A 144,179-nucleotide genomic window follows, 5' to 3' on the forward strand; every position below is an offset into this window, starting at 1 on the left:
TAGTTCACAATAGGTTGTTGGACGACTTTAGTGACACCGAGCGTGGTATTGCTTTAATGATAGAATTTTTCAAAAAATATTGCCTGCTCTTCAAATACACACCTCCTAAAAACCAAATATGCCAAAGTCTTTTTGTAGACTGCACAACAGACAAGTGCAGCAGGTCGCTGATATCTGCGGCTCGTTGAAGTTCCCGGCTTTTAGCGCACACTAAGGTATAGGTAGTTAACAGAAGCTTTGTCATTGGCAAAAAAAGCTGGAGCTTATATTTCAATTGACCCCTCAGCTTGCATCTTCTTCAATAATTAACTCAAACAAACCGGGGACTAGGCCTTACATCAACTCGTTTTATCTTTCCAGTGCGAGTTGAATAAATGGAAAGGTTGTTCAAGTGAAAGGTAATCATTTACCTGCAAGAAAGATTTGTTCATTGAAAACCGCTTTGTTCTGATTTAATTTGAGTGTGGTGTTTTTTTTTTTGTTAGGTTACTGTAATTGCTTGACATTTGTAAAAGTCCTCTGCACGTGTATTTCGGTTTTTGAGCAAGACCGAAACAAATGCTATCCAACAGCCCTCGCATTCACCTGATATGACATTCTGCGATTTCTATCTGTTCGATCGAAACAAAAACCACTACCGGGAAACACTTCAGCATTTTAACTGCGGAAAAGAAGTAATGAAAAACTCGAAGACGGCTCTGATGGCTATACCGAAAATAGAGCTCCAGAAGTGTTTCGAGACCTGGATCAAACGCTGGCAGAAGAGCGTTGTGGTTGATGGGGAGCACTTTGAAGCCGATAATATCATTTGTTAGGAGTAAACTTCTATGTTGCATTTTTTGAATATATTCCGAGAACTTTATGATCAAGGTGATATTTATGATGAAAGTTAAAAAGGCGCAATTCAAAATTTATACTAAAGAAATGCTAATTGCAATATTTCCATTGAACTATTTTTTTTTCATACTAATTAAATTCCAAAAAAAATTGTTTAAGACAAATTCTTGATTTCATTTGTCAAGACGAAGGAAATAAGTTCGATGTACGAGTACTAAAATATTTTAATAAATTGGGGATCTATATTCTAAATAGGTTTGTTTATCATTCTTTTGACTGTTGTTGACATTTCAGTACTGCTCTGTTCGTGTACCTAAAGAAGAGTTGAGAGTAAAATCATTCATCATAAATGAATCCAAAATAGACTAAAATCGCTTAGACAATCGCGGCAATCCAGAAGAAGAAGATTGAAAACTTAACAAACAACCAACCAGCTCCCCGTTTAGTAAAAATGTTTACAAATTTTATTTTATTTTTTCTGGGATGACGCCGGTGAAGTATACACGACTTTTAGCCTGACAGCTACACCTTCGTACTAAACATCTCTCCACTATCTACCACTCTCTCCGTGGAACTGCCGAAAATGTATTAATTTACGTGGCTGATCAACTCAAAGGCTCCTAATTATTGCTGATACCTGTGAAACTCTGCGCGTCTTAGATGGTTATGAATTTGTGTTACATGCGCGTAGATTCTTTTCCAGTTATTAGCTGATTTCAGCATAAAATCCAAAATATTTTCTCCGTTTAAAATTTTAGAGGTTTCAGAAGTATGTCGTGGACATTGGAACAAGACGTGTTCGACATCTTCTTCCCTCTTCGTGCAGATTGGGTAGTTTAGTGAACTATCATGGCCAAATCTGTAGGTATTTTCTAAAAACTCTGTGGCCTGAAAGGAATTGAGTTAGGTTAGGTGGCGCAAAAGTAACCTTGCGATGTTTTTTGGCTGTAATTTAAAAAAAAAAAGAAAAACTTTGATTCTTTTTGTGGATTATTTTTATTTGGTCTTTTAATTTTTTTTATATCAAGTCGAGAATATGATGTCATGTAAATGGCCGCCGCCACAGTTGATTGCCATTTGAGCCTTTTTATGACATTTTCCATCACTTTGGCCAAAACTTCCGGCGATAGGTCCTCACATTCTTGACGGATATTGTCTTTAAGAGCTGCAAGAGTCTGAGGCTTGTTGACATAAACCCGCCACTTCAAAAAGCCCCACAAAAAGAAGTCTGGAGCGGTCAAATCAGGCTATCTTGCTGACCAGTGCAAATCGCCAAAACGGGAGATTAGGCGCCCGGGAAATGCATCCTTCAGCATATCGGCTGTGGCACGTGCAGTGTATGCCGTTGCACCGTCCTGTTGGAACCACATATTTTCCAATCTCAATTCATCAAGTTGCGGCAAAAAGAGCTCTTTGATCATTGCTCTGTAGCGCTCACCATTCACAGTAACCGTTTGGCCCGCGACGTCTTCGAAGAAAAAAGGTCCGATGACTCCTCCAGCGAAAACAGCACACCATACAGTGACTTTGAACGGGTGTAATGGCTCTTCGCGGGTTACTCGCGGATTTTCAGTGCCCCAGAAGCGTAAATTTTGCTTATTTACGTACCCGCTAAGATGGAAATGGGCCTCATCACTCATGATTATTTTTGATGAAAAATCATCTTCCTCTTGGTGGTGATTAAGGATGGCTTGAGCGTATGTTAGACGCGATTGGCGGTCAGCAGCTAACAGTTGATGCACCGTCTGGACTTTGTACGGAAACATCTTCAAACCTTGTACAAAAATTCGCTGTAAAGACCGTCGACTGATACCCATTTGCGTGGCACGTCGTCTGGTCGATGTCGACGGCGCTTCCATGACATCCTCGGCTACAGCAGCAATATTCTCTGCAGAACGGCTACTCCGGGGTCTGCCACGCCTGGCAGCATCTCGTGTTGTGTCAGTCTCTTCGAGGCGAGCGGCTAAACGTCGCAGTGTTTCAGCAGTAGGCGTTGGACGGCGAGGAAATCTGAGACGAAATTCACGTTGTGCCAAAGTCACCGACCGATTATTTGTCAAATAAATAGTCAGCAATATTCCGCGTTCTGGAGCAGTGTAGCGTAACATTGTTTATTAACGTGTATTTCGCATGTGTTTACTACACAAATGTCAAAGCAGAACTGACATTAGGGGCCAATCGCAAAATTTACAGCATTTTCTGATAGGAGGATTAGCGCCACCTGTTAGTTTGTTCCCCCGTTCAGAAGGAGAGCTGCCAATTCTACTGCACAGTATTCTTCTATGACTAGGACCACCGTTGTTAGGCATTATTTGGGTCAAACTAGATGGCACGCCCTACCTACAGTTTCAAGCTGACTCCGAACGGCAGATATTTTTTATGAGGAGCTTTATCATAGCAGAAATACACTCGTAGGCTGGCCATTGCCTGCCGAGGGGGACCGCTATTAGAAAAAAACTTTTTCTTCATTTTGGTGTTTCACCGAGATTCGAACTTACGTTCTCTCCGTATTCCGAATGATAGTCATGCATCAACCCATTCGGCTACGGTGGCCGAATCGACAGTTACAGTCTCAATTTTTAGCTTCATAAATTTCCTGCTGCTCACATCAGCTCTGGGCTCAGCTAATTTCAGGTTCGTGGACGTCAACCAAGCCTTGCTCCTACTTACTGATTCGCTGGCAATCCTCTAAATTTCTTGGATGTGTTTTGTCACTATTAACACTGCGATATCATAGTCTAAGTACCCCGTCGTACGTAAGGTTGCATAGTAGTGGGCCTAGAACTGATCCTTGGGGAACACCAGCTGTTACATTGTACTCCTGGTCGGTTCTAAACCTCAATTTACTGTCCGAAAAATAACTACCAATTATTCTGTTTACAAATCACGTTATGCATCATATGTGCCGATGCCAAGACGAAACTAATAAAAGTGATACCAGTAGTACAAAAGCAAAATCTACATATATTTACTTTTCGCTTTCAGATTATGAAAGCAAACCCTAGATTGTCACTGACTGGCGGATCAGTGAAACCATTCATTCGAGACTAGGAAAGATTGTCCTTTCCCGTTCTAAAACACACTTGAAATCATTTTTAATTATTAATATATATTATTGGATAGAGTTTTCAAATTAAAATGTATACAAAGAAAATGTACGTACATAAAAACCTCTTTTCGATGATCCTCAAGCCAAGCCCAAAAAAAAAAAACAATCAGCAACTCTATTAATTTAATAAATGATCCTTGGCTCCAATTACTCTAATAAATGTTTGCTCTTCCTGTGTGAGTTTATTTTCTAAGCACAAATAGTACAGATATATGCATTCCTATTCATTTTTTTTAATAGTAGGTTTTATAAAAGTTGAATGCAATCATTTGAAAAATTGTATAGGTACAAAAAAAATTACCGTTTACCCAGTGAAGTGTATTTTTTTTAGCAATTTTTTTCGTGCTTTTCTTCCGAAGAAAATAAAATAAAAGGAACTTATCATCTGGTAGTCAGCATGTAACAAAAGGATTATATTCAAGTTGTCAGTTGGGTAAATAAATCAGCATAATGAAATAAATAAATGCTCGACCTCAATGCTACAACGCTGTGTGTGTAAGTAGAGAACTCGTTTGCTTCCATTCATTTTACTTAGGCGCCACTTAAGTGCATAAGTCGACAGCAGTAGTAATAGTATTTATTTCACATACACTAAGCTCTTCAAATTCATTCATTTATCTAAAGGAAAACACCAAAAAAACAGAAAGAAAACAGATGAATAAAATATTATTAAGTTTGGGCGGCTGAACTGGCGTTGGTGCATTTCATTTACGTGATAATTTTTCATTTCACAAAATGTCTAACAAAATCGGTTAATAAATAGGCCAGTAAGCTGATAGACAGCCAAGCTGGCTGACTGACAGACAAGTAAGAGCGCTTTACTATGTGCTTAAGTATGACTTTATACAAATAATATAAATTACACGCGCTCTACTGTCTCATATATTTACATACATATATTTTCACACATATATACACACACTCTTACACATATGCTATCCCTCGCAGCCCAACTCTTCAATACTAGCCTTCGATTCCATGTGAGTATTTCATATGCTTTCATATCTTGCTACACCTTTCTACTATTTTCTGTACGAACTCGAACGTGTGTTTGGTTTGCCTACATCTATGTATGTATGAGTATTTACTATTTATTAATGCATTTTGTGTTACTTTTTATGTAATCTCTGATCTTGTGTGTGCAGAAGAGAATTAATGAACAAAATTCGCTGACCACTTACGCACTCGTACCCTTGCATCCTCACACCCAAAGCATGCTTCCCACATATATGCCCGTCGAGAAAACTCACTCGTATGGAAGTAGTGCGTTTATAATGACTTTTGCACCATTGCTATGTGTAACTAAGCGACCACCATAACCGAATGGGTGATTACTCTTCGAAAGTACGCAGATTCGAAACGCGGATCACAAATTAGCGATTGATTGAAAAAAAAAAGTTTGTGTCTGCTCTTTCGCTCTTCGACAAACAATGGCTAACCTCCGAGTGTATTTTTGCCACGAAAAAGCTCCTCATAAAACTCTATCTGCCATTCAGAAGTGGCGTAAAACTGTAGGTCCTTAAATTTGTGGGAAAATATCAAGACGCACACCACAAATAAGAAAAAAAGCTTGGCCAAATACCCAAAAGGGTTGAAGCGCCAATTATGTAAATACAAGGTGGAGCAAAATTAATCATCCAATTTACTAATTTATTTTAGAATAACTTTCCCCATCATCATCATTATTAACCTGGTCTGGGTATTGGCCTGTTAAAAAATCTGTATTTAGTTCGATTTATACCTCGCTTGAGCTCTCCAACTTTGATCAACGTATTCCAAATAAATAGTTCTGCGTTCCAAACTACGCCATCCAATCATAAGAGTTTTGGTCATCCTTTGCCTTTATTTCTGCTACACGAAGGGTTTTTTTTGGTGACCAGAACATAATAATATGACCAGCTGTAGAATAATATTCGAATAAGTTTTTTACTAAAAAAAATAATATGTCTTGCTTCACCTTTTCTTAGTACGGGTTTTACAAAGCTCCAAAGCTCCCCTCCTAATTTTGACCAGTTTTGACTTTTTTGTTTTTTTTTTTGAGTATTCATTATTTTTATTAAAAATGTAGGGCATTGTCTAAAAAACCACAATAATCAAAATTTCCAACTTTATTTAAAATTTAAAAAAAAAATCAACCTTTTATTCAGTATTTTTATACAAAATTTGTGGGTACACAGTTTTATAGCTCATAAAATTTGAGTTTGGAGAATTGCAAGTTTTACCTGGCGGTGTTATGTAATTTCTCCATATAAAAAATGAGCATTTAAGAGCAAATGAGCTACCTCCCTTTCGATAGATTATAACTGTAATCTAGCTGTTGTCTTCACTGAGTGTGTATGGCCTGAAAGGCTCAGGAGAACCAAGATAAAATACCCACAACAGTATATAGTACAATGACCCGGGATTCCCCGTCTAAGTTTGCTGCCCCAGTTAACTATTGTACCTCATTCCTCACCTATCGTCACTAGAGCTCCGTGCAACAAGGCTACTCCCATTACTTCTTTTTAGGGCTCGATGATTATTTCTGCTGCGTTCGCCAAAGACGGCTCCACCCAAACTGAACTTCGGTTAGATGGGTGGTGTCATCTTAAGATCTGTCCCGGCCTTAAGACCTACAGGCGAATGCAGCCTTCATGGCTTCTCCGGCAACGGCGTAGCCTCCACAAGCGAAACCCTTACGGCTCCTCGTGGGCTTAACCAAAATCGCCCTTGCGAGAGTCCAACGCTACTAATTTATCGAAGGTTTTCAATATAGTCAGCCATTCCACGCTGCTAGATGATACTCGACAATCGACCCTCCCGACGGGGCTAAAGAAGGGTCCATGAACTATCTGTGTGGTCGACATTCTAGACCAAAAGTCAAAAAAAAGAGAATAAAATAAAAAGTGCAGAGTGATGTCCGTTCATCCGCAATATTCCGAAGCTTCCCCACGAACTTTTCAGGTCTCCTAAGTTGACGATCTCTCCTTCTCGCAATTGTCACTAAGATCCAAAACTGCAACAAAGCCCTTAAATCGCTAGGCGGTAACACTTGTTCCTAATACAAAGAAATGTTGCTGGCGACATTCAAAGCAATAGGCCTGTTGGTTCTGAATACGTTGCGCACTTAATTTTCTGTGCTCTCCACCATCCTCAGCGCTTGTTCCATAGGTAGCATACAGCGTCTGACTGCTGGTATACCAATCTCGTAGGACCAAATCCATGAGAATATTTCTTCCGCATTTACCAATTACCATCAAACTTCAGAAGAGATGAAAAATAATAAGAATCATCTGAGCACATTTTGTGCAAATGGCCATCTTTATCCAAGAAACGGAAGCGTTTTAGTGCAATGCACTGCCTTATTTGTATGTTTTACTGTAGGCTCACTATGCTCATATATGTTCATTAAATCAGCTGATTGATTTCAAGACAATTTGGGACAAAAGCATTAAGTTGTCATTTAGTGGTTACTTGGATGTTGTGTCTAGTCTTAAGAGTTAGAATCATTTCTGAACTATCCGCATTAAATTGATCTTTAAGAACAATAAAAAACATAAAAATAAAAAATTCTAGCCTTGGCAGCTGCTAATAGATTAACAAACAGCACCCGAAAGATCCATTGTGTGATGTCTGATTGGCAGGCCACTTTTAATTAAAGCTCATAAAAATTAGTTGTGTTTCCGTAACCAAAATACCGATTCCAGCGCAATTTAAAAAAAGAGGTAAAATATCGATATATAAGTGTAATGGAAACGTAAATGCTTTATAAAAAGTCAGCAACAGGAGACCTGTAACTATGAAGTTCCATAGAGAACCAATTGAGCGGAGAGGTCGAGGGAGGCACAATAAACGCTGGGTTGAGATCACAACCGAACTGTGGAAAATGGTGATCACAAACTCACAAAGGCTTAATAGAGGATCGATCGGATTGGAGAACCCTAGTTGTGGAAGCTATACTCTGCATATGACTGTAGTGCTAAAGATGATGATTTAAAATCGACATTAATTATCCCTCTCTGCGAATGCATTGCTCCGTCTTGGACCAGAAACTTCCTGCGTCAAGAGACTAATTCATCAAAAGACAGCTCAGGAGTGGGAGAAGAAAGTTGTTTTGAGTAACAAGCGAATTGAACTAAATTCCAAACGCGGAGAAATGACTTGAAGCATACCACTAAAAGTGAGAAATTAAGGCAGGCTTAGGAAAAAGTTAGACTGCAATGTAAAAATTTGCTTTATTTGCTTTTTCTCTTCGAAAGTGGTAAACGGGCGAATTTCTTATTTTATGATGAGTACCCATCTGGAATTGCGCAGTGTGTAAGCGACAAAATTATTTAATTTACTTGCCTTGAAATCGCCTGCTATTCAAAAAAAAAAAAGAAAAATAATAATAATAAATAATAATAACATAAACGATTGAGTTTTCACCAGAAAGCAGCACAGCTACCGCCAATGGTGATATGTAGTTTGAAACTACAAAATAACAGACCGAATATCTCCATTCGAATGAATAAGCAGGTATATGAGGATTATTCCTTAGCGGTGCTTCTGAAGTCCTGAGTAGATAAATATTTCTTCCGCACGCTTTGGACATTCTAACAGGGCTTAGCACAGTCTCACTAAGCATACATACATCAACCAATAATGGCTCGAAAATAAATAATATTCAAAACTTCACTTCGGATGTGACTCAGGTAGACTTTTTATGTATCCTGGGTATTTTAAAGAAGAAAGTTATTGAGCGTTGAACATTTCAGGCGAAAAACACTTTTTGTTTAGTTTAATAAAATTTAATTACCACAACCTGCCCTTTCAACTAAGAAAACTATTTACTTTTTCTCTCAGAACCTTTTCTTATAGGGTCTCTAATGGCATGTGTGTATGTGCAAACATACTTACAGCGCAAATCCAGTTATCTACATTGTAACGAAAATTTCCAGTTAGTGGCTTTGTTTTGTGAAAAATTGAGAAGTCAAATAAAATAATCAGCTATCCGTTTTGAGGTTCATCTTTCAGCGAACGATAAATCATTCGACACTTAACTAAACAATTTTCTATAGCGATTTGGGTCAACACACACATGAATGTACCACACATACATAAAATGATTTTGTTGCAATCAATTATTCGTAAAGGCAAGCATGACTGCAGAATGGTGAAAGTGGTCCAGGAAGATAAGACCAAATTCTATGTTATTTTAATTTACCAAGAATATAAAAGAAAAAATTTTTTCTCTAAATGGGTTATGAAAAATGCAAAAAATGCATGGCATCGAACAATCGTCAGCATAGAACACCAGTGAGATTCACTCTGGTAGTTGGGGGACTTTCGATGTGTAGAAGTTGAAAAGCAAGGGTGAAAGAACATCACCCTGCGGAACACCTTGCTGTATCCTGCTTTATCCTGTTTTGAGTTTTGATCTCGAAAGATGACTGGCGAACGCCTACCACTCAAATAATTCGCGGACCACCTTTTCAGTCCCGGCGGGAGGGTGAACTGCATATTATGGACTAGCAGCATGGAGTGGCTAACTGTGTCGAGGTCTTCTTCACATCCACCGCTACTAGGATAGACTTCTTGCAGGGGCGGTTTTGGTTAAGCCAGCGGCTTATCTGGGTTTTTCTGACGGTGAGTGCTGCGGTGGTGCTGTGCACGCTGTGGGGTTCATGCTGGGGTCGGATGCTTCGTGTAGAGAGGGAGTACTATAGGAGTAGGAGGAAGTTTTTAGGAGAGTTATCGGGCTATAGGACTACCCTTGGTTGGCGGGTTTCCCAGGTTTGTGCGAGTTACCCACGTGACTTAATATCTGTGCATTTTTTTCTTTTATTATGTGTCATGAAATTTGGAAAACCCACGATAGTAGTGTGCAGGTCGAAACTAAATATTGTTGGATTATATTCTTCAGTACCTTCTTTACTCACAATTCCCGCTAAATTTCCGGAAATATCAAGACATTCATGTTAAATGGATTCGAAATCATGCAATATTTAAACATGATAGGTGCCATGCCTTCTTTATCGGTACCGCCCTTTTTTCGTAATTATTGTGGTATTGATATATTACTCATCTGTCCCAAATCCCACTAACCTACCGTAAATGGTTTTCAAGCTGTGTAATATTAAAAACTTGTTTGTATTGACTGTATTTGGACTAATTAGGCAACTGAGCAGTAAAGTCCTCTCTCGACGAACAAAACTAATACTCTATAAGACTCTCATCATGCCCGTCCTAACGTATGGCGCAGAAGCTTGGACGATGACAACATCCGATGAAGCGACGCTTGGAGTGTTCGAGAGAAAGATTCTGCGTAAGATTTTTGGACCTTTGCATGTTGGCTACGGCGAATATCGCAGACGATGGAACGATAAGCTGTATGAGCTTTACGACGACATAGACATAGCGCAGCGAATAAAGATCCAGCGGCTACGTTCGCTGGGTCATGTCGTCCGAATAGATACAAACGCTCTTTGAAAGTATTCGATGCGGTACCAGCTGGTGGTAGCACAGGAAAAGGAAGGCCTCCTCTTTCTTGGAAAGATCAGGTGGAGAAGAACTTGGCTTCACTTGGCGCCGGTTAGCACGAGAAAGAAACGACTGGCGCGTTTTGTTGAACTCGGCCAAAATCGCGTAAGAGGTTATCGCGCCAATTAAAAAGAAGAAGAGAGATTGGCGATATCACGCTCCATTTACCAATATCGTCTACCTTTTGGTGTTATTAAAGCATTGATACTTTATACATCTGCGCGAAATTATAATAATTTACCATGAATGGCATCGAAACTATAGAATAATAAGGAATTAGTTTATATGGGGACTACCACATCTCCTTTACCTTTACTTTTCTCAACTGTTAAGTTATTAATATTTTATGTCCTTGTACCAAATTTCAGTATACAGTCACGAATGGTGCCGAAACTATGTTATTTTTAAAAAATAGTTTGTATGAGAGGTGCGGAACTCGGAGATATCGTAGGTTCGAGTCTCCGTGAAACACCAAAATGAAGAAGAAATTGTCTAATAGCGGCCTCCCCTCGGCAGGCAATGGCAAATCTCCTAGTGTATTTCTGCCATGAAAAAACTCTTCATAAAAATGTTTGCTGTTCGAACTGGCTTAAAACAGTAGGTCTCTCCATTTGCGGAACAGCATCAAGACGCACGCCACAAATATGAGAAGAAACTAAGCCAAACTCCAAGAAAGGGTGAACGGATCAATTACATATATATTATATACATTCTGTCAAAAAAGTACAGAGAATTGTTCAATGAACAGCAAAGTAATCATCAAAATAATCATCAAAACTTATTTTGTCACCTTCAAAATAGGCTCCACGCAATCCACATATGCCAACGATTAGTCCAGTCATCAAATTACCTTTTAAACGCGAGAGATCTTCTTCAGCTCCTTCAGCGGATCCTCCTTAATGTCCTCTATCGACTCAAAGCGGCGTACGCGGAGTGGCATGTCTTCAGCTAATTTCTTTCGATGAATTTTTTGAAAGAAATTCAACTCTCTTGGAACGAGACGAGCAACCACGCGTCTTATGCTCAATTGATGGTGTAAAATGTTGCGAATTGATTCGTGAGACACACTAAGGTACCAAGCTACCTCCCTCGAACTTAAATGAAAATTTTCCAGCACTATTTCCTTGACTTTGTCGACGTTTTCATCCGTTGAAGACGTTGATGGGTGACCGGATCAGGGAAAATCTTCCACGACTTCTCGGCTCTCTGCAAAAGTCTTATACCACTCCGTGTTTTTGATAAAGCACACTCGTCATGGGCTTTCTGCAACATTTTCAATGATTCAGTACACGAAATTGCGTTCAAAACAAAAAATTTAGGAAAAGTTCTTTGTTCGATATTTTTATCTATAGTGAAAATCACAGAGCTTACCTGCAGTTGACTGATATAATTAAATACTAAAAACAAGCTAATTGACAGATCACGCTCGAACTGTGCGACACTATAGAGGACAGTTGTATCAACATTACAGAAAAATATAAATAGAGTGCCACGCGCTTTATTACAAATTAATTTTACTATGCTTATGTGCTTCAGGCAATTGCAAGCAATAAGTTAGCGAAATTTCATTGCAATCAGATGATTGCTTTGGTAGCCTTTAAATAACGTACAAACAAACAAATATTATTTTTTATATATTACAGTAACGAGAAAAAATTTCAATACAAAAGCTTGCAAATATTTTGAAAATACGAAGTGCCTTAACTATGTGAGAACAATTGTAAGTACTCAACTTCAAAAACTGAATTTAAAATCTCATCCATAAATTAAATTAAAAATTTATCACTATTTTAATAGTAAATCAGCACATTTTTTGCTACTTGCTCCAAATATGAGATGTTAAGTTGTTGCGTTTAACCACTTTAATTAAATTCCACAATTTTTATTTTTAGTAGCACAACTTAAGGCGCACTCCGTTAAGCGAACGGACAAAGTGACGCTAATAGACGCATGTATGCTCATACAAAGACAACTTAACACAAATACTTTGATGTGAAGAGTATGTGCATTGTGTCTACAACCACACACCCACACACAAACACATGCGCTACATACACACACTTGTGAGAAGTGGAGTTGAGTGCGTTTAATGCGCTACATGCCACAGCAAAGCGCAGCCACATTAGCTGCATAAAAACAGCATCACGAGGGCAGTATGGGAGGAGGAACAATAACAACAGGAAAGACTGCAGTAGATAATAAAAGCAACAAAAATATGTATGCCAGCCGACTACAATGTTGTTAGCGCTTGCAACTCCTGTTGCCAGTCTTTGGTTTGCTTTTCTCACTCGCACTTCCTACCGCCGAGTAGCTCCTACTCTTTAACGCTTTTGAAAGAAAAAATCATTTATTTGTTGGTGGAATTTTACAATTTGAATTTTTTACACTTTACTTACAGCATTTACATATTTTTCCTTCACAAGAAATAGTGTTAAGTGGTTTTAGCAAAAGGAGTAGTTAAACTAAAAATAAACAAAATAAAAATTGCAACAGCAAAAACAAAAAAATAAAAAATGTCAAATAAACTATGAAAGAAGCGTAAATTTATGCAAAATTGCTACGCGTTACCGTCGTTGCAGTAGCTGGCCGCACTTTATTTTGCATTTCAAGTTGCTAAAGTGTTGTACGATAGTTATTAGTGTTGTTGTTGCTGTTTCTGTAGCCGCTTTTCTAGACTATCGTTGAAGTTAATGATGTCGAGAGTGATGATGAATAAAGGCTTAATTTTGAAAAGCGAAAAAAGCACTAGCAATGTTTAACAAAACTGCATTTAGGTCTAGCAAAGTTATTGCAAAAACAACAAATACTACATAGAATATATAAAATTTACAACGCCATGCATTTGTGTGTATAGTATGTTTTTATTCTTAAACACAACATAACGGATGCATTTCCAGCACATGAAGCCTGAAAATAGTACTTTGAATAAAGTCAAGTGTAAATATGGATTTAAGAAGATGGTGCATACAGGGGGTTTTATGTTAAAGATTATGTTTTAAGGGGTTAGGGGGAATTTTTAAAATATTGGTTTTTTTACATTTTTTTCAAAATATAATATCTTGAAAATGTTGAGTGAAAATTTGAAGTGAATCCGACAAATACTTTTCGAGATACTTAACAAATAACAAAGGGCGCGCGGTCACTCCGGGGCGGAAACTTAAAACTTTAAATGCTTTTTTCTCAAAACTGTGTTTTTTTAACTGGTGATCACTGTTACTTGGCACATTTCAATAAAATGTATACTGCTTTTGAAAAACATAAAAAACTCGTGCCAGATCGAATGATTTTTCGATTTGTTTTGAAACAATTCATTGTCGGGTTTTTTTCTCGAAAATCTGAAAAATATTGTTAATTTTGAAAAAAAAAAACTTGGATCAGGCACAAGATTATCTATTAATAAAAATAATTTCTTGTACCCGATTGATTTTAAATAAATCTCCAAAGACTAGTGATGATCACCGCAAGGGACTTCTGGTGAAACGGGCTCCACACAAACAGCCATAACTTTTGCAATTATTCATTTTTTTATTTTGAAATTTTGCTAAAGTCAAGTCGAAACAAGATGTTGATGATTTTTGATGATGAAAAAAAACGCCAAAAAACGCTCCAAACAGTAAGCACCAAGGAAATATAACGTCAAAAAGTAGGCACCAAAAATATATTTCCTACAAGTTTGCACCAACAAACAAGCGCCAAAAAGGAGGCAGAGTTATTTCTCACTAGAAATTAGCAACCATCACAAGAAAAAACTCAGGAAAAACAGATTAAAGTGTATAAAAGATATATATAATTTTATGTAATATATATATAGTAGGTAGGTAGGTAGGTAAGATGGCAAGAGTACCCCAGGTACACTACAAGTAGCACTTACGTGCCGTTTTGATACCATAAAGTGGACCACTACCTGTGAAAGGATTAAGGGAGGAGATAAGACCGTCTACAGCCATCCAGTGCTGTTGATGTAGCGGAGGAGAGAAAAGGGATCTAGGCTGGAGAATTTCATCAAGTCATCCCCAAAGGGGACGCTGAGGAATCTCATGCGCCTAGCCGCCAAAGCCGGACATCTGCAGAGAAACACAGCTTCTGCAATGGGGGTTGTACGGAATTCCAAGCTTCTCCGCGTGAGTGCCGATCACCCAGTGGCCAGTGATCACCGCAATGAGTTTGGGAATTGAATGGCGGGGGGTTCCCATCACCTTAAGCGTTCTGTTTATATCGTATTGAGGACATAGTGCTTTTGAAATGGCACACGATGAGACAGACCTCCATCTGTCTTGCGCTTTTCTTAGAAAGAAGTTGTGTAGTTTCCCTTTAACGACGGCCAAGGGGATACCGATGTCTGAGAAGAGGGCAGCTGGATTCGGTTCTGCCGCCCCCTTCCTGGCAAGTTCATCGGCAATTTCATTTCCCTCTATATTCCTGTGCCCAGGAACCCAGATGAGGGAAATGTTTCCTGCACGTTCGAGGCGTTTAAGTTCCTCCTTGCAGGAGTTCACGAGAACATAGCTGCAATACGGCGACGACAGTGCCTTGATTGCAGCTTGGCTATCGGAAAAAATTTTAATGTCTCCCTCCCAACTGCGATCCCGAAGCATTTTGCATGCTTGCAGGATCGCGAAGACCTCTGCTTGAAAGACGCTGCTTGTCTCCGGCAGTTTATAGGAGACCGAAATGCTGGCTGATTTGGAGTAGACCCCCGCTCCCACTCCAGACTCCATTTTGGATCCGTCAGTGAAAACGGAGGCATCTATATCCGCAACAACTCTCCCCTCTTTCCAATCTTGCCTGCTCGGAAAGATAGCCCTAGCACAACCCTCAAAGCCCAGTTTGCCGATGGAGAGGTCGGTGCGAATATCAGAGAAGGAAGGGGAGATCTGCTTCAAGATGCTGCTATGCCCTACAGGGAGTTGTCTCCAAAGGCCAAACTCCTTCAGTCTAATAGCACTCTGAGCAGCAATGGATTTAACCTGCAGATCCACAGGAATTAAGTGGAGAATAACGTTGAGCGCAGCTGCGGGACATGTTCTGCAGGCACCAGTGATGCCTTCACATGCAGTTCTCTGCACTCTCTCTAATTTAGTGAAGTTGTAGCCCTTCTGAAGAGCTAACCACCAAACTAGGCAGCTGTATGTCAAAATTGGCAGAACCACTAAGTTGTACATCCAAAGTACGACACGTGGCTTGAGGCCCCATTTTTTGCCGAACATAGATTTACAGGCGTAGAAGGCTATATTAGCCTTCTTAACTCGATTTTCTATGTGCGGCTTCCAGTGGAGCTTGGGGTCAAGTATTACATCAAGATACTTGACTTCCGATGAAAGTGTAAGGCACTGGTTGTTAAGTCTAGGAAGCTTAAAAGGTGGAGGCTTGTATTTTCTGGTGAATAGCATCAACTCCGTTTTGTCAGAGTTGACTCTGAGACCGCAACTGGCGGCCCATCTGCTGAGTGTAGCCAGTATATATATTTAGTATATGTACATAAATTTAAAATTATTTCAGAATAATTCAGCATAAGTGGGAATCCATCAGTATCTGTTTGTTACTTTACATATTATATATCCTTAGCTATGTGAGACTTCTCAGATCCTGGGTGGAGCTTAAGTATCCAGTGTCAATGTTAGGTTCAGAGTAGAGAAGTTTTTAAACGCTGCTAACTGATTTTGGTTGATTTCGGGAGGCAACAGAAAACACTTGAGTGAATTTGGACAAATTGGCAAATAAATAATTAAACTATTGCATGAAGTCAATTAGTTAATTGGGAGTTGGAAACTCATTCCGTTATTTGTTTCTTAACAGAAAAAAATTGGTTGCACGTAATCGCTGCTAACAAGCCTGCTGGGCAGCAAAATCAACGAAAATATCTTTTATATTACAAATAATAGAAATGTTTGTTCATAATACAAAAAATGTAGCCAAATTGGAGCGTGACTAGCATTCGCGAGTGCGTAGGCTCGAAACTCCCTCTATATAATCATATCATATAATATCAAATATGCCATGAAAAAAAAATATTCATAAAAACCATTTGCCGCTTGAAGCCGGCTTAAAACTGTAAGTTCCTCCATTTATGGAATAATATCAAGACGCACATCACAAATAGGAGGAGGAGATCGGCCAAACACCTCCATACACGAAAAGGCATAACAAGTTCAATATCTCGTAGACGGTTGGCTCAATTGCGCTAAAAATTGGCATGCCAAATTACCATTTTAATCAAATTTAGAATAACATAAATAAAATAATAAAATCAAAAGGAGTGTGCCCTAATAGTTACCCAAATTAAAAAAAAAAAAAGATTCACAAAACATATAAGGCAATTTGTGATAAATAATAATTTGTAGTCCTTCCATAAAACAGTACTTCCATAAATCATGTATTGAATCTGAGATGTGATTTTTTAACCTTTCATCTACCAGGGATACATTGCCGCAAAGGTGCCGGAAAAATCGTTAGAAATAATTAATAAATTTTTGCTTTGTTTTACGGAATAAAAAACATTGTGAAACTTGTAGAAAATTAACTTCTTATTCTTATGGTACTTAGATGTGTTTGTGTTGGGTAGTAAAAATTAACCACAATCCTCAAAATCCCTAAAAGGCGACTTTTATCAAATAGTTTAAAAAACCATGAAATTTATGTCTAACTTTGTGTTTAAAGCCCTGATGTGAGCAAAGTAATAGCAGGGGATAGTTCACTTTGCTTCTGTCTGATTGTAAAGACTGTACACTGAAAAATAGTTCTCGCCTCGGAGAAGTGAGACGATTTTCTTGTAGTTTTTTAACCTTCTGCTGTCATTGCTATTTTATTTTGATAGGCCTTTGGATGCAGGCTATGGAAAACATGGAGAAGTAATCTTTTACACTTTGTTTAGGTTTTTATCTATCTGTATTATAAGAATTATCTATATTATAAAAATTATTCAAGCATCGAAAATAACGAAAGAATCTTTCACTAAGGCCAACCTGTTTAAGGCCGTTTGCCATCAATTAGTACAGTAGAAAAATGGATTACTGAATTTAAACGTGTTCGTACAAGCATTGAAGACGATCCACAAAAACACCAGAAAAACGTACTGGAAAATCGTCGAGTGACTTAAGGGATATTTTGGTCTAGAAATTTGAAAAAATCGTTTTTTTTTGTATATTTTCAAAGTTGAGACCTTCAAAAATGCGCCCTTCAACGGATTTTTCAAAATTCGAATTATTTTCGGAGATATAACAAAATTTGTGGCGTGCCGTTTAAGCCGGTGGAGCAAATCGCAGAATGAACGGCAAATGTTACCAGTTGACCTGAGGACTAATTCTTTCCAAAAAATCTTTTGTATCCCACACAACCTTTATTTATTCTATACATATGTATATACTTTATTATTTTTATGCTTTATACTTCTACAATATATACCTGGAAATATATCGCCGATTAATCCAGAGTGAATTGTAAATATTATGATCTAAGTTATTCTATTGGAATTGTTGCTCAAACTTCAAACACGATTTTTTCAAAACTACTTTTTTTGAGATGGTCGTCATGATATCTGAAGTTCTACTTGCCCGATCGCCTTGAAGTTTGATAAGAATTCTTTATTATACATCTGTCTATCGCGCCTGCCTCGGATTTTGAAAAATTTACATTTGAAGTATTTTTAAAAAATTTAAAAAGGTAAAAAAAGAGGGTGAACAATTTTGTTTTTTTTTTCAAGTTGACACTATTTTGTGAATTTTTTTCTTTGATTTGGCGTAATCCGATAGCGACATCCTAACTAATGCAGAATTTTTTACATTTTTTTAATTTGTTTGTTTTACATCACTACAAGGGTTGGAATCATGTCAACCATGGATCATCGTTTTTTATGTAGTCCCCACTCCGCCGGCGTGCAATTCCAAAATTTTTTTGTTTTTTTATTAATTTTTTTTACACTTTTCCAATATTAATAAAAACCATAAAAAAATTGGTTTTTACTATTTTTCATTTTTTTTATCACAGTTTTAAAAATATCCAAAATTAAGACGTCTAGACCAGAATACCCCCTTAAAGAGATTTAGTAGAATCCCTAGGAATCTCATTGGCTATAAAAGCAATATTTTGACTGAAGTATTGGTCTAAAGTATAAAGTGTATTTTAAACCATAAAATTGTGTCTTTCGAATCGAACTGCAAAGCTTATTGAACAACCTAGTATATCTTGGAATATCAACAAGTGGAGTTAGCACAGGTTAATAAAAAAAAGAAAAGGAAAATCGCGTGTTAAAAATGGTATCTGATTTGTCCCACTTCAAGGTTTTTGTCACACATTGTAATATATTCACAGATTGTAATATATGTCAAACCGGCGCATGCTCAACACGTTAATTTGTATCTAAACTATTTGCCTTTGATAGCTGAATTCAAACACATAGCGCAGATAGGTTGCTGGCAGTATTCGAGTGTGAAATAGTGTGGGCAAAAAGTAAGGTGAATTTATTTGTCAAACTTCGCGGGATTAAAATTTCGCTCTACTTATTTTTTTCATAAGTTGGCAGCACTGTTGCTAACATCTGGGCCAACTTTCACGTGAATGTAATTATCAGTAATATATTTACGCTTATGTTTACCAAACGACCAAGAGTACATTTTTCGATTTTTACAATGTTTGATTTGATTGAGCAGAGAAGTGCCATCAAATTTTGTTTGCGGAATGAAATTTGGGTTGCGGAAACGTTTAGCATGTTGCAGATGGCATTTGGTGATTCAAGCATGTCGCAGAAAAATGTTTGTAAGTGGTACAAAGACTTCAAAGAGGGTCGAGAACGTGTTGATGACTTGGAGCGCTCCGGACGACCATCGACGTCAACAGATGACCAACACGTCAATAAAGTGAAGGAGTTAGTGCTCAAAAATCGTCGGTTGACTGTTAAAGACCTTACTGATATGATCGGAATATCAGAAGGATCTGTGAAAACCATTTTGAAAGACCATTTGGGCCTACGAAAAGTCAAATCTCGTTTGGTACCGAAAATTCTCAATTTCTTGGAAAAAAGTCGTCGCGTTGATGTGTGTGAAACAATGCTTTCAGACTATCAGGACAAGCTCAAATGCATCATTAGACTTGGATTTATGCATACATCCCTGAAATAATCGACCAATCAAGCGAATATCGTGCTAAAGGCAAGGCCAGACCGAAAAGAGCACGTCAAAGTCATTCAAAAATAAAGGTAATGATGACAGTTTTTTTCGATTTTCGTGGTGTGGTGCACTATGAATTCCTTCCACCTGGCCAAACTGTTAATAAGGAATATTATTTGAGCATTATGCGTCGTTTACGTGAAGCAATTCGTCTAAAAAGACCAGAATTATGGGCCAACAACTCTTGGTTTTTGCATCACGATAATGCACCGTCTCACACTGCACTCGTTCTTCGTGACCATTTCGCCAAAAATTCCACGCATATCGTTCCGCAACCACCGTATTCGCCTGATTTGGCTCCGTGTGCCTTCTGACTATTCCCAAAACTCAAGAGACTACTCCGGGGAACGCGTTTCGAGTGAATTGAGGAGATAAAAGCTGAATCGAAGAAGGTGCTGATGGCTATACCGGAAATGGACTATTTGGCATGTTTCGGGGATTGGAAAAATCGTTGGCATAAGTGTATTTCATCGAGAGGGGATTATTTTGAAGGGGATGAAATTGATTTACAAGAATAAATAAAGATTTTTCATTTTACAACCAAATTCTCCTTACTTATTGCCCATAGTATGACGAAATCACAGTGGTGCCACAAGCTCTCTAATTTTTAGACTGGTTTGAATAATAAACTGGTTGCCGGAAGTGCATATCTTTGAATCTAGGTCTCCAATTTTAGCTATAGCAAAGGTTTATGGTACTCCACTTTGCGTGGTTCTTTTTTCCAGCTCCAGTTTACAAATTCTTGTATGAAGGACTCGAGTAAAAAAGTAATCGGCATTTTAACAGAGTATCTGCTAAACAAGCCAATATCAGACAAACTAAAAATTGGCTATTTTTCTTTTGAAATCGTGGAGTCTTTGACCCACTTAAGCTTCAAACGAGATATAAACAAGAGAAAAACTAAAAGACCATCGATGCTAGAATCCAAGATAAAACAAAATTGCAAGCCTTCGAACGAAAAATACTCAGAAAATTTTTTGGAGTAATCAAAGAGCACGGTGAGTGACGTATAAGATGGAACGACGAGGTAGATCAGATTATAAATGGCGAAAGTGTTATATGTTTCATCAAAGCGCACGGGTTAAGATGGCTGGGTCATAAACAAGAATGGACGGTACGAGGGCGCAGAAGAAAATTGTAGAAACCAGAGCGTTCAGAGGATGACATCAATAAACGTGGGATAAGGAATTGAAAAAAGTCTCAAGCAATCAAGTTATATGAAGCCCAAAGCTCACAAAGAGCGGTAGTGCCAACAGATGATGATGATGACGATCGAGCATTCATCCGTAGTTACTCGTATCGGAACAACACTAACTAGTCAGCATCTATTTACTTCAAACTAACCTATATTTCAATGGAATTTTACTTTCTACGCAACTCATATACTCGTACATACAAGTTTTTCTTGTTTCTTGTGGAATGTTTTGTACACACACAGGCATACAAACAGATAATGTTTACACATATGCCAAGAAACGCCTGCGGATAGGCTACATATCACAAATATATACATACATGCACGAGAAACTTGCCACAAATTCTCATATAAATACAAACACACTAGGGATGCTAATATCGGAATCGAGATCTCGGGACTTATTTGTATTAACTTCGGGATCTTGAATTTTTTTTAATATCGAACTGAAGGAAGTAAACACTTTTTTATTACAGAATTTTATCACAATAAAATCTTATGCATTTCAATGGCACTTATTTAATTAACTCATTAAACCTTTATGTCCTACAGATATGAATCTCCATTAGTGGGATGTAGCGCTACATTAATGCCCGAAAAAAATTGAAATATTAAAAAAAAACACAAATTTTCTTTGCGTGAGAATTATCGAAATAATTAAACAGCGTCGGATGCCTATGACAGACGTTTTCTCTATTCGAACGAACCCATTATGTATGTATATTTACAAGGTGAAGTCCAAAATAAAAAATACTGAGCTAAAATAAAAAGGACAGGAGCTTTGCTCTGATAACTTCGAGTTTATTTATTCAAAATAGTCCCCTCTGACCTCGGTACACTGTTTTGCGTGAAATAAAAACTTTTCGAAAATGTTTCGGGGAGTGTTTCAGGTCATTGACTAGAATCTCTTTCAGGATGTCGGAACAAACCTTTTGGATGGCCTCTGCGGACGCAAAACGTTTTCCTTTCATGGCGAAATGCAATTTTCCGAATAGGTAGAAGTCACAGAGAGCCATATCAGGTGAATACGGTGAGTGATTGATGGTTAAAATTGTCAAAAAAACAGTCAGAAAAGTGAATCGATGGGATATACTGTATTAGCTCACTGGCGTTAACGGGGAGAGGAGGCAAAAATCTTAGGAATTCTACTATCATGCTTCTTCGACATTAGAACGCTCATACTTTGACAAACAAGATTGAACTCTAATACCCGATTTGAAGAAGTGAACAGAAAGAAAGCATGGTGAAGTTAACATTAGCTCACAGCAAGTATTTACGGCGAATGGGAAAGGCGAAACCCCCAAATTGCATTTATGGATTTACTGAATACGACGATGCGGAACACACCTTCTTCAAATGCGAGAGTGAAACACCGAGAGAACAGCTCTGCAGCTCACTATTGGAGAGAATGATGATATGTGAAGAAAAATGGAATGCCGTTGAAAATTTGGTTGAGAATTTTATCGGAAAAAAATGCGCGAAATGGAAACTTAGGCTGAAGAGCATTTAGCATAAAATCTTCAAAAGAGGCAATCCTGGACGCAGGGTAAATAAGTGAATGTGTCCGTCTTAAGCGGACCCGGTGATCTAGAAATTTCAAAAAATCGATTTTGTGTTTTTTCGACATTTCGAAAGTATAGCAGCTTAAGAATATACTGTGAAATTTTCATGCGGAATTTCCAAATATTATAGCTTTTACAGCCCATTAACAAGGTAGAGAGCGGTGCGTGTGCTCCGTACCTCAAACTTTAAACTCATTTATCTCGGGACGACTTTTTTCGGTCTGGTGTTGTCAAAAAAAAAAAAAAAAATATTCAACCGAATCGCCTGAAATTTTAATATGTTGTTCACAACATCAATGGCTATTGCCCGTACTAGAATCATATTATTCTTTCAATTATAGTAAATCGTATTTTTTTGATTAAGAATAAAAAAAAACTAGATTTTTGTAGTGTCAAATTCAAAACCACGTCATTTTGTCAATGTGTACGGGGTACAGCACAGTCATAGTGATTAATAATTTATTTGGTTTTTTTATTTCAAATAAATAGAAGAGACAAAATGGACAACACCGTCCAGGTCCAACTTTTCGGGAGGGTCAACATTTTTTAAATTATTAAAATTAAAAAAAAAAATTGTATTTGGTGTGTAAAAGAAGTTAAATAAAAAGTCTGAAAAATTTAAATATCGTTTTTAATTTTTTTATTGTAAAAAAAATCCTAAAAATACCCTAAATTTTTGAGCGCTCGACCACCGGGACCCCTTAAGACGCCGCCTGGAACCTCTACGTCGAAACAATGCGGAAGTAGTCTCGGGCCTGAGGGAAAAATCCAATTTCACCGCAAACCAAAAATTAAAAAAATAAAAGACTTTGTAATGGTTTAGAGTTGAGGGCGAAATATATTTTTTATCAGTTTTTTTGTTAAGTTAAGTTTTAAGTTTTGTATGCAACAGCTGGTCTTTTCTTTTCGCCAAGCGCTAGCGAGTGGCAAATAACGTTAATTACGTTAATTGAAGCAATTGGTATAAATGAAGATATCTTGGCAGCGCAGGAATGGAGCTGCCCTAAACGACATGTATTTGTAAAGTAGTTATTTATACCAGATATAGAACGCGAATTTTGTTTTTTATATTTTTGGTACTGTATTTTATATTATTATTGATTATTATTTTCAAAAATATCTTGCATTAGGATTCTTATTAGTTTCTGTATCACATGATTTGTTAAATACAATGTAAAAAATTTGTTAATTCAAGATATTTTTGTATTGGGGAAAATGCAATTTTAAAACCAGGTTATCGTCAATTTTAAATTTAAGTTTAAAGTTAAGTCCCAAGTTTACTCCAAAACTGAGCCCCGAAATATCGGAAAAAGTTTAAAAATATCCCGAAATATCGGAACTAACAGAAGAGACGGCAGTTGCTGCCTGTCTGAAGAAGTTGAAACATATTCCAGGCATATCTATGTATTAATGTCCCGTTATTTCGGGACTAGTTCAAAAATGTTCGAAAATCCCGAAATCAACATTTTCCGCTAAAACTATCATTCCTAATATACACATCCATACATGCAAAGCCATTTAGATATTTACACTCACATGTGGTGCAATATGTTTCAACTTCTTCAGTCAGCCAGCAACTGCCATTTCTTGTGGCCTTTGGTCTATGCATTTGCACGTGTAGAAATTGAATTTGTTGCATTTGCTGTAGATTAAATTTACATTTAAATATTTGCAACTTGTCTTTTCATATAAATATACATATAATTTATTTTGCCAGCTTTTCTCAACACACTTATGCTAAAGTGTAGTGTTTTGGCTTCCCGGGCAACGTTGCTGCTGGCTGAGTAGGTCGCCGCAGGTTTTTGCAACATAATTATATCCATCTAACTACATTTTCGTATGCAACGTGGCGCTGTTGAAATGCTGTGCTTTGCTCGATTTTCCCGTAAAATGTGGGTGAAGTGTACAAGACTTAAGTGTTTTTGCTTCGTATTCTTTTTTTATTTTATGGCAAGTTTTTAGGTTTCAGTTGATTATCATTTCGTTTTTAATTTGCAATGGCTTCTTTTTTAGCTTTGTTATGATAAAATGAAAAAATCGCCACATAAAACCTTGATGGGTTATGCCGAGTTTCTGCGTGTATGCAAAGTCGTTTATGCACCCGAGAATTTGATAATGAGTTGGTAACACTAAGAGTTATATGATAGTTTACACGCTATACGTTAACGGCCAGTGGATATTTCGATTTCTACTAATTTCATAATGGGCTGTTTTCTTTTATTGGCAAGAAAAATATTTCTAGTTTAAAAATAATAGCGCAGTCCTTCATTGTTTTTGTGGTTAAAAATTGTCCATCACATTCTGTTCGAGATATTTGTAAAAGCCTTTAACTCAATTTATTTTCCACTTTCTCAAGTTCTTCCCTCATCTTATTAAAATTAAGGCAAAAAATTAAAAAAAAAATAGCAGCAGACGTTTAATTGCTTATAAAATAATGCTTTGCTCTACGCTTTACCTCTATAACTAAGCTTCTTTCCAAGAGCACCCCAAGCTATCAAACTCAATAAATTAATAAAAGGTCACCAGCCACAACACATGGATGTGAGCTAATAGTGAATTAATAGCTATAGAGCTCAATAAAAAAAACAAAACCCAAACGAGCTCACTCCGCAGCTCTGGTAATACATACTTCCCAGGAACGATAGAAACAATACTGCGCCCATCAGAGAGTGTGTGGGGCCACACTTGTCTAGTTGTGCAGTGTTGCCACGCCTTTACCCTTCACAATAAATTCAGTGCTTTGTATACTCCAAATTGCACAACATTTTTAGTTTGGTGTTTGCTTATATTTCAATTTGAAGCTACAAAAATTGCATGTTAAAAAAAAAAATTGTATAATTAAACAAAAGGCTGATAAGCCCACTCTGAGAAAATTTTACTGCTATTGGAAATTTGTTGATTCTTATAAAATTTTATGTTTTGAAAGTGCAAATCTCAATACTTCAAAACAAGTTTGAAAATAGCGAATCATTTGACATAAAAAAATGTACCGCCTAAAAATTATTCTTTACTGACATTTTGGTGTCACTTTTGAAAAACCCTTTTTCTTCTGAACCATTTTAAAGCGAATTATGTGAAATGTATGACTCGATTACCAGACAAAAGTGAAATATTAAAATTTTGAACGAACAATCACGGTATATAATATTTTAATGTTACACATGTGGATCCGTGAAATTTGGAGAATAACACCTAACAAATATATACAATCATGGCAAATGAATCCGGAAAAGCTCCCTTAAGCGAATGATGGAAGTTAATTTCGAGTTGAAATAAATTTCTTGATTCTTGATGTTACTGATCGAATCAGGACAGGTATTAAAAGCTTTGAGTTTTTCAAAGCTAGGCAGAAAAAGAGAGGATTCAATGCGCTATTCAGTGACAATAAGACCATAGGTAGATACCTATGAAATGAGATTTTCAGCTATTAGTCCATAGATGTCGCTAGGAATATTTTTAAACCTTCCCATATGTCTTGTTTTTTTCGTCTGTCATCTGTCAACAGTATTCAGTTCATTGCTTGTTACGTTTCATACAACAATGCATTTTTGTAGCTCTTAAAAATGTCGAATTTCGTGCCTTCAAACTACGATTTGCGGACATCGTTGATTTTCTGTTATCAACTGAAGAAAAACGCTTCCCAAGCTCATCAAATGCTTATAGAAGCTTATAGTGCGCATGCTCTAAGTAGAGCACAGTGCTTCAGGTGGTTTGAAAAATTCCAAGGTGGAGGACGAGGACCATGGCGGCCACCGAAAAACTTTGTGGACGCCAAATTGCAAGCATTGTTGGATGAAGATGATAGTCAAATGCAAGAAATGATGGCAGAGTAGTTGGGAGTGACCCAAAAAACCATTCCCAAACGTTTGAAAGACATGGGCATAACATTAAAGGTCGGAAGATGGGTGCCGCATGAACTGACTGAAAGGCAGCAAGAAACCGAAAAACCACTTGTGAAATGCTGCTCTCCCAGTTCGAAAGGAAGTCTTTTTGGCACCGAATCGTTACGGGTGATGAAAAATGGGTGTATTTCTCCAATCCCAAGCGTAAACGATCGTATGGTCCGCCCGGTCACAAGCCAAAACAACGGCCAAACCAAATCGCTTCGGCCGCAAGGCAATGCTGTGTGTTTTCTGAGATCAGCATGGTATGATTTGGTACGAGCGGCCAAAGACGGTAAATTTTTTTGGCGTGGCATCCACAAATTGCCTGAGAGATATGAAAAACGTGTCGCTAGCGATGGCTATTATTTTGAAGATTAAATTTGTAACCATTTTTTGTTAATAAACGTTTGAAATTGAAAAAAAGTCTCATTTCATAGGTATCTTTGGATGATTTCATTCTTGTAGCTCAATAGTCGATATTTCAAGATGCAGTAACTGAAAATAAGCAGAAAACCATTTGAAAATATTTGCATAGGAATAATTATTAGCTTATTGCAAAATTAATCACAAAATCAGAAGATATATATTTTTTGCAAATGACGTCGTACGTCAATCATATTTGACCCTTGTAAACTAGGCAGCTGCAGCATACAAACAGGCATGCAATGGAGTGCGTGAAAGTGAAAACAAAGATTCCTAGCACTTAAAATTTTGTTACTTTAATTTCGTAAAAAAGTTATTGACTTTGTGCCTTGTAAATTAATTTCATCGAGCGAAAAACATTAATAATTTTGCACTTCATCCAAGATGAGTATATCAAATGATTTTTTATTTGCGGTATGATCTATTCATTGAAGGTACAATCAGGAGTATTTATTTTAAATTTCTCTTGTAAATTATCTCGCTGTCGTCTGAAGAGTAACTTCCTTTCTCAATCTAAAAAAAGGGGAAAGTTTTAATAGCATAGATAGACGGCGGCGATAATCCGAATCATAGACGATGTTAATTATGATTAAAATTGTAGTGTGACAGACGATTGTTACGCGTATTAGTGAACAGCTGATTTGTTTACTGGATAGTTTTGTCAGTAAAAGATGTAAACAATAAATAATAAAAAAATATTATTTATAAAAAATCTTAAATTGCTATTTCAGATATTAAAACGTTTAATTTAATTTCGATCGTGTTGGTGTTAATGTTATCTCATCTATACCGCAATGATGGTTTGCAGGCTTTTTTCTTCTTCTCTTTAAAAGTTTCAGTATTTTTAATTCACAACAGATATTAACTGCTATTTTTTGGCAATGTTGCCATCAAAAATTCACCTAATCCGCTTAAAGTATGGGAATTAATTCTGGTTCTCCATCCGCATTAGTTGTACTTAATTTCTGAGGTGTTTCCAAATTAAGTCGTAAATCCTGATTATGAATCCTGTATGCCGGATTGACTTAAGTGCTTAATACAGCAGTGTTGTCTCTGTAGGTGAGAACTAAACTCAGAAACTTCCCCGCTATTCCTGAAAATGGAATCCATAATATTCGACGTAGGATTTTAGTGATTTTTTGAATTTTTTTCTTTAATTTCATTAAAAAAAAAAATTTTTTATGTTTTTTGTTATTGTTTATTTTTTGGTATTCTCTCTTTCCCCTTTTTATTATTGCATTGGTTTTTACGGATCATACTGACGAGTCCAGACCTCGTCTACGATCACTGACAAAACACAGAAAAATCTTTATCACTTTGTTCTTGCTGTTTGTCGACGTTATGAATAATCGCGGTGCCCAACGCACACAATTTTTTTTTTGCAAATCTTTACGTAAACTCTCCCCAATTCAGTATTTGTTGTTCTTCTGCCATTAGCAGTAATATCATTATTCGATTTCTTTGGCATTTATTTTGATCATTTCCATCATCGTCTTCTTTACAGTTCTCCCTTGATGACATATTTTCAAAATTATGTTTTGGCATATATCGTTTTTGTACCAGGAGCTGAATCATAGCGTGGTGTTTCAAATTGCTAGAATTCTTCATTTTCATTGAAATGCTGCTGTTGCTTATTCTAGGGAGTGTCAGATTTAGATTTATTGGAGGTTTTCACTCCGACCTCATGGTCTTTTGTATCGCTTAGGGACTGATAGTGCAACAAATTGAAAATAATTTTGCTTAAAGCACCTCAGTGAGTTATTTCTAAATAAAAATTCTCAGCCAATTCTGATAAAAATGCACGATTTACATGATTTTCAGAAATCTGAAAGAGCAAAAAATAAGAGCAAGAAAGTGTCGACAGTTGGTTCTACGTTACCGTAACGACCCGGATTTATTATATATCTGGCCAGGGATTGCCACTCCAGCAGCACTCCTCGTATATGTATGGAGAATGTATTCTCTGCTACAACAGCAATAACAGCAAGAAGGTATCGATTTAGCAAATATTGCTTTATGTACCTTTACAGAAGTTTAAAGTCACTCTTGGCCTGCGTTTGGCTTTTTATGCCCGCCTACCTTTTTGCCACATTTCATACTTTATGACCAAAATGTTCGAATAGTCAGAACCATGTGACTAAAAGCCGATAAGCCAAGCAAAAGCACGCGAAATATTACAAGTGTGCAGATGTATGTATGCCACTATATTCAGTATACAATTACTTTGTAATGTTTTTTTCTACACTCAACATTCACAAATTGCATGTTACAACACCCATAATTGCAGAAGATGTATACTTAATTGAATTGGAAACTTTATTACATGCTACTTATGCGCAGCGACCACACCAAAGAGGGAGTCGCAAAGGAGAAAGTGAAACAAAAAGCTACAATTTAGCATTTTACATTTCAAAGTAAATTTTGTCTGCATATTCGCAGTCAACGACAATAGCAGAAATGCTTAGAGCGACAAACACAAAAAACAAAAAAACAAAAAATATAGCAGAATAATACAATAAAAAGTTCGTTAATTTAAATTTCGCCACTTCGCAAACACTCAGCGTCTGTTAACGAACATTACGTACCTATACTTTATATACATACATGCATGTGTATATGTATGTGTGCATGTGTATTTGAAGTACATTTGGAAATAACTTGTAAATGATATGTAAATACATTTAAGTAAGCAGTTGCAATACGTAGGTGCTCGCACCCTCGAAATGAGCGAGCTCTTTGGCTGGGCGTGACAGCAGTTGTAGTGACCAAAAAATTTCCACAACTCCGCCCAAAAACCTGAACGACTCAGTGAGAACCTGAATAATTTGTGCTGCATAGTCAAGTTGCCATGATTTTTGCATACGTTTCAGTGTAAAGTGTATATTTTGCTGTTGTTGTTGCTGTTTATTTAATTTTAGTTTTTCACGCGCGCACTTGCTTGCCTAGCAAGGGATTACTGCTGCAAATTATACACAATTTTGCATTAAATTATATGCAGACATTTTCGCTATAAACTGACTGAATGGAAGAGTGTTCGTAGGCAGGACGAAAAACAATTGTAAAATAGCTAAGCGCTCACTGAGTACTGTTCATGAAATACGAAATAAGGCGAAAATAAGAAATAGGACATTTTTGCATATTGCAACATTAAGAGGTAGTACGTAACCAAATAACACGATTATGCAAGTGGTGAAAATAAAAACAAAAAAAATTCTTTCCACGAAGGCAAAAACGTTAAACGGAATGAGTTACTGCTTGATCGTGTGAATATATAAAATGCACTTCTATGGCTTCGGCCGCAAAGAATGAAATACAACGCTAATCCGGAGGTGTAAGGCTTGCCGGCTATGTTTTGTTAAACAGCTATAGCACCAAGATTTAGTGAAAGGTCGTCACAGCTTATTTGTCTCGTATTTGATTTTATTAATTTAATACAAAAACCAAGTTTGATCCATGTTTTATTTAAAAAAAAAATTTTTTTTTTTAAATTTCTTCTTCATTTCTCAACTTCGAATCAGAATTTTCAATAATATTTCGAGTATGCAGTTTTATAGTTTAGTGAGTTCTGAAATAAAAAGAGTAAGTTTGAAGTAGCTCAAAAATAGCACAGATTTCTGTTGTTAAACAATAACAATCTTATTTTTATCCTTTTTCTATATATACACTAAATAAAGTTGCTGTTCCATCGTTAAACTAAGCGTTTTATTCTTTAATCCTCAATTTTAAACAATTTTTGCTGGCTGTGTTAAGCATTTTCTTCATACAACAACTTTTAACTTTCTACTAAAAAAAAATCTAAAGCAATAATAATCTAGAGTTCTAATCTATGAAAACCTTTATTAACGACTGGAAAACGTTGTGACTCCAATTTTTAAAAGTGGAAAAAAGTGATGTCCGTAATTGCAGACCAAGTTCGTCATTCTCTAAATTATTTGAGAATATTGTCAAACAAAAGTTATATTTTGCAACTAAAAGTATTAGGCGCGCAACTAAGTTCACGCTGCTTTTTTTGATGGGGAAATACAACTTTATTCTGAAAACATGGTTACAAGTGAATCATTGAAAGTATGGCCCAATCGCAAGGCTATTACTTTTTCCCATCTTTCTGGTAGATCTCGCATACCGTGGCGGTAAAACTGTTCATCTTTTGAGGCTATCCACGGATCAAGCCATTTTTTGATGTCTTCATATGAATGGAACTGCTGGTCAGCTAGACCATGTGCCATCGATCGGAACAGGTGACAATCGGACGGCGCAATATCTGAAGAAAATGGCGGGTCGGGTAGGATTGCCCATTTCAGTGTTTCCAAGTAGGTTTTATGGGGTTTGACAACGTGAAGCCGAGCGTTGTCATGCTGTAGAATCACTTTTTCATGCGTCTCCGCGTATTGCGGCCGCTTCTCCCGCAGTGCTCGGCTCAATCGCATCAATTGAAGTCGATACCGATCCCAAGAGATAGTTTCGCTTGGTTTTAACAGTTCATAATAAATAACACCAACTTGGTCCCACCAAATACATAGCATAACCTTCGCAGCGTGAATATTCGGCCGAGGCGACGACGTAGAAGCATAACCAAGCAGTTCCCATGACTTTCTTTTTTTTTGGACTGCTGTAACGAATCCATTTTTCATCACCCGTCACGATGCGATGAAGAGAACCCTTCTTTTTTTGCCGCTGGAGCAGTTGTTCACAGGCGAAAAAACGACGTTCAACATCCTTTGGTTTTAACTCTTAAGGAACCCAAGTCCCCTGTTTCTGAATCATTCCCAAAGCATGCAATCGCTTGGAAATGGATTGGCGGGTAACTCCTAATACTGAAGCAAGCTCTTCTTGCGTTTGACACCGATCCTCAATGAGCAATGCCTCCAATTCAGCGTCTTCGAAGGTTTTTGGCCTTCCTTCACGCGGACATTAAAATCACTGTCTTTGAAGCAACGGAACCAATCTCGGTACATTGTTTCACTTAAAGCAGCATCTCCATAAATTTTCTATAGCTCTCGATGCGCCTCAGCCGCCGTTTTTTTTGAATGAAAGAGGAAAATCAACACTACCCGCAAATGACGATTATTCGACACAAAGTCAGACATTTTCACACAACCAAAATTCTATGTTACCAAAACAAAATCACTAATGTGTCAAATCAGTTTATTTACCATGTGTCTAAGTTTGGTTTATAACGTTTAGGTTATATTAGAATCGACTAGCACACACTGCTGACGGCATCTATTGACAAACCGCGGGAACTTATTTGCGCACCTAATATTATATCATATCAGCATATTAGCATGGTTTCGTGGCAGGTAGGTCTGCAGTTCCCAATTTGGCTATTTTCATTATTCATATTCCGACTTTCTCAGCGGGGCATCAAGTCGACTGTATCTACGAGTATACTAATTTTTCAAAAGCGTTTGATAAAGTATCGCATACAAATTTAACAGATGAACTTCTATTTCTGGGCTTTCACTCAGTTTTCCTAGATTGGCTGCGATCTTACTTCTGTAATAGACATTGTGTAGTTTCTAGTGACGTTGCCTTGTCGGCCTCTTTTTCTACGTTCTCTGGTGTACATCAAGGAAGTATATTGGGTCCCTAGCTTTTTTATCGGTAACGATATACTTCAATCTGTTGAAGAAATTCAAAGATCTAGTTCTAGAGTTGTTTCTCATGCACGCTTTACATTTCTTATTCATATAGACTCTATCCTATCTAAAGCGTGCTCTACTCTTGGTTTTATAAGACGGAATAGTTCGAAATTTGCAGACCCTTATACTCTTAAGTTGCTATTTACTGCATTTTTTCGATCTACATTAGAATATGTCGCGTTTATTTGGAGACCTTACCACCAATTTTCTATTGACAGAATTGAACGAGTTCAAAAAGTTTTCCTTAAGCATGCTTTTTCTTCCCTTATTTTCTCTAAATCTGTTCCATATATAAATCCCGCTTACTTCTAGTTAATGTCAAACAGCTAGAAACTAGAAGATCGATTTTGGCCTTGTCTTTTTTGCTTAAAAATTTGACTGTTCCTCTCTTGTACAAATGGTTAACTTTTCGATACCTACCAGGTCCTTACATAATAAATATCCATTCCATTTGTATAGGTGCCTATGCTAATACACATTTGTGGCCATTTTATCGCACTTTCCATGTCTTTCCGTAAGATGTCCAGTGATAACTGTTTGCATTTCTGTCACATATTCTCTTTAAGGGCTGCGATTATCTGAGACTTGTTAATCCATAACTTCAAGTAGTTCCAACGAAAGAAGTCTGGAATGGTTAAATGGTCATGCCAAATCGTCAAAACAGGAGATAACCAGCAACGGTTGCACCATCTTATTAAAATCACAAGTTCACCAATTCCCGCTCACTCAACTACGGCAGTAAGAAGTCGTTTGTGATGGCTCTATGGCGTCCACCAGTAACACTGACGGCATTGCCGATGACACCCTCAAAAAAAAAAAAAAAAATCAAGTCACTCCTTCTGCGTCAACGGCGCACCACACAGTAGCTTTGTGTGGATGTAATGGCTCTTAGTGAATCTCACGCAGATTTTCATTGCACCAAAACCGAAGCTATTGCTTATTGACTTCAGTGGAAATGCGCCTCGCTGCCCATGATGATTTTGAACACAAAATTATCGAACTCGTTGTAGAGATTGAGAAGGGCTCGAAAGTTATTCTCATGTGATTACCGCCAGTCGTTTTACTGATCAGGGTTTTACTGATGAGCTTTTTCGCACTTTGTAATATACTTCAACGTGTGCAGGAGTTTCACTAAAATTCCCTGTAGAGCCCGTCGTGTAGTTGGTGTTTCTTTGTTCATTCAGTGACATTGGCAGACACTGTCGCGATATTTTGTGTCGAACGATTAGCACACACGCCCTGTAAAGTCTCGTATGATTCCAGTATGTTCGATTGCTATTTTCGATATTCACGCTAAGCCAACACTACCGACCGACTATTAGTTAAACAAATTCACAGAACAATTTCACGCTCATGAGGAGTATAGCAGCTCCATTGCTTGTCTGTTTACCTACTGTGGCTGTACAGTTTGCGAGTGTGAAATATGATTGAGTACTAGCAGAATTTATAACATCTTCCAATATGGTGATTAGTTTTTTATTTTTTTCTTATATTACCACAAAATTTGGAATTTGAATTTACAGATATGGGTTTTGTATGTTTTTCTATTTTTTCATAAAAAATTAATAAATTTAAATAATGAACAAATACATTGGAAAAGCTTATTAATAAGTGCTTATGCTGTAGTTATTTAGCGTAGTGTAGATCAGATATTCAGTAAAATGATCTATATAATATATATTAGTCTTCAACCAAGTTCAAACAGTTTTGAGCCCGAATAAAAACTGTGCTCATATATTCCATGATGAGTCCATTAGTATCTGAAATACTCACTCTATCTGATATTCAAGTATTCTAAGCGATTGCTGGATTACAATTTTCACGGACGATACAAAAATATACAGTGGAATTGGATTTGTCGTCTTCCCCAAATATTACTCACTGAGTAAAGTTTACAGACTTCTAGACCACTGTAGCTTGTTTTTGAGACTGAGATCTATGCAATTATCATGTTCATTGTTATGATATTCAACGAGATCTCACTTTATTATAACTGGTCCTCTCCGAACGCCAGAAAATCTTCTCATTGCAGAAATATATTCGGAGGTTTGCCGATGCCTGTGATGGGGCGACCGCTATTAGAAAAAAAACTTTTTGTTTCATTTAATGATGGCTTTTAGTTAAACAAGGTATGTAGGTAAGTGAAATGGTTGAAGTACCAGACTTGGCTACTTGGGGAATAGCACTAAAACGCCGTTTTCATACCATTATGAGGCCTCTAATAGGCATATAACTACAGCTAGTCAGAGCTATTATTGTAATGGAGAAGATTGATGAGACTTAGGTTGGCGCACTGCCCCAGGCTGTCGAAAAAGGATCACTCAGTGGCCTTAATTATCTGGCTGTCAAACCCGAACATTTCTAGAGAAAGTTCTTATCAGTCCGCATCTCTGAAAAGTCTCAACAACTTCTGCAATGAGGGTTAAATGGTAAACCTAGTTTTTCAGCGTGTGTGCAGATCGACCAACGACCGGTAAAGGCAGCTACGAGTTTGAAAATTCAATGGTGTGGAGTCCATAGAACTTTCTCCTCTATTGTACAGGGGCCAAATGGTTTTTGAAATAGCACTTTCCTAAGAAATAAATTGTGCAATTCTTCGTTAGCAACAATCAAGGAGATGCCGATGACCCGGTAGGAGATCTCAGAGACCAATTCAGCCCCCTCCCTGGCATGCCCATCAGCAATTTCATATCACCTCATGTTCCTATGTCTTAGAACTCAGATCAGAGAAATAGTATCTGCACCTGCAAAGGAGATTTGATTTCCTTCTTATAATAGTGGACTAGTTTGGATCTGCACCATGTCGTCATCAGAGCCTTGGTCGTGGTTTGACTACCGGAAAAAAGTTAATACCTCCCCCTCTCTCCCACATTCCCTAAGCATTTTGTATGCCTGGAGGATAGCAAAGACTTCTATCTAAAGAGCACTAGCAGTATTCGGCGATTTGGAGAAAACCCCATCTCCGAATCCCGATTCCATCTTGGAGTCGTTAGTGAAGTCAGATCCACCAGATTCGGTGCAGATTTTCCACTCGTTCCAATCCTGCCTACTTAGAAAGATTGCTCAGGCACGAACCTCAAACTCCAGATAGGGAGATCTATCTTCTTCATAACACAGAATACTATTTCTCCACCACCAATTGTGTAGACACTTGGTGATGTTGATTTAGGATCATTGATTATCTCGTCCAATACACCATTAGACAAAATAGGGGTCAGACTGTCATCTTGATTCATTTACAGTGACCTTGGCTATTTTTTATACTATCTTTTTATTTTTTATATTTATACAATATTTACCAAAATTTATAAGAATTTTATTTTCCAAAGCTTCAGTTGTATCCTAAATAATTATTCTATTGAAGTCCATCTCAACAAAACTGCAAAATAACTTTTATTTCATTAAGCGTTTAGTAGGAGATTTTTTATATAGAATTTCTATTTCTATGCCATTTCTGCGCATTAGTCTACTGGGCCCACCATAATTGCTGCTGTTTAAAAAACGGAAATTTCTTTGCACACAAAATCAATCTGTCTTTTATAGTTCCATATTTTTCCATATAAGACATATTTCGTTTTGTTGTATTTAAGTTTTCAGTTTTGCCTGCAAATAATGTGTAGGAGTCAGCACGACACTATTTTGCCTAAAGTAGGCGTTCACCAAATGCTCACACAGCACTTGCTTGCACTTAATGACTCTACTTGTATATCCACCAAAAACACATAAGAGGCCACAATATGGGTGTTTTGTAGTTTGCATGTACTTTTCATGTTCGCAACGCCTAGGGTGTGTATTATTATTAATTTTTTGCATATCAAATATGTTTTTTGCGCGGTTAACTTTTATAAAAATAAATCAAGTGGGTGATAAGAAACAATTTTGTGTTTAAGCGTTTTAAGCTGGAATGTAACATTTCAAGTGAATCCCTCTTCTCTTTTCAGTAAATGTTACATATAATATACATGAATGAGTACATATTTACTTACCTATACATATGTACATATCTAGCGCCAAGCCAAACGAGATAAACAATCACATTTTGATAGACTGGGAGACGCCGTACAAGCTGCTGCAGAAAATGGTGATTTAAATGAGCTCAATAAACTAAGTAGAGATATTTGTGGCAAACATAATGAGGCTACTTCTTTTTTAACACACTTTTATTAGGTCGGGTTGTATGTATGTATGTAACGGAATCTTTGAGCTTAATTTTCACTGGCTTCTAAAAATATCGACTTGGAATTTTGCACACCTATCAAGGACCGATGACAATGCAATAATTTGATAAAAGTTTTCCATTATCCTTATTAGGATTGCCAGGATTAATATTTTCTCTTTTTACCTGTGGGCAAAAAGTAAGGTGAATTTGGTTGCAAAATGAAAAATCTTTATTTATTCTTGTAAATCAATTTCATCCCCTTCAAAATAATCCCCTCTCGATGAAATACACTTATGCCAACGATTTTTCCAATCCCCGAAACATGCCAAATAGCCCATTTCCGGGATAGCCATCAGTACCTTCTTCGATTCAGCTTTTATCTCCTCAATCGACTCGAAACGCGTTCCCCGGAGTGGTCTCTTGAGTTTTGAGAATAGCCAGAAGTCACACGGAGCCAAATCAGGCGAATACGGTGGTTGCGGAACGATATGCGTGGAATTTTTGGCGAAATGGTCACGAAGAACGAGTGCAGTGTGAGACGGTGCATTATCGTGATGCAAAAACAAAGAGTTGTTGGCCCATAATTCTGGTCTTTTTAGATGAATTGCTTCACGTAAACGACGCATAACGCCCAAATAAGGAAGGAATTCATAGTGCACCACACCACGAGAATCGAAAAAAACTGGCCAATGGAGTGGGGTAGCGGTTCTCAGGCTCCCTCCACGAAATAAGTTCTTCATCCCGACTACTTCTTTATCACGGCCGATAGCTGCATAGCTTTAGCCTCATAGTCGATAAGAAAGGAATTAAATATAACTCGAATATATCGAATCATTAATTCACTGACTGCAATGATAACAATAATTTTCATTCATAATAAAAAATAGTTTAAAAAAAAAACTAAAAAACACGTTTTTTTGCTAATCGAACTAAAAAGTAGAAAATAAAAAATAGTTAAAAAAAACTAAAAAACACGCTTTTATTGCTAATCGAACTAAAAAGTAGAAAATAAATTTTAATGACAAAGGGACCTATAATGAAGTAATAGCAAATCGAACGATCAGTCATAGTCAACGACCTCAGAACAGAATTATAACAAAAATTAAGATACAAATAGAATAATTCAAATTAGAGTTAAAAGCGAGGGATGCATTTTGCTTCACTTTCATAACCTTCTGTACATAGGTAGTTGCCAATAGAATGATTGTAATATTTACTATATCAAGCATCCCACGCTTTTAACTCTAATTTGAATTACTCTATTTGTATCTTAATTTTTGTTATAATTCTGTTCTGAGGTAGTTGACTTTGACTGATCGTTCGATTTGCTATTACTTCATTATAGGTCTCTTTGTCATTAAAATTTATTTTCTACTTTTTAGTTCGATTGGCAATAAAAGCGTGTTTTTTAGTTTTTTTAAACTATTTTTTTTTGAAAATGAATTTGGTCCAATTTTAACTGGCTTCGACGAGCAACTGGTAACCCCAATATACGCATAGACTGCACACCGCCCAGCAAGCATGAAATATGCGAAACTATTTAATCGTTGAAGCCTGGGAAAGCTTCTATAAGCGGCGTCGTACCCGTAGAGTGTTTTAAGGCAATACTGGATAGCCTGGCAGAGAAATAACATAACTTGTTTGCGGAAGTGTAGTGTACAGAAAATATTCGAGCACATAATTGAAGCTCTTAATATGTTAGGCACAGACATAGGTCTCAACGAATGGATATAGAACATGCTTAAAACTAGAATAATCATCAGTGAGGTAGGCAGCAGTACGGTAAAACACTCTGTCAACAGGGGAACCCCTCAGGGAGGATCTTATCTCCTTTGCTGTGGTTACTAGTTGCCAACAATATCTTTACCAAGTTCAACCAAAAGAGAATTAAAGCTGTGACGTATGTGGATGACATAGTGCTTATGGTTTCAGAAATGTTTCCAACCGTAATCAGTGAGATTATAGAAGCAGCTCTGGGATTCCTCAGCGTTGGACCACAGACTCTGGTTTAAGTGTAAACCCGAGCAAAATTGAACTGATGCTATTCATTAAAAGAACCACGATACCAAACTTTAATCTCCCAAAATTAAACGGCGTTAGTCTTAAGCTAATCCAACAGGCAAAATAGGTACTTATACTATGATACATCTTAGATCTCAAACTCAACTGGAGGTCCAACGTAGAGTACAGGGTAAAGAAAGCGAATATAGCTCTTTAGACGTGTAAGAGAATGTTGGGTAAAAAAAGAGGCTTCCAACCAAAACTATCCAGTAGGTCCTAATACTAACATATACGGCACTAGTCTGGTGAGCCGCAATTGAAAAGAAATGCAACCAATCCAAGCCGAACAAGATATGAAGAGCAGCGTATATCTTAACCACAGAAGCTCTTAGCACCAGTCTTACTGAATCCCTTAATGTACTAACTCATCTATTACCATTATACCTACATATAAAACCGATGGCTACTTGCAGCGCGATGAGACTCAGAAATATAGGACACCCTAGGTCCTCCTACAAGGACCCTCACTGCTCAAAAACAAATCACACTACACAGTTCCTGACCTAACTTAACTTCAGTCCCTCGGTACGTTTTCCACCGAGAGCCGAATGGGGCAAAGGGAAAGTGATTGGAAGATACGATATTGAAATCTACACTGACGGTTCTAATATGAACTCTGGTGTGGGAGCTGGCTTCCATTTCAAGTCGCTCAACCTGCCTCAGTCAATTCGACTTCTTAACTATGCCAGCATGTTCCAGGCAGAACTGTTAGCGATCAGAGAAGCATGTAAATCACTAAAACTCTACAAGGAAGTTAGTGCAAGAGTAGCTATCTTCTCAGACAGTCAAGCACCTATCAAGGCCTTAGATTCCAATTCCGCCTAATCCAAACTAGTCTTACAGTGTAGAGAGGAACTAGAATTGCTTAGTCATTGGCTTGAAATGACTGTGATATGGGTTCCCAGTCATATGAACATACCTGGCAATGAGATAGCGGATGAGCTAGCAAGAAAAGGTCGGCATTAGACAGAGCAGAGGCGGTGGCAGTCGCCAGCTCACTATCACATTGCTTCACACGATCATACTTTAGCCGAAAGGAGATAGAAGCAATTATCTACCTGTATACAACAAAACATACATGGCCGTCATACAAAATCCAAAGGACGAATCACCTGTTAAGATGCTCTCGACCAAACATTACACGTATTACTGCAACCCTTACAGGTCATTGGGATTATGCGGCTAGACTCAATCTACCCTTCAATCCCATCTGCAGAAGCTGTCAAGCGGAAGGGGTGAAGGAAAGCATTTTCCACTACTTATTTGGATTCCCACGGCTAGCTAGGGCAAAACTTCACTCTTTCGGACAGCAAATTAATGACATCTCAGGCATCGAGATAAAGAATTTGCTGCTATACTTGGATCTAACAAAATGGAAGTGACTTAAAAAAAAAACACAGGGCATCATCACACGCGAACAGTGGTTGTAAAACGGTGATGGTCGCTAATTAGGGTTATATCAGTAGAAATGTTCAACCACTTCAACAACAAGAACAGAAAATATTCCGACAGATTGGAAGGATGCAGTAGTAGTTAAAATTCCCAAAAAGGGCGATAAAAAGAAATGCTCCAATACGAGAGGAGTATTATTACTGACTACAATAAACAAGATCTTCATAAACATTCTAATGGGTAGAATTGCAGTGCTACTAAATGCTTTTGTCGGCAAAATCAAGCCGGTTTTCGGCCAGGGCAATAATATACTGATCATATAAGCACCACTAGAATATTGATCTACCAGTCAGTTGAATTAAATGTGAGCCTAAACCTAACTTTCATAGGTTTTAAGAAAGCCCTTGGCGCATTAAAAAGAAACTCTATCTGGAGAGTAATTGAATCAAGAGGAGTTCCGCCGAAAAGTTAAGCGACATCGAATATGCCGATTATTTAGTTTTTATATCAAATCGCTATGCTAATAAGCAGACACAGATATCACGGGTCGCGAAAAATAAAATTTATAAATCAAAAATTTTTGCGAATCAACGCCAAAAAAGATGCTCAGTTTAATATTGGAGGCGATCTAGTGGGTGGCGTTACTCAATTAGAGGACCTTAGGAGTATTGCCGTTACTTAATTAGATGACCTTGGGCTACCGTCATTGAGACCCCTACTGGTTAAAAAAGGCAGACGTGCTTTTGCCAATTTAAGTAAGATCTGAAGAACGAGAGGCCTGCTGCTAAATAATAAATTAAAAATTTTTAATGCTTGCTGCAAAACAGTGCTGCTTTATGCCTCAAAAACTTGGTTTGTGACGGCTTCCATCACAAATAAGGTGCACACCTTTACTAATAGATGCTTGACGCAAATTTTAAAAATTTGATGGCCGAGAAGAGTGGCCTTTAACAAAGCTATGAGCGAAATAGCATTGGCCGCCTTGGAAAGGAACAACCAAGGATGAAGAAATATGGGTAAACCGAAAACAACATGGAGAAGGGCAATCAACAGAAGGACGAGTAAATCATTCAGTGAACTAAGAACTTTAGCACGCGATAGGAATAGTTGAAGAGCTTCTGCAACTAGATTAAGTTCCCCAATTAGTAAAGGGTGGTGATCAATAGGTGTTTTTGAGAGATCACGCGTGACTAATGTCAAACTAAATATTTTGTATCAGTATGCAGTGGTATTTGATTATAGGTAGAAAGACTTACGCCTCAACAACTTTTACAAATCGTCCAAGTTGATATATTACGAAAGTCAATGCTCTGTGAGAAGTGTTCTTCGCGCGTCCAGGTCAACTTATGGTACTAAGTGATGAGGTCCATTTTTGACTTAATGGCTACGTCAATAAGCATAATTGTCGCTTTTCGGTTGAAGAGCAACCCGAAGCCACTCAAGAACAGTCCTTAAATCCATCGAAAGCAACCGTTTGGTGCGGCCTATGGGCTAAAGATATCATCGGGTCATGTTTCTTCAGAGACGAGGATGGCGCCAATGTAAAAGTGAGAGGCGAATGCTATCGTGCCATGATAAACGACATTTTAATGTCGGATATTAAATACCGTATTGCCATACAGCCCGTGAAACAATCGATTTAAGGTGTCGTCGTTTCGATGAGCAAATTAACTGCCGTCTCGGACCACTGTAATGGCCACCAAGATCGTGCGATATCACACCTTTAGGTTTTAATTTGTGGGAGTAGGTAAAGTCTAAATGCTTTGTGGGTGAACAGCTTCGATTGAGGCATTGAAGCCAACATAACTAAAGTTATTCCCGAGATACCGACCAGAGTTCTCCAGCGGGTTGTTCTAAATTGGGTTATTTAAAAGGGATTATCTTAAAAAAAAATCCCATGAATTATTCTACACAAAAATAATAAAGATTGGGTTATTAAATTGAATTTTCGTTGTTTTATTTTAATTTAAAATCCGATGCCTCTAAATTGATCACCCTTTACAATTTGATATTCAGGGGATAAAATGCAAAAGTTTTTGGCACAAGTCTTGCCCTTTACGATGAACTACAAAAAAAAACTGATTTTCCTATCCTCAGATTTTTATTTTGAGATGCAATCCCTCTGAAGCGACCTTTTATTTGATCAATTCCGGATCGTTTTTTAGATAAAACATAACTTTTCGCACAGGAATCCTGAAGGAGAATCGATCACATAAAAAGCCACTTTAAAGGGACTGTAAAAGCTCAAAATAAAGATCTGGGCTGACGATAATCGGTCATGCTTCAATGCGGCTTATATTTCTGTGTTTAATCCAAAGTGGTTCTCACAAGAAAGAACTTTTTTATTATTGTCAACTTTAAAACCATGGAAAAGTAAAAACGCCCTATTAGGCAGCAACAGTTCAGAAGCAGTAATAAAGTGACTGTAATGCAAGGAAAGACAATAAACGGTAAAAACAATAACAAAAATACGAATCAAATAACATCAACTTGTACCATTAGGGGTGCCCTTATCTAATGTTTTTGGGATATAAAATGAGCTCAATATATGATTATCCCAGATTAGCTCATTGAGTTTTATAGAATTTATATTATTTCCATTCTTATTATTTATTATTTTGATTTTAAGACTAAAAGTGAATGAATTATTAACTGCCTAACTAACCAGCTCTACTTATGTAGGGTGGTTCAATTACCATTCGAATGAATGAACGATTGAAAATGATGTTTGCACCTCGTGTTCTTTTGTGCGCTCTACTCATCGCAGTACCACAATTTCCTTACTAAAGCCAATTTCCTTATTAAATCCAAGATAGAGCTGGGTTGGGTTAAGCGTGTGTGCTTTTCTTTCGGCCGCTTCCGCACGAGATGTCTCACCTTTCTTCGAGCTATAGCGTTAGATTCGAGAAGAAGGTGTGCTGGAAACCAACAGGAGTCAATGGATCATATCCTAATTCTGTGCAGAGGAATACACAATCACCTAGCGTTTAAAATTTGAACGTTGAAAGCAAAAAAATATATTGGCGATACCCAGAAATTCAGCTTATTTAGCTTGTCACTTGAACAAAATTCGCACAGTAGACCAAATATGATGATCACTTCTATTGAAAAAACAACTTTTCAGCCGAAGCTTATTTTCACCTCATCGTTAAAGTAACCAACGTCAACAAACAGTATTGTCACATTTGGATGTCGAAAAATTCACGCAATGCATTTAGTGGAAAATTTAGAAATAGTAAATTTAACCGTTTCCATTATTGACAATTTTCCGCGTAGTTTCGAGGGATATTTAAACGCAATATAAAAAGGCTGTACGGCTGTCGGAGATATTCTGAGTCAACAAGTAGCTTATTTTATCTCTCGCATTTCAACCGCCTGCTACGTAGACGTAGACTAAGATTTTGTGAGAATTCATTTAAGTGAATCTACAAACTTAATTTTAACTTTAAATAATCCTTAACGACGTTGGATAAAGATTCACTAAAAATGGGAAATGCTTGATTAAAGTATCTATGATTATCAGCACATTTGCAGTAGATGCATGATGCGTCCTAACTTCTCTTTATCTAAGAGACGCGCTTATCGCCGCTAGCAGCACCTCTATATAAAAATCGTGTTTGACTATTATAAGATGAAGGCCATTTATTTTTAAGGTCAGGGTTGGTAAAGAAAATCGTGTTTTACCTATTAACCGCTGTTGGAAAAAGAATTTACGAGAGCTCTGCTATTATCCTCAGTATATCGGTTTTGCGGGTCTCATTTTGATTGCTGCAAAGTACGTCACTAGTATTTGAGACATTCATTCTCTCCGAAAATTTAAATACGAAGGTGCCCATAAATCCTATTCGGTCGTAATTGTATAATCGTGTTCAGTGATCCTACCGAATTTGACTTATTGGAATTCACGTTCCAATCCAGTTGTTAAAAAAATGATAGGAAGCACGTCGCTCATTGCTTATTTATCAAAACGCAACTTTGCTGGGAATAGTTACAAAATGATAAACTTTTGCTGGGTTCAAAATTTATTGAATTTGTGTATTATGGTAAATTAAAAAAAAAATCTATAAAATTAATCATCCGTCTTCACTCAAAATACTTCAGAGAGGCTTAGTGGGTAGCTGTGACCACGCAAACTTTTCCATTTAATTTTTTCCATGTGTTTCGTCTCTATAACACTATGTGTGAGGAACTGTAATTCAATATTTTCATCAAACAATTTGGTAATTTTTGGTTTTAACTTACAAACAATGTTTTCACTTATTTGTATATTATATTTGTTTGTTCTTTTTGAAATTCATCTCATCCAAAAAATGGAACTAATTCGATGCAATTTTCGTGAAGTGATTTACTACGCTTTTCGACGTGGATTATCGAGACAGGCGTGCACTGATTAACTAACTTTGACTTTTGGCATTGAAGCACCACATTTAGCTACAGTGAAATGCTGGTACAACGAGTTACAACATGACCGTCGGTCCTTGTAGGATGAATTTCGTGAATGTCGTTCAAAAACGTTTGTTTTATGAGAAACAATTGATGCTGTGCATCAACTGATAACGCCATATGGTTCTGTGACACAGCGCAAGATAAAGGTCTCCTTGGAACCAGCATACATTCAATACTGCATGAATATTTGGTCGTCAAAAAGATTTGTTCTCGTTGGATATCGGCAAAATTTGACAATTGTCCAAAAAAGGACTTCCGCCGATTGGTGTAGAGAAATGCTAAAGAAATTGAGCTGTGGTGGTTTAAAGTACTTCTATGATACCATAACTGGTGACAAATCTTGGATATATGCATTTGAGCTGAAAAGAAAGCAGCAATCAATAGTGTGGGTGTTCCAAGACGAGCTTGATCCAACAAATGCTGTACGCAGAAGAAACGCCTAAAAGCAAATGGTTGCACGTTTTTGTTTTTTTTAATCTGGTCATGTCGCAACTGTATAACTAAAAACATAGAAGATTAAATTCTGAGTAGTACATAATCATTTGATACCCAGAAGTTTTCGAAGAATTAAGAAAAACCAACCGTCGAAGACGATTCATCCTTCGACAAGCCAATGCGAGCTCGGCTCCAACTAAAGAGTTTTTGAGCACGCAAAAGATCGCATTAATGGGCCATCCGCCTCCGAGTTCTGACTTGGTACCAGATTATTTCTGTTTGCGCTCGAATATCAAAAATAAAAAGCGAAGTCGACGTTTTTTAACAGCTAAAGAAGCTACTGCAACATTTAAATAGCTTGTCTTGGAGGAGTCGGCTTTTGAGTGGCAAAAGTGCTTTGAAAATTGGTTCAAGCGAATACCAGGGAAATAAAGCCACTTTCATTATAAGTTTACTGTGTTTTTATTATTCGGCGCAAAATATAAAAGCCGATCCTCGTACCTCATTACTTACATCTGATTTTTTTAACAAAAGTGACTTAACACTTACTTCTGTTTTTTTGATTTGAGATTCATTTTAGGCTTAGTATTATTGTATAAAGGAAATAAAGTCAATTAGTTGGGGAAATATTTACTTTGATATAAAAAATAGTTCAATATTATCACACACAAGAGTGCACCCCTTATACAACTAGTAGAGTATGTCGTAATCATGATCATTATGTCGGCAACTTTCACTACGAAATGGTAGCACAAAAATTGTAGTAAAGTCACCGTAGAGCGCAGGTGCGCTTGAGCTGAAGAAATTGAAAGGGAAGTGGAAGTGAAAATGGAAATGGAAGGTAGTGGCTGATAACAAAGCAACAGCTAAAAGTGCCAAACTTTATGTCAACCAGAAGTCAAGTGCGTTGTTACGCGCGGACAGACAAGTTTAGCAAAAAAATCAGACGAAAAACTCTCGCTCGCACAAAAAACAATGTTCAACTAAATGTAACTGCTGGCTGTCAAAGTACGTGTAACTAGCGCTTCGCTTGCAACAACAAAATTCAGTGGTTGTCCACTTATCCTGCGAAACAAAAAGTGGAGGTTTGTAAATTATTACGATAAACTTTGTTTCCGTTTCCGGTGTTAAGCCATCACCGTTCTCCGTGTTTCGATCTATAAATTTGTTGGCTTTATTTTGTTTTTGTATAGTTTCGTTATATTTCACCTGCATCGGTAACAACTTTTACGACAAAGTTGTTGCATTGCTTCGCACAATGTTGCAAAAATTTGCAAAAACTGTGGCTGTGCGGAAGGTGCAAAATGTTGTCTTGCTCTTTTATGGAAAGTTTTTAGCGTTTATCGCTTTCGGTTTTTTGAATAAAATATTACCTGCACAGGAACCAAAAATGCTCACACATATTTCTCTACTACGTGGTATTGCAGTTATTTTAATTTTAATATAAATGGGATAATTTTTTCCTGCAAGTATTGGGTGTTCCGAAAGTTAAACACATCTAAGCGACAGAGGAATTTGTTGAGGCTAGAATTTTACCCTTTTGCTGGAGAAATGCACTTGTGATGGAATAAAACAGAAGTACGCACTAGTAGCGGTCGGGAAGTTCGTGGTCTAGGGCACTTAATGAATGAAAGTTATGGGTTAATTATTTTTAATTTTTTTTAATGTAATCCGCTTTAAATGAAAACATTTCTTACATCGGAAACTAATGATTTAATAAAGCTGAACAAATATTCTTCAGGTTTCTCTTGAAAATGGCGTTTTACGTCCAACTTCATCTCACTGTCGTCCGAAAACATTTGTTGGCGTAATTTTTATTTTAAATTTGAAAAAAAGCATGGAAGTGACTTATTCTGGTCCAGGTACGAGCTTTTGAGCGGGTGGTCAATTTCTATGAATCGCGTGCCACTTAAAAAATCTTTCGGAACCCGAGCGGTTCAAGCATGCAACCAACACAGAAAGTAGAATTGACTTGCTTGTGAGGAAGTTACAAATGATAAACTAGTGCTGCCCTATCTGTTTGCCTGCCTGTTTAACACCTGCCCCTAAAAATTCTATTCTAAACTTCTAACTTCGGTTCTGTTGCCGATGTAGTGGCCTCAATGAAACTTGTTTACGATCTAGACGCTCACATCATTTACCTTTGTCGTAAAATACGTTTGAAATTTTGATATTTTTACAGATTTATTCCATTCGTGAAAACGAAAAATTTCAAAATATATACTTTTCTTCGCAAATTTGAGATGCTAAAAGAAATTTCGAGCTATTCAAAAATGGCAAAACTTAACCACAGTAACTTCGCCGGGAGAGGCATGCCCATTCCTTCGATTTTTACAACTAAAGGGATTTCGGGATGCCGGGACTTAGATATTCATTATTTCGTAACAATGTAACTTAAAAAAAAATGCGCGAATATTGTTTGAGAAGCTCGTTTACCATATAAAAAATAAATGGCTTAAAAAACATTATTTAAAATAAAATCTATTTCATTAGTAACAGAATTAAAGACAATATTTATATTTATATGCATTTGGTAGTACTTTAGCGTGTACATATAATATTTGGTAAAAAACTTAAGATATGTTGAAAAACGTTCGATGCAAACCAACTTTAGAACGGAAAAGTAGTCTTCTGACTACGTTTTGTGCTAGACAAACCTGCGTAATTTTGTTTGAGCTTGAAGAGATAAAGTCAGAACTTAATTTTGTTATTAATTTTGTTATTATTACAAAGTTTTCTAGTTGTTACAAGGGAGAGTGCTACGCAAAATTGACCATTGTGATCTAACGTTCAAACCGGCCACCTTAAGTGTTGCCCTTGAGCTTTGTTTATTGTCACTCCTAAACAATAATTTGACTTGGAACTGGAATCCATTAAATTAAAATGGAAGATCCGTCGGTATTATAAGAGTAATTGTGTGAAAATGTTTCCTCCAGTGAGAGAGTTTCAAAATACTATATTACGTAATGTAGTGCTGTATTTACTATAGCGTTTTTCAATAGGTGCGCTTCAACTTTTTTCCGATAGGGAGGGCGAACGACGCATTATTTTTTATTTTTCGCTTGCCATTTGTAAATTTCATTAGAATACATTTCATCATGGAACGCTATACACTTGAAGAACGATTGCAAATCGTGCAATTTTTTTATGAAAATAATCGTTCTGTTGCTGCTACTTTAATTCAGATTTTTTCCAAAAAATCATCTTCAGTGATGAAGCTCACTTTTGGCTCAATGGCTTTGTCAACAAGCAAAATATGCGTTACTGGGCAGAAAGCAATCCACACGTGATTCATGAGGCACCGTTGCATCCCGAAAAAATCACTGTTTCACGTTGCTGTGAATGGAAATCGATACCGGGACATGATAAGCGATTATTTTTGGCCGCAATTGAATGGTATGGACTTAGACGACATGTGGTTTCAACAGGACGGGGCCACAAGCCACCCAGCACACGCTACAATTGATTTGTTGAAGAGTAAGTTCGATGAGCGCATTATTTCCAGAAATGGACCGGTCGAATGGCCGCCGCGCTCGTGTGATTTGACGCTCCTAGACTATTTTCTTTGGAGGTATGTGAAGTCATTGGTCTACAGTAACAAGCCGGCAACGATTTGTGAGCTCAGAGCCAATATTGAACGCGAAATTGCTGGAATTTCGGCCGATTTATGCAAAAGAGTGGTCGAAAATTGTGTTCAACGATTGGACTTCGTAAAACATGCACGCGGTGGTCATGCAAAAGAAATCGAATTTTATACTTAAATGTATATGTTCAAACTCGATAATAAAAAAAAAAACTAGTTAAAAAAGTCAAACCGTTTGTGTTTTATTAAAAAAAAAAGTTGAAGCGCTCTTACTGAAAAACGATTTACTATCTAATAAAGGGTTTTTCAATAAGGGCGGGTAGATTTTGAAATGGAATAAAATGGCGTTTGCTGTGTGACACGTAGCGCCATCCTGCTGGAACCACATGTCGTCTAGGTCCATATGGTTCAATATGGGCCATAAGAAATTGGAAGGGCCACCACGTCTACCGAAAAATGGGCGCAATGCGCTCATCGTTTTGCGTTAATGAACACTCATTTTGATAATAAAGTTTTATCATTTGAACGTGCTGTTCAATCGTGTAACTTGCCATCATTATTGGCATAAAAAACTGAATAATAAACAAAAGATTTGACAGATGTCACCAAAACAAAATGGCTGCCCCAGGGCGTCAAAATCGACCCGCGCTAATTGAAAAACCCTTTAGAAAGATTGTGCTTCCTACTGCATCTGCCTGTTCATTTGTGTCTGCTACATGCCTTTTTTGCACAAAAATGCATCGAAATAAAGAAAAATATTTATATTCTTAAATATCTTATTAAATAAAATGAAAAAAATTTTTTTTTGTACATTTTACTAAAAACCCTATTGGTGTTCCAAGTGTTGAGCCAGTTTAGCAACTAAGGCGTAAGATTGCTGATTTTAGGATATACGAGTACTTTCTCAATCAGGTCTTTAATATTTTGAATCAAAATTCAAATATTTATTATATCGATGCCCGCACTTCACACTTGTCATTGGTAACTACCAGCTACCTATTTTCAACAAATTATTAGGAAAAAGTGCATTATCTTCTCCGAAAGAACGAATTCTCATATGATTGGGTATTCTCAGTATACTTACTTGCGACCAAAGGTCGGGCATTTTCAGGGATGCGTTTCTTCGTCAGGCATATTGCAGCATTCAGTCTTTTCCCACGACATTGAAAACCAACCTCCTTCTTTAAAAAATACTTTTTCACCTTACTGCTTTTTAAGATAGTGACCTCTGGTTGCAATGCAGAAATATGTAGGTAGGTGAAATGGTTGAATTGCCAGTCTGACGCTCCTGAAGTGGCACTAAAGCGCCGTTTTGATACCACCATGAGACCTCCAACAGACAGATATATACAGCCAGCCAGAGCTGTTGATATAATGGAGCAGATTGATGGGACTTAGGTTGGCGCACTTCCCCAGGCTTTTGAAGAAAGGAGCACTCAATGACACATTTGCATAGAAAATGCTCCACAGTCTCCTTCTTTGAAAGGTCCCAATAGCTTAAATGGTAACCCCGCGTGTGTGTGCCGATAGTCCTGTGACCGGTAAGCATAGATACGAGTTTGGAAATTAATTGGCGAGGAGTTTTAAGGACTTTTTGACTCCTTCGTAAATTGTACTGTGGCCAAAGAGTTTTCGAAATAGCACACGAAGAAATTAAGCTCCATCTTTTCTGCGCTTCTTTGAAAAATAATTTGTGCAGTTCCCCTTTAACAACTGTTACGGAGATGCCGATGACCGGATAGGAGGACTCTGAGGCCAATTCAGTCCCCTTCCAAGCAAACTCATCAGCAAATTTATTTCCCTCTATGTTCCTATGTCCTGGAACCCAGATCAGAAAAATGTTAACTGCACACCCAAGAGATGTGATCTCCTCCTTACAGGAGTTTACTAGTTTCGTTCTGCACCCGAAAAACATTAGCAGTATTCAGCAGTTTGAAGAAGATAGATAAATTGGCTGATTTAGAGAAAACTCTGCCATCATGGCACCGTCAGTGAAGACAGAAGTGTAAGCTTCGGTACAGATTTTCTTCCCAATCCAGTCCATCCCATTTGGAAACATTGCTCTAGTATGATCTTCAAACTCTAGTTTGCGGATAGAGAGATCTGTTCGAAGTTCGGAGTAGTACGGTGTTAACTTCCCAGAATATGCTACCATGACCCTTGCGAGATTGCCTCCAGAGGCCAACCTCCTTTAACCTAAGTGAACTTTGAGCTGAGGTAGAAATAATGTGAAAGTCGATGGGAATTAAGTGCAAAACGACATTCAAGGCAACACGGGGCAAGTTTTACATGTCCTTTGCACCCTCCCCAGTTTAATGATATTATAGCCCTTCCAAAGGGCTTCCCCCCAAACCAGGCATCCATACGGTAAAATTGGCAAAACCACTGCGTTGTACATCCACAGCACGACCTGTGGCTTGAGTCCCCATTTTTCACCGTACATAGATTTGTAGGAGTAGAAGACTATACTGACCTTCTTTACCCGATTTTCAATGTGTAACTTCGAATGGAGTTTGGAGTGAAGTATCACTCTGAGTTACCTAACTTCCGATGAGAGCGGGAGGACGTGGGTGTTTAATTTGGGAAGACGAAAGGTTGGAGGTTTATATTTTCTGGCACATTGTACCAGTTCGGTCCGGAAACCATTAGGACCAAGGCATCGGCGTATGTTACTACCTTAACCCGACTCTTATTTAAAATTATCAGAACCTCGTCAGTAGCCATTAGCCAAAGTAGGGGCGAAAGAACACCACCCTGCGGCGTCTCCTTGTGCACGAATTTAGTGACTTTAGCCCCTCTTTCCACCACATTAACTTCTTAACAGTCAAGCGGGGACAAGAACCAGAAATAGGTAGGTCTTTTCACCTCTGGTATATCTAACGCAGTGACAATTGACTCCGGACTGATGTTATCAAAAGCACCCTCTATATATAAGTAGACATTTAAGTGCATAATTTTTGGGAATACTAATTTGCCTTTATAATACTAAAAAGCAAAACACAATCAACATAATAGAAATACAAATCGGTGAGGTTAAACTACCAGGTTTCGCCATCCGTTATAGTGAAAAACAAAATTGTGGAAGTAGGAGAGTCTCAAACTCCACGTCATAGGATACTCGGCAGCAGAGTTCTGCCCGCTCATTTTTACATGCATTTACATATCACATACATTTTTGCATCGTATATCACCAACACAATCTCGCGTCATCCTGTTACGTCAACTAATCTGCTTATTTTTTCAAATTCGCTGAGAGCTGATTAACTGCAATAACTGATGCTTTTTCCTCACAATTTTGCTTGGTACCCCTTTTATAGAGTCCTTCAAACTATGTAAATATAAACCTTTAAAAGTCCAAAAACCCATTGGGAAGCGAAGCGTTTTGTCGCAGTTATTACATTACATACATATTTCAGGACTTTATTTTATATGATATATACATAGATATAGATACACCTGCGCTCACAGTAATAGTAGCGCAATACATTGTAAAGCTTTGATCATCTGTTTATTTTTATTTAATTTATTTAATGTTTTTATGAAAACATAGTTCATGCTACGGAAACTATGAATTCAAAATTGCAAACATTTTAGTTATTTGAAAAAAAAATTTAACTAATTTTTATCGAAATTTCAAACTTTTAGTCAAAGTATTCAGAAAAGTTCCTTGCAAGCAGTTTTGTAGCTCATTCAATTCAGTTTGAAGTTGCCCGAAATTAGTGTTGATTTTTACAATTTTTTGTAGACGATGGTATACATTTCAGGCATCCATCGAAATTTTTTTGCACAGCACCTCACAAAAAAAAAAGAAAAATTACAAAACGTGAGTCTGGAGCCACTATAAACAGGAACAAAGCTTAATTTGAATGCTACAAAACTGCATATCCAGGATTTACTTGAATATTCTGTCTAAAAGGTTTGTGGTATGCCGTTTTTGTTGTAGGTTTAGCCACGTTTATTTATAGGAAAAGATTTTATCAACCATAAATAATTAGTTAAAACTTTGCAATAATTCACTCACTGGGCGAGAATTGTTCTTTTTCTTTTTTGGAATGCAGCATTAGTGGGATCCTATGGTGCTAATCAAATTTGTATTTGCAAGAAAATGTATGGGCTTAGAAAAAGTGATGCGAGACGAAATTTTTTGACCACTTTTGTCTTTCCACACATTTTGCTATAAGAAATCTCGTATACATGTTTCCTTGTCTTCCACCGAATCTATAAATAAATATAATTTTTTATTTTACCATAAATTTCATTATAATCAACTTTTTTTCTGCAACCTTCTTCGAAATGAGTCAAAATAAAGAACGAAAGGAAAAAAATCCTTTTTGTTTGTTAACAAATAAAAATAGTCTCAGCGATTATTTTGCTTCGGTAGGAAGCTCAATGCATACCAAAACCAATGAGAAAGGTAAGAAATTAAAAATATATGCCTGCGAACTCAAAAATGAATTATAAATGTGGCGTATTTATTTATTTATTTATTCAATTAATGCTCTAAAAAATACAGTATTTCTTAAAGATTACACAGGCCGACAGCATCTCAGACCCAGAAACCAGACTGTATATTTATAATGCGCTGAAAGGTTTATGATGCGCTGAATCTAAATCTGGCCTCAGAATTGCTCTATCAGCACTGGTTTTCGAGATATCCTAACCTAAAAGTGCAAAAAACACCGTTTTTGCCCATAGTTGAGGTTATGTAGCCATGCAGATGTTTCCTTTCACCAAAATTAAAGGTCGACTTTAAATACAAGCCTTCTTTTTTCAAATGGCGTTGAGTTTGCTCAAATATCATTTTTTTTCGCTGAGATATCGCATTTTGAAATTTTATGTTTCTAAATTTTCCTACACCTGGAAATCGATTAAGATAACATAGACATGATATAGTCGATTACTAATTTTCTTGAATTGAGTCTTATTTTTCTTAAAATTTTGTCTCACACCATAACTGAGCTGACTCACCACACCCCTACACTATCTAACCTTTAGGTACCGAGTCACACACAGCCCTAACCCCTAGAAACCACCCCTACCACACCACAAGCAGGCTAACCCACCTTACCTTGGGAACAGCGAGTTTAGTCGCATATTTTTCTTGAAATAAGTCTTATTTTTCTTGATATCTCGTACTACAAGTGGGCTAATTTATATTACTTAACATCTAACCCACCAACCCCCATAAACCCCCTAACAAGAAAGATATGTGACTAAACTCACTGTCTCCAGGGTTAAGTGGGTTAGTCTGCTTGCGGTATGGTAGGGGTGGTTTCTAGGGGTTAGGGCTGTGGGTTAGATAGTTTAGGGGTTTGAATGTTGGATACATTTTGTCGGCCTGTGTTATGAAACAGATTAATGCTAAATAAATTAATCAAAGAAAAATTAAACTTATAATTAAATATTTCACTTGTAATTAGTGAAAGAAAAATATAACATTTCTTATAATTTACAGAGGAAGATTATTAGATAATACTAAGAATTTAGTTCAACAATTCATTTAGTACCAATTCGAAGTGGTTTTTGTGGAAGAAAAACCCCGGCCAGTATGATATGAAAGCCAATTAAATTCTCCCAGAGGTCTAGAAATCGGAGCATTGGAAGCATAATTAGTTCTTACCATCCCTAACCAGAACAAATCATGATTCCGTAAACTTCGCTGAGGAATATTGAAATTGACTTTCTCGAGTAGCAATGGGGAGTCAATAACCCCATTATTAAATCGATGGGAAAGTAATGAAGAGAATAGTCCTTCTAATATCTAGTGATATTAGATTTATGTCTTTGAAAAGAAAATTTAGAATCAAATACCGCACCAAGATCAATAATTTCACTTCGATTGGATAAACTAGAACAACAAATGTGGGTAAAACAGAACAAGATTTAGAATAAGAAATATTGTATAAAAACAATTGCTTCTATTTAAATCTAATTTATTTTTTCTTTTACACCAAGCAACAGCGTTGTCTAAATTAGATTGAAAGCTTAAACAGTCCACTGTAATTGCTATCCCCGTGTATATATTTAAATCATCGGCATACAAGAGACAATTTGCGTTATCAAAACAACTAGAAATTTCTTTAACAAAAATTATAAAGTATAGGAGGCCCAGTATACTACCCTGGGCTAGAGTACGCAATAAAATAAACAAATGACGCTCCATCAACATTAAAGAACACATTTCCGAGACACATTTGCTACATATTCCCACACAAATGCATATAAGCCTACCCGAGGTACCCAACCGAAGGTGTAACTTTTTAAATACTTTTTTCGTCCTATTCGAGGATCTTCTTTAAAAAGTTATATCCATAATTCGATAGCAAATTTAAATTTATGAAGATATGAAGGACCCTCATGATGTTAGATATAATAGAAATATGTTAAAATCACGTTCAAAGTCGGAAAAAGCCATAGGTCCCAACAGAGGGTTAATATAATTTTTCAGTTGGTTAAAGTTTTCAACATAGAACACAAAAAATTCCACCTGATTTGTATCACAAAAGTGTTGTACAGGCGAAATATTTTTCAGTGTACAAATGAAATTTGAAATATGAATTGGTCGAGCCAAGGAGCACCAAGAGATTAAGTTGCTCCTAAAACACTCAGGCTAAAAAGGCTATTCTATTTAGAGCTCTGGAAAGAGGGTAAATAATCAAGAAGAGAGAGAAAGTGCTCAGCGCTATCCACCTCCTCCAAGCAAAACAAGCATATTGGGCACTCAATGATTCCAATAGTGGTCACATTCTGGCCCTGTGCCCTGTAATAATACCGACCATCAACAGAACGTCTTTCCTTCCAAGTTTTAGTAGGAAGTTTGACAGTTTTCTGTTAGGACTTGTCACAAGTCCAAAATGTTTGCAGTTCTGCAGCATTCTAGACCGGACCATCGTTTTTTATGTAAATTGCATTCATAATCGCTGATTCAATTCATGATTCCTGCGGAACTGATTCCGATTATTGGCTCTGGCCTTTGTGGGGGAACCGCTGATCCACGGTTGGACGATTCGTTGGCAATTTCGTTTCCTTGAACACCGGAACCCAAATAAGTACAAGCCGGTTCTGTCTTACGACATATTTAAGCTTCTTCTTACATTCTTGAACAATCTTTGTGGTTTGCTTCGCGTTCTCCAGGGACCTCAGTGTAGCCGGAATGTCACTGAAAACTCCAATCTGTTTCCCGCTCTATCTCCTCTCTATTATCCATTTGGCTACTTTCGAGATGGCAAAAATTTCCGTTTGGAAAACAGTTGCAATTTCCCCCATAGAATAGTGATACTTCTTACTATCGTTTAAGCACCATCCGGCTCTAGACTCTATTTCATTCTTGGACCCATCGGTAAAAAAAATATCCGTTAAACCTCCGTGAATGCTTTTCGGATTGCGTGACATCAAATTTCCTTCCAAATGAAATTGTGGGTATCAGGTCGTCTTTAAGTGCCAAACACAGTGGCAGATAGCATCTTAAAGATTTCTCTGTGTCCCGAAGTTCCGTCTTCGTGCCAGAAACCATATTTATGGTGTCTACACATTGCTTTTATTACTTCCTGTTGTATCTTAAGATGCAAGGGGAGCAAATCAAACATAGTATTTAAGGAATCGCCAGAGGTAGTACTCATGGCACCCGTTATGCATAAACATGCACTTCTTTGCAGCCTGTATATTTCCCGGATTGTGAACTTAACCATGCTCCGTCGCCACCCCACTACAGAGGCATAAGTGATGATTGGTCTGATAGGTGCTGTGTATATCCATAAGACCACATCAGATTTCAGACCCCAGGTTTTACCAAAGGCTCTGGGGTATTGTTGAAAAATCCTTAATGCGCGATTCGCCTTCAGTGAAACGTGTGTCTCCCAAGTCAGCTTCTTATCCACGATTACTTCTAGATATTTAACTTTATCGAAAAGACCAAGTGTCAAACCTTTCAGTGTTGGAAGACTAAGTCCATCCAATTTCCGTTTTCTCGTGAACAAGACTTAATGATTTTGTTCGAATTGCACTAGTCATAGATTTTGTCCAGAACCCTCTGCACTTTCGTGCAAAGCCGCCTTAGGGATTTATCCGATGTTAGCGCACAGACATCGTCTGCATATGCTTAGACTTGAAAACCGAGTATCTGCATCTTCGCTAGTATCGGGATATCCTTGCTTTGCCCTGACGGCAAATAGTTCGTCACTGTTCTCACCATTGGTTAGCCGCCTCTCAGAGAGTGTGGAATATATCCACTTAACAATGTCGTTCGGCAGAGGAACATATTGAGTCAAAAGTGGCATTATCAAAGCCCCCTCAATGTCCACGAACACGCCTATTGTGTAAATTAATAAAATACTTTTTTATTTTATTTATTTTAAAAAGAGAGGACTATGCCCTCTATATCGTTTATTATATAAATTAATAAATTATTGCCGGAAGACTATGTCTTCTTAATCGGACTTTTACATTATTACTACTTTTGCCGGCAGACTATGTCTTCTTAGACGGACTGTTGATTAATTATTGTCTGATTGTTTTCTTACTAGCTACTCAATATTAACTATCGAACAGCAATCATCACGTTGAATGCAACGTGAGCTTATTTGAGGTCGTCAGCACTTTGAGTTAATATTGTAAGAAAGGTAAATAAATAAATTTGGAACAAGCGGAACTGTGTCAGCAATTGAATTGCGACAAGGGGTATTGAACTTTATTAAAATGAATATTTTAATTATTAACTTGTACTCGTCAGCTTCCAGCCCGGCTTCAATCTTGACAACAAGAACGTGTAAGGATGGTAAGCGTGTTGATTTGTACGAAGTGGACTTCTCGGCAATACCCCCACTCAAATATGTTTTTTTTTTTCAGTGCTACTTATTTAATTTTTTGAAATGAAGACAGACAGTCCTCATTTCATAAGCTACGTAAGAAATAACAATTCCCAAAAATTTGCCAACAATCCCGGAATTTTCGGGGCATAAAAAATGCCGGGATTTCGGAATTGTCATCCTTGGTATGACTACTCTACCTATAAAAATTCGAATTATACCAGGCACCAGTCCATTTGTTTCATAGAGGATTCTGAGTAGGCTTTTCGTGCACAGTGATTTGCCTCGGTATGCCCATATTCTGAAGAGTTCAGCTAGGGACGGGTGACGCTAAGGTAAAGGCCACTTTATGGCAAGGTATGAGGAAAAGCTGCTTTTCGAATATGTTTGTAAAATATGCGTCAAATGACTTTATAGAGTACCAATCCAAAGGTGTTCCCATGTACCCAGTTTGGTAGTTTTAATGTTTAGCTTAGTTAGCAAACTGTTGAATCCAGTGATAGAGCAGCAACACATATATTGAACATAAATGTTCTCCATATTCCAATTAAAAATATTGCCGCGTGCGACATGCCACAAGCGACCATTTCAAATGCAGCCCTACAATCCTCTGACTTTTTGCATACCGTACAAAAGTGCAATAGTCAGTCATTACCATAATTAAATGAAATATAATCATTACTTTGAAAGCAAAGCGTTAAACAGAAAAAGGACTATATTTTATGTAATCAAATTAACTAATCAAATTTATATGCGAAAGACAATAGGGAAAATATCCTTTGCCTTCTTCTTTGCTTATGTGCGTGCATATGTTTGTATGCGTCATTCAGTATTTACAGCGGGTTTATGGAATTTACGAAACAATTAATGAGCACAGCATGACACAACAGAAAAACAGTTAGACCTTAAATCACACAAAAAAAAAAAGAAAAAAAAAGGCGAAGAAAGAAGAAGTAAATGTATTTTAGGGGCAAATACTAACTTGTTATGAAACGATTTGATATGAATCACAGTTTTGTTTTTGCTTGAAGTTTCATTATTACGAAGGCGGAGAGTTAGTGAAATCATTCTAGGTGTGAGAAATGCTTATGGGACCTTTAAACACTATGATCATCAAACGGCAGTCCACTGTTGCACAATTTTCTATACAACTTGTTGCTTCTCTAGAGCTAAAATTTACAAGAGCAAAAATTAGCTGTAAAATCTGTTTCAATGTGCGAAATCCGTGGTAAAACTTCGGCAGAAAAAACACTGGCCAATTTTTACGATTTAAATGTTTCCAAGTTTTGTACATTTTTTCGTATATGGAAGAATCTGAACAAATATTTATTTCCGAACTTTTCTCTTCCATTTTAAAACACTAACAAACTGTGCTCAGAAGATGGTGCGCGGAAGTAGAGCACGGATTCTCGCTCCTACGCGTTAGTTGAAAATACTCAACCTATTATTATAAAAAGGGTTATCAGATTGGAGGTACATTTTTCTATAGGCAAAATTTTTGACAAATCCCGCGTGACTTCTGTCAAACTAATTACATAATTATTTTCAATGAAATTTCATCAGGGAAAGACTTATTTATGCCTCAACAACGAGAGACAAATCGTACAATTGTTTTACGAAAATCGACGCTCTATGAAAAGTGTTCATCGCGCGCTCAGGCCATGGGCTCAGTGATGGGGTCAGTAAGTAAAATTGCCGCATTTGAGCTGGAGAGCAACCCGAAGTCATTACATCCATTGAAACAAACGTTTGGTGCGGTGGTGTATGAGCTGGATGAATCACCGGCCCATTTTAATCCAAAGACGAGGCTATCGCCAATGTAACAGTGAATGGTGAACGCTATAGCGCCATGATGTGGGACTTTGTAATACCGGAAATTGGAACCCGTGATCGCGTCATCACCAAAAATTCCAACAAGACGACGCACTTGCCATACATCCCATGAAACAATAGCCCAGTGAATTGAAAATCGGTCCAGTGAATTGAAATACCGTGCGCTATTACAGCTTTGGACTTTTATTTGTCAGGGTATGTAAAGCCTAAATACTTTGAGGATAAACCAGATACACGAGCTACCGACCGAAGTCCTCCAGCGAATCATTCAAATTAATATTTACAGATTGCCGATTTACGGCGCAGTTGAGGCCAACATTTTGAAAGGAATTACCTTTAAAAAGTAAATGTCATGAATGGGTTTTCTTGTTTTATTACAATTTAATATCCGATACCTCTAAATTGGTCACCCTTTCAACTTTATCATCCTAAAACCTACAATCTTCAAAATTTATACAACATTTACAAATTCAACAAATTTTCATCAAAATTTCAGGATCGCGTCGTGATTAGCATTTGTCTCTTGCGGGTGATTAGGAATTATCAACAAGTCCGAATAAGATCTAAAAAACCCTCTTTTTATCTACTTTGAGTACAGGTAATATAAAATTGTGCCAAGAATGTGCAGCTATTTTTTAAGATAGCTTACTCCGATTGAAGATATATATGCGCTATAGTTTCAAATATAAGTACCTAGGGACTTACATATATACATATCTACTTACACACTATATAAAGGGTTTTCCAATAACAGGTGCTATTTTGAATAGCCAGCTATTTCGGTAGATGCCCCTCTTGAAGCTGTCATTTTTTGATATTTGACAAGTAGAAACTACGCCATTAATCAAAATGGAACGATATACGCTTAAACAACGCATTCAAATTATTAAAATTCACTATAAATATGGTGAATAGTAGAGACGGTTCGTAAAACTCAAACATATTTAAGCCATCGTGAAGCACCTTGTCGGACCACAATACAGATATTGGTGAAGCTGTTGGGACAAGTTAGTGACGTGAAGAATAAAACCCGGGCAAGTCGCTGAAGAACTGGCGAAAATATTGCTGTTGTAGCCGAAAGTGTTGAAGAAAACCTAGGTTTGTCCATTCCTTGTCGTTCTTTGGAATTAGACATTACACAAACGTCATTACACCGTATTTTGCATCAAGATTTGGGTCTTAAGGCTTATAAAGTCCAGTTAAAACAAGAACTCAAGACGGCCGATCATCAACAACGTCGTGTCTTTGCTGATTGGGTCGTTGAAATGCATGAAAAAGATCTGGAATTCCATCGAAAAGTAATCTTGAGTGATGAGGCTCATTTCCACCTCGGTGGCTTTGGCAACAAGTAAAATTGTCGGATCTGGGGTTCAGAAAATCCAAGAGTTATTGTTGAAAAGCCTCTCTATCCTCAACGTGTGACTGTTTGGTTTACGATTTATTGTTCGGCGGAGTCATTGGACCTTACTTTTTCGAAAATGAAGCTGGAGCAACAGTTACGGTGAATGGATTGCGCTATCGAGAGATGATTAACGATTGTGTATGGCCGGAATTGGATGATATTGATCTGAATAACGTTTACATTCAACAAGACGGCGCTACGTGCCACACAAGCAACAAAACCATTAATCTTTTACAGGAAAAGTTTTCGGACCGTGTTATCTCTCAAAGAGGTGATCATTATTGGCCACCGAGATCGTGTGATTTAACACCTTGTGACTTTTTTCTTTGGGGCCACGTGAAAAAGAAGGTCTACGCCAACAGCCGAGGGTCGATTCAAGACCTCAAAGATGGAATTCGTGAGGCTATCGAGGACATAGGGCAGCTACTTTGCAATTCGGTTATGGAAAATTTCATGAAAAGGATATTGACCTGTAAGCGTGGTCGTGGTGTTCATTTGCCTGATATTATTTTCCACTATTAACGGCATGCCTTTCTGTTTATAATGAAATACACATCCGATCATTTATATTAAAAAATAGCGTTTTTCTTTGAATATCAAAATAAAACTTATTATTGCAAAACCCTTACCCCTTACCCCTAGGTTCTTACACACATACAAACCCCCTTGAAAATGCGGAACTTTGCATTTCGAGAGACTATGAGGGCAAAGCATTAAAAGGGACAAAGTTATTACTTACGGAAAATAATGTTCTGATAAAATTAAGGCTGGGTTAGGTTATACGTTTTCGATGCTAAATGGACACTAATTAGCTGCTTTAAAATTAATCAGGGTAGTTTTTAAAATACATCTGACTTCTGGTTACATACTTTTTTACCTCTGCAGCTTTCAATAATCACAACAATCAAAACATACCGTTCGAAAGCGTAAAGGTCGTATACTAGTAAGGGTTATTCCAAATTTTATTATAATTCCTATATTAAATAGGTTCTTAAATAACAAATATATATTTTTTTGTTTTTTCAAAAACAAAAGATTGGGCATTTAAGCATTAACAAATCGTCGACTTTAATTTGTAATAATTGAAGCCACCCGCTGCATAGTCCTGTATATATAAGTAGGTATGTGCATATAAACATTTTCACAATTCCTTGATGTGCTAATGAATATTCATTCAGAGGTTGTGTCATGTAAGCTGCGGCACCGTGTTCATGTTGTTATCTTGAATGAGATTTCTCGCAAAGTCATTAAGCTTATATTACTCATAATAATGTGCAGCCCTTACACACACATACATACTTGCAAATACCCACAAATACCCTTTACACTCCATCATCAAATGTTCGGCAATTTTACAGCGCATTCTACTTGCTTAAATATATTTTAGTGTTTTTATTTTTTACTTTCTACGCTTTTATGTTCAAACAAAGCAAACGAGCTTTGGTGTCCCCACATACAGAATACAGGCAACAAATACGTACGTTGTATGTTTACCATAAATAAATACAGTGCCGGATAGGGAAAGCCGAATAGGTGGTCGACATGCATTTAAATAGAGATTGTGTTTGGCGCATGGAAGATTGGCTATAGTTTTATAAAATTACCAATAAACCCGGGAACGTTTTGCCGCAACTCAATAAATTTCAAAATAAACTATTTTCCTTCATGGAGCTAAAATATGTTTTAAATTTGAACCAAATCGGACGACAAATTCGATTTTTAGAGAGAATTCGCCAATTAGGCCCCTCAACGGAAAATTCTGCATTCCATTCACATCATTTTATTAAATTTTTTATTCAGTTTAGAAGAGTCAGAACTAATGGGACTGTTGTTTTTTCCAGTGATACCAATATCGTGAGCATGCTACAGTAATTGGACACTCCCACAAAAAGATTACTCCTGCGTGCTTGAGTTCTGCAGCTCAAACAGTGTTTCCTTGCATCAGGTCAAAGAAGTCCTCCGAAGAGGAGTCACTCTGTCTTAAGTCTCGTTTGTTGTCAAATGCTCCGGTAGCGCTTTTCAATTTAACCTGCATTGTGAATTTGAAGCAATAATTCATGTCAATTGCAGGCATGGGCGGGTTTTTTTAGTACATACTTTGAAATTGAATATCATTCTTTAAGGTAATTAAAAATAAAATTCGCTATAAGTTTATTATTATTATACTAAAATTTAAAATAAATGCAAACATAAAATATATTCCTAACATTATAGAGAACTCCACTATGTAACTTTTAGGAATTAATGAGCATAGCCCAGCTACTAAAAAACGTGTGTTTTTCATAAACGATCAAATAAATCCGAAAAATTTGAAACAAAAAAAATTTTTTTCCAACAAATTTTAGCAAAAAAAAAATTTATTTTTTTCTCAAAATTTAAATCTTAAAATTATTTTGCTCAAAGATGTTAAGCAAAAAAATTTTTTTTCAAAAATGTTAAGCACACTAATTTTTTTTTTAAATATTGTGTTTTTCATTAACGAAAAAAATTTTAAAAATTGCGAAAACAATTTTTTTCCAAACTCTTCTAACAAAAAATTTTAACCTAAAACAACCTTTTCTTCAAAAATTTTAAGCACCATTCTTTACATGGAATACTTAGTAACCGTCACACAAATAAAAGATTCTGTTTTAATATTCGGCTTAACTTTGAAGAGATTATTAGCTAATAACCGATACACAGAATTTCCAGTGAATTCCCTTTTAAGTAATCAGGAATCCAAACTTTCAAAAGTTTTTAGCGAAAAAATTTGTTTTTCAAAAATTTGAAGCAAAACAAAGCTTCATTTTTAAAAACTTTAAGAAAAAAACAAAATTTAGAAAAAAAAATATAAGAAAAAAAAATTTTTGGTATATAAAAAATTTCAAAATTTTTTTAATTTAAAAGAAAAACAAAATTTAGGAAAAAAAATGTGAGAAGAAATTTTTTTTCTTTATTAAAAAAAATTAAAATTTTTTTTTTAATTTAAAATTTTTTTTTAATTTAAAAAATTTTAAATTTTTTTTTGACTTGTAAAATTTAAAATTTTTTTTAATTTAAAAAAATTTTTTTTCCTAAATTTTGTTTCTTTCTTAAAATTTTTGAAAAATAATTTTTCTTAATTGAGAAAATATAACATTTTTTTTTTATATTTTACGTGTTTTTCACATTTTTTTTTTGTGTTTTACGTGTTTTTCACAAAAAAAATCAGATTTTGATCAAAACCAAATATTGTTTTTCCAAAACCTTTAAACAAAAAATTTTAAGCAAAAAAAATTTTTCTTCTTTTTTAATTTTACGATTTTTCTTTTTTTTTTTTAATTTTACGTAAAAAGAAAACAAATTTGAAAGTGTTATAATGAACAAAGATATTTTACCTTAGAAAACTCCATAATAAAATTTTTAACATTTAATAAATCTGAAAATTATTAAGTTTGTTTTTTACAATACATTTCTATTCAGTTTACTTTTTATTGGAATATTTTTCCAGATTTCATTGCACTTAACTGTACATATGGCAGCACATATGCCTTTGTAATGCCTGCCAGCAGCCAGCACAACCAACTAACTAATTGCCTCTACCATCAAAATAAGGCAAGAGGTTGGGCTGCCGCGGAAGCCTTCCCAATTCTGATTTAGCGAGCTGTTCCCCAAAACTTTCGGCTGAAGGATTGAGAATGGATGTGTGGAAAGTGCTGAGAAATACAGTGTGTACGTACTCTAGGTATGCGTTTGTTTATAGTGGCACAAAACTATGACTTGTAAATATATATAACTTTTCCTATATGGATGTCGCCGTATTAATTGATATTAGGCACAAATTTGAATGAATTTCAATTAAAGCACAACTTAAATGGATAAGAAATTAAATGTACGAGGGAAATAAATTTGCATAGAAGAGCTTGTGCGGGTAAGAAATGCCAGCTTTAGACTACCAATGGCATAGTTATTGTTGCATAGTCTGGCACATACGACATTGTATATTCAAGACTTTTTCTTCAGTTGCTTCTGCGCATATGGATATTATTTTGCAAATGTGTGACTTCGCGGTTTTTTGCTACCTTTGAACGGCCTTTAGTTTTGGATGAGCAGCCTTTTCATAGCTGAAATACACTCGAAGTTGGCAAAGGGAAAGTCGAAGGGAATCCATTTAATGAAATGCAATTAGAGTTAAAACCAACTAAAACGTTTTTAGTTATGTGGGGGCGGGGGGTGGGGGAGAACATAAAACCGGCAAAATCGATAATCGTAATGTTCAAAAAGATATATTAGAATTGACGTAAAAATACCAGGGTTGTGTTTGTCATATCAGGGTTGTGTTTGTGATCAAACAGCACTATGAAAGGCACACATAGAAAAGATGGTGAGAAAAGCCATTAGAGTATTCACGATATGTAAATCGATTGCAAAGTAAAGTGATGGCTATAGTCACGCCTATGATTTCTTAGTCTGGGAGGGAGAATTGCAAATAGTAATAGACACACTAACAAGGCAACAAATACTTCTAGAATTCGCACCTCTTCACATTCATATCCAATTCCAAGCGAGTGGCGTTATCCAAAGCTACCATTGAAGTTTCATATTCTTGCTGAACACCACCGATGTCACGCTGATTGAACTGGGTAATAAAAAAAACATGAAAAGGGTTATCTTAAACCTACAGGATAAACGGGAACATGATAACGTGGTACACGGACGGATCTCTCACCGAGAAAGTTTCACTTTCGGGTGTCTGCGGACCTCATACTCAAAATAAAAGTATTTTTCAAGCGAAAGTCTGCGCAATAGAAATATGAAAAACAAAAGCACAGCTATATTTACTGAAAGCGTAACAACTCTCAAGTCTCTCAACTCTGTCCAGGTTACGTATTCTATGGATTCCACGGCGCATAGAAATTAAATAAGACTAATTTTAGAATAAACTCAGGTATTCTAACAGGGCATTGCAGATTGAATCAGCAACCTTCTAACCTGGGATTATATTCAATAGGAATATGCAGAGCCTAAAGGGGGAAGGTGAGTCCACCAAACATCTACTGGCCTTGTGCCCAACATATTATATTTGGGGAAAATAAAACCCAATATATTGTAGTAAAACAAATAAGAATGTTTATTGAGAAATTTGGGCTCAAAGAATCCATGAATGGGGTACAATAGATCTTTCAGTTTGCAATTCTAGCTCCCCCTCATTATAGTAATAATTCTGCCATTGGCTAGCGAAGGGCGGCCTCAACAGATCAGCTATCAAGGCACTAAACTCTTTCCAAGTTACATCAAAAATGTTGTATAGGGAGGAAGATGTAACCGCCAAACATGAGCTGGCATAGTACCCAGCACTAATCCATAAGTTGTATAATCATATTTTACCAGAAAAGTAAGTAAAATTCAACAAAATAGGATAAATACAAAATTAATTGAGGAAGTTGGGCTCAGAGACATACTTTGAATCCATGAAGGCGTTACAAGTGATTTTTTGGGACCCAGGTATAAATCCTCTCTTAATAATAATATGTCTATGTCTGCGTACATTTCATACAGCTCATTGTTCCATCGCATTCGATATTCGCCGGGACCAACACTCAAAGTGCACAAATCCTTCACAAAATTTTTCTGTCAAAAACAGGAAAGGACACTTCATCGGATGTTGTCATCGTCCAAGCTTCTGCGCCATTCAATAAGACGCGCATTATGAGAGGCTTATAAAGTATAAGTTTTGTTCGTCAAAAGAGGGCTTTACTACTCAATTTCCTACTGAGCCGAAAGTAGCATGTCTTTGCAAGAGATATACTCTGTTGGATTTCAAGGCTGCCCTTATTATCGTTGTTAATGCTAACGTCCCAAGTAATCGTAGTGCTATACTTTCTGACTGTCAACCGTGAGGGGTTGCTAAGGCGCGAATGCGCTGACTTTGTGGACGATGACAAGAGATCATTCGATTTGTCCTAATTCACCTCCAGACCCACTCGCCTCGCTTCGCTATCCAGATTGAAAAAGGCGGAATTAACGGCGTCGTCCTGGTGTTGGTGATATTGTCGGTATACCTACTGTAGTAATTGTACGCATTCTAGACGGTTGTGCTGACTTGGTTCTGTTCTGCAGCTAGTACCATCTTCTGCAGCATGAGGTTAAAGAAATAACAGCGAGGCAACCTGTCTGAAACCTCGTTTGATATCAAATGGCATGGAGAGGTCCTCTTCAATTCCGAAGAAGCTGTTGGTATTGCTGAACGTCATCTTTCACAACTGTACTTGTTTTGCGGGTATACCAAATTCGGACATCGCGTCATGTAGGGAACTCATTTTCATCCTACCGAATCCGACTTTAAAATCGACGAACAGATGGTGTGTGTCCATTCTGGTCTCACGGGTATTTTACAATACATGTCTAATTGGGAATATCTGCTCAATGGTGGATTTTTCACGCCACAGACCTGAAGTTAGTTGATGGTAAGCTTCAGTTTTTTATATACTACGCAAGAAACGCATTTTTTCTACTATAATTTTTGACAGTGCGCATATTTCACTTCAGAACTGAATATTTTTCCTGACAAAGCATTAAGTTATCGCATTAAATTTGATTGATTTTACGCTTAAGAGCCTAGAAGTGATGCACTGTTCGCTTTAGGCCTTGGTGTTCGACTGATTCTATGTTACGCGGTATTAGGAAGGAACGCTGAATTAAGGACACTTAAGTGTGACCCACAAAATGTATTCCAAAAAATATTAAAAAAGGTAATATTCATGAGACGCTGTACATATCGCTACTCGCTTCGGTGTCAGCTTGGTCCCGAGTTGATGTAAATTAGTGTATCATTGAAATCTCAATTACTAGTCTGCTTTTTACAGTAATGCCAGTAAACACTAGGGCTGTTAATCTGCTGCGAAAGTTCCACCTATTTTCTGTTGGCTTACTGGGTAATGCCGGCATTCCAGGGAGCTGAATTGCTGAGCTAATGACATTATAAACACGAAAACTCCATTAATAATTTTTCACAACTCATTTTTATATATTTTTTTCGGTACTTGCCACTATGGCTAATGCTTTAGCGTTGTAGTACAGCTGCTCCCTCTGCATTTGTTTGAGTCGCGTATGAGATTTGCTGCTGCAGTAAGTACCTAAATGTGTTGTTTTGCATCATTTTGCGCTCATGTATTCACGTACGCTTGCAACCGTGAGTTACGTAACTACTGCTATTTATGGTGTATGTATAGACCTGTAGGGAAAATTGGTCATAAAATTGTTCACAAAATTGTTTATGCACTTTTAATATCCCTCTTAGGTTCCCATCAATTGGTCCATTTTTAGTGAAATTGTTTCTATGCATCTTAAGCGCATTTCTCTTTGTTGAATGGATCAAACAAAAAACGGGAAAATATGTTTTATAGTGTGAAATGTCACCTTGATAACGAGCATAAACTTAGAATTGCTTGAACAATACTTTGTGATATATGGATCACTACAGTCATCTATTGAGAAAGTAATGGATTTATTTTTCCACAAACTAATATAATTGGGGAATTTTAACCTAGCTCTCCTTCCAGTTTGTGGTAACGCATCAAAAGGCTCTATTTACCACAAATAGAAGGAATTGAATTTTCCTTTTTGTATGAAACCCTCTCAGAGTTTTGCTATCACATGCCGAGGGGTGACCGTAACTTAATATTTCATGTTCAAATGTTCATGGACTTCGAGCCAGATCTAGCCAGTGACGGTCGTCTGCATTAAATACTTTTGTCTAAAAAGTACCCGGAGTTTTACTATAAAATAGAAACCTTAAATGGCTAAATTTCAAGGTAACCAACACTCATACTTCATTGCATGCAAAAAAAATATTGAAATTTTCAACACATTTCTCGTAAGCCGATTTAGAGAACCCCTTCAACTCTTTCTGAGAACTCTATGCCCTCGCTCCAATTACCTCGAAATAGCTTCTGCTACGTAATAGCATGAAAGAAAATAAAGGTAATATCGTCAAAATCACAGAAATAATCGAAGATGACCGGCATGTCAGTAGTCGTAGCATCACCCAGGAGCTAAAGATCGATCATAAAAAAGTTTTAAACCATTTGCGCAGAGTTGGATACAAAAAGAGGCTCGATGTTTGGGTGCCACACCAATCAACACCAAAAAATATGATGGATGGAACCTCCAACTGTTATGCAATGGCCCAACGAAATGAAGCCGACCCATTTTTTAAACGAATCGTGACTGGGGATGAGAAATGGATCATATACGACATTATTGTGCGAAAACAGCCGGGAAAGTCCACCGTGCATTTGGGGGGCTTGAAAGCGATCATTTTTTATGAGTGGTTTTCGTACGCCCAAACACTAAATTCAGATCTCTACTGCCAACATCCTGGAAGCTAGCAATTCACCATAAATGGTCAGAATTGGACAACAGAAGAGGTGTTGTATTCCTTCAGAGCAACGCAAGGCTAAAATTCGCTAAATGTGTGGTCTATTTTGGGCTCCTCTGATGAGGTTTGACAACTTTCACTTCACATTTTGATTGACTGCGTGATTGAAAACATATAATTTCTTTGGTCTACTTAAATTTAAAGTAATTGCTACCATTTTTTTTTAATATGGGTCGGCGAAAATTTTTAACCGCTTTTGTAAAAGGTGAAATTAAAGGTTATATTGAATCTGGCCAAAAACATAATGAAATAGCAAAGAAGATTGGTCGAAGGCAAAACGTGGTAAGCATTTTTCTTCGTAATAAAACCGATTACGGGGAAAAAATGAAAGGAGAAAAAAAATGTGCTAGCACGGCATCAGAGAGGCGACTAATTCTTCGAACTGCTTCGAATTGCCACCTCTCTGCCAGTAAAATCAGGGATGAATGCGGTGTAAATCCTAGTTTGGCAACGGTAAAACGAGTTATTCGGAGTGCTCAACACTTAAAGAGAATAAAAATAAAAAAAAAAACTCCTCTCAAGGATGCACGGAAGGAAGCGCGACTTCGATTTGCGCCGGATCACATGACATGGAACAAGGAGTGGAAGGCTGTGGTCTTCTCCGACGATAAAAAGTTCAATGTGGACGGACCGGATGACTACAACTACGCTTATTTTCACGATATGCGAAAAGAGGAGACGTCATCACTCCTGTACAGGAGGCGTAATGGTTTGGGGAGTCATATCGTTTTATGGAACTTGCGAGCTGCAGTTTGTTTCATCAAAGATTAATGTTAATGTGTACAAGACTGTGGTCCAAAAGGCTTTTCCCCAGTTTTCCGAAATTTTTGGACCTATTCAATGGACGTACCAACAAGACAACGCCCCATCCATACACCCCGGGTTAAAAAACAGTAGATTAAGGACCGGAATGCCAACTTGCTCGAGTGGCCGCCATACTCCCCTGACATAAATATTATCGAGAACATTTGGGGACTTTTATCCAGGAGAGTGTATGAAGAGGGAAAACAATTTCAAGACTCGGCGACCCTGAGTGCAATTGAAAAATATTACGATTCCTTATCAACTCGAATGTTTGAAATAATTAAGAATAAGGGTGGTCATACCAAATATTAAATAATGCAGAAATAGTGTATTTTATTATTTAAGTTACCAAGTGCCAGAAATATTGCTGTGAATACTTTTTTTTAATAGTTTTGTTGGTCAAACCTATTCACTTGAGCCAAAAAATAATGTAGATTTTCAGCTATGTTTTTGAAAATATAATAAAAAAAATATATGTAAACCAAACCAAAAAAAAAAAAACTTTTATATTTTATAAATAATTGATCGTTTTACTTAACAAAATTTATTTGGTTTAAATCCGAGTGCTCGTTATGAAGATATTATGTTCTAAGTCTAAAAAAGAAGTCAAACCTATTCAGTTGAGCGGCACTGTACGTCTGCAGTGATTCGCCAAAAATTCCGGGAGCTTGGTTGGTAAGTTTTCATGGATTACCGCCTTTTTCATTAATTGCAACACATCTGGAGTGATAAGAAAGTGGTAGCAAGGGAAGACTGCGACAATCGATTACTAGAGTTGTAATAAGGACCAAGACTTTTATGAGAGGCATTATGAAGCTGCCTTTAAAATGGCAACAAGTTATACATATAACAAAACGGTGCGTATTTGTACAATCCGAAACATCTTAAGTGAAGTTTTGCATATTACGTAAAACTAATTGGTTTCTTTTCCTGAAACTAATATTTATTTTACTTAACATTGCAAATATCTTCAGAACATTTCATTTTCATGAAAAGTAAAGTGTGATCAAAAGAAAGTAAGTTTTATTATCTTTGATTTGATATTTCACTGGTTTTCACTGGTTAAGATACTCTCCAGATAATTTAGATTTTTCTATTTAACTTTTCGCCTTTAGTCCAAAGGCGTTATTTGGCGATATCTCGAAAACTATTTGAGGGGGGAAAAATATTGGAAATTTTCGTATTCAGCAACCGATTCGATATATTCATGATAATTCATTTATTTCGATATCGTACCAAATCCTCTTAAGGGGGAAGTCTACTGTGACAAGGGAAAAAACAGGCTTATTTTTATTTCTAACAAAATATTGCTCGTACATAAAATCTATTTAAACTCTTATCTTTATTATATATTTAAGTTTTTGAAAAACAAATTTTAAGTCAAAATATTCAAAATGACCGCTGTGGCACTTCTGCAAGCTCAGGTCCGCTTTTCTTAGGTGCCTAAGCGGTGTACATGAAATCTTACGTTTCGGTGATCTAAAACAAAAAAACAAAATATTGTTATCATATACATAGTATTGACTCTCGTCTGACGTAGGATTATGTCGATACAAAATTTTGGCGTTGAAAAAAAATTCTTGAAATTTTTTTCTTTTTTTTTGCCTAAAATTGATGTTACTATTGTTTATAACAATTTAACAAATAACGATATCAAAAAAATCCTATGTCAGACGAGAGACACTATTACAGAGAATATATAATTAAATTTTTAAGCTGATACATTTATCAGAACTCGAGATATCGTGTACACCGTATACAAAAACTTAGTTTCGAGAAAAATGCGTTTAAAGTTTCAGTATAGCAGGTACGCGCTTTTGAGCGCTTCGGGAAAAGGTCGAAATTTCAACGAAGAAAAATTTAGCCAGCTGTAACACATATTGTACCTTATTTAAGAGGGTTCAAAGTGTTTTTTAAGCTAATAAAAAAAAATCGATTTTGTGAATTCACAGTAGACTTCCCCCTTAACTGAAACTTTGGTATTTATTAATTAAGAAAAACGTATTTTTTGCGGCAGAAATTTTGTAAGAAATTTTAACGATCCGATAAAAATTCAGCTCATTCGACACCACAGGCTAGCAGCAAATGCCTTGGGTAATATTTGGGTGTATTTTTTTTTAACTGTTTCCATGTTTTTGTTTGTCACAAAGATCAATAGATGCACAATTAATATATCATCAACCTAGACGAAAAAAAAAATCGACATATCTTAATGTCGGTTTCCTTCAATGAGAAATTTCGACACATTTTTGAACAGAAGAACCGGAATATCAAAATGGACAAATACCACAGAAATTTGTTTTATAACAATTCTTCCTTTCAACGAGCCAAGCAAGCTGAAGAAATTTCTAACATTCTATCCCAATATATCTTTGAACCTTCGCTATCTTCCGGCGAATCTGATCGATTCTCTCAGCATTACTGTACCCAAATAGTCCAAATTTTTAAAGACCAGTCGTTACCCACAAGTTTGGTGTTTTTTGTTTCTTAGCAAGGAAGTATTCATATCCATTGCTCCTTTTACACCTCCTAAGTTTTCCTTGCTGGTCACCATTAAACACGCACGTATGCATTTGCATTTGCTGTCGGCTAGTTAAAAGGAGTTTTATTTCTTTTGAAGCACTCACATGTGCGTATATTCAAAAGTTCTTCCCTTTCTTCATTAGCCTTCTCGCACTCCTTCAGCTACAACACATTTTTGTTCCGAATTCGCTGCTTTTAGCGCAAATTTTCTGAATGCTCGCACGTGTACTTGTATGTGTGTATGGATGTTAATACGTTGGGCCTGTTTTGTATGTATAATTTTTATTTTTATTTTTCACAATGCAGCTGTTATAATTTCGCTTCTTTTTCAAACCCATTTAATACTTGTATAACCTGATAGGGGCGAGTATAAATCTGCATTCTGTGATTATGTGGGCATACTTTCTCTTTAACGCATGTTACAACTCTTAGTGCTACGTTATATATTGTTGTTGTTGTTGTGAAATAAAAAAGATTTTTAATAGACGCAAATGGGTAAACATGGGTGCTGATTTTTGTATTTTCTTGTTTTTTTTTGTGCTGGGCTACGTAAAGTTGGTTGAATGCACTTTTTCTAATCCTTTCAGTTTGTTGTCGCAGGCTTGCCAGCGCTAACGAATTGAGTTATAACCGTTATATAAAATACCTACAATAATTTAATTGTAGGCTGTTAAAAGCGACAGTAATATGCACTTAAAAGTATTTTAATGTTTTATTTGAAAATTGTTTACCTTTTGATATGTGGACCCAAATGGTAGCCTGTGTTAGTGTTAAATGTGTGTATGCGGAAATATATATACTCGTACAAGACTGGGTGATGTGCGGTTGTAGGTAGACTCGAATTTTTACATTTCTAAAAGCGAGGCAGGTATTTGATAAATTAAAAGTATGGTTTCATATACATATTTTATTTTTCGTCATGATCTCCATTAAGTGAAATATTCTTTTCATATTGAGTATACTTAGGTGGATATTATGAAGTATTCACTAGAGATGATGAGAATTTAATAATAAAAGAAACCAGAAAAAAAACTATGGGAATGGCGTTTATTGGATAAGCTAAAACCCAAAGTGCCACGCTAAGGTCAACTCAAAATTGATGTTTTGTTGACAGTTTTCTTTGATTGACGTAGTGAGTTTCTGACCAAAGTGACTGCACCAGTCCAAACAGTAAGTGCTGCTCAAGTACGCTTGAGAACTTGAATACGAATTTTCGTCAGAATAAGATAGAGTAGTGAAGAAGCAATGCGCTAATTCTTTTTCTTTTGTACCTGAAAATTTTAGCAAAAGCAATGTGGTTTTCACAGAGCCCGGTGTTGTGGGACTTCATAAATGTCATTACTAATTTACATATGAGCTATCTGTTGCCGAAAGGGTAGACGTCGTAGCCAAATGGATTAGTGGGTGACTACCATTTGGAGGTGCGTAGGTTCGAATCTCCGTGCATGAAACACCAAAATAATAGAAAAAGCTATTTCTGATAGTGGTCGTCCCTCGGCAAGCAATGTCAAACCTCTGGGTGTATATCTGTCATGAAAAAACTTCTCGTAAAAACCATTTGCCGTTCAAAGTCGGCTTGAAACTGTAGGTCCCTCCATTTGTAGGATACCAGCCAGATATAAAGTATAACTATTTGTTTACCCAGATTGATAATTTTAGCTGCTCAGAGTCATTAAATCTGATAGGTGGTACATCACATGGCTTTTTGCTCCGTTGTTGCTGTCAAAGTACTTTTACATGAGTCGTATTACAATACATCAAAACTTAGCATTGCAACTACTCAAGTTTTTTTTAGAGGTACCTCTCACTCAGGTAGGTGTGTTTTAAAACAGGACACGGAGGAAGTACGTGGTTTTGAATATTTATGGATTTACATGCATTCAAATTAAATTTTTTATTTTTATAATGAAATAAACTTACTTCTTTTCAAAAAAAATATTAAAAAAAAAATTTGAACAAAACAAATTTTTAGAAAAAAAATTTTAAGAAACAAATTTTTAGAAAAAAAATTTTAGGAAACAAATTTCATTGTTTTATTCAAAATTTTTGGAGGAAAAATATTGTTGAGATTTTGAATAAAGTATATTTCAAAATTTTAAAAAGTGCTAAAAATGCCATATTCCACTTTAAAAATCTCTATACCAAAAAAAGTGTTGTGGTTAACAAAAATTTTAGAAAATAAAAGTTTTCGGAGAGAAATTTTTAAGAAAAAAATTTTGGGAAACAAAGATTCTATGGTTTTATTAAAATTTTTTAGGAGATTTTAAAAAAACTATAGAGGGTCAGGGTTGCCCATATTCGACGGACCCATCTAGCAACCCTGTATTTTTTGACAGAGACCTCAGATCGCTTAAGCGTCAGTTCAAGCAGATTTTTACCATGGAACAGTACATGAGCGCTCCCAAATTGTTGAAATTTACATTCAACAAAAGAAGTCTAAAGAAGAAGAAGAAGAAGAAGAACAAAATCATCATGTCCGATGAGGCTCATTTCTTATTGAATGGGACGGTAAACAAGCAAAATTGCCGTGTTTACGCCACTGAAAATCCTCACGAAATTCAAGAGGTACCTCTTTACGACGAAAAAGTCACTGTATGGTGCGGCGTTAGTGCGAAAACGATTATTGGGCCGTTTTTCATCAAAAATGAAGATGGTCAAGCTGTTACCGTCAATCAGGAGCGTTAACGCGATATGATCATGATTTCACTTTTGTGATACCAATTATTCGTCGAAAGCGTATGAGGCAGTTCTGGTTTCAACAAGACGGCGTTCCGCCACACACAGCTCGCAGCACAATCGATTTTTTGAAGAAATTTTTTCCTCGTCGTTTGATGTCGAAAAATGCCGATTTTGACTGGCCACCGGGTTCGTCCGATTTAACGCCACCTGACTTCTTCTTGTGGGGTTATTTAAAATCAAAGGTTTATATTAATAAGCCAAAGATCCTAGAAGAGCTCAAGAACAACATCCGTGAAGAAATAACCGCTATTCCAGCAGAAATGTTAGCTAAAACTATGGAAAGTGCTGCAAAACGGGCACAATACGCCGTATAGGCTCAAGGCGGCCATTTGAGAGATATCATATTCAAAAAGTGTTGTCAACAAATCTACTTGAACCAAATAAAATGATTACTATTGTCAACATCAAAAAAAATGTGTTTTTCTTTGATTTAAAAAAACACATGGGCCCGTCGAATATGGGCAACCCAGTATCCATATTACTCTAAAAAAATATTTCAAAATCTTACGAAGAACCAAGGAGGCCATGTTGCATCTTAAAAATCTATATATCGAAATTTTCAGTATTGAATATTTATTAAAATTATTTATTAATTTTTTTTGCAAAATTTTTCCAGTTTACTTCTTATTATACTCAAGCCTACAAATAGGAAGACTTCAAGAAGAAGAATTAACGATAGTGCCCAAAAGACGTGGGATGGACGGATAGTATTTCTAGCTATATATTTTAAATATTTAGCAATTTACGAGAACTGCTGTTAAGTTCGGTGCCCGAGATACAGAGATATTTTTCATATATCAATATAGTTTCTAATTTTCAAACGGTAACATTTTTTCGCATCGTGTATATAATCCTTACATGCCACTGAAAAAATATTCAGAATATTTCTTTTCACAATAGTTGTCTATCGTGCCCTAATCGCACAGTCGCTTGAAAATTTTAACCATAAAACTTCTTTCTTACATTTGGAAAAGGAAAAAGACACTATGAGGTTTATATTGTAGATGTAAAAGAAAATTACGGGAGCGAGCCAGAGGCTTAAACTCGGAATTAATGCAGCTCATCATAGAATATTCCGCTGTCAATCTTTAAGTGCAAGTTCAATCCATTCGCGAATTGGTACATTGGCCACTGATTCTATATATTGCACCCGGTCCAGTTCTCTCTTGATGGAATGTACGTGAAGAAAAATCCATTGCGTCCCAACGTAGATATACAATAGTCAGTTGTCGCGTGAATGGACACCACACTAGGAGTTCATTACAGGCTCATAACTTACACCAAAATTCTAGCCCATTTATTTAATTTCGTTTTGTACAAAACATATCGAATACGAATAGACATATTTTTCTCACTTTTACAACAAATTTTCACAGGCCGACACGTCGTATGAGTAACATTTGTTTTTAAATTTAGTTTATATTGGCTTACCTGTATATATAAAATACCCAATCAAAAAGTATTTACCACTTTACACAAAAAGAGCTTCCAATAAAGGAAAATCAAATGTAATAGAGTAATAAACAAATTTTCAACAATATTTTCGTTCGATTGCTAAAATTGCAACAAAAAAACATTACTCAATCGTTTAACCTTTTTCAGATGGCTTCGAGCACGAAAAACACACTTTAGTGAAAGCAAAAAAAATCAATGAAGAATGCTTATACAGTTGCAGGGAATTAAAAAACAAAAATATAACCTAGCAAAATAATGGGTGTGTTTATAGAATATTAAGAATTTTCTCACATAACCGTTGTTTATAAAAGCTTAAGTAAATGCCATACCTATAGATACTTGTATGCTTGCCAAAGTGTTCCGAGTCATGAGCGGTAACCGATTTAGGCATATCTGCCACATGTGTCCGTGAACACATGAATCTTAAATATCTTAGCATAAGTTTTTATAAATTTTAGATTTGTGATAAAACATGTTTACTTTCACATAACGGTACTTTTTAAATTTATTTATAAGGGCTGATTCTGAAAAGAATACGCTATTTAGTCACATAGGCCCATTTAAGTGGTCAGGCCCATAGACCCATTTTACAAGTCTTACATAAATCTGTATGCAGGACTCCGAACCTTAGTCCCTTAAGGATATAAATTGGAAATTATTGTGAACCTCATTAAGTTCTCTATTCCTTGTTCAAAGAGTGCTTACTAAACATAAATCCACACTCTGCAGTTGCTCAGATTAGGTAGTAGCTGCTGTAGTAGAAAAGATTAGTGGTACATACCATTAGCAACGCTCTAGTCTTCTCAAGGAGGCTTGTATGCTTGACTCGATTCCTCCCTCTTTTCCTTGTGTAATACATTTTCCTCACTTCTCGAAACACTACTATATTCTGTGAACCAGCACTGATTGATGCTGCATCGGGCTCTTCAATGATTCTCAAAAAATTTAGAGAATCGCTTTCAATTAGCGACTCAAATGTTGAGATCGAAACTTGTCTGATCATAGAGAAGTCAAGTTTTGAAGGGCTGGTGTTTATTGGGTTTAGTTACCTGCACAGCCAGTTACAAATGAAATATTCCATTCCAAGAAGCCCAAGTGTTTGGGCATTGTTGAAAATCTTTCTTATTTATAATTAATTGGTAGCTTGAGTATAATAAGAATCAAATTGAAAAAATTTCGAAAAATATTTAATAGTTTTGAGATTTTTCGAAGTCCGAAAATTTGAATACGGAGTTTGTTAATCAGAAATTTTTTTGGTTCTTATTAACAATTCAATTATTATTTTTTTATTATTTAAAATCAAATAAACTTAAAACAAATTTTTATTGGAATTATTATTTATGATTTTGTTAAATTTATTATTATTTATTTATATACCTAAAAAATGTCTTTTGTTGTTAAAATTTATTAATGATTTTTTTTTAAATTTAGTTTTTGTTTTACTATGTAAAATTAAATAATAAATTGTATGAAAAAAATTGTAATGATTTTGGTAAAAAAATGTGTTACGATTTTTTTTTATTTATTAGAATCAAACATACTTTTAAAATTTTTTTTGTTGGAAAATTTTTTAATGATTTTGCTAAAATTTTGGTTATATAAAATCAAATATACTTAATTTTTTTTTTAATTCGTATTTTTATTGTATTATTTTTGTTTTTTACTTTTTAGAATCAAAAATATTTAAAAAAAAATTTTTGGAGTTTTTGTTGAAATTGATCATTTAAGAAATATTAATTAAATAATCCCTTACAGTGATATCATATCGCCAGTCACTCCTGTCGGGGAAGAGATGGCTACAAAAAAATTGCTTACACTTTTTATGAGGGGTAATGCAGGTAACAGAAAAGTAACATAGATTAATTGGAATTATCTTCTAAAACTGGGTTAATGTATTAGAATCTTACTTAAATTCATATTTAAAAAACAAAGCAGTGAATATAAAATAAATTGTTTGTAACATTTACCATTCATTTTGGGCTTGGATTAAATTTTAGTTCGCAAAATATGGAAAAAGAATGCCATCGGCATACAAACCTAAATAAATTGTGACTGTTTCGGAATGTGTTAAGATTTCAAGGACATCACCTGCATTCTTCGTCATTTAAGTATGAAAAAGTATCATTCTAAAACATAATTTCATTAAAAATATTCCAGTCCGTCTTCCAGTCTCAGCTCATTCACTGAACATTCAAAATATTTTTTTATCCAGTTCTTCTTTCAAAATCTTCCAATTGATTGATCAGTAAAGTGAAGTAAAAGAAAGTAAATCAATAAAGTCAGGTAGTTAAGTTTTTTATGGCATCCCATCGAAAAATTTGGGTTCTCAGTTTCACATAGTTTCACAGTACCGCTGGTGTTTTTGTATGCACAACATGAGAACCTGTTGTTTAAGTCCAACGTCTTGTATATGCTGCTCGGCCTCACCTGCTGTAAGTTTAGTGGGTAGAAACTGAATTTTATCAATAATATTCAACTCTTTGCTCGACTAAAGTAAGGAAAGTGGACCGGAATGTCCGAGACATGTGTCTAAGTATAAAACTGCTTTGACAGGTGTGCCGATACGTCAAAGAAAATCATCCGTTACATCAGCACATGCTATAAAATTGCTATATATACAACATGCTGAGCTGCATTCAACTCTTGTGAATTGTATTCGTATATTGAAAAGCTCATTTTGTCGGAAAATACTCGTATACTTCTTTCTTCTTATTGGTGATGTCAAGTGCTGCCACAAAACATAGTAGACGTGCATGCATGCATGCTGTACATGTGTGGGATAAGACCAGAAACAAGAAATATTAACAGCAAAAATAAGCATTTACTGCTTCTTGATTTACTTTAACAATTTCTGCTGCTGCCTTCAAGAAAACTATTTCATTTATGTGTGTAGTGCTTAGCTGCCACCAAAGCGAAGGTCAAAGAAATGTTTGTGGCAGAAGAAAGGATTGAAAATCTAGTAAAAACTAACGACTACAAACACACCAAAAAGCGAGTGTATGTTGTTAAGTTAAATACAAATGCACAAATATTTATGTGTTCACGCGACGAGAATTGTTGCAAAATTTATTCCCAATGAATTTGACGACGTGCTCAATGCGCAGACAAATGTATTTTCTTTCATTTCTCCAGCTCTGTTTAAATTATTTGCTTCTTTTCTCTTCGTTTTTTGGTTGTCTTTATTGACTAGTTTGGTTACTTGCAAGGAAACTGTAAATATGTTTGTATGGAGTGTATGAGTGTGTGTGAGTTTTGTGTGCTTGTTTATTCTGCTCGTACGACTAAATTGAAAATACAAAGCTGCGGCGCCGACAAATGAACGAGCAGGTTGAATTGTCAATTTGTTGTGTGATGTAATAAAGATTGCACGTCGAAACAAAATCAAAGGGAAAACAAACAATTTTGTGGATTTCATTTCTTGTTTTAAGACACATATTCTTATTCATATATGTATGTCTGTGTGTTTGTGTCATATTTCAATTTAAGATGATGGAACTAAAACGGTTTTGAGTAAGAACAGCAGGGCTTAAGATTTTTTTAATTTTCGAAATGGAATAATTGCAAACGAATAACAAATGGAAAATTACCATGGAAAAAAGGAGCAAAGATAAAGAAGAAATAGTTGAAGTGAAGAAACAAGCGAAATGGAAAGAGAGAAATGCTGAAAGAAAAATAAAAAGGGAAAATAAAACCACAAAGAAGTAAAGAATGTATCAATCGATCAATAGAATATCGATAGAGAAAAAGAAGTGGAATATGGAAAATATAAGAAAGGAAGAGCAAATAGAAGAAAAGCAAAATAAATATAAAGAAAAATTTCAAGCTGAAGTAGAAAAAGATGAAACAATAGAGACAGGGAAAAGAAAAAGAAAAAAAGAGAAAAAATAATAAGGAAATAAATAATAAATAAAAATTTGCAGTGAGAGAAAAGAAGAGGATGACATGAAAAGACAAAGAAAACGAAAAAGACTAGAACAGTAAGAAAAATTACATAATGGAAAAATGATGAAGAACAAAAACGATAAAAAAAGAAAATAAGAGAAAAAATAAGAGAAACCATAAAATCAACAAAAAGAAACAATATGAGTAAAAGAAAGCAAATAAAAAGTAATAAAGAAAAATGAAAAATGAGGTTTTTTCTTTTAGTACAAAAGAAGAAAAATGAACAGAAAGAAACAAAAAAAAAGAAAAACGAACTATTGAAAATGAAAAGTGATTAAAGTAAATAAAGTGAAAAGACGAAAGAAGAGGAAAAAAGTACCATGATACAGAAAAAAAGAGAAAAAAAGAAAAGAGAGACAGGTGGAATAGTTTAAATATAGAAGAAAAAGAAAGGTAGAAGGATAAAAAATAAAGGGAAAAACATTGAGAAAGGATAATAAATGTAAATATAAATATAAATATAAATATAAATATAAATATAAATATAAATATAAATATAAATATAAATATAAATATAAATGTAAATAAAAATAAAAATAGAAATATAAATATAAACATAAATATAAATATAAATATAAATATAAATATAAATATAAATATAAATATAAATATAAATATAAATATAAATATAAATATAAATATAAATATAAATATAAATATAAATATAAATATAAATATAAATATAAATATAAATATAAATATAAATATAAATATAAATATAAATATAAATATAAATATAAATATAAATATAAATATAAATATAAATATAAATATAAATATAAATATAAATATAAATATAAATATAAATATAAATATAAATTTAAATATAAAGAAAAAAAGAGGTTGTCTGTAAAGTCGGTTTACTGACGATAGTTTAACGTGACAACGTCATAAGAAAATATTGATGGAATGGTTGCAATTTTCAAAACAAAATTTTAATTTTATTTGTTTGATAGATATTTTGTATGGATATAGAGGAGGAGGTAAATGGAATTGCAATGGAATAGGTCAAGTTACATTTACACAAACGTGAAAAATGTCGAAATCTTCAAATTCGATTGTGCATCAGACGTTAATAAGTCAACAACACTTAGAGGCACCATCATCGATTTGCCTTTTTCAAGACACTTTACACTCGAAACACTCCCTTTCATTTCCTACTTTTTCTATCATCGTCCTATCGTCTCAACAGAGAAATGGTTCATTACCATGCACACAGCAAGAAGGCATTTGCAAATACAAATACGTGAATTTATATATGTACATATGCGCGTATACATACATATATACGCTCACTTAAGTAGGAGAGAGCAAGATGTCGAACGTTGCCGTTCGTTTGCTTTGTTTGCTTTGTCGTTCGTTCCGCGCTTTCGCTTGCAGTTCATGCAATGCAATGAGCAAGGTAACGACAAATGAGCAAGGTAACGGCAATGAGCAAGGTAACGACAAATGAGCAAGGTAACGACACATTTTTTCGTGCGTGCAGCCTGTTAAATCTGCAGCCTGTTAAATCTGCAGCCTGTTAAAGAAAAGAAAAGAAAAGAAAAGAAAAGAAAAGAAAAGAAAAGAAAAGAAAAGAAAAGAAAAGAAAAGAAAAGAAAAGAAAAGAAAAGAAAAGAAAAGAAAAGAAAAGAAAAGAAAAGAAAAGAAAAGAAAAGAAAAGAAAAGAAAAACGGAAAAAGAAAATACAATGAAAGAAAAACCAAAATTAAAAGAAGGTATAAGACTTTGAAGAACAACAAAGAAATGAAAAAGCAAAATATGATGAAAACATACTTTTGATTTTCCATTTTTCAACGAACTCCAAACGGAAACTATGCAACCGATCAAAAAACTTTTTTTCTACTGATTGACAGTTGAGTTGCCAACCATCAAATAACAAAATGTGTTTTACATTTGTACTACGTCTGCAAACCTAAAAAATTCAATTGAGGCCATCTATGAGTGAAATCCCCAATTACTTACTTGCCAACCCAATAGAAGAACGTGGGAAAAACCACAAAGCAAATAAAAGTAATAGGACGAAGAGAAGAAGATAAATTAAATAATAAAGATCATGAAAAATGAAATTGTTTCATTACAAAAACAATATGATTTCTTAAACTCTCACGAATTGCGACTACTGTTTTTACCGAATCGGTCTTCAAATCACAGAAATGTGCGTGAATGTAAACAGAACTTTAGTGGAGTGGACACATACTAGTTCATAAGATTTAGTTGTTAAATTTCCACAGTAACTCAATTTTCATTTTCAGACCCTAAGATTTGTTTGTTTTGGTAGACTTCTTGATCAAAGCGTTTACTATAAGTGAACACCGTTTTGTGCAATAAAGGAAGGTTCATCCGGTTTATCCCAACCAGGGCAAACGGTCTACTGTTTTGACCTACAGGAAGTGATCTTGGCTACTTATATAGCCCCTATACAGTTAGAATATTCAAAAAATCGGTTTTTTTATTTTATTTTCTTAATTCACATATATTTAAGAATACATATAGAAAATTTAATATCGTCCCGGTGAATATTTTCAAAGTTACATGCAAATTTGAAAAGGCGTTTCAAAGTATGTAAAGTACTTTTCAAACTTTAAACGCGTTTTCATCAAAGTGGTGTTTTCAAAGTCGGTGACCAACATTACTCGAAAACGGCTAACCGTCTCAGTCTCAAATTTTAACACGAGCTTCGAAGATTTTTTTCACCAATAAATATTTTTTTATAAGCATTGTAAGGCTGAAATCTTCGTCAAAAATCGATTTTTTTTTTAGAAACCGCCATTTTGTCAAAAAAATTTATTTTGCTTATTCCTTTTATTAATTACTATACCCTATGATAAGAAGGTATCGGGAATGTTTAAGCAAAACAAAACAGAGTAAAATTTCAGGCAAATTTATTCCATCTCCTTCAAAATATGACCCGTAACTTCAACTTGGGAAACAAAGAAAATAGAAGTCGCACAGGCCATATCAGGTGAATACGGTACTTGCACGATGGTATTTACTTGGTGTTTAGCCAAATAATCCAGCACAATTTGGGCTCGGTACAATGACGCGTTATCATGATGCAAAATCCAAGAATGGTTTGCCTACATTTCCGGTCGTTCGCGACATACAGCATCTCTCAAAAGCTTCAAAATGGATAAATAATATTCTTTATTGACTTTCTGGCCCGATGGAAGGTACTCATGGTGCACTACGCTTTCGGTTCTTTTAAATTAAACATTCCCGGTACCTTCTGATCATAGGGTATTTAACATTATTTTAACCAAATCTGTTTGGTGTTTTTAATTTCAGAAGATCCAGTTCAGAGACATGGTGGTCACTGCAAAACTTCATTTTTCAGAGGAGCTCCCGAGATCAGCTGTAGCTCCTTTCCAAATAAATATTTTTACTAATATAGGGTTTTTCAGTAAGAGCGCTTCAAATTTTGAACTTTTTTGAATAAAACACAAACGGTTTGACTTTTTTAACTAATGCTTTTTTTATTATCGAGTTTGAACATATACATTTAAGTATGAAATTCAATTTCTTTTGCATGACCACCGCGTGCACGTTTTATGAAGTCCAATCGTTGAACCCAATTTTCAACCACTCTTTGGCATAAATCGGCCGAAATTCCAACAATTTCGCGTTCAATATTGGCTCTGAGCTCACAAATCGTCGCCGGCTTGTTACTGTAGACCAATGACTTCACATAACCCCAAAACAGGACGGCTTGTTAAATGGACCGTAAAATGGCCGTAATGCTCTTAAAATAGCAGCAACAGAACGATTATTTTCATAAAAAATTTGCACGATTTGCAATCGTTGCTCAAGTGTGTAGCGTTAAATGATGATATGATGAATTGTATACTAATGAAGTTTACAAATGACAAGCGAAATATAAAAAATATTGCGTCGTTCGCCCTCCCTATCGGAAAAAAGTTGAAGCGCACCTATTGAATAACCCATTACTTAGTTTAAAAGCTAAAAGACATAACTTAATATGTGTAGAAAATTGTTAGTTGAATAAATTTTAAAGCTTTCTCAGCAAAAATTCTGGAAAATTCGCTTGTTTTTGGCTTTCTAACTGTATATAACTTCTTAAAGACATTATTATTTAGGACATTTCAGATTACTGCTACTAATCGGTGAATAGGATACCGTAGCATGTATACAGGACGTACCCGCAACGGCACTCCTTCTCAGAGTGCGTAAAGCGGTGGGTTGTCAGCGTATTCCTTATTTGTACATGGTTGCCATGTTGCGACGCAGAGATCAAAATCGAATCCACGTTTCAAGTCAGCCCAGTTACGTTTTTTCAAAGATCTGCCACGAATCGCATAAAAAAACTAAAGAACGGCTAAAAAATGGTAAGATATTCACGCATAAGGGTCGCCTAGCCGCCAAAAAAGTTTACGCGCCCTCTTTCGATTGTTTAAATTACGTCAAGGGATTGTTTAATTTATGTTTAGGTAATAAACTGGTAGTGTTTGGAATCTATAATTCGTTATGTTCGGCTATCTTGTGAGTCTGTTCAATTACTTAAAATATTATTTTGTTTTGGATAGCTAAAAAGACGTACCCATTAGTTGTTTAATTTGCGGTATAGTTTCCATACAAAATTTAATTTTATATGTATATGAATTATAAGTCAAAAATAAAAATAAATAAATCCAAAACTTGGCGCAACACCGCTCTTTAATTGTCTGAGCTTGCTAGAATTTTATTAATGATTTTTTTAACAGACAAAACAAACAAAGCAAAATCAAATCCTTATCATGGACATCAAGACATATAGCCAAAGTAATCAGAAATAAACTAAATAATGACAAATTTAAGTAACTAGGACGACTTTTCCTGTAGCTTTCTAAACGTATATCTCGATTCCCATATGCTTTTAAAGTATTCAGTTTCACACGATATTCATTAGTCGCTTTTGTATTTATAGTATTGCAATTGAAACTAATTATTTTGTATATCTTTCTTATTCTCCCGAGTTATTTTACTAAAATTTATGAACTTAAATTTCATATTATATCAAGGTTCTGCGATCGCACCTACATAAAATAATTTTATTTACCAACATATCCACAACCGGATATATGCACATTGCGCGCCAGCTGGCGCATTATACTATTACAACCGCCGGAAACAACGATATGCGTTAATTGGCGTATACGGCATTTGCACACAAACATACGCACGTGCGTGTACGTTCAATTATGTAAATTGGTATAAGGACTGGAATTATAGAATGAGTGGCAATTGAAAGTATCACCATAGTGAATATATACACATATACTTATATATATACACACATACTCTTGCATATGCATTTAGGGTCATTGTAGTTGCCTTTCGATAAACTGCAATAATTATGCGCTGAAAGATAGTTGGAGTGGGAATGCAAATAAGCTACGCGATACATATATCGGGTAGTTTTTTAAGAGCTTGGGAACTTAAAATGATACTGCAAGGCATAAATTTTGTTAGACTGAATTTTTGCTTATTATAATCTGGTAGGTAGTTTTATCGCATTTTTTTTTTGTATAAATATGATCAAAAAGTACCGGGAAGGTGATGTTGACTGTTTTCGTCGATTGCCAAGGCGTAGTACCTTCCATCGAGCCAGAAAGTCAATAAAGAATATTATTTATCTGTTTTGAAGCGTTTGAGAGATGCTGCACGTCGCAAACGGCCGAAAATGTACAAGCACCGTATTCACCTGATATGGCCCCGTGCGACTTCTTTTTGTTTCCCAAGTTGAAGTTACCACTTCGTGGAAGGAAATTTCAGTCGATAGAGGAGGTCAAAGAGAATGCGACGAAGGAGCAGAAGGCCATCTCCGTCTGCCTACCAGGGGTGCATGGAGAACTGGGTTAAACGTTGGCAGATGTGTGTTGCTTTAAACGGGTCATATTTTGAAGGAGATGGAATAAATTTGCCTGAAATTTTACTCTGTTTTGTTTTGCTTAAACATTCCCAGTACTTTCTGATTATAGGGTTACTATAGGTATGTTACCGTGTCAACTTCTTCATACGAGTAAAAATTCATAACATATTGTTAATTTATGTTATTTCGAAAGCGATAGTGACAAAAAAATCAAACTGTCTGCTTATGTCATATAAGTTGACAATCGGGCATATGTCCACCACGGCTACGAGTTACACTGTCCATTTCATAGGCTCTAGTTTTGACTACTTTTTCCAATAATAATAAATCTAAATGAGCCCAATCAGCAAAAATGCGACGGAAACGTTGATCATTTGGCTTCAATTCTTGCACGAGCTTTATTGTATAGGCGCGTAAGTCAACATCGTTACTTAAAATTTTCCACGTAGTCGAATTACAAAGACCAACAAGTTGAGAACGGGAACGAGTCGATATTTCGTCGTTTTCTGCAATACTCCAACAGAAGCAATATTTTTTAATCGAGAAGAGTGAAATTATAGCGAAAACGATCAATAACTAAAAAAATTGCTTGCTGACTAGGCTGATTACGCTGACCGTAAATGGATGAAGTGCTCTATGAACCTCGCGAACAGATTTATTTTTTTTTTTTTTTCAAAGAAAATTTCCACAATTTGAAAGCGTTATTCTGGCGCTAAGCGATTCATGATGACTTGCCGAACTCTATTGAGTAGAAATGTGAATACAGTTTATCATTGTCAGCTGTCAAACCAAACGATATCAATAGTTCTCACACAATTAAGAAACACCCGATATAATGCGAATATATGTAAGTACGATGTCTCAATGAATTCACGCAAATATAGTGGCAAAATATTGGCAGGGGTAAAATATAATGTACCTACTATTTAAAAAATAAATAAATATTTGGCGCATAAACTTCTGTTAGGTGGTTGGCCGAGTTCCCCCTCCTTTTTGCGGCGTGCGTCTTGATGTTGTTCCACAAATGGAGGGACCTACAGTTTTAAGTCGACTTCGAACGGCAAATGGTTTTTTATGAGCAGCTATTGTAAGGCAGAAATACACTCGGAGGTTTGCCATTGCCAGCCGATGGGCGACCACTATTAGAAACATTTTTCTTCTTAATTTTGGTGTTTCATGGAGATTCGAGCCTACGTTCTCTCCGAATTCCAAATGGTGGTCGCGCACCAACCCATTCAGCTACGGCGGCCTATTTATGTATACTTGTATGTTATTACTAATTATGCAATAGTAAATGAGTATTGGAAATGAGAAAATGTACAGAAAAAAATCTTCCTTAGTAAAAAGGATCCAATTCATTATTCTGAAATTCTATCTGCGCATTCTAAAATCAAGCGGGAAATGGTGTGCTTTTTGCTTGATGCACCTTGCAGCCTCCCATTGTGACTCATCATTAGCCTCAAGCCCGCTTTCACTATGGGGTGCAGAGTTTGGTTTGCCTTCAATTATATAGTCAGTTCACATGCTTATCAAAAATTGTTCAACAACATAAATATTAATATATATAATAGATTCAATTGCTGTTTTGATAAAAAACTTGAAGACTACCAACGTGTTTCGCCTCGGGGTCTTAATTTGTGGGATGCAAAGGTTTGTGCCCAAAGACTTGAAAAATAAGCTATGACGAGATTTTTTTACGGTTCTGTGTGTGTTGGTTGTAATATTTAGCGGAACAGTGGACCAAGAATAAACTGTTCGAAGCTGTAAAAGGAGAATTGGGAGGCATATCGCAAGATGTTAGTGAAAACTTATTATCTTCAATGTCTCAAAGATGAGCTGCAGTCATCGCAAATGAGGGATTTTCGACAAAATATAAGTATAGAAATATATTTGTTTACACCAATATATGGCTTGCTTTTATTAATTTTATTTCTATTTTATTTAAAATTTTTTAAATAAAAAAAATTGGTAACAAGTATATTTTTCTATTCAAAGTGAGTATCTAAATAAAAATGAAATGCAAAAATTTTTTAATTCTGATCTCAATGTTTCGAGAAAATCAGCAATTGCAAGAAATGTTCTAGGAGGTGCTATAGGTTTGGCCAATACGGCATATAAAGAAACGCATCAATTGTCAAGTCTTTATTACCATGGCTTTGGTAAAGTCTGGACTGCAGAAAACTACGGCATACAAGCAGAAAAAATCAAGGTTTCATTTGAAGAATCAAATATAGTAACTGTTATCAAATATTATGGTAACTGGCTATCAAATGTCCATTGAAGTGTTCAAAGGTTAAGAAAGGTGGAAAGAACGCCAAGCGCACTTTCTATACGTGCAAAGCATGCGAAGTGCTACCATGCTTTCAGTGTTTTATTCCATATCATAAGATGTAGCATACTTTTTTATAAATAAATATATGTAATTCATAAGAGATTTTTGTTTACACTGTATGACAAAATAAAACTTTGGCCACTTCTAAAATAAAATTCTGACGAATTTTTTAAATCGCTGATATACGCAGATACGCGGGCTCATAAGTATTGTCAGAATCTTTTTATTTTTTTTTAGTTTTGTACACACAGTGTTATGAGTACTACCGGCACTTTACCTCAGCAAATTTGAGAGCAACACTAATTAGCTTTTATTTTGAGTAACATTTAATATGGGGCTATAAGTTCGGTGCTATGCGGCAATGGGCATTTTTAGCCAGCCAATTTTTTGTCAACATCGCTTTCTGTGTAGAAGCAGGGTCTTGCTAAAAGATGTATGCGCAGTCACAACGTACATTATCAATCCAGTGTTTCATTACTGTTTCTAGAACATCGATATAAGCAGCAGAATTCACTCAAAATCCTTGAGTAAGGCAGTGTTGTGACGGGACATGCCCTTTGATGTTCACAACACCTAAAACCATAAGAGTGGCTGGAAACTTCGCGTGCATGACAACAGAAACCTCTGTAGGAATGGAACGGGAGCGTGTCATTATTCTGTATTACAAAATTCTGGGTGACAAAATTCTGCAAATTGCAAAAAAAAATCTGCTTTTTAAAATTCTGCTTTCTAAAATTTTGCTTTTTCAAAATTCTGCATGTTTAATGCGAAAAATTCTGCTTTATTCAAGTTTTGTGATTTTCGTCATACAAGAAGTAACAAAATAAACATTTATTCCATAAATATACATATGTATATGTTTAAGCGATAACAATATTGTAGTTTAGCCAAATACAATATTTTTTGGAATTCTTTTTAAATATGTAGTGTGACTTAATTCATTTATTTTCTTAATAATTCTTCGCAGCTGTTCGTTTTTTTTAGAAGAGTTTTACGCAAAAATACTGTGGATTGCATGGCCGGAGTCAGACTGATGAAGGTTATTTTTTTGAAGCGCGGCCGAGGGCCGCCCACGCGAAACCAAACTCTACGCAAAAATACTGTGGATTCTATCGAAACTGAAGAAAAAATTATTATTATTATTATTATTATTATTATTATTATTATTATTATTATTATTTATTTAATATCTCGAATAATAATAAAAAATAATAATAATAATAATAAATTAAATAATTACATTCCCTCTTTAACATTGTTAACATTATATTTTAATACAGAATTTTGTAATACAGAATTTTAAAAAGCAGAATTTTAAAAAGCAGAATTTTGTACATACATAATTTCGACACCAACCCGAATGGAACACAGCCGTCTATCATTTCTGCGGCTAGTCTTTGGTTTTAGTAAAATTTTTTTTTTGACAGAAAAAAAACCATAACGGCTCGAATTTTGTTTAGAATGCCTTCTGATTGGATAACTCGCAGTTCTCGGACATGGAGAACTCGTCAGAAAAGGCCATCAGAAGTGTTAAGCTCCCAAGCAAGAGGCATCATTGATTTTGAAGGATTCTCGACAATGTTCGCTTGCTTGTTGAATAAATTCTGCAGAGCGGACAGCATCAGAACATTCCTCGTGTCATTGAAATTTTTAACAATTTCTATATTGCCTCCTGATGCTTCCAATACATGGCAAAACTTGTCAATGAATGAACGGCCGCACTTAAGAAAATTATATTGTAGATTCATAAATCAGTGTGATTTGCCCATAGAGCGACAATAACTGCTTGTCTCCTTCTTTCTTGAATTAAGTTGTAGTTTATCATGTCTTATTCTAAAAAGAGCAACATAAGAAATTATGGTTTCGTGATCTTACAGCCGCATATACGCATACCGCCTACTACCGTATGTACCCTGTATATCCCATCATTCACAGTGCATCTGGTGGCGATTACTGGTAAGATCCATCTAGTGTCCATTTATAACCAGCAGGTAGCGGTTGATTTTTTAGCTATTATCTTTTTAGACAGTTGGTTTAAACAGCTGACGCACGTTTCGTGTTTTGTTTCACTGTCAAACATCTTCAGTTTGGTCTATAATTTAACCATAAATCGTCTTACAAACGAACAACGCTTGCAAATCATTGAATTTTATTATAAAAATGCGTGCTCTGTTAAGAAAGTTTACCGCGCGCTCCTTATATTTTATGGTCAGTTTAATCGACCCACTGAAGCGGCTATTCGAGCTATTGTGCCTAAATTTAGAACCAAATTTACATTATTGGGCATCAAACCACCAACAAGCTTACGTAGAGTTCGAACTGAAGAAAATATCGCAGCTGTATCGGCCAGTGTTAATGATGACCAGCAATTATCGATTCGTCGCCGTACGCAGCAATTGGGCCTCTGTTACTCAACAACGTGGAAAATTTTGCGAAAGGATTTAGATGTGAAGCCTTTCAAAATACAGCTGGTGCAAGAATTGAAGACGAACGACCTACCGCAACGCAGAATTTTTGGTGAACGGGCTCTTTTAAAGTTGGCTGAAGGTCCACTTTTTTATCGAAAAATTTCAACGACGAAGCCCATTTTTGGATCAATGGGTACGTAAATAAGCAGAATTGTCGATTTTGAAGGGAAGATCAGCCTGAAGAATTGCAAGAGCTACCAATGTATGTATGTATCCAGAAAAGGTTACAGTTTGGTGCGGCTTATGGGCTAGAGGTATCATTGGACCGTACTTCTTCAAATTCTCCGTAACTGTGAATGGTGAGCGCTACCTGAAATGATATCCAACTTTTTTTTGCCCAAAATGCAAGAGCTTGACTTGTATGACATGTGGTTTCAGCAAGATGGTGCCACATGCCACACAGCATGCGTAATAATGGACTTGTTGAGAGGCGAGTTCGGTGAACATTTTATTTCACGTTCGGGACCTGTCAATTGGCCACCCAGATCGTGCGATATAACGCCTTCAGATTATTTTTTGTAAGGCTATGTTAAAGCTCATTTCTATTCAGACAAGCCTGCTTCAATTGGAAGACAACACTAAAGCATTTGTATGTGAGATACCGGCCGAAACATTGGAAAGAGTATGAAAAAATTGGACTAAGCGGGTGAACCATTTGAAGCGCAGTCGCGGTCAACATTTGCATGAAGTAATCTTCAAACATTAAATTATATGAACAGCACTATCGATTTAAATAAAAACTGCACGCATTTTTCTGAATTTTACGAGTCTGTTTTTGAAAAACTTTCCTATAGCTCTTAAAAAGTCACCCTTTAGTATAGCTCATTCTTTGACTAAAACCAATTATGAAAAATTCAGAAAAATTTGCAATCCAATCTCACAGTTTTTGACTGAACTTTTGTAAAAGATTTTTGATACGCAGTTTTACTGCTTATTAAATTTTAACACAACTAAGTGCAAGTTTGAAGCTGCTAAAAAATATCGTTAATTTTGTATAAGTTATTTCTATGATGGTGAGACGCAATTTCGTCATATAAAAAACAATGGTGTATTTGTTAAAAGAGAAAAATGTTGCCTCTGAATAGAAATAGAAAATTAAATAGAGAATAGGGCCAATATGCTTTCCAAGATATCGTTGAATATATAAAAATCAGTGTCAGATAAGTTTCCTTGCGGCTGTCGTTAAACAAATACAAATTCGAAACAAATTAATTTCCATTCAAACTGTGCTTATTTAGTTGTCAACAACTGTATATGAAAAGAAACTTTTCACACGAGTTGTTACATGTTTTCACTGGCAAATTAATTCTTAGTAATTTGATTTCTTCTTTTCGGAAAAATTACATACACACAACATAATATCAATTCCTGCATTTTCTAGTGGTACAATTACATATTTGTGCATTCTGCCTTATTTTTATATATTTTATGAATATCAGTACAATGCATATATTTGTGACTCTTTATTTTTCCGCTAGCGTAAGCTTAAAATTTATTCGGCTACGCGTGAGGTAATGCCTTTGATTGCTCCTTCTCCCGCACACGCACGATATGCGTCCATTCATCAATTCATTTACTGCAATAATTTGTATGTTTTAAATTGTCGACCCCCCCTATCATTCATGCACCTTTTGTTCTTCCCGCAATTTACGCATTTGCCGCTCGCCAACAAAACGTAAAGCGAACAATGAACACCATCAAGGGGGGAAAAAAAGAAAATTGAACAAACTGTGCAGCGGAAATGCGTGGAAAATCGTCACCTATTAATCAGTCATTCATTAATCATTTTAACATAGCGAAAAGCGAGCGATTGAAAGCATAGCGGTTGTGGTGAAAATATACCTACTCGCACACACACGCTACTACATAGGCAATTGAAAATGTGTACGAGTACTGACATTTGTTCGCTGAAGAGCCGACAATAACAACAATTGCTTTGGCGCAAATTACCAATTAAAGAAATACACAAAGTGGACGTTCGGTTGGAAAAAATGCAATACAAACAAAAAAATACAATAAAAATCGCAGACATCGCGAGAATACAGCAAGTAAAGCAGAGAGTTGTGCACAACAATGTGCTCTTTCAGAAAACCAGAATGAAATAATGCATCAGTTGACTGCATTGCATACAAATAGGCTTGTATGCACACGAACCGATTGCTAGCCAATATCAGACATGCCGTCGTTGGATCGCCGCTGATTGCCTTTACCACCAATTGTCAGCGGAAATGTTGATAGCGCACAGTTAACGCAGGTGACTAAAGGAGTGGTGAAGAAATTCCAGTGTAAAAGGAATACTGAAATACGCAATTTCACTTTATGGCGCATTCGCAGATGAACAGCAATCAGTTTAGGTGGCACCAGTGTTCGTTTTGTCACTCAAGAAGATAATGTGAGATAAGTGTGGTAGGTAAATATAAATTATAATTATATAAAAATGTAAAGTTGGCGAAAACCCGTTTCTTGGACGAGCTTTGCCTACAATTTGTGAATTCGGTGCTATCCTATAAATGGAAGAACGACAGCTTAATGCCACGCACGAGCGCGATATACTTTTTTATGAACATTTTTTTCATTGGAGAAAGGTATTTTTTAGCCGCTTCAAACTCTCACTTAGTTAAAATTTAATAAGCTGTAAAACTGCATATCAAAAATCTTTTTAAAAATTTTAGTCAAAAACTGTGAGAGTGAATTGCAAATTTCTCTGAATTTTTCATATTTTTGTATAAGCCTCAAAAAATTACTTCATATGGTTTTTGTCAAAGAATGAGAATTTTTTTCATTGGAGAAAGGAATTTGAATTTTGCCATTGCCAATCTTAGTGGATGCCATTAAAGGCAATTTCTTTTTCTGGGCTTCGAACAGGGTTGATATGTACAAAGTAACTCGGTTATTATGCCCGCCATATGGGAGATATACTCTGGGTATGCCAATTTTGATCCTTGTTTCTCGGGTCTCGCTCTTGTATTAATGCAAACTAATCCTGGGATTCCGGGATCGGTTTTTCAAACCCCAACAATTCTGAGACTAACTTGTGTTAATCCCCGGATGAGTCCCGAAATCCGGGATCATAATTTTTCGCTAATATTAGAATCTTTAGTATACACGTGTTGCATATTTGCAGTTTTACTAAATTTTTTTGTTTTTCCAATCTTCTTGGAGCGTATTGAAAACTTGTTTTCAAGTAGTTTGCAGTACACATTTTCCGTTTTGACATATTTCTGGCGTTTTAGTTGCATTGTATGCTTTAGTTTACTATAGCGAGTTTTTTGGCAAATATTTTTTTGGTATATTTTAAGTCCTTATAACTCTTTGTTGCAAGTATTTTTCGCTCTTTCTGGCAAAAGAGATTTTTTGAGCAGGAGGTAAGTAAGAGAAATGGGTAAATTATAAGACTAGAGAAGACTGGAAGAAGCACTGAAGCGCCGTTTTGATACCATTATGAGGGCAATGAAGTAACGGAGAAAATTGATGTGATTTATGGTAGGTTGGAACACTGCCCCAGGCTATGGAAGAAAGGAGCACCCAGTGATCTTAATCGGCTCGCTGTCAAACTCGAAAATTTACATAGAAAGTAACAAAACTATAAAATATTTGATATAATATTATGATAATTGTCTCTACTTCGGGCTACTTCAACCAACTGCCCAAAAGTCCTTAATCCTGTCCACTCTCTGATGTTACATAGCGTCCTTCGAATTACCAATTTGCTTTCGATTTTACCTTGCACCTCCTTTAAACTGCCGCCAACGAGATAGCTGTTGGGAGGGAGACATTAATTTCTTTCCGATAGCCAAGCTGCGATCAAGGCACTGCCGTCACCGTATTGCAGCTCTCTTCTGGTGAACTCCTGTAAGGAGGAACTCAAACATCTCGATCGAGCAGGAAACATCTCCCTTATCTGGGTTCCTGGGCACAGGAGTATAGAGGGAAGTGAAATTGCCGACGAGCTTGCCAGGAAGGGGTCGACAGAACCGGTTTCAGATGTCCCCTTCGCAGACATCGGTGTCCCTTTGTCCGTTGTTAAAGGGAAGCTACACAATTTCTTCCTAGGAAAAGCGCAAAACAGATGGAGGTCTGCCTCATAGTGGGCTATTTTGAAAACACTATGGCCCAACACGATAGAAATAGAACGCTTAAGGTGGTGGGAATCCCCCGCCATTCAATTTCCAAACTCATTGCGGTGTTCACTGGTCACTGGGTGATCGGTACTCATGCGAAGAAGCTTGGAATTCCGTACAACTCCTATTGCAGAAGCTCCTGCAGAGAGAGAGACTGTGGAACACTTTATCTGCAAATGTCCGGCTCTGGCGGCTAGGCGCTTGAGATTCTATAGCGTGCCCTTTGGGCATGACTTGAAGAAATTCTCCAGCCTAGATCCCTTTTCTCTCATCCACTACATCAACAGCATTGGATGGCTGTAGACGGTTTTCTCTTCCTTAAATCTTTTCACAGGTAGTGGTCCACATTATGGTATCAAAACGGCATGTAAGTGCTACTTCAAGTGTGCCTGTGGCACTCTTGCCAGTTTACCTACCTACCTACCTTACCTTGCACAATCAGTTGCAACAACTTTTATATATATATATTATAGTAATATATATATATATATATACATATATAATTGGCGCGTACACCCTTTTTGAGTGTTTGGCCGAACTCCTCCTCCTAGTTGTGGTGTGCGTCTTGATGTTGTTCCACAAATTTTATTTAGGACCACCAAATAAGACCAAAATTTGCGGTTTTGTTTTGCGGCGCTTTAGCGTTAATAACAGCCCTCTCTCCTTTCTGAGTTTCGTTAAGACTTCTTTGTTATTAACTGTGTCTGTCCACGATATTCTCATCAGCCGCCGATAGCAGCACATCTCAAACGCCTCTAATTTAGTCATACTCGTAACCTTTAGTGTCCATGCCAACACTCCGTACAAAACAACAGACCAAACGTCTTATTTAAGGTACCGAAGACGTATTTTCATGTTCAAGCTTTTATTGGAAAGAACTTTGCTGTAATTGAAGAAAGCTTCCTTCGTTGTTTCGATCCGACAGCAAATCTCTCTGTATTTGTCCATGCTTCGCTAAGCCAACACCCTAGCTACTTAAATTGGGATACTCTTTGGATCGGATTGTCATAAATGTTTGAATGGGTGATTTGTTGAGAATTTTTTTAAACAACCATGAATTTGATTTATTGGGTGTTAATACGTAGGTCGTATTGCAGATTTTTTTTCTGACTGTTTTAAGGAGATACTGCAGGTCATTAATTTTGTCAGCCAATATTGCGCTGTCATCGTGCAAATCATATGTTATTTATTATTTCGCCATTGACTTTTATTCCTAAGTTGACAGATGCCAAAGCTTCTTCAAATATATATTCCAAGTATACATTGAAGAGCATTGGTGATAAAACACATCCTTGGCGAACTTCTCTTTTGATTGAAACATCACTCGCCACATCATTTTGTAGTCGCACGTTCGCAGTTTGTCCCCATTACAAGTTGGAAATGCACCTTATTTCTTTTTCATTAATGTCCATTTGCCTTAAAATGTCAAATAGTTTTATGTGCAGTACCTTACCAAAAGCCTTGTCATAGTCAATAAAGCATATAAAAATATAATTGTGGACGTCTTTACAGTTTTGTACTAGGACTTGAAGGCTGAACAAAGCCTTACGCTTGTTTGAATCCAAATTGTCTACAACCCATTGATTGTTTGTATTTTGTAAATAAATGTTTGTGAAGGATCCTAAGGAATATTTTCAAGCCATGCCTCTTTAAACTAGTGAGTCGCTAATCATCGCATTTGTTAGCTCTGTATCTTTTAGGCAACGGCAAGAAGGTCGACTTTCAGCCTTTGGATATACACCATAATCGTAGTTTTGATAAATATTTGAACCATAATTCCTATATTTTCTTCATCTACAAGTTTATTTAGATCAGCTGGAATTTCATCCGGTCCTATGGACTTTTTATTGTTTGCAGAATTTATTGCTTATCTTCTTTTGTAATGATTTGTCCCGACAATATATCATTTTTAATGTTCAAATCGAAGTCTTGCCTGGATTCATCATTAAATAAACCCAGCACATATTTTTCCTAAGTAGTTTTTACTTCTTCTTGCCCTGAAATTAATTAAATTTCCATCGTTTATGAGAACACCGAAGATTGTTTTCTGTAGGCACCGGAAGTTCCTTAAATTTTATTATGTAAAACATATGTAATCGTTGTGCAATAGTTGCAAGTTTTCTATTTCGGAATACTGAATTATGCTTAGCTAATATTTTGTCAGCCATATTATTTTGTATGTGTTGCTTTTTCCTACTTAGTCCAAAGTAGCACTTGTTGGCTAGAGATATTCAACTGAGTAGTAAAGTCTCGACGAACAAAACTAACACTCTACAAGACTATCATGCCCGTCCTAACTATGGCGCAGAAGCTTGGTCGATGACAACATCCGATGAAGCGACGCTTGGAGTTTTTGAGAGAAAGATTCTACGTATGAGCTGTACGAGCTTTACGACGACATAGACATAGCGCAGTGAAAAAAGATCCAGCGGTTCTATGCGGTACCAGCTGGTGGTAGCAGAGAGAGAGGAAGGCTTCCTTTGCGTTGGAAAGATCAGATGAAGAAGCTACCGTCTCTTGACGGTGACGCAGATTAACTTGCAGCATTCCAAAGCCGCTACTGCACTACTAAGTAGAAGGCTTATCCAGCTGCACACATTACCCCACATAACAACAATGCAAGAGCCCTGTGTGTTTAGTGGCCGCCCTAACGAAATGTTTTGAGTCAGCCTGTCCAATTCGACCTTTCCCTAACCAGACTCCCGTTCCTTGGTGGAAGGCGTGAGGCGTGAGTCGAGAAAGCTTCTAAGCCGAACCCTCAAGACTAACCTTGCTGAGGACTGGGAACGTGATGTTCAGAAGAACTACAAGAGGCTTATTCGGGAATCGAAAAAAGCCTCATTTAGGGAATTCTGCAGCGGTATTGAATCTCTGAGTGACACGGCGAAATTGGCTAGGATCTGGAAAAGGGACCCAACTGCAAAGCTGGGGTCACTTAGGAAATCTGATGGCTCCTTTACGGAGTGGCAAAATGAGACACTCAGATTGCTGATGGAGTCTCACTTTCCTAGTAATCAGATAAGCGTCAGCCGGCAACAGCCCTTATTGGTAGAGGTGGTCGTCAGAGCTGCTACACCTTTTCGGCATGACTGGTTCGTTGCCAGATCTGTGGTGAATGAGGGCGCCATTCGTTTTGCCATTAAATCTTTTGGTGGCTACAAGTCGCCCCGACCAGATGGCATATATCCTGCCATGCTGAAGGAAGTCGCAGAGTTCGTGACAGCAGCCCTGAAGAAAATCTTCTCGGCATGCCTGGCACTGGCCTACATACCACGCTCTTGGAGGATGGTGAGGGTCGCTTTCATCCCAAAGGTAGGAAGAGACGACTACACCAGCCCCAAAAGCTTTAGACCCATCGGCATGACTTCTTTCACGCTGAAAAGTCTCGAACGACTGGTGGAATTGCACATACGTCAGAAGTCGTTGAAGGCTCACCCTCTGTCTGCATTTCAGCATGCCTATCAAAGTGGAAAATCCTGCGAGTCGGCGCTGCAAAACCTTGTTGCTAGGGTAGAGCTTGCCATCGACAGGAGGGACTATGCTATGGGCATCTTTTTAGACATAGAGGGGGCGTTTGATAATGCCACTTTTGACAGTATGTGTAGCTCTGCTAGTGGGCACGGCGTAGACCGGGTGCTGGTAAATTGGATTCGTTCGATGCTAGCCCAAAGAATCGTCTCAGTGCGAGCAGAGGAGGATCTGCTGGTGTCATCCGGGGTTAATAGAGGCTGCCCCCAAGGCGGTGTGCTGTCTCCATTGCTCCTTAAGCGATTCAGGAATCTACGCACAAGCATATGCGGATGATGTTGCTTGTTTGGTAACAGGTCCTTCGCTTATGAACATCAGCAGGAAAGTGCAGAAAACTCTGGATGTGATTGACACTTGGTGTTGTGCGAATGGGCTATCGGCAAATCCCACCAAGACTGGTATTGTCCTCTTCCCCAGAAGGAGGAAGCTTGATGGACTCGTTCTGCCTAAGCTAAAAGGAGTCACAAGGAAGTCACACGTTGAAACAAAGACATCCAAAGCACTGACAGCTTTCTGGCAGTGCAAAGGTGTCTTTGGGAAAACGTGGAGTCTTTCTCCTAGCAAGGTCCTATGGATCTACACGGCTATGATAAGACCTATTATCACCTATGCATCAGTCGAGGAGAAGGACTTGACTGCACTTGGTGTGTCCAACTGGCGCCGGTTAGCACGAGAAAGAAACGATTGGCGTGCTTTGTTAAACTCGGCCAAAGTCGCGTAAGCGGTTATCGCGGAAATTAAGAAGAAGAAGATGTGTTGTGTTTAGTATTTCCTCTACATATGTTCGGTGTTGTTGTCTTGGTAAATTAAGTTTATTATATTTTTATTTATGACTTTTCTAACAGCAGCGTTAATATCTTGATTTGAAGAAGTTGAATCGACGGTTTATGATCTTGTTTACGCTTTTTTGTATATGACAATCCTATTTTGATGTTGGAATTTAATAAATTGTGGTCTGCTGGTACATCAGCGCCAGGGTATGTAGTAATTTTTGTGACTGATGGTTGGAATCTTTAAATTACTAGCATGTAATCTATTTGGTTTCTAACGATATTACCGTCACTATCATTACGAGATTTCCATGTATAAATCCGGCTTTTTGGTAGAGTAAACCATGTGCAAGTTTCTTAAAGCCCTCTTCCTGACAGAATTGTACCAAATGTGCACCTCTTCAGTTTCTTGTACCGAGACCAAAGGAAATACTATGCAGCTATTTTAGAAGAAAAATTATGAAGTTGGTTTGTCTGTGGCTATGGTTTATGGTTTGGCTATTCGCTTAGTGCATATACAAATATCAAATTAAAAAAAAAAAGTAATAAAAAATGCAAGTGAAAGAATTATTACTGCTTAGAGAATAACTTGCCATATTTCCACAATTTATTATTTATTCGTAATAGTTACCTTCTTAAATATTTTATATTACTTTTTTAAAACCTTTTTGGTGAACCCTGTTATCAAAATTTCATCGCAAGTAACATGCCCCATAAGCTTCACCAATACCTGCTACCATTTCGTCTAAGCGTTACCGAAACTTGTGTTTGCTTTTTTGTTTTTTTTTTCATATATTTTATTTGTCAGCTACTGACCTAGGCTCGTAAGTAAAACTATTCATATAACTATGTAAGTATGAAAACTTCTCCAAAAAAATTCCTTTTACCAAAAATCCACCGTCCGTTTTTTCCTTTTTTTAATATTTATGCATTGTGACATGAGTTATTGCTATAGTTGTTGTTCTACCGATAGCTTTTGCCTGCCTTCAGACACGTACATAACTGCTTGCATACATGAATCTTCGCCAGACTGCGAAATATCTCGAGCAGACAATTTATTCCAACTGAATTCGTTTATACAAATTTAATGAATGCAAGTGAAATTTTAAAACCAGCAACAAGAAAAAAGGTTGAAGAAAACAAGATTTCTCAAGTAAAAAGCAAACAGCAACACGTAAGAAAAATATGACAACCATTTTCCAAGGTGACTGATTGGTGAAGAGTATTGTAAGCGGCCGTGAGTTACATGGGTGACTGGATGTCAGTGAGTAGATGAACTGGAGAGTAGTGCCTCTCAACCGAATGGCACTTGAAATTTGAAGACTTCATTTATAGCAGTGGAGTCTAGTGTCTTTTGACGAGTACACAAACTAGAAAAATTATAAATTTTATATAGAGGTGCTGCACACTCAGTTACTCTTTCATTTTCTCATCGATTCAATTTGATAAAGAACTTTCAAGATTCAAAAGATCAAATTTTCAAAATATGGTGTTAAATATAATAATTGGTGATTTTTTAGCTATTATCTTTTTAAAGAGTTGGTTTAAACGGCTGACGCACGCTTCGTGTTTTGTTTCATTGTCAAACATCTTCAGTTTGGTCTATAATTTAACCATGAATCGTCTTTCAAACGGACAACGCTTGCAAATCATTGAATTGAAAAATGCGTGTTTTGTTAAGAAAGTTTAAGATCCACTTTTTTGTCGAAAAATTGCGTTTAGCGACGAGTCTCATTTTTGGTTCAATGGGTACGTAAATAAGCAGAATTGTCGATTTTGGAGTGAAGATCAGCCAGAAGAATTGCAAGAGCTACCAATGCATGTATGTATCCAGAAAAGGTCACAGTTTGGTGCGGTTTATGGACTGGAGGTATCATTGGACCGTACTTCTTCAAAGATGCTGCGCATCGTAATGTAACTGTGAATGGTGAGCGCTACCGTGGAATGATATCCAACTTTTTTTTGCCCAAAATGCAAAAGCTTGACTGGCATCACATGTGGTTTCAGCAAGACGGTGCCACATTTCACACAGCACGCGTAACAATGGACTTGTTTAGAGGCGAGTTCGGAACATTTTATTTCACGTTCGGGACCTGTCAATTCGCCACCCAGATCGTGCGATATAACGGCTTTAGATTATTTTTTATGTGTATAAGTGTACTATATGTATGTATAATTGGCACGTACACCCTTTTTTGGGTGTTTGGCCGAGCTCCTCCTCCTATTTGTGGCGTGCGTCTTAATGTTGTTCCACAAATGGAGAGACCTACAGTTTCAAGCCGACTCCGAACGGCAGATATTTTTTATGAGGAACTTTTTCATAACAGAAATACAGTCGGAGGTTTGCCATTGCCTGCTAAGGGACGACCGCTATTAGGAAAAACGTTTTCTTTATTTTGGTCTTTCGCCGGGGACTCGAACCTACGTTCGCTCTGAATTCCGAATGGTACTTACGTACCAACCATTCCGGCTACGGCGGCCGGTCAGACATTAAACCTTTGATTTTGGGAAAGGGCTATCGCGTTTCACTTGTCGTATGACAAAAATATGGCGCAGCGCGATAGGTCTTCTCTTGTTTTGTATCGAGAATGCGAAGACGCTGCTGTATGTAGTATACTTTACGCAATTATTGAGAGCAGCTGTAGTAATATCAATAGCAGTTTTAACTCACTTGTGGGTTTTAGCAATATAAGAATTAAAATAACATACAGTAGTAATGCAGTAACGCCTGTGAATTGTGGTACGGTAGTAAAAATGGGATAAAGGATATATAATGTGCTGATTGTAATTTTTTTTAAATCATCACCAAATTTATAAGGACAAGAGATAATTCTTACAAAAAATTATTTATGTACTAAAAAGAGTTATATGAAAATATTTGGCTCATTGTTTTTACCGTGCCACAATCAACGGCTCTGGTATCATACATTACTGCTTACAACTGTGTTTTATTCATTTATTTGCTAGTAGCTCTCAGTCAGTAGATCATTGTACTACACCCGGATAGATATCAGTAGAAAGAATAGAGATAGGAAAGATAAAAGGTGCATGGTAAAAATGGATAAATTAGTTTGAAGTCACTCTTTCACAAATCTCTTGGATTCATTGATGAACTTTAAGAGATGCAGAAGAGGAAGAGTATGAACTTTATCCATACTCAGTATACCGCAACCCAATATTCACTTGGCTACTCTGCACGAGTTCAACGCAGACCAACGACCTCTGTGGGTAGACCTCATGAAGTCCCCAATCTATACTTGAATTGATGCGGAATTGGCACCTAAAAAGGGTTCAGGGCCTAGTGGCATACTTGCAGAGCCTTCATTTGCTAGTTTATCAGCTAATTCGTTCCCTGCAATACCACAATGTGCAGGCACCCAAATAAGACTAGCTTTGCTGTGCACCACTGTTCAGTTTTGTCTTACATTCACCGACTAACTTCGAAGAGCAGCGTGGGCTAGCAAGGGCTTTCAGTGCAGCTTGACTGTCACTACAAATTCCAATTCTGCTACCCCGCCAATTTTTCTCAATTAGCCATTATGCCGTATTCAAGATGGCATAGACTTCCGTAAGGAATACCGTGGCCATCTGTTCTGTGGCATAAGAGTACTTAGTGTCTTCGTCTAAGTACCATCCAGATCCACTTCCATCCCTGGTTTTGGATCCGTCGGTGTAGAAAGTGTGCTGATATCCCGTTAATAGGTCCTCAGGACTTAACCATTGATCTCTATCTGGGATCAAATTGTCATACCTCCTACCGAAGCTAACTACAGGCACCACATTGTCCACCGGCATCGAGAACAGTGTGCACCACTCTGACAACAGTGGCCAGTGCTTACTTCATTTCGTCAGACTTCGTTTAACTTGAGCCTGTACGCCGCCTGCATTGCTTCCTTTCGAATTTGAAGATCTAAAGGTTGCAAGTTCAGAATGGCATTAAGGGCATCACCAGATGTCGTAGGTTCTCTTACACTGCCAGATGACTTTTAGTGCTCGAGAGGCCTTCTGCTCGACGTGCTTCTTCCAGGTACGTTTACTATCTAGGATTACTCCAGAAGACAGTTGCAGTGTTACACCTTTCAATGTGGGTAGTAACAGACCTTCTATATTGCGTTTCCTAGTGAAAACCACTAAGGTACTTTTTGTAGGATTCACCTAAAGACCATGCATGCATTTCGCACCAACACTTAATCTTATTTAGAGCTACCTGCATTTTATTGCATATATCTTCAAGTAATCGTCCTGAGATTAATACGCACATATCGTCTGCGTGGCTTGGATGTGTCCAATTTCCTGCAGATTATTAAGAAAAGAGTCCACCACGAAGCACCAAAGTAGGGGAGAGAGTACACGGCCTAGTGGGCAACATTTCTTAACCTCAACTCTTACTCCTTCGTCGCTTTCTCTATCCATGGTAAGCAGTATTTTGGATAGCATAGAGTGGGTCCATCTGACAGTGATAGAAGAGCGCATTTAGTCAAAGGTAGCATAGTCGAAAGCTCTTTCAATGTCCACAAACACACCAAGAGTGTAGTCTCTTGTTTCCAGCTTTTTTCGCTAACGCACTCGTGCAGAGCCGATTCGCAAGATTGCCCACCTTGGTAAGCATGTTGTCTGACGTTGAGAGGGTTTCGACTTAGAACCCCCGTCCTAATTTGCTTCTCCACCATACGTTCGAGACTCTGAAGCATAAACGACGTCAGGCTTATAGGTCTGAAACTTTTTGGTAAAGCGTAGCTGTCCTTGCCTGGGACAAATACAACTTTCACCAAACGCCACAATTGTGGAACAAAAGCGAACGCAAGACATGCCGTAAATGTTCTTTTCAAAGCCTTTAGTAGTAGTTCTCCGCCTCGCTTGAGCATGATTGGGTAAATGCCATCGGGTCATGGGGACTTAAAGTTTTCGAATGACGAGAAGGCTTACGAAAAGTTGGTATGGACGCTGTTAACTTGAGCTCGATTATTACGACAGAAGCACTTCAGAAAACCCCGCGAGTTTTGCTACAGTGGACTTGCCTGAGTATCTCAGTACACCATTTTGATTAAGTGAAATCAAACTCTTGACTGAAAAGTTCATATTTTCCTTAACTACGATTTTGTATAGCTTGGAGATTGTTACATGAGTCACATAATGGGGACCATCACAGATAAAAATTAAAAAGAATTAGAGTCACTGCCTCCAAATTCAATATGTTAGCTTTTCATTGTTTAACAGCCGTGAATAGTGAATTGTTCACTGCACATCTGAGAAGCTTATAGATGAAGTTTATAATATAATATTGAAAATTTAAATTTGTGTTAAGCAATTTTGAAAAGTCACTTAATCTTTATGGCTATTAAACGATTACTTTCTAAAACCAGAAATATTATTATGGACAATAAGCGTAAATTATAAAGGACAATAAGCATTATTGATATTTCGTTAGGAGATCTCTCTTTAGGTTTATTTACAGTAACTTAAAGATTTAGCAGGTATGCATTTGAGCTGCCGTTACAAACTAAATACAGAATCAATATAAAGAAGACAGTCTTAGCTTTTGAAGTCATAGTGTTTGTTTTAGTTTTTTCCAGATTTTCCCGTTTTTATTTTTACTTTTGCCTATCGACATGAAATATTTATAGTAAAATGTCAATGTATGGTTTTATTTACGAAATAAACTATTTTTTTTTTTGATTTCGAATTTTCCAAATATACTGCTTTATGGAAACAATGGAAAGGAGTAACAAATTTATTAATTTTCATTGCGAAGTCATCTGAGAGATGCTGACAAAACAAGTTATGAGAAAAAAAGTTCTTTATTATCCTTTAAGAGGTTTCCATCATTTTCGTCATAGTTGTTCAAATTTTGCGCATTGCGATTTTGAATTTTATTTCATTTTGTTTGTGTAGCTCTGCTGGTAGGCACGGCGTAGAGCGGGTGCGAGTGAATTGGAGTCGTTCGTTGCTGGCCCAAAGAATCCTCACCGTGCGAGCAGAGGAAGATCTGCTGATGCGGGACTCTCCGCACAAGCATATGCGGACGACGTTGCCTGTTTAGTAGCAGGCCCTTCGCTTATAAACATCTGTAGAAAAGTACAAAAAACTCTGGATATGATTGGTATTTGGTGCTGTGCAAATGGGCTATCTGCAAACCCTATTGTTCTCTTAACCAGAAGCAGGACACTTGATGTACTCGCTCTGCCTAAGCTAAAAGAAGCCACAATCCAGCTATCCAAGGAAACAAAATATCTTGGAGTAATCCTCGCTAGTAAACTCCTTTCGAGGTCACACGTTGAAACAAAGACAACCAAAGCCTTCTGGCAGTGCAAGGGTGCCTTTGGGAAAATGTGGGGTCTTTCTCCTATCAAGTTTCTATGGATCTGCGTGGCTATGATAATACGTATTATCACCTATGCATCAGTGGTCTGGTTGAGTAGGCTCCAGGACTAAGCACGGCTTCAGCTCTGGGGTCTACGTGGCAGATCTGTATGTGTTTACAGCGACAGCAAAGCTGTATTCATGGCCTTAAACAGCCCTCCAACCATTTCAAGGGTAGTTAAGTACTGTAAATGCAGGTTGAACTATATCGGTAAGCATAATATCCTGATTCTTTGGCTAGAATCGGCTCTGAGGCCAACTGCCTTGGGCCGCAGCCCATTCTGCCAGTCCCTTCTGTAGCTATTAGAGCCACGGTTAGCAAGCGGGTTACTCTAACCCCCAAGTGAGCCTGGCAGGCTCAGAGAGGCTATATATGGACAAAACTGAAGTTAGCTGTCATGTTCGACCGACTGTCGGCAACTGGTTGGATTGATAACGGGCTACTTTCTATGGGGAAGCCCATGGAAAATATAGGCATCTCAGACAGTACACTCTGCCCAGCATGGAGAGAGGAGGATGAGAAGGCGAACCATTTTCTGTGCGTCTGCACGACCTTCGCTCGAATTAGGCTTGAGCTCTTTGGCACTGATGTGTTAAGAAGCGACCACCTTGGCTCCTTGGCACTACAAGATCTACTCAGATTTTTTCGGAGGTCGAGTAAATTTAAAGAAAATTAAAAACTGAACCCGAGTGCAGTGCAATGGACTTAATTGTGCCTGAGTGTGTACAGCTTGTCTGTCCCGACAAAAAGAAAAAAAAAATAATTTGAAACATTTTTCTCACACTCGTTTTGTTGAGTGTGCAGATATTTTACTAGTTTCTATGACAAGAGAAATTTTTGTTCTTTTAGGTGCCAGTCTCGCGATATTGAGACTTGTACTATTATTGCTTTTCCGCAAATTGTTTTCCTAAAACGTGTAGAATGCTTTAGAAGCACACATACGGAGTGTATCCTTACCTGCTCGCTTTGCTTTTGCACACAACTCTGGAAAGCAGGAAGGTTATAAACGATGTATGGAGTAGAAATGGAAAAGGTACCAACAACAGCCATTTGCTCAACTCTACATACAATGTGTTCTTGCATATTCACCCTGAAAACATAAGTGTATGTTTGTATGAATTTTTTACTGGTGCTTACGTATATATGCATGCATACGTATTCTACTTCAAGCGGCTAGATTTCTCTTCATATCTTAATTTTCATTGTAAGCTAAAACCTGTGCGCATTTTTAAGCGATGATGGTATAAAATATTTATCCTTAGATTTCACGTGTTATATAACTTTCATAATGTTTGTTGTCGAAGTGTTCATGAATTTTTAAATAAGTGTAAAAAGAGCGGTCCCACTAATACGGTGTATGCTTTTGCTTGGACTAAAGGGTACAGTGAGCGATTTCATGTTCAGTAAACTACTAAATTTGGGCGTTGTTTTAATTGAATAGGCTTGGATTTAATTAAAAGTAAACTCAAAAATTTTTGAAAAAAAATATTAAGAATTGCGAAATTTATTGAGTCTTAAAAATTTTACTATATAGGTTTTCAAATTGCAATAAACTCGATTCTCTTGAATAAATTTTTTTTTAATATTTTTTATATAATATAGTTAAAAAATATAAATAAATATATATTTTAAGATTTATTTCATGTTGAAAATTTTGCTACGTATTTTCTTAAAGTCCAAAATCTTCGGTTATTTTTAATATTTATATACTTTTTTTAAGGTAAAATATATTCAAGAAAATTTTCTTTTCAAAAAAGTTTTTGAAAATTGGTTTTTAAGGTTTGAATTTTTTTTCTGTTGTTTTTTTTTCAATAATATTCTAGAGCAATCTCTAAAGGTTCTATAATGAGTTTCCCTTAACTTTTCAAGGTATATTGAAATAACTACAGCAAATCAATGCAAAACATTGTTCTAGCGACCGTCCGTTCGTTTGCAAATGAATCGAAGCGTCGCTTCGTACATTAGCAGGCTGTGATGTACGATAATTATCACTCACTGGTTCGCTAATTCGAAACTTAATGGAACACCACTATGCATTTGTTTAGTATTACTGAGCACAGTTCGGCTAATGCTCGTAATAAAAAAAAAAAAACCAGTCTAACGGTTAGACGCGATAGAAGTGAAACCTTCCGTAAAACAAACTGAGAGAGAATGAGACGAAAGCAGAATTAGGAGCGGGATAATTATACATAGGTTCATTATAATATTGCTATAAAGTTCATATTTTATTTTCTTCATTTTATTATTATTCATCCTCAATGTTTTCAATTTCAACAAATGATACGAGTGGCTTATGATAGCTAAAATATGATACAAATGCTTTGGTTTCGATGTTGTCAACATATCTTTGAAATACCGCGTCAATTGTTGTTTTTGATCGTGTTGTCGATTCAGTGCGATTGTTACACATTTTTAAATTGAATGTTGTATTGAGAAAGTCAATTAAAGGAACCGCTGAGTCCAATGCAAAATTTACGTTAAAATCGCCACTTAAAATCATTGGAACTTTATCGTAATCTTTTCTAAGTATCCGCGATACTTCTGGTGTATACTTTATTAAATTTTCGTGAATGAATTCCGTGATGCTATTTATTGATTGATTCGGTGAAATATAAATTGCCACAATTAAAACTGTTTTTCTATTGCTCAATCTGGTTTCGTATGCACATATTTCTCCCACTTTAGAGAGCTGAACAGACAGTGATTCTAGTTGCTGTACATCCGGCACGCACGGTTGCTATTATGAGCGTCGTAACGCGTATATTACACAGCCGTACTAACATACACACAAACATTCGTAGGACGCTTGGTCTGAGCAAGTATTAGGTAGTGTAGTATAGGTATACATAATGCCTTCTCGCTCACCGTGGCTCCGTAATACGCAGGCGCGCACACATACGTACTAGCATACATACAAACATATGCCGAGGGAAGTGCAAATAATAGGATACGCAGACGACATTGCGTTAACCATAGTCGCCAAAACAATCCCTCAGATTCAGAGTATCTGCAGCGAGGCCACAACGAAGGTCAAACAATGGCTAACGGCGGTTAAACTACAGCTAGCAGGGCAAAAAACAGAAGCAGTTCTCATTACGAGTAGAAAAAAGTTAGAAACGACCACACTAAACATTGATGGGTTTAACGTCACAACACAAGCGGCACTACGATATTTGGGTGTAATGATCGATGCTCGACTAAGCTTCAAGGAGCACATTAAAAAAGCATGCGGAAAGGCAGCCATGGTGACGGCGGCACTGTCAAGAATCGTGGCCAACATCGGTGGTCCCACTCAGAGTAGAAGAGCGCTCCTGGCTAAAGTTACCCAGTCTACACTCATGTATGCAGCACCCATTTGGGGTAAAGCCCTGATACAGAAAACATTCGCGAAGAAGGCGGAAATAGTTTTTAGACTTATTTCCCTTAGAGTTGCCTGTGCTTTCAGGACAGTGTCGTTTGAAGCAGTATGTGTCATATCGGGTATCATGCCACCAGATATAATGGCCTCTGAACTGGGTAGAGTGTACGACAAAGCCAAAAGCCTAAACAGGAGATTAACGGCGGAAGAGCGTAAAGAAGAAAGACTGGGGAGCATAACTGAGTGGCAAAATCGCTGGGACCTAGCGACAAAAGGAAGATGGACGCATAAGCTTATCAGAAGCGCACAGGCTTGGGTTGAGAGAGGACATGGTGACACAGATTACTACCTCACACAGTTCCTGACGGGGCATGGATGGTATAGAGAGTATCTCCAAAGACTCGGCCACGAGGACGCAGCTGACTACTCGCTCTGCGGCAACGGTAGTGAGAACGTGGAACATGTGTTCTTCCTTGCCCGAGATACGCATCTGAAAGAATATGCATTGAAGAAATCATAAAAGAAAAAATAACCCCAGGCAACATTGTAGATCACATGCTGCGGTCGAAGTTGGTGTGGGCCAAGATGAGAGAATGGTCCGCAAATGCGTTACAGGAACTGCGAAAAAAGGAATGGGAACGCAGTAAAGAAAGAAGACAAAGAAATAATGAAGGGTAGACGAAGAGAGAGATATAAGTGAAGAGCCATAATGGCTAGCTTGGCCCTGCGATGCAATGCTTAAACGGCGGTACCGCAGGGCAAACTAAAGCTACAGAAGTCGGAGTTAGGGTTTAGTACGTAGGTGTACTGTTTCGCAAGTCCAGTTTAGTAGTAATACTGACTGTGCGTGGTCCCGAATGAGGTGCACCCTTAGCGATCAGTATGAATCGTGCATGCCATCTATATTGACGGTATCTATGTAAGATTCCCCCTTCGGATAAAAAAAAAAAAAAACATACAAACATACATATGAATGACGCTTGAACTAAACACCAAAGCAAGTAATAGGCAGTGTAGTATACATACTACAATACTCACTATACTAGCGTGGCTCAGCAGTACGCAGCCACACACATATACGTATATTAACATATAACGATTCGAAGCCAAGAGTGGGGAGGCTACGAAGCACCGCACAAAGAGGAGACGGAGAGTAGGGAACGCTGAATAACTGTGTTCTATCTCATTCTCTCGCAGGCTATATACTATAAGATCTATATGTATGTCTCTTTTTAGTGTCGCTTTTTCGTTTCATCGAGTCACAAATCACTCCCAACGATTCTAAAGAAGTTTTCACTTCAAAAATGGAAGTTTGTTTTTCACAAATAATGGAAGAAAAAAAATCTCCAAAATTTTAGACTCAGATACAAATTAACGTCTTTTTGAAATAAAACGATTTTTTGGGTTTATTATAATTTATACATTCCTCCTAATACTTAGGAATAGCCGGTTTAACGAAAAGTTACAGTCGTGAGTCTGCCAACGAGTGATCTACAATTTTTAGTTAAACAATTAGAATCTCTATTCTACCCTGCTCTGTCGTTGCTGCGCTGCCGTCATTGCCTCTGCCAGCGCATCCGCTATTTCCACATTTGTTTAATGCAATTCAACATGTCGTTTTGTTTGTTTTAATGTTTTGCATGGCATTTTAAATAGCAGCCTCATCGTCAGCATTTCTTGTGGGAAAATAATGTGTGGGTAGCTGCCCTTGATATTATTTTTTTATTGTAGCAGCACATAAGCAGGTGCAGTTCCTTATTATTTCAAAATAAGTTGGAATGAAAAATAAGTTGGTTTGACAAGTGTCAGCTACCAAAGGAGTCTGCAAGTTTTTGTGAATAAGCACATAGCCGGTGTTAACTTGAACAATTTGTTTAACTATATTTCATCTTAAGGAAGTTTTAATTTACAAGAACGGAAAATATTACATTTTAGAATGCTAATTTTGTTTACTTCATAGCAAAATTTTCAACATTGACTAAGTATCCCAAATCTTGGCAGAAATACATGCCATTGAAATATGTGTGAGAGAATGCCTTAGAAGGAAAATGAGAGGTGCTCACATCTACGTACTTTCACATAGCCAAGCGGCTCTAAAAGCCCTTCTATCAACAACTATCACCTCTAAATTGGTAAATGATTGCCTAAACCTTCTCAACACGTTAGGAAACCTCAACATAGTAACACTAGGCTGGCTTCCGGGACATGAAGGGCATAAGGGAAATGAAATGGCTGATGACCTTGCAAAACAAGGAGCAAATATGCAACTTACTGGTCCTGAGCCTTACTGTGGACTCACACAAAGGCACATTAATGAATTCCTTAGGAAATGGGAAGAAAGAAAACTTGCCGCACACTGGCTAAACTGTGCCGGTCAGCGTCAAGCCAAACTATTCCTAAGTCCCAACAAAGAAATATCTGACAAACTTCTCTCACTAAACAGAGTAGATCTGCGTTTTTTAACAGGATATCTTACAGGTCACTGCAGCCTGAGGTACCATCTAAATAATATTGGTCTATCTGAGACCAATGTCTGCCGCTTTTGCGAAATGGACATAGAAAGCTCAGAACATGTGCTTTGTGAATGTCCTGCGTTGGGCAGACAGAGACTTCATCACCTTGGTAGTATCGTAGTATCTCCATGCAATCTTTGGAACAACAAACCCAAAATTGTGCTAAAATTTTTAAAAAGCCTAAAACTCTAGGGTTACAAAATAGGCCTTTCTCAATAGATCAGCTCTGGTCGCAGTGCGTAATGGCCTTCTACTAATAATAAGGAGTACGAAACAAGCATAAAAAAATAAAGGTAGAAGATTTTTACAGAATTTACCATTACGTTTAGATCCTTGGAGGTCAGGTTACGTTAGGTTACAATGGTTGCCCAAATAGTGGGCCCACTTGGACTAAGAAATTTGGTGCATCTTTTTGATATTATTGCAGTTGAAAAGAGGTGAAAGATCCTTAGGGGCTAACTCATAAGTTGACTCTGACAGATTAGATATGTTGCAGGCTTTTTATTGAGCTCCACTGCTCGAAGGCTATGAATTAATCTGCATTTAATAAAGGTCATCTTTAATGAACGAGGTGCAGTTCACCAATTAGAATTCGAAGAGGAAGGAGTAATGCTTTACCAAAGTTCGTAATCATCTAGGAGTGAAATATCTAACCTCAGTAATTAGTTTAAGCTATATTTCCAGTGGACGATCTCAAAAAAATAAGTGCATTCGTGCTGGCATGAATTAGAAATCTGTCAAACGGGAATTGTTGGGCCAACCTTAAAATGGAGGCATAACAAATAAAAATTGTTAACCATTTTAAAATAAGTTATTGCTTAAAATAAGCTATAGAAAACCTTCATGGATTGTTGTAAGTTTATCTATCAATTATCGTTCAATGTGGAGGTCTCTGCTATCAAATATAATTACTTCGAAAGATTTTTACATAAATCCTCTTCTTCTGCTTCTTTTGAATTCCATGGACTTCCTACATTTTCATTAGGTAACATAAGTAATCTATTGCATTAATATGAGTGCAGCTTTCAACAACTTCAAAGTTAGTCCAATTTGTACCCAGTATACGTTTAGCCGGAATATTGATATACCAAAATAATGTTATGAACAGTTGATTTGAAAAAAAATGTTCTTTTCAGTTGAAAGATTAATTTATGTCCTAAAAACTTCAGTTTTAATTGGAGACATAAATATGATAAGCACAAAGGGTTAAAAAAAGGATATTGAAATTTTAAAATGAAATGTTTTTTATTCTTTTCAAAAGTGGGTTACTTTTGAAGGATCTCTCAAAAGACGCGCCTAAATATTGTTTTAAAATAAAACGTGCAAAATTTTGATTCTTTCGGATATCCCTGTTTTTATTCAAAATACGATTCTTAACAAATATACAGTGAGTCAAAAAAGTATTGGCACACACGAAAAATCAAAGGTCTCAATGCTATAGCTGTTCTTCTAAAGTATAAAAAAATGGAAAACGGTATTTTCTAAATGTATTTAATTATTACGTATCTGAACAAAACAAAATTATTTTCGACTTAGGTTTACAAACTCAACCTTGAAAAGTAAAAAAAGGCGCAAATTCACATCAAAAAAGTATTGGCACATTCTTAATGTTAGCCTATGCTTTTGGCGTCGTAACGGTAAACTCCCATTATTTTCAATCTTGCTTTTCAATTATTCGTACGTTTTAGGAATTGAACACCGTCGCATTCACTTTTCATAGCGATTTCAATGGGCATAGACCATAATGGACCGTGGTGCTGAAATTTTCCTAGAACTACGTCAATTAATAATAAATTATATTCAGAAAAAAAATCCTATCGCAAAATTGGCAAACTTGTCGATAAATCATGGTCCAGCGTGCGAAACATCGTTATACATTATTGCAATACTGACGAAATAGCTCCGGAGAGCAAATCGGACCACCCATAGAAATTTACCGAACGACAGGAGCGAACTGTGATGTCCACGGTGGCACAAAATTCAAAACCTTCAGCTGCCAATTGTGCGAGACCCTGCAAAATTCATTTGAAATCAATTTTAATCCCAACCCCAGCCCCCGGATTCCTCGACGCAAACCCTTCATTTCGAAGGTAAATAAGAAAAAGAGGCTAGAATTTGCTAAACAGCACTTAAATAAGCCCGACGCTTTTTGGAACACTACCATATTTAGTGATGAATCAAAATTCAGTTTATTCAGTCATATGAAGCACAAAAGATTTGGCGAAAGCCAAATAAAGAACTTCAAGAGAACAACCTGCTCAAAACAGTTAAACACGGTGGAGGAAATGTGATGATTTGGGGGTGTTTGGCGGCGTCTGAAAGAAAATTTAAGTCCAAGTGTTGACAAACTGTACCTTAATGGGACAACTTGTCAATTTCAAGAAGATAATGACCCAAAACATTCGTCTCATCTTGTGCAAGAGTGATTGATATACCATTCCAAACAGCTTAAAACACCCCGCAATCGCCGGACTTAAATCCCATTGAATATGTGTCGTATCTTCTATAACGGAAGGTACGATCTCACCACATAACGTCAAAGAATTCCTTAAAGAGGCAATAATTGCTGAATGGAATAAAATAATACCTTCCGAAACTTCAAATCTAGTGAATAGTATGAAGAGACGTTTGCAGGTCGTTATACAATCTAGAGGAGGACCCACAAAGCATTAGCGCGTTACAGCAGCAATGGAGCAAGCTGATTACTCTATCTGTGCGGGTAGATACCTATGAAATGAGACTTTTTTCAATTTCAAACGCTTATTAACAAAAAATGGTTACACATTTACTTTTCAAAATAATAGCCATCGCTAGCGACGTATTTTTCCCATCTCTCAGGCAAATTGAGGATGCCGCGCCCAAAAAATTGGCCTTCTTTGGCCGCAAACCAATCATCGAGCCATTTTTTGGCTTCTTCGCGAGAATTGAAGCGCTGCTCGGAAAGTGCGTGGCCCATCGATACAAACAAATGATAAGCGAAAGGCGCCAAGTCTGGTGAGAAAGCCGCATGCACCAGCGGTTCCCAATCGTATCAATTCCCGGGTCGCTCTTGTTCGATGTGGCGGTGCATTGCCATCAAGAAAAATTACTTTGTGACGCCGATCGGCGGTCAATTGTCGTTGATAGCGTGTACCGTCAAATGTTTCACCTGGTTTAAGCAGCTCGTACCAAATCATACCACTCTGATCCCAGAAAACACACAGCATTGCCTTGAGGCCGTTTTCTATTTTTTATATTGTACTTTCATTAGAAGAAAAGCTATAGCACTGAGAACTTTGATTACTCGAGTGTGCCAATACCTTTTTGACTCACTGACAAAATGGCGACACTTATATGTCCTTCATGAACACGTCAATAGGCTGTCATACAAGAATTAAATTTTTGAAGAACTCGCTCACACACTATCGTATTGAGTTCAGCAATCTCGATCCGAGTGCCTGAAACCGTTGTTTTCCTTGTTTTTATTTTTACGGAGCTTTTTTAAAACTAAAGTCTGTGTCAATAAACGTCTAATGTTATTTAGTTTCAAGTTATTTCTCTATTATAGGTCTCGCATAAAAACGTAAAGAAAACAAACACCGATTACTCTTGCACATATGGGCGTCTCTTGACTGCAAAGAAAAGTTCATCCGACCTTTTTTGATTGTTTAAAGTATTCCAAATACAAAATAGGTAGCATTTTAAATTGATGTTTCATTATGTTGGACTACCTTCTGAGACCGTTCAATTAACATTATTGCACATTTTGCTGTACCTAAAATATGAGTAATTTGCAGAATAATTTCCATACAACCTTTTTTGGTTAATGATGTGAACTCCAAAACACTTGGCAAAAAACCATAAACTCCAAATTTTAACCGCCAGAGTTTGGTTATTATATGATCATTTTTATTAAGTAACTAAAAGTTGTAACAAAAAAACAAAAAACAAAAAAAAGGGGCCTTGAATTAATATTGGGTGCGCACCTAAGTTCCCGCTGTTTGTCAATAGATGCCGTCAGCAGTATGTGCTAGTCGATTCTAATATAACCTAAACGTCATAAACCAAACTTGGACATATGGTAAACAAACTGCTTCGACACATTAGTGATTTTGTTTTGGTAACATAGAATTTTGGTTGTGTGAAAATGTCTGACTTTGTGCCGAATAATCGTCATTTGCGGGTAGTGTTGATTTTCCTCTTTCATTCAAAAAAAACGGCGGCTGAGGCGCATCGAGAGCTATAGAAAATTTATGGAGATGCTGCTTTAAGTGAAACAATATGCCGAGTTTGGTTCCGTTGCTTCAAAGACGGTGATTTTAATGTTCGCGTCAAAGAAGGCCAAAAACCTTCGAAGACGCTGAATTGGAGGCATTGCTCATTGAGGATCGGTGTCAAACGCAAGAAGAGCTTGCTTCAGTATTAGGAGTTACCCGCCAATCCATTTCCAAGCGATTGCATGCTTTGGGAATGATTTAGAAACAGGGTTCCTTATGAGTTAAAACTAAGAGATGTTGAACGTCGTTTTTTCGCTTGTGAACAATTGCTCCAGCGGCAAAAAAGAAAGAGTTTTCTTCATCACATCGCGACGGGTGGGGAAAAATGGATTCATTACAGCAATCCAAAGAAAAGAAAGTCATGGAGACTGCCCGGTCATGCTTCTACGTCGTCACCTCGGCCGAATATTCACGCTGCGAAGGTTATGTTATGTATTTGGTGGGAACAAGTTGGTGTTATTTATTATGAACTGTTAAAACCACACGAAACCATCACTGGGATCGGTATGGACTTCAATTGATGCGATTGAGCCGAGCACTCCGCGAGAAGCGGCCGCAATACGCGGAGAGGCATGGAAAAGTGATTCTACAGCATGACAACGCTCGGCCTCACGTTGTCAAATCCATTAAAACCTGTCTGAAAACACTCAAATGGGAAATCCTACTCCACCCGCCATATTCTTCAGACATTGCGTGGTCCGACTATCACCTCATTCGATCGATGGCACATGGTCTAGCTGACCAGCAGTTCCATTCAGATGAAGACGTCAAAAACTGGCTTGATCCGTGGATAGCCTCAATAGATGAACAGAAAGATGGGGAAAACTAATATCCAGCGATAGGCAATACTTTCAACGATTCACTTGTAACCATTTTTTGAGAATAAAGTTTTATTTGCAGCAAAAAAAAAACAACGAGAACTTAGTCGTACACCTAATATTAAAACCAAATTCCTTAAAGTACGACGCTTCCTTTAAAGGTCCGTACAAAGTCAGTGAGGTAGCACTACTAGCGCGTATCGAAGTTCTGCTTAGAAGAACACACATCCAGTTTCGGCCAGATCGGTCCATTTCTTTATCTTTGGTATTTGTTCGAATCAGAAAGTCGGGTGATTGTTTTTTTATATCATTAAAAGGGTTCCAATACGTTTCACATCTCACTTGTTCTCCAGATTTGGCTCCCTCGGACTAATATTTGTTTCCCAATTAGAAGAAGTAACTGGCGGGAAATAGATGTAGAATTTTTTTGATTATAGAAACGAGTGGCTATTTTTCATACTTGGACTTCAGACTGGACTTATAAATCTAATTATTCGGAATGGATCAACAAACCAGAACAGAGTTGGAAGAAGTCTATAAGCCTAAAAGGATACAATGTCGAAAAATAAAAAAGGTTTACCCAAACATCTGAGTAGTTTTTATTTTCGCAGGGACTTAACAAACAACCCTCGTTTAATTATATAAAAACAAATACCTCGAAAACAGTTGCGTTGTGCGCACCATGCGACATAACCACTTTAATAAAATAATGTAAAAAATAATGTGTTTCAAAATCCAGAACGACTTGCCCGGTAACCTTGTATAAGCAAAAAAAAAGTAATAAAAAAACGCGTGCGAATTTCTTATGTACTTCAATTAAAAACATATACCAGGTGAAGTCCAAAATAAACAGAAAAGAGCTAAAATAGAAATGACAGGAGTTTTGTTCTGATAACTTCGAGTTTATTTATTCTGGTCTGGATACGCTGTTTTGCGCGATCTGAGAGATTTTCGAAAGAGTGTTTCAGGTCATTGACCAGAATGTCCTTCAGGATGTCGGTACAAGCCTTTGAGATGGCAATTTTCTGAATAGGTAGAAGTCACAGGAAGCCCTATCAGGCGAATACGGTGAGTGATTGATGGTTAAAATGCGATTTCTAGTCAAATCAAATGTTTCGGTAAACGTTTTACCGATTTTAAAACAAAATTTGATATTAGCTCTTTGTTCGAAACTCATTTCTGTACCGATGACACAAACATACTGACACTTTCGACGCAATAACTTCGCTTCCACTGAATAGAATTTCACCAAGCTTTCACTTGAAGTCAGCTAGGGATGTAACTTCCAACGCACTAACCCACTAGAAAGATAGCGCCTTCAAAAACATGTTGATCACGCCAGTCTTGTTTATTTTAGACTTCAGCTTGGATAAGCATTGAATATTTAGAACAAGTACAAATGGATTTAATTGAATTTCTCTGTTCCACTCTATTTCATTAGAACTGCATGCATTGACCATCCTTTCCGTACATCCATCCACAGTATTGGTGTACAAATGCGGCATACCCTAGTATATGAATCAGCTCAAGATGGTTTCTCAGTAAATAATTGAGCGAGTCTATAAGTTGTAAGCTACAGAAATCACTTCCAAAAGAATTATTTCGAACCACCCCAGGTGAATGGTGGTCAAAAAGTGTCACCACTTGCGTAAACTTTAGTCACACAAAATCAACATCTCTAAAAAATTTCGCTTTTCAAACTTTTCTCGCATTCTGCAAGAATTCAAGTCACTCATACGCCCCACCGGTTAGCTGCATACACACAATTGTTACTGTAATATACATCCAAATATACGCCGTTGACAACTTCTACATTACACTCAATTGCTGCAATTTTCAGCGTGATTTTTGTTGTCATACAATTTATTTTCCTGTTGTTATTCGTTCAAATTTGTTATTGCACTTTTGGTTTTGCTGAAATGAAGAATAACATTTTCCCATGCAACATTTCAATGAAGTGAAGTACATTTGCACCAATACTAATACCAATTTGGCTGTGTAAAAATACTCAACTCCTCGCCGACTCATTCCACTCATACATTTCTAACTCTTTGGTTGCTATGAATTTTGTGCACGTCTATACCGCAACTCTCCCGCTTCCACTTGCCATCTATGAACAACACTTTGCCCACCCCATTCGACCGTCAGCCGGTTGTAGTGGTTTTTGACGCTTTTAGTTACCAACTCTCGGGAATTTACTTTTAGATTAACTTTTGAGATGAAATGTTGAGCTTAGCGGCCAGCTGGTTAGTTAGCCGGCGAGCGGGCAAGCGGGCAAAGCGACGAAGGGGTGATATGGCGCATTGAGACTTGCTGCTAACGCTGCTGCTGTGGCTGCGCATACAAGTAATTGTGTGAGTGTGTGTTTGTGTGTGTGCCTTTTCATTTCTGAGCTTGCTGTCGGGCACTTGTTGTCTTATGGCGCTGAGCTGCAAGCATCACATTGGTATTTTTAGTGAAAATTGCTTGTTACAACAAAAGTTAACGGCCCCATCAAGCAACGCTTGCATCAGCATAGAGCATGGCTGTGAATGTGTGCTATTGTATGCAGGTATATGTATGTGTGCTTTTTGGAATGAGCGCATGCAAAATCTAAAAGAGTTATGCATCGCCACAGCATAGCACAGCAACTTAGGAGAGCTCGAACGGTACCTCAGAGCGACAGCCAACTAACCTAGCGTTTGCTTGCTTCACTTCATACTCGTATCTGTCCAAGCTTAGTAGTCGTGTGTGTGTTTATGTAAGTACTCGTGGGCATATTTATACGTTTATGTATATGTACACTGGCGAGCATAGCTGGATATATGGGGATTTTTGAAGTATTTGCAATATTCTTCGAATTCAAATTTTTCTTAACTTTTTTTTTAATACTTTTCAAGCTATAACCAATTAAAAATCAAATAAATCAAACTTTATTTATAAAATTTTGAAAAAATTCCAAAAAAGTTTTCGAGTGCGAACTTTTCTTCTACTTTTAGAAAGTTTCCAAAAAAATTTTTCGAGTCTATATTTTTTTTACTTTTTTCAAAATACTTTTAAATATAATTATATACTTTTAAATATTAAATATAAATATAAATACAATTTTTGAACTTTACACAACATTAAAAAAATTACAAACAATTTTTTTTAATTTAAAAAGTTTCCAATTTTTGTTTCGGGTCTATATGTTTTTTTTTACTTTTTCAAAAAAAAAACAAGATGTTTTTAACGCTTTAATCAAATCCATTGAAATCCAATTTTCGAACTTTATACAAAATTTAAAAAATGTCTACTAAATTTTAGACTTTGTAACCTGAATATTTAAGAAATATTTGGCTAACATGGCTCACGAAGTTCTAGTAAAATAAGTGTAAGGATTAAGCAGCTAACAAATCGCGTTAATTTTGAGTATTTGTTTTTTTTTTTTTTGCTGACGAATTTTGCGTTTTTTTACCACAAATGCAATTTGTAAAAACTGGCTCTAATTTCATTTGAACTTCCCTTTTTTACTAAGATTTCATGGATCATCTTACTGTACACATGAAAATTTTCTAAATTTTTTTTGAATTTTTCTGAATTTTGTATAAAGTTAGATTTTATAATTTTTTGGTAGTTTTGTTTAAAATGTGCCACATATTTTTTGAAGAACGTAAAGCAAAATCTAACTCGAGAAAAATGCTCTTTGCAAATATTGAAAAAAATCGCCATGTGCCCAGTTATGTTCGCTACTGTATGTAAATATTATACACATACCGTTGCAATTTGGCTTACATACATAGCTGCGCTTACGAGTTGCAGTCCATTTTATTTAAATGCTTCGCGCAACCAACTCTTTGCCGCAGGGACTCTAGCAGACAGTCAGTTGGAGCGCCTGAAGCGACGCCCTCCACTACCACATTGATGCTGCGAGTTACTGCTCCTGACTGGCGCATTTTTGATGTGCTCTGTCAAAAGTGGCTCGCATGATTTACGTCACACAATTGGTGTTGTGCTTGCATGTGCTGTGCTATGCTGCCACCGGCACTGCTACCAGCAGCATACTGTGTGCTGGAAACTCTATCAGCTTGAACAGCAAAAAACACAAAAAATACAAAAGGCTTACAAAGGTACCGGTTTCTTATTTCCCTATTATTATTGGCCGAGTGGAGCTACTGTTGCTTATCCTGAAAAATTGCGCGAATTTCTTTATATATTATAAAATTTATTCCACTTTTATAAATAGCTTTGCAGCCGCAGTATATCAGCGTTCATCGATTGCTATGCAATATCGCATATTCTCTTCCTTCACTCCACCGTCATATTTGGTGCAAGCGGGGGCAGTGTGCATGTAGTAGTATGGCGTTGAATTTCGAAATATTATTGCAGCTGCAAGTTGAAGAATTTGCACATCATCGATGCTTCGATAAATTACAAATACTTCTTCTCATTGTTGTTGCTGCTGTGCTGCCTGTACGTTACTGAAATTTTTGACAGTTTTATTGCAAATTTTATTGAGCAGTTTGCGCACAAAACTTCGACGTATACTGCACTTAAGCGCGCGTTGTAGTTGTGTTTTTTTTTCAAGTAGGAGTTTAAAATATTTTGTATTTCTATTTTGGGTTTTTACGCTTTCGTCCACTGAAACTCTATTCCCATGATATGCAGATAAAAATCATTTTTCTTGCTGGGCTAAAATTGAATAGATTGCTTTTGGTCTGAAATCAAAGCAACTGAAGTTATCAGAAAATGTTTTAGACATGGAATCTATGTCGAAAAATATGTTGAGCTGTGGTTCTTCTTATAAATGAAATAAGTTTAAATGAATAAAATAAATATAAAATTGAGGTCTTAACATCCAAACTGTAGAAATTGGAGTTCATCCCTTAAGGGGGGAGGTTTATGAGGTCTAAAAATTGCATCTCTTCGCGATTTTGTTTTTAAGGAAAAAATGAATGTAGCACTGCAAAGTTTTTTCTTTTAATGAATATTTAAAAAGTATAAAAAATGTTTGTACTGGTTAAAATAAGTTGAAAAAAATGTTTAACATAGAAATTAGTAGAGCGCTACAACGCTGGAGTTTCCAACTGGCTTACAAGATACAGCTCGTAATTTTTATCTAAAGCAAAAAATTCAAATGGATTTCTAACAATCATGATTCTTTATTCTAGATGAACTAAGAAAACTGAGAGAAATTCCAAAATTTCAACTTTTTGGAGGTTTTAAAGAAAAAAATGCCTTTCTATAAAAAAAAAATTCACTTCAACTTGGTATAAAAATCTTGAACATTTTTTTTTTTTATCTATTTTGTTAGTTCAAATAGAAGAGAATTTAATACTGAAGGGAACAAGCTATGATTCATTTCAAAAGGTTCATTCGTTTTTTTTCATTCATGTACGCTAATTCAAAGAAATCATAAAAATTAAAAGGCGAGAAAAGAAGATAAAGTTTGTACTATAGCTGTCCGGTCACAGCGTAACTATATTACCTAACGCTCGCCTACCTTTGGCTTTTTATCTACGGAAATATTGAGAATTAGGCTCTGTAACTTTGTGTGAATATTCTGAAATATATTAGGAATCGCTTAAAATGAAAAAAAAAATTTTTGATTTTTTTGACCTTATAAACCAGGCTCCCACCTTAATGAATTTTATAAAGCTGAATTACGTAAAGCTGCTGATAGAACATATCATAGCTCATTTGACGGGTGGAGGTACTTTATATTGGCCTCAACCACAACTGGAGTAAATCACTTCGCTCCGCAATCGTAAGCTCTTTTTTAAAGTTGCTGAAACGACAGATCCTAGCTGGATATAAATCCGGATTGCTTCGATAACATCAAATGGCCTACCGTTTAACTATTGGCTTCTACCCGAGTATTCTGCTGGTTTGATGGCCATATTTTTTCTTCTTCTTGAATGGCGCGAAAAAACGCTTAAGCAATTTTTGCCTAGTTTCACACATCAAGTGAAGCCAAATACCTTTCCTCCTGAGCTTTCCATCAGTAGATACCACACCGAATACTATTCGTGCGACACGACTTACGACAGCAGATCCACTGGATCTTTATTTAGTGGGCTATATCTACTATCTCGCCATAAAACGAACTTGGTTCGTCGGGAGAGAATTTTACTACTCTAATGCCTATTTAATGTAACAGTAGCAGTTGCTGGCGGTAGAGATTCTACTTTGGATTTCAAGAGTGCTTCAAGGTCATAACTATCAAAAACCACAGGTTCCAAGACGCGAGTGTGCCGATTGCTTGTTTGACGAGAGGTAGTACTTCGTCTTGGCCTCGACCACCACCAGACTAATTCACTTTGCTTCGCAATTGTTAGCTCTTATAGAAAACGATGCTTGAGTGATTTAGTTCTGCGGCACTTAGACATTTGGTCAAGCACATATTCATAGAAAACTGTGTCGTCTTCCAACGGACAACTTTGCTGTAGAATAGGCTCCGAGTACTGTATTTTTTGAAAATAGCACCACATAAGTCACAGTGTCACAAGGTTGAGACATTTCAGAACATGTTCTTTTTTAGGACTTGCGAAGTTTCACTTAGGAATCACAATTTGAAAATATCTGATTTAGTGATATGGGTAGCAAATAAATAATAATCTGTAGGATATTTAAAAATATTTATCATTTATGATTATCAGGGTTGAGCATTTTGCACTACCACGAAATTGCACTCGTTTTTAGTGGTAGTTAAAATAAAGGTTTCATTTTCACTAAGTAATCAGTTTTTCACAGTTTTAACTATCCGCTTATTGCATGAATTATTTAGTGGACTATATCCAACTCTTTTGAAAGCATGTGAAAAGTGCCTTTTGAAATTTTTTTGAAATTTTTCAAAATAATACTTGCACAGTACCCGTTTCAAAACTTGACAGGTGTAGAAAAAAACTTGGCAAAAGAAAATTCTAATTTGAGTGCACTGAGTCCATTGGTACTGACAATTTTTTAGGTATCCTTCCGTTTTCGTGATAAGTTAAATTCTTATAGCTATGAAATCCCCAAGAAGTTTTGTTCTGCTAATTTTTTTAATTTCATCAAATAAACATTGTATCAACAAGCATATATGGAAATAAACTATAGGAATTAAATCGACGCGGAAATTTTTTTTTTCCATTTTTCATTATTTATTGAATCTTTCTTGTATAAGAAACTAACAAGAAGTTTACAAATCTTATATACTAGAGTAATATGTTTCCTTGCCAGTGCTAAAAAACGAATTATTTGCTCAAATGAATATATATTTACATATATGATTAAATCGGTTGTGAATCTCCAATTCTTCATAGTTGGGAGCTGGAAAGGACGGGTTTCCAGTCTCCGATTCTTCGTAGCTGGGAGCCGGAAAGGCCTAGTTTCCAGTCTCCCTTAAAGCTTCCGTTGTCCCTCATGTCGATTGTGAAAATGTTGTTGTTTTTTGTTCTTTTTTTTTTGAATGTGATAGGTGTGGTTGGAGGAAGTTGGGACGGACTCTCGTGTGAGATGAGATAATTTAGATAGTACAGACTTGAAGATGTCTCTTTTTTTCAATCGTGTGTGACGTTCATCTAAAAGTAGATTTCGCGCTAGTTTATTGGGATGGTCTTTTAGTTTTTGTAGGTATTTTTTGCTCAACCGTACTATTTAATCGGCTACACAAGGTATGCAAATATCTCTGTGAATGTTAGCGTTCTTTATATACCATAGAGCTCCCGTGATTATCCGCAAGGCTTTAGATTGCACTCTCTGAAGTTTTTCGATATTTGAGGGCGTAGCCGTTTCCCACATTTCTATACCATATGTCCATATTAGTTTTAGCATGGCTTTATATAGTAGCACTTTGTACTCTAGAGGTAATGCTGATTTCGAATTAAGCATCCAATATAGGCTTTTCATTTTAAGCTTCATATTCGACACTTTCTTTTCAATATTATTAATATTGCGAAATATAAGCGAATTCCAAGATATTTTATTACGTTTTGCTGTGGTATATTCTGACCATTTATTGTAACTGCAGGGCAAGTTTCTTTTCTTAGAGGCATTTGGTTTCATTAACCTTTATTCTCCAGTTTTTAAGCCATACTTCTGTTTCAAGTATATGCCTTTGTAATATAGACTTTGGTACTTTTGGGTCTGTGTGAGTGCAAAGTATTGCAGTATCATCGGCAAATGTTGATGTCATTGTTTGGCTTGTCGTTGGCATATCAGATGTGTATAATACATATAAAATGGGGCCTAGAATGCTGCCTTGTGGAACTGCAGCGTCTATTTTACAATGCCGAGAGAAAAAATCTTTTCGCTTTACAACAAATTCTCTATTAGTGATATAGTTTTGCAGCAAGGAGGTGTACATTCGTAGGCAGTAAACTAGTAATTTTGTGAATTAGGCCGCGGTGCCATACCTTATCGAATGCTTGTGCTACGTCTAAGAACAGTGCAGTGCAGTACTGTTTTTTCTCAAAGGACTTTCGTATAAATGACACAATGCGATGAACTTGCTCAGTTGTACTATGTTTTGCTCTAAACCCAAATTGGTGTTGAGGAATAATATTGTTATCTTGAATAGGTAAAGGGCATTATTTTCTGCAAGAGCAACATTTCAAATAGCTTTGAAAGTATGGACAATAGACTAATTGGCTTGGCTTAAGTCTTAGTGATTTTTTATAATTTTTTCCCAAAACATTACCATTTTCTAAATTGTTATAATAGTTGAAAATATAATAATGTATAGAATATTTCTCAGAAAAATGTTTGACGAACTGGTCTAAGAATCACTAAGACACTAAGCGACTCGAATTCAACTGGATCCTTTTAAAGAAATGTGGCGCTTGCAGCGTGACTTTACCACTTCTCTTGCGTGCTAATTGCCTGATATTTAATTTCATTGTATTATTGCTTTACAGGAATACTTAATCGGCCGGACATTTGTCGTTTGATGAGGGGTAAATAACTTTAAAAAGCACTGTTTGATATAAAGTATGTGGCATGGAAGTGTGTAAAAGTAGTCAATTAGAATATTCTCGGAATTCAGCGTTTCAAGAATTTACGTATATTAATTGACGCGATATTCACGGTTTTCCACCGTTCAAATGTTCGAATAACATTAAAAATTAATTTTACATAACCATGAATAAGCCATTTGCTGACCAACCAACAACTGACCCCATAAACATGACGAGCTTTTTCACAAAGGGATGCCAAGGTTCCAACAGTGGTAATAAGCTGCGTGTTGTGTTGGTTCACATTTGTTGTAATTTGCGAGAATAATATCACGAGAGCTAGGCAGCCAGTGAATGAAAATAAAGAAAAATCATGAATTAACCTCTTCGCACCTCATGTGCAGAATAATGCACATAATGTTTAAAGCCTTATAATATTTTTATTTTACTTTGGGACCTAATGTGCATAATTGTGCACATGCCGGAAAATTCGGAAAACTTAATAAATGTGTATGATTTTTCACACATTTGTTTTTATGATGTCCATCTTACGAATAATTAGTAAAAAAGTAATTTTATTATCCATTAACAATAATTCAGGTCTGAAGGGGTTAAAATCTATACTAATTGTGAAGTAAATACAAGTAGGAAAGGGTTAAATTCGGTTCGGACCGAACTTTTCAAGCTCTCCAAATTTTGGTACAAAATAATTTTTGTGATCAAACAAACTCGCAGACAATGACGGAGCTGCACCAGGTGTACGGAAATTTACACATCGCACATAAAAAGTTGGCGCTGTTTTTATCTTTCTCTTCTTGTTTTGCGCGATAAACGCCTAAGCGATTTTGACCCAGTTTAACAAAGCGCGCCAATCGTTACTTTCTCAACTGAAACCAAGTTATTCTCGTTTTAATTTTCACAACTAAAAGGAGGACTTTCTCTTCCTCTGCTAACACCACATCTAATACTTTCAGTACAGAAGCATGTCCTTCCAATCGAATGACATAGCCTAGCCAACGGAGCTGTTGGATCTTTATTCGGAGTACTGCATCTCATACAGCTCATTATTCCACTGCCTGCGAAATGGCAAGGATACAGTGCTCCACAGCATTTGAGAGTTGCGAAATTTTGTGTGCAGTGTAGACGAATCGAGAATTACTACTCAGGCGCCAAAATAAAAATTCGGAAAGGAAAGGGCCAAAAATATTATTATATATTTATCACAAATATTTGAGTGATGAAAATTATGACTAGATTGAGAACAACTGAGGCTACCGCTTCAACGACAACAGGGATTTTCAAGCGTTAACAAATTGTAGACAGGTGATATGCAATTTTACGCTTACGCCAGAACAACTCCGCCAAATTGCTGCAGAGTACAAATTTAATATTTTGTCGACAGTTATTTCAGAGCTGAATACTTTGATGATAAAGTCGAAGAAGATGGTAGGATGTGATTTTGTTGATAGCTGATTTGTTTAGCGAACGATAGTTTAGCTTCTGAGTGTAAAATAGAGCGCGTTCAGAAAATATTTCTTAAGCTGGCATTATGTTCAATACGATTTGAGTTCCCTGTTCCATCCTATAATTCTCGACTAAACATAATTAATTTAGAGTTTCTAGAAAAGAGAACGATTTTCACTTTCGTTTATTTCTAGTGTTGTTAATGTCACCTGCGACAGTCCAGGCCTATTTGAACGGATAAGCTTTAATGTTCCTCAAAGAAGTCCTCGCAATTTTTACTCTTTTTATGGGGAAAACTTTAAGACTAAATTTGCGAGTAAAGCGCCTATTGCTCACGCATTTCGAGACTATAATTCATTATCCGATTCCAGCTTAGTTGATTTCGCTTTATCTAGATCTACTTCTGTAAAAAAATTAAATTTAGTTATTTAATATTTTATTAGTTGTCAATTTTGGTTTTTTTTAATTTATATTTTTACCTAGTCTGTAAGGTAATTTGTACTGTAGATTAGTATATAGTAGTAGTAGAGAATTTTTTAGTATTCTTATAACTATAGTCTAAATTTTCCATTAAAACTCATTGAAAACTGTCCCGTCTGGTACAGTGTGGTTCAGTTAACGGTTCTGTGTTTTTGTATGCTAAAATAGTAAACAAACGCCGCTCAGTTTGCTTCTAAACGTGGCTGTGCTTGAATCAATTTCTATTTTCTGGTGAATATTCGATTTTTTCAATGAAAATAAATGTACAAAATACTAGATTTATCTAAAACTAAGTTTGAATTGGATCACCGTAATTGGGTAAGTTAATTAATGAGGCATTATTTCAGTTTCTAAGTCTTATTTCGATTATTTTTATTTATGGGATCTATCTGTCCCGTTAGGTTTATTTATTGGTATATATATGCCCCGTTTAGAGCTTGTCGACATTCCCTAACCTTTCGAAATTTTTAACATATTTAATCATAAACCTGTTTTGATTTAGAAAAACCTTGAAACATGTCGATAAAATTAAATGAAGGGGTTATATTGGCCCAGCTAATGGAGTGTGACGAATCTGGTGACCTTAGTGACGTCGATTTTTCAGACGGCATTGACGATAATTACGAGCGCTCTGAAGAGAAAAGATTCTTATCAGAAAAATCTGGCGAAGATAACGGAAATAATACTTCTTCTGAAAATGATGAGACGCAATCAACGGAAAGTGGTGAAAATAATTAAGTGTCGACATTTGAAAGTGTTACGGTTTGGTCAATACTTAATGAAAATTTCCAATCACGAAAGACCCCCTGGAGTCCCCTGGAGGGGGTGGTGGACTTCCTTTCAGGGCCTGTACTAGATATATCACTAAACTCGAAATGTTCCCTCTGGTTATTTTCCGGTTCGAAGGGGTTAAATATTGTTGTTATGTCAGTTAACGGCATATCTTCTCTAAAGAATGATTCTCCTTTTGAGTGATCTAAGTGTTTATATATTCGTGTGGTGCTTGAAAGTGCTTTTTGTTTTGCCATGTTTAAATTTTGTAGTTTACGGGTGTTTGATAAAAGCTGGATAAAGCGATCTTGCCAGTCCGTAGCAGTTATGTTTTCTTCAAGCTTGAGGCCAAACTCCATACCTAAGTCATTGAGTTGTTTGAGCCAAAACACGTTTTTTCGTAATATGCGCTGTGTAAGCTTTTCCGGGAGTCTACTGCTGTTGTATTTATAGATAGTTTTCCAAATGTATTTCATATGTGGTCCTAAGAATATAAGTAGCTTAATTCGGAGTGAAATTAGGTAATTTGAAAATTTTTTTTAATAAAATCACACTGAAGTTTATTTTCTTCTTCTAACAGCGTATAACCCCAGATTTGAGCGGCGTATGTTTGTATGGCTCTCCACGCACCCTGAAACAGCTTCCATTTAGCTTTGTATGAGATGTATGGCTTAGCTAAGAAATTGCTCCATGCACTATTAACGCTAGCTTTTGCTGAATTATTTCTGGCTTGCACATCTTTAGCAAACGCCATTTTGGATGTGAGAATGACACCAAGATATTTATATTCTGCTAACACTTTTATTTCCTCACCTTTGTACCACCATTTTTCTGCCTTAGCTAGCTGACCACCTTTTCTAAAGACCATCTTCTCAGATTTCATTAAATTTACTTCCATGTTCCACTCAGCGCAATATACAGGGTGGCTGATGAATTTTGCTACATTAAGAAACTCAAATAACTTTTTTTTTAGTGTATGGAATGCATTTATTTTTTTTTCAAGTTGAAGGTTATTAAATTTTATTAAATGTAGCTTAACTATTGTAGTTTTAAAAATAATTGAATTTAAATGACCCCCATGCTCGTTGACACAATTGCGGCATCTTAGTAAAAATTTGTTCATTGCTGCTTTGAGAGTTGCGACAGGAATAGCCGCAATTGTTGCCCGAATGGATTGTTTTAGTTCATCCAAATTTGTTGGCTTTGTTTTATAAACTTCTTGTTTACATAAACCCCACAAGAAAAAGTCAGGTGCAGTAAGGTCAGGCGACCTGGGGGCCAACGAAATTCGGAGTTTCTTGAAATCAGTTTATTGGGAAATTTTCGTCGCAACTCTGTCATAACAGTCTGGGCTATGTGAGACGTTGACCCATCTTGTTGAAACCACACAGAGTTGAAAGGAATTCTCTTTTGGCGTAGTTCTGGATAGAAAAATTCTTTCAGCATTTTCAAATAACGGTCTCCAGTAACCGTAACGGTGTGACCATTTTCTTCAAAAAAATAAGGCCCGACAATACAGCGTGAAGAAACCGCACACCACACTGTCACGCGAAGAGGATGCAATTCCGTCTCGTGGAGTATCTGTGGGTTAGAAGTACTCCATATTCGACAATTTTGTTTGTTCACATTGCCGTTTAAATCGAAATAGGCCTCATCAGACATGAAAAGGCAGTTTAACATGTTTTGGTCTTCTTCCACCATTTGCAGGATCTTCTGGCAAAATTCCAAGCGAATCGGCAAGTCTGCTGCATTCAGTTTGTTAACCATTTGAATTTTGTAGGGAAATAAGTCTAAATCTTTGTGCATTATTGTTTGCAAAGACTGTCGGCTGACACCAAGTTGAGCAGATAAGCTTCTTGTTGAAACCCTTGGATTGCTTTGTATAGCTGCAGCTACAGCAGCGATCGTTTCCTCCGTCCGAACTGGTGGGTTTCGATGATAAGGCCTTCTTGCGACTGTTCCTTGCTCAGCAAAATTATTCACCAGTCTCATTATGGCCCATCTGCTCGGGGGATCGCCGCCAAACATCCGCCTGTACTCTCTCTGTACCAAAACTACGGACTCCAGTGCGTGATAGCGGCGGACTATCCAAATTCTTGTTTGCGTGTCCCAGTTATCCATTTTAATAAATTTTAAAGATCAATCTGCAAATTAAAACAAAAATGGAACAGATAACTTAAAAAGAAAAAAAGTTATTCAATTTTTTTTTGGTAGCGGCTTTCATCAGCCACCCTGTATATCTAGTTTTTTAATCATAGATTGCATGACATTAGGATTATCAGCTAAGAGAACAATATCATCAGGATATAGAAGAAGGCGTACATTTATTCCATCAATCAGTAGACCACCTTTCAAACAGTCATGTAGATTATTCAGGTATAATGTGAAGAGCAAAGGTGGTAACGGACTACCTTGTTTCACCCCTGTACCGGGTTCAACGTAATCTGATACTTCCCTTTCTGCTGTTCTCGTATTCGAATATATATTTTCAATCAGATTTGTTATTTTGTTGGATAATCCCATCTGTCGAGCGCGAGCTACACCAATAGCTACACCGTCGCCGCATTGTGCCAAGAATAGGGACATATAAGTAGGTTAAATTATTTTTAAGTTTTTAGTCGTAATTACCTCTTTAATAAACCAAAAGCGCATAGCGCTTAAACAATAACTTGCTGTTTTCAATGAGCACATAGTGCTCCATAGCCACAAACTATAATTAACATACTGTCGTATGTCCTGTAGATTATTAAAATAAATTAATAAATAACAAATTCCTTGACCTAATAAAAATGTATCAATATTACAACCAAAAACCAAAACAAAAATACAAATTTTCATTTTGACTTTTATGATATTATCTTCTTTTTCATTCATTTCGATATCTTGTGCAATTCTTGAACTTAGTGCGGTTTTCTTTCTTTTCAATAAAAAATTATGGTGATTGCTTAATTATGCATCTCGTATATTTGCCAATAATTAGTACCACAATAAACTAAAAAAAAATGTTTAAATATTTCAAAGAATAATTTTAATATTATTCAACCTCACTCAACTTGATGCACGTTTTGAGTCAAAGTTTTACTAACAGACTGAGTAGAGATTGACAGGATATGGCAGCGTATAAGAGTTGCTAGCCACGCGTACATCCAACAATATAGCTTTTTGCATGCTCCTATGCTTATGCTTTACGTTTCTCCCCATACGAGTGATTGAAATTCAAATATATTCTCCTCAAAATCTTTCGTTCAAAAAGTCACGTGTTTTCATTATATATAGGTATGAGAGAGTGCTCATGTTCATGGTAAGGGAGAGGGTTGAGAAGAACTTATTCTTAATTAAAGTAAGAGAGAGAGAGCGGCAGTGAGAATAACGTGACAATGCTACCGAGCGCCTGGCTTTGAGAATTGTAAACTGAGTAAATCTACTAGCAAAACAAAGTTAGTATTAAACACATTTTGCAAGTAAATTGAGTAAAATGAGTTAAATGAGTAAAGCGTATTGCTGAGTAGAACGTCATGGAGTAAAATGAGTATCCGAAAACATTATTCACTTGCAGAGCAGCACAATTATTTTAGAAATCTTAAGTAATAAATCGGGTATTCGCCAAAAGTGTTATTTATTATTGAAATTTCGTTCCGCATTTTCCTTAGGAACTATGTGTGAATAGAGCCAGTGTATGTATGTATGCGTAAATAATTGTGTTGGTAATATTTTATTATTGTAGTGCAAAGAATTGTACATCGCAAGATGATGCACAGATATGTCGCTTGCATTTTATGAATATACTCGTATACCCTGCAGTGGAAAATACTAGTTGTGAACTAGACTAAAACCAGTTCACTTTTCAGCTCAACCAGCTGGTGTTCTATTTTATGTTTTCATCTTGGCAAGTGGTATTTTTAACACGACGATGTCCTAAAAAATACACTATGCGTCGGCAAATTACTAATTCCAAATAAAAACTCATACTATAGTATCAATAAAAGTTCTAGTCTAACGTCTTCATGAAATAAACCAGTTATAGAGCAGTTAAAATAAAAAGAAACAACCATTCCATTAGACTCCAACCTCTTAAAATACAGTGTACTCTCTCTTAAGCGGTCCTTTAGATGTAAAAAAAGCTAATAATGTTGTAGGTGGGTTAATGTATTATAAGCGGGCTGTCCGCTCAAGAGCAAACTATTAAAAAAAAATTCTTAAGATTTTATGGTATGTACTGAAAAAATGTCCGCTTATGGGTACTGCCTGCTTAAGAGAGGTGCCCGTTATGAAAGAGTATACTGTATTCCTTTTCAGTGTTCACAGATTAAGTTTTTTCTCAAAATTAAGGAGTCCCGGTGGTCTATAATTTTCAAAAAAGTGATTTTTTTTTATATTTCGAAAGTAGGAAGAATATTTCCAGTATTTTCGGTTCTACAGCCAAATTCGTGTCACGGGCCACTCTTAAAACTTTAAACTCAATTATCTCAAAACCACTTTTTTCGGCCTGGTGTTGTCAAAAAAAAAAGCACACCGTTCAACCAAATCGTCTGAAAATTTTATATGTTGTTCACAATATTAATGGCTATCGCTCGTACTAGAATCATATAATATTATTATTTTAATTATTTCGAATTTTTTGGATTCTAAAACTGAAAAAAAGACCCGATTTTTAGAGTGTCAATTTCAAAACCGCACCATTTTGTCAATTTTTATTTTTGTTTTTTATTCTAGTACGGGACATAGCTACAGTCATACTGATTAATAATTTTTTTGGTTTTTCTGTTTCAGATAAATAGAAGAGCCAAAATGGACAACACCGTCCAGGTCCAATTTTTCGGGAGGGTCAATTTCAGCACCCTTTTTAAAATTACTAAAATTAAAAAAAATCTTTTTTGTTTCATTTTTTGTATGTAAAAGAAGTTAAATAAAAAGCCAAAACAATTTAAATATCGTTTTTCATTTTTATTGTAAAAAAAATTCCTGAAAATACCCGAAATTTTCGAGCTCTAGACCATCGGGACTTCTTGCATGTATAGCAATGGGTTAAATATTAAAAAATTGGCTCAAACTTTTGCTACGGCCAAATTCTAAAAAAATCAAGAAAAAAAAGTTCTTCAAAAAAAAAAACTAATAAATAAAAAAGGAAATGTATTCACTTTAGAAATATAAATTGAGTTAGGTAATGCCAGTTAAATATCCCATTCATGTTTAGGAAATTTGCTTTTTATTATATTGAAGTGTTTTTGTTAATTTCATTTCTGGTTCATCGACGCTGTCAAAGCTTATAATAGATCTTGAAATAAAAGCAATATTTAGAATACAGATTTACAGTTTTCTTGCTCTCTAAGAGGCTGCTAACCGCTGATGATAACAGTGGCGAACTATTTACCGTCAGGGCCAAGCAAGGATACCTGTTGGGGTGTTCTTTTTCCGCACTTGTAGCGCTGCGTTGTAGACTCTCTACTAGCAGAGATGCAGGAACTCGGATTCCATGAAGACTAAAAAGGCTTTGCATGAAAGTGCGGATAATTCTCTATAAAATCGACGACTGGTGCACGAGGCAAGGCTTTTCCGTCAATACGTACAAAACTACCTTAGTCTGATTCACGAGAAAACGGAAATTGGATGAACTTAGACTTTCAGCACCGAAAGGTGAGACACTCAGTCTTTCTGAGAAACTTAAATATTTACGAGCAATCTTGGATAATAATCTGACTTTGGAAAGACATGTTTCACTGAAGGTGAATCGCACATTAAGGATTTTTCAACAATGTCGTAGAGCCTTTGGCAAAACCTGGGGTCTAAAACCTGCTGTGGCCTGGTTAATATACACAGTGGATTGATGGCAACGGGCTATGGTTAAATCCACACTTCGGGAACTACACAGGCGGCAGAAGTGTATGTTTATGCATTACGAGTGCCATGAGTACAACCTCCGGCGATGATACAACAGGAAGCAATTAAAGCAATGTGTAGGCTCTATAAATGTGGTTTCTGGTACGAAGATGGAACTTTGGCACACAAAGACGTTTTTTAAATGGTGTCTGAGCGATATTTACTATTTTGGTACCGAAGGACAACCTATAGTTCGATTTGGAAGCAAATTTGATGTCAAATTGCGTGAGTAATGGAATAATCCAGAGTGCATTTAAAGAGACTTCATGGATATTTTCCTTACCGATGGGTCCAATAATGAAATAAATTCTGGGGCCCATGGTGCTTAAACGATAGTAATAAGTATCTACGCTACGGGTGGAATGGCAACAGTTTTCCAAATCGAAATTTTTGATATTTTGAAAGTAGCAGAATGGGTAATTCAGAGGAGATGGACCAGGAAGAAACAGATTGGAGTATTTAGTGACAGTCAGTCTACACTAAGGGCTTTGGAGAATGCAAAGCAAACTTCAAAGATTATTCAAGAATGTAAGAAGAAGCTTAATTCTGTTGCAAGACAGAATAAGCTTATACTTATTTGGGCTCCAGGATTCTCCGGTGTTCAAGGGAAAGAAGTTGCCGATGAGTTGGCAAACTGTCGATCAGCGGTGCCCACACAGAGACCAAAGCCAATAATCGCAATCAGTTCTGCAGGAATCAAGAATTGGATCAGCGACTATGTATGCAATTAACATAAAGAGCGATGGTCCCGTCTAGAATGCCGTAGAACTGCAAAGAGTTTTGTGACAAGTCAGAACGGAAAACTGTCATACTTTTTCCAAAAAGTGTGCCTGTCGTGCTTGGAGGAGGCGGATAGGTCTGAGCACTTTCTCTGTGAGTTTCCTGCCTTTGCTAGAGCACGGATGTAAATTTTGTGTTCCGATGTCATGAGAACAAGTAAATTCGTTTTCTCAAGCTGGAGGATATTTCAGTTTAACCAAAGGATCTGGATTCTCTATTCTGCCCTATTTTTTCCTTCTGTTACTTCTTTGCTTTCCTCCTTTACTATCTACACTTTCACTTTTCAGAGCTTTAAATACAATGGGCTTTTTAACCTGACTGTTTTAGGAGCTACCAACTTCTTGGCTCGACTTTTAAAATTTCAATTTCAAAATACAGTTTTCTCGATATTATGTAACTGCTCATTACTCCTTAAAAGCGCATAGAAATTTGAATGTACTGTCTCTCTTTTTTCCGTGGATCCAGTCTATGTTGTATGATACTTCATTTTTATATCGGTGGTAAAATGTTTTTAAGAAATTTGCTCGTAGAATGCTGAAAAGGACTCCTTGTTCCAGAAATCTGTCAAAGGTCAACTTAATAATTTGCGCCCTGTAGTGTTTTTTTTTTTTCATGGAAAACAATTCACATACTCAAATTACGATCCCCGGTACCATTTTTTAATCATCTAAAGTAAGTATTTTGTTCCACTCAGTCATAGTATCTTGTCTAAGACAATATCTACTAATCATCGCGATGTATTGGTGTGTCTGTAGACAATTCTAAACTTTCTTATCTAAGAAAAAATCAACAAATTTGCGCACAAATTAATGGTTTTACGAGTACTACCGGTTTTATTCTGGACGCGGACGAACTATGATTTCTTCTATTAAATACCAGTATCTGAACTAGAATGTTTACATATTGGTATAGCTTCTACCTGCAGGGTAAATGTAGATGGATGCATGTTTGGGTGTATATTTGTATGCATGCATATACATTCGTGTGAATGCATTTTTTAATTGGTACGAGGTCATATGAAGTTTTGCTGCCATACTGAACTGGTCAATAATTCAATACAAATACACACATAAAAGTAGAAGTTGTCCTTACGAGAAAGGTTATGCGTAATATTCATAATGGCCACATGAATTAATAGAAGGCACTTATCAAGAAAACATTTGTAAACAACATCGCCAGCGCTTGTCGAGCATTGACTCTTCCATTTACTATGGGCCTATTTGACGTGACTGTCATGTGCCATACGGCTGCTAGGCTATGGTTCCATGGTGGGAGGGAAGGGGGAAGAGGTAAATTAGGGAGAAAAGATTTTGTTACGGACATTGCACTTTTTAGAAATTTGTTTTTGTGAAATAGTTTTTGGTACTAACCCGTAAAGATTTTATTTTAGTACCGTTATTGTCACACATCTCAGTAAGATTTGCCTGAAATTTTGACACACTAGTTAAGAAATACTATGCTTTCGAAGAAACTAAACAGCAAACATTCAAGGTTTGTAAAATAAATCCATGTCGAAATTTCAAGCTAATCAGAGGAAAAGTGAGGGAGTCAAAGAACTTCGATCGAAAGAATTTAGCAGTTTGCTATTAGTGACGCTTTAGGCTCATTTGACTGTTTTTTTTTTCTAAATCGATGTTTGTGTTTTTAACATATTTACAAAGTGTAACACATTCGTGATTCTGTGTAAAAGTTTCAAGCAAATTAGAGAAAAACTGACGGAGTTATAGAACTTCGGCAGTAAGAATTTAGATAAGGCAATTTCTCTAATTAGATCTCTTTGGTTTGCATATCTCCGTAAGTTCTTATCTGATTTGCTTGGAATTTTGACACCGTACTTAAGAAGTGACATGCTTTTGAGTAACTAAAAAAGAAAAATTCAATGATTTGACGTTAGATTTATCAAATTCGTTTAAATGTCCTTTGATCCAGGTTTCGCCAGTTAGACTACTTAAGTTAAAAACATGCGTGAACTTGTACACAGCACTTGAGAAGTGCAATGATTTCGAATAAACATATTAAAAAATTCTATGTTTTGAAAATAAATCCATAAAATTTGTTTGAAATGTCTTTTGATTCAAGTTTCGTTAGTTAGCATACTTTGGCTAAAATCGTATGTCTCCGTAAGTTTTACTTTGATATCCTTGAAATTTCGACACAGTGTTTAGGAGGTGTTATGCTCTCGAAGAATTTGAAAAACGAAAATAGGAGGATTCTGAATTGGTGGATACTGTCATACGATATATTGTCACATGCAGGACATATATCAGGTATGTTGGGGTCGATTTTTCATAGCTAGGAGTTTTACCTTCTACAATACATGGGCTGTAATTGTGCTAAAGTAGCGCGGTTCCGACGAGACAGCTTAAGCCCTCCGTCCGCGATGGGTGATAGTTGGACTGAGGTGACAGCAATCGGAGGTAGGGATTTCATAAAGGTGGTGAAATGTTGCCGCTCAATGTCATTAATGGCATGTCTATGTATATGCTGGAGGAGGCAATAGATGACAAGCTCATATCCAAATTTCCTTAGGGAGGTCAGGGAGATGCCTCGTGACCTGCCTGCAGGGGTGGCTGTCATACCGAAATTTCCTTAGGGAGGTCAGGGAGATGCCTCGTGACTTGCCTGCAAGGGTGGTTCCAGCGGTACAATTCCAACGAATATTGGTGTTGCTATTGCACCTTAGGTATTTAAATATTTAAGTAGTCTCATTTGATCAAAATAATTTTTCTCAGTTAATGATAAGATAAAAAAATGAATATTTACCTAATACCTGAATATTTTATTTCAATGCATTAAAGAAAACACGCTTTAAATTTCTACGTATTTTCACATATCCATTTATTTTTTCATCCAATAATTTATTTGCTTGAAGCATAGCTGTTTTAGATATTTTCTAAGCAAAACACAACAGCCTTTAAAGTTCTTTATTATTCATGAGGCCTGAAAGCAATAACTTCCATATATTTTGTTTTTGCCAGTTATACCTTGAATTATTGCTTGATATGCAAATAAACTAACCCCACTAAATTAAAGGTTTCCAATTACAATATACCAATAGCCGAACATGACGGTGAGCATAAATTAATAATGCATTGAAATAACAGAATCTGGTCTCAAGCTACAGATTAACGATGTATGCTTCAATTTCAAAAATTTCGCTGTCAGTTTTTAGAGAACAAAATGTGCTGAAATGCGTAAAGGACACCGTTACAATAAGAGAAATGCAGCAATAATAGGAGAGCTATAAACACAGAGAATTATTTGCTGAATACGAATTGGTAAATGGTTGTGGTACGAACTAAGAAAGTGTTGAAAGTGGGACAAGAAAAGAGACAAGGAGAGTGAGAGATAGAGGTAGAGAGAATTGTTCGCTGAATACAAGTTGGTAGATGGTTGTGGTACGAACTAAGACTGTTTTGCACGCAAATGAGAGTTTTCTGAAGCCAAGCAGAGCCAAAATACGCTGAGAGTAACGAGCGAGTACTTGTGAGCGTCGTAATTTTTGAAATGTTTGGTATGTTAACAACTTGAATTTAACTTGAGATTTTTTGTAAACACAGTTTACGAAATAAAACCAAAATACGACAAAAAAAACAAAAAAACTAAATAAATAAAAAATAAACATAATATTTTAAAACAATATTTTAATAAAAATAAGCTTAGTTGCGCACATTTAGGGACTACCTGAGCGCTTAATTGTGGGGGAATTGAGCCTAAAAGAGCGAGAGATTAGTATTTGAACTTTACACAATTTTGCCTGTTGAGATTGAGGTTACGAAATTCCGTTCACGCTTTTCAAGGCTTTCCTTATTTCAGCACTTTGAAGACGTATATTCTTCAAATTGAGATAAGAAATGAAAATAATGTGTAAAAATTGGAAATTTCTAAGTCGAAAAAATCTGCATTAAATGCCATGAATTATTTTTTTTTATGCAAACTTTTTATTTAATTATAGCAAACAAACATCTTCCAAGTATCCAAAACAATTTTATCTCATATGTTGCTCCAACTAATAGCACATATCACACCATCTATCCACCATCAACGTCGGCGAGCAAAAAGCATGTAGAGCATCTGAACGACTGAATGAACGGTTAAACGAACATTTAAACTCATACGAGTAGTAAACGAGTGTACATTTGTCTGCGTCAAACCTACCAGTAACAGTGAGTGTGCGGGAGCAAACGACAATACAACACTGCTGTGAATGGCTAAGCAAACAAGCGAAAAAGCCACGACTCAGCAAACGAACTGCACATACGCGAATTTTGCGTTGTTATGTGAGCCCTAACTGTTCCGCATAGACACTTGGATGGCCATGTCCGCCGTTAAGTGAGCCAACGAGCGAGCAAGCCTCCCTCCCACCCTTCCTCCGTCACTTAGACAGACGCCCGCATCACGAAAGTACGAGCTCGCATACGAAACGAGTACGTTGACGAACGCTTGTATGAATGGGCGAAAATCCTTTAGTACTGAAAAGGTCGTGGTTTTGTGTAGTCGTCGTTTGGAAAAATAGCGCAGCAGCGCAGCTACGTTTTGAGCGTTCGACGGTGCGTCGCGTTCCGGTGTGTGACATGCAAAAAGAAAAAAAAAAAATAACAAAAAAATAAATTATGAAAGGAAAAATATGTGAATAGGTAGAATATTAAAAAAAGCAAATTTTAGAAAATATTCAAAAAGTAAACGAGGCCCGGTGGTTAACGATGCAAACAAATTTCGTCGATTGAGTAAATGAATTGTTTGAAATTAAAGTTAAATGAATAAACATTGTGCGGAGGCCTATAAACAAAAAAGGCATTTAAATCTTGTTCACTAAGAAATATCGCTTGCAAAATAACAGTGTTTGTGTGTGAGTGTGGAAATGTGTTACGCCTGAAAGCAGGCTAAATAAAAATAGCTAAAATATACAAGCAAATATTATTAAGGTATTGTGCAGCGCGTGTGGAAAAGCGTGTAATTTGTACGTGCGTGCGTTCATTCACGTGTAAGTAGTGCAACAACAAAAACAATCATGTCAACATTCCAGCAATCCTTTAAATTCATAACAAACTCGGCGGCTTGGCAGTGTTGGCTAAAAGTATGCGAGAAATTTTTGTTTGAAATTAAAGTTGCTGAAAGATTTACGCGAAAGTTTGTGTATCAAATCAGTAACTGAAAGTACGAGTATGTGTGTGTGTGTGTGTGAATGTATATGCATGTATGTGGATATAACTGCATGTAGGTGTGCTACTTCCATTATATTTCTCCAATTTAAGCTACACCCAAAAGTATGCTATTAAATGCATACACCCAAAAATATGCTGTTAAGTATGCAAAACAAAGATGTTTAAAAACCTTATCAAGCTTTGACGTATAAGCCGTGCGAATACTTTAACACTCACAGCCAATGACTACAGCATCCCGCTAACCAAAGGTTTAATATCAGTGAATGTTGAAAATGGTATGCTCGCTTAGCGGCCGAAGTATGCCTCAATAATTTATTAATTTCTATGTTGGCATGTATTGGTGAATAATAATGTATGAAATTGCATTGGCGATTAGCGTACATTAAGCTTACTAAAAGCGCTTAGACCATAAGCATGCAAACGAAATGGGTCTAAATATATAATGGCATAATTTTGGCCACAAAATCAGCTTCATTACTAATACAATAACGGTTTTATCAGCAGCAATAGGCAGTGTAATTTGAATGGGCGCCTAAAAGCATGGAAACGGATTAAAAAAAAAAAAAAATTGTAATACAAAAATTTATTTCAGGCGCGAAGTTGTGTTGCTGGGCAAAAATAGATGGAGAGACATATCGTCCCCTTAGTATAACAATAGCCTATGTGCTCATAGGCTATTATTTTTTTATTGAATTTTTGGATTCTCCATCGTTGATTTTATATGTGGTCAAAATTTGGTCAAATTCTAGTTCCACAAAGTGGGTCAAAACGTCAGTCAAAAATAATAAATATTTACAGACATAACGAGATTTGAGTGAGAGCTACTTTCGACAAAAAGTTTGAAACTCATTTTCTCAAAACATCAAAAAATTTATAGGCTATTTTAATACTAAGGGGACGATATAAAATTAAAGTATTTTCGCCTGAATGTGGGCAAATAAGATAATTACCCTGTGCCAATAATTTTAATTTATTATTAATTTAAGTTTTTAATGCGTGTTTTTCGTTTTAATTACCAGATGCTGGTTCGGCAAACAGTTTATGACTGCCAATTCAGGGTAACCAAAGAAAGGGTTTTTCTTGAAAGACGTTGTGGTAGCGGAAAAATTGTATGCCTGTTACAAACCGAAATATTCATGGGTCTGTTCACATCGAACAACAAGTGAAAATGTACTTTATAATATACTTTTTCGAATAACTGTAATTTAATGTAACCAACTTTCAATGCAGTATGGCGCAGGAATATAATTTATTCGAGAATGAATCCCTTACCTAATTTCATATTATTTGCATACAATGAAGAAATAACAATTTTTAATATGTATTTTTAATTAATAGCGTGGAAATATATAAATTTGTTTGTTAACACATATCTAATTATCAGTTAGCGCTTCGAAGTACACTCTTACTCAACACTTACAATAGTGTGGGTTGTTTTAGAGAGCATGACACCTAAGTAATCTGATGTTAGTGGTAAAGTAATTAGCAATTCTCTACTTAGGTAACGCCTTCAAGTATATTTTTTAGGCCGAGCAACTTCTACATAAACTCCTCCGCTTCAAACTCCATCCCCCTGGAAATATTTGTTGCTGATTACCGAAAATTGGTATGGGACATGTGTTATTAATCCCATATATTTGACTACCATCATTAGGAAAATGGGCATGGAAACTCACTCCCATATATATATAATTGGTACCCACATCCGTTTTGGGTGTTTCGCCGAGCTCCTTCTCCTATTTGTAGCGTCCGTCTTGATGTTGTTTCACATATGGACCGCCGTAGCCGAATGGGTTGGTGCATGACTACCATTGGAAATTCGGAGAACGTTAGTGCGAATCTCTGTGAAACTCCAAATAGAAGTAAAAGTTCTTTCTTTTCTAGCAGTCGCCCATCGACAGGCAATGGCAAACCTCCGATTGTATTTCTGCCATGAAAAACCTCCTCCAAAACCTCCATATAAACAGAAGTTTTCATACGGCATTGGTTTAAGTGGTAATTCTTCCAGAATCCAACTAGCGCTTCCGCACCATTTTGTTTTCATACGGCATACCTCTGGAAGTTTTGGTGGCAGATACTGAGATTTAGTATGCAGTCGTGTATTATAAGTCGCATACCCATGGAGGAAAATGGTGGTTATTTTAAAAGAAATAAATATACAAAAGCACGTAAAAATTTTAATTTTATTTTGATCAAAAGCTTACCTTGAAATTATATTAATAAAATCCATCTCGTCATGAATGCCATAATTTTTAATATTACAAATAATTTCTTCATAAAATGGCCAAATTACTGCCAAAATTATAATGTGTCGAAAAAAATATTACTTTTCATTATTTTCAAGCCGAGTAAACTACTGTCTCTCTGAACTATATTGAATTTAACATCTAAATTTATTCAGGAAACATCCGAAAACATAAAGGAAAACCTTAAGCCGTGTTTAAATGAAGAAATATGAGCTTTAAGCGCTGAATAATTTCAGAATATTCAAATAAATGTCAAATAACTAAAATTTCTAGCAATTAGCTTTTTCGTTATGAAGACTGATGTTTCGATGCTTCCGATTGAATGCACAGAATTTGCCTACAAATACGTTGCATACACATAAAGTTTGATGAATAAAATGATCTTACTTCTGATACTTTTACATAGAAATCGAGAAATTGAGCTTAATTTTTTTTGCTAAAATACAAGCAAAATAGCCAGCGTCTTATATTGTATTTAGAGATGAACTGTACTTTTAATTCGATTTGATAGCAGTTGTTGCTGTAGCAACATAAAAATTACCTATACAAGTTGAGGGACAGTCTTTGACCCGATATGAATCCGGTAAGGGATATAGTTCTGCTCGTTGCACAGTCGTGGAAGCGATTAATGGTTTCCAATTACTATTCAAACTAAGTAAGAAATATTTTTTAAAAATTTTTTTGTGTTTTGTATTGCATAAATTTGTCATGTTCCTTAAAATATGTTACAAAAAACTATTTGTTCTAAACTAACAAATTTTAAATGTTTTAAAGGCTAAAAAAAAAAAATATTTCTACAAATCTACTATATGATTAGTTATTAATATATCCACAAACTTATATCCCCAAACGTAACATCCAAAATGTGCTATTTCGGTGTAAAATGCAAGCAATCAGCTGTTAAAAATTGTTTCGCTAAATTGCACCAAGCTAAAAATTTAATCAATAAACATGTTGCATACCTTCAACGACCCAAATGCATACCCATCTAAGGGAGGTAACCGCATAACTTTTAAAGGGAGGTAAAAACCGACCGTCTATAGTCTAGCAAGCAACACAGCCCACAAGTTGTGCGTCATTGACGGCGACAATTTTACGCAAAATTAAACATTTCCTTTTAAGAGGCTGGCAGGCAAGGCGGTGAAGATACAAGTACGTACGTGCATATTTTAGCAGCAGAATGGCATGAGAGGCCAGCGAGCATGCATAGTAACACAGCCAGAAAAGATGGCCAAAAAAGTAGTGAAAAGTAACTAACTTGTTGGGGATTCTAAAGCGCAAGAGAAGCGGCAAGTGGAAATAGTGTACTAAGGTTTACTCATGCACGAAAAACAGCATTCAAGTACCTTCCTTAAACTTTTTATGCACATACGCTCGTGGGAGTGTGCTTGGGCTTGTGTGTTTGCTTGCGTGAAACATGCATGTGTGTTTGTTCAAAATTTACTTATTGGTGTATTTGGTGTACTAAGGATTCAAAAATATATAATATAAGCTAACTCTTTTGCTGTGCTGCACTCGTTGCTTTTTTTTTTCTTTTACACAAGTTGAAGTCGATAAATCGCGAAGGAAAACCAGAAGTGTTGCATACCTCTAGGCGACCTAGTGCGTGCGTGTACTGTGTGCGTTGGAATTTACTGCTCATTTAATGTGCAGGCGCGTGCGGTTCATCTTTTTTTATTTTCTTTTTTTTTGCGGAAAATAAAGCAAATAAAACTCAAAACGCTAAATACAAAATAGTTACGAAGCTCATAAAGCACTTAAATGGTTACTTAAATGCCGCAAGCTGGTTGTAAAAATGGGCAATAATGACAGTTAACCAGC

Source organism: Anastrepha ludens, chromosome 2 (genome assembly GCF_028408465.1).
Source record: "Anastrepha ludens isolate Willacy chromosome 2, idAnaLude1.1, whole genome shotgun sequence".
NCBI lineage: Eukaryota > Metazoa > Arthropoda > Insecta > Diptera > Tephritidae > Anastrepha > Anastrepha ludens.